The 144179-nt window shown below is 42.7% G+C and overlaps 10 protein-coding genes across 16 annotated transcripts in view; 7 read left to right on the forward strand and 3 right to left on the reverse strand.

Moving 5' to 3' along the window:
- Positions 1-5608, forward strand: part of LOC308155336 (ran-binding protein 3-like) — a 15667-nt gene extending 10059 nt beyond the window's left edge. The window contains exons 6-14 of one of the 4 annotated variants that reach the window (XM_080528642.1): positions 205-270; positions 472-572; positions 1367-1437; positions 2234-2306; positions 2414-2495; positions 2891-3036; positions 3132-3252; positions 3412-3762; positions 4604-5608. In XM_080528642.1, coding sequence (XP_080384768.1) covers positions 205-270; positions 472-572; positions 1367-1437; positions 2234-2306; positions 2414-2495; positions 2891-3036; positions 3132-3252; positions 3412-3762; positions 4604-4650 — 1058 coding nt within the window. In that variant the 3' untranslated portion in view covers positions 4651-5608. The remainder of the gene's footprint in view (positions 1-204; positions 271-471; positions 573-1366; positions 1438-2233; positions 2307-2413; positions 2496-2890; positions 3037-3131; positions 3253-3411; positions 3763-4603) is intronic. The other 3 variants (XM_080528644.1, XM_080528643.1, XM_080528645.1) reach the window with 3 other exon arrangements.
- Positions 5609-7409: 1801 nt separating this feature from the next.
- On the forward strand, positions 7410-14401 carry nadk2 (NAD kinase 2, mitochondrial). Of its 3 annotated transcripts, none has more exons than XM_080528150.1 (12): positions 7410-8056; positions 8870-8958; positions 9297-9385; positions 9621-9702; positions 10722-10805; positions 11156-11295; positions 11528-11615; positions 11799-11945; positions 12640-12695; positions 12823-12876; positions 13079-13202; positions 13302-14401. In XM_080528150.1, exons 1-12 carry the CDS (start codon positions 7820-7822, stop codon positions 13438-13440), a joined length of 1329 nt encoding a protein of 442 aa, XP_080384276.1. In that variant the 5' UTR covers positions 7410-7819; the 3' UTR covers positions 13441-14401. The 3 variants fall into 3 exon arrangements, with proteins under 3 accessions (XP_080384276.1, XP_080384277.1, XP_080384278.1); XM_080528151.1 differs by having other exon boundaries at positions 11850-11945; XM_080528152.1 differs by lacking the exon at positions 10722-10805.
- Positions 14402-17243: 2842 nt separating this feature from the next.
- On the reverse strand, positions 17244-20851 carry skp2 (S-phase kinase-associated protein 2, E3 ubiquitin protein ligase; the record flags this gene model as incomplete). Its single annotated transcript, XM_080529499.1, has 9 exons — positions 17244-17445; positions 17632-17739; positions 17935-17986; positions 18546-18673; positions 18826-18924; positions 19018-19152; positions 19259-19402; positions 19651-19762; positions 20575-20851. 9 exons carry the CDS (start codon positions 20849-20851, stop codon positions 17244-17246), a joined length of 1257 nt encoding a protein of 418 aa, XP_080385625.1.
- A 1597-nt stretch (positions 20852-22448) lies between these two features.
- LOC308156863 (rapamycin-insensitive companion of mTOR-like) lies at positions 22449-41036 on the forward strand (the record flags this gene model as incomplete). The annotated part of the gene is made up of 38 exons (XM_080530310.1): positions 22449-22497; positions 22630-22677; positions 25488-25585; positions 25676-25740; positions 25924-26055; positions 26152-26215; positions 26405-26531; positions 26668-26837; positions 26966-27033; positions 27138-27205; positions 27419-27501; positions 27724-27811; positions 27959-28049; positions 28136-28202; positions 28372-28452; positions 28598-28698; positions 28805-28970; positions 29063-29164; positions 29317-29363; positions 29539-29674; positions 29861-30060; positions 30329-30455; positions 30630-30794; positions 30950-31026; positions 31127-31205; positions 31306-31415; positions 31880-31967; positions 34158-34250; positions 34448-34554; positions 34659-34897; positions 35301-36414; positions 38626-38803; positions 38904-38991; positions 39118-39312; positions 39553-39711; positions 39846-39969; positions 40394-40532; positions 40700-41036. 38 exons carry the CDS (start codon positions 22449-22451, stop codon positions 40772-40774), a joined length of 5208 nt encoding a protein of 1735 aa, XP_080386436.1. The 3' UTR covers positions 40775-41036.
- A 4320-nt stretch (positions 41037-45356) lies between these two features.
- Positions 45357-51462, forward strand: LOC308156144 (leukemia inhibitory factor receptor-like; the record flags this gene model as incomplete). Its single annotated transcript, XM_080529500.1, has 13 exons — positions 45357-45560; positions 45730-45883; positions 46226-46447; positions 46813-46939; positions 47166-47302; positions 47541-47686; positions 47829-47982; positions 48575-48636; positions 48753-49002; positions 49056-49232; positions 49426-49527; positions 49786-49959; positions 51401-51462. The coding sequence occupies 13 exons, from the start codon at positions 45357-45359 to the stop codon at positions 51460-51462; spliced, it is 1971 nt and encodes a 656-aa protein (XP_080385626.1).
- A 702-nt stretch (positions 51463-52164) lies between these two features.
- Positions 52165-55418, forward strand: cfap53 (cilia and flagella associated protein 53; the record flags this gene model as incomplete). Its single annotated transcript, XM_080529501.1, has 8 exons — positions 52165-52242; positions 52514-52743; positions 53195-53368; positions 53460-53763; positions 54029-54247; positions 54579-54795; positions 54928-55030; positions 55202-55418. The coding sequence occupies 8 exons, from the start codon at positions 52165-52167 to the stop codon at positions 55416-55418; spliced, it is 1542 nt and encodes a 513-aa protein (XP_080385627.1).
- A 2510-nt stretch (positions 55419-57928) lies between these two features.
- Positions 57929-115822, forward strand: myo5b (myosin VB; the record flags this gene model as incomplete). Its single annotated transcript, XM_080529502.1, has 40 exons — positions 57929-57955; positions 78427-78537; positions 79276-79447; positions 81670-81814; positions 82649-82805; positions 83603-83746; positions 83953-84038; positions 84433-84536; positions 84711-84820; positions 84939-85204; positions 85956-86037; positions 86278-86418; positions 86878-87000; positions 89292-89375; positions 92480-92629; positions 92825-92922; positions 94339-94425; positions 95667-95778; positions 97926-98137; positions 99117-99273; positions 99691-99930; positions 102125-102361; positions 103247-103344; positions 105849-105981; positions 106346-106465; positions 106559-106693; positions 107056-107121; positions 108177-108416; positions 109853-109947; positions 112051-112128; positions 112423-112621; positions 112725-112818; positions 112964-113092; positions 113210-113361; positions 113512-113601; positions 113943-114093; positions 114221-114515; positions 115144-115318; positions 115458-115538; positions 115670-115822. 40 exons carry the CDS (start codon positions 57929-57931, stop codon positions 115820-115822), a joined length of 5529 nt encoding a protein of 1842 aa, XP_080385628.1.
- An 11216-nt stretch (positions 115823-127038) lies between these two features.
- Positions 127039-128832, forward strand: il7r (interleukin 7 receptor; the record flags this gene model as incomplete). Its single annotated transcript, XM_080529503.1, has 6 exons — positions 127039-127051; positions 127312-127463; positions 127668-127821; positions 127987-128095; positions 128195-128267; positions 128440-128832. The coding sequence occupies 6 exons, from the start codon at positions 127039-127041 to the stop codon at positions 128830-128832; spliced, it is 894 nt and encodes a 297-aa protein (XP_080385629.1).
- A 1446-nt stretch (positions 128833-130278) lies between these two features.
- On the reverse strand, positions 130279-132840 carry capslb (calcyphosine-like b). 2 transcript variants are annotated; one of them, XM_080530282.1, is made up of 5 exons: positions 132741-132840; positions 132360-132500; positions 131978-132155; positions 131638-131847; positions 130279-130566 (listed from the first exon to the last, which is right to left on the reverse strand). In XM_080530282.1, the coding sequence occupies exons 2-5, from the start codon at positions 132494-132496 to the stop codon at positions 130465-130467; spliced, it is 627 nt and encodes a 208-aa protein (XP_080386408.1). In that variant the 5' UTR covers positions 132497-132500; positions 132741-132840; the 3' UTR covers positions 130279-130464. The 2 variants fall into 2 exon arrangements, with proteins under 2 accessions (XP_080386408.1, XP_080386409.1); XM_080530283.1 differs by lacking the exon at positions 130279-130566 and adding an exon at positions 130599-131341.
- A 364-nt stretch (positions 132841-133204) lies between these two features.
- On the reverse strand, positions 133205-142269 carry lmbrd2b (LMBR1 domain containing 2b). Its single transcript, XM_080528245.1, has 18 exons — positions 142147-142269; positions 140826-141041; positions 140546-140661; positions 139658-139756; positions 139240-139407; positions 138828-139038; positions 138647-138721; positions 138422-138535; positions 137976-138159; positions 137674-137855; positions 137353-137486; positions 137108-137213; positions 136684-136781; positions 136394-136497; positions 135814-135860; positions 135541-135667; positions 135250-135373; positions 133205-135139 (listed from the first exon to the last, which is right to left on the reverse strand). Exons 2-18 carry the CDS (start codon positions 140997-140999, stop codon positions 135076-135078), a joined length of 2127 nt encoding a protein of 708 aa, XP_080384371.1. The 5' UTR covers positions 141000-141041; positions 142147-142269; the 3' UTR covers positions 133205-135075.
- Positions 142270-144179: the final 1910 nt, after the last annotated feature.

The raw sequence follows: 144179 nt of genomic DNA on the forward strand, positions 1-144179 counted from the left end.
TGTTTTGACCATTCATATTGACTTGATCTTTTGAAAAATATAAGTGTGTGTGTTTCAGGTCAGGTGGTGGTGTGTAACCACCGTAATCATTTTCCCACACTGAGCCATAATAATATATTTATTTATAGTATATAATGAATTATACATATGTACAACCTATGTTTGTGTACTTTTCTAATGGATCTTCTCTCCTCTCTCACCTAGTCTCAAGATCAAATGTGTTCATGACCTCAAATATATGCAACCGGACCAACATTTCCGCAGAAACAGGTTTGTGTTCTTTCTCCAGTCTTGTCCATGTCCTACAGTTAGCTAGGTACAGTAAAACTACAGTAAAGCAAAAGTAACCTTGTTGAATATACTGTATATTATTTCAACCTCATCTGATTTTCAATTAGAGAAAACAAATTCTCTCTGTACCTTCTTCTGTCTTCCCCACTCCCTCTGACTTTCTGTGCTCCTCCTCTGTAGTGTCAGCGGTAGGCAGGGTGAGAAGGTCATTACTGAGGCCTGCTGTTCTCCTGGCCCCTCAGCCTGGCTGCAACATCTCTGGGCAGCCACACCTACCTGAGGTATTCCTCAGACCCCTCACACACCCTCATGTCCCTGCTCAACCCCCCTTCTACTCACCCTACACATTCTCTGTCCCAGGTGCAGCTCACACAATGATCTACAGATCAGTGGTCTCACATCTTGGTGTCAGGGCCATGGCGACGCCCTCCGCTGATACCCACGAACAGGCAGATATTGTCCTGTCAGCCGTGAGAGTGAAAAGTGACAAAGAGTCAAAACTCTCTCAGACACAAAGTCTAGTCTGTTGATGACAAAGGTTGTGCCACTGCCTGAGGGACCTGTATGCTTTTCTCAGAAAAATAAATTCTATGCACACAGCCTAAGGGGTGGGATGATCATTTATAAACCCCAAAACCGGTTTGACTCAGCTCTTACTGTGTATTGGCTTCATTCTACAGTTTTTTGTTTTTTTTTAACTCCACTCACAGAAAGCTTAGTTATAATACACTGTAAGAGTGAATATATTTCTTTCTACCCCAAACTCCTCACACACACTCAACAGAATGATTTATTTGTATGTATTTACATTCTTCTCTTTACATCCAGTAAATGTGCTTTGAAAGAACATGGTAACAGATTTTAGTATAGTAATTACCTAGTGATTACCCATTGTTCTCTCGAGGATTAACAAACAAGCACACATACTACTGTAGGCTACTGTAGTTACCAATAGTGTTCAATGTTTTGACAAGCAACAAAGAACCACTTGTTTAAATGTAATGTATGTAGCACCTGAGGATGTAGGATTGTAAAATAAAGTGTGACATACTTTTCATTGTATTTGGTTCCACAGGTAAGGGATGATCTCTGCAGCATCGCAACTAACTGCCTCTCTTCTGCAAGTGAATCACTTCAGGTCCACAGGTACGCAGTTCAAGATAACAGAGGCGATGCAGGGTTAGGTCTGTGCAGTATTGCTGTTTCCAGCATCACAGCCACTTTATGTTACATGTGTGAATGGCAGACATTCTTAATATGGTCATGGCAACAAGTCAATTACGTTTTCTTGCTCTCTTTCATTGGTTACAACAGCAATCTACAAGGGAGGGATTTAATAGGTTCATTTAGGGGGGATTTAGTTAAATCAGGGTGGTTAAATACTCGGATGAAGGAATACCCTCCAGCAGGACCTGGACAAGGCAGCTTTGCTTTAATGTAGAAACTTAGGGTTGCATTGTTGGGCTCCTCTGTTTTCGTTCTCAGCAATGGTACTGAACCTGTTGACCTGTTGAAAAACAAAACTTAAATCTTCATTTCTCTAGCATTATGACTGCCAATGGCCCCTGGCCTGAGCATAGATTACTTGTTGTTGCTGTTTGATTGATTGATTGAAAACTTTATTAGAAGATTTGCAGAAGTAGGTACATGAAAGTACATATTACATACAAGGTCAACTAACAGGATAAAAACCCAAGAAAGCCACTGGCTTATTTCAATTGGGGTCCTTGATTCTCAATTCATCGTTACATGTAAGACAGACAAAAAACTAGTACTATCTACAAGATAATACAGACAAATAACTAGTACTATCTACTGTGACTGATGGTTAGATGATTCACTTACTTAGACATGTATTTGTTGTAAGTCGCTTTGGATAAAGGCGTTTGCTAAATGCCAAAAATATTAATGTAAATGTAACTTATTGTTCACCCCTTTATAGATCAAAGACAAATGTTCCCATATCAGACAGGGTCCAGTTTGTATTTGGAGAAAACATGAGCGAGAGAGTTCTGGTGAGTTCTAAACATATACAAATGCACTGACAAACTTGTGAACCTGCATATATGACACAAACAATTTGTAATACCATGCCATGCCTACTAAGTCCTTGCTTTCACAGCGTCCACAGAAGACAACAAGAGACGAATATGATTCTGACTGCAGCTCCTCTGACTCTGAGTCCTCCAGCTCTGATCATAAAGGTAAATCCTGCACTTTGCCTTGTTTTAAAGGTCTTGTCTTTCTTTTTTCCGGGGGGGAGAGAGATTACATCTAGCAGCACTTTGTGCCCTGCTTAGAGGACTTGAGTTGTGTACCCCTATTCTAATAGTACCCTACTGCCTCTTAGTGGATGCATCTGAGAACTGCAGCCAAAGTGACTCAGACTCTGGCCTCCTCTTACATGATGTCAGACCGTGGCAATAATGATTGTTGTTGTTGAGCTGTGCCATATGCTCTCTGACCACACTCTGTGTCAATGTTTTTTATGCACAGTCCGCTTTCTGTAGTCTACCAGACTGTGTTTCTGCTGTAGCCTATGTACAGTGTGACAAGTGGGTTCGCATTTGTTTTCTCTGCCTGTCTGGGTCGTGTGTAGACGTCGCTGTGTGTCTTAACACAGAGGCTGTGTGGAGTACTCTGAGGGAGTCCGCTGCAGCGTACACAGCGTCATGTGGGAGGCACCGTCTGCTCAGATGTGTTCAGCTTGTCACTGGAGAGGAGATGGAGAGTAATGTGGTCCAGGTGAGGAAATGATGTTGAAATAAATAAGATTCAACTGATCCTTCCTCCACTTAGAAAGGGCCTGTTTAAAGATCGTCTTTGCTGCTGTCTTTTAGCTGACCTGCAGACTGTTTGTTCTGGAAAAAGGAACTCAGTCATGGAGTGAACGAGGAAGGGGAGTCCTACGACTCAATGATCTAACGTCAGGGACCAAAGGGGGTCTGCAGTCCAGGATAGGTGAGTTTATCATGAGGGAGGGGAAGCAGACTACACTTCCCATTGGTCCTCTGACCAACAGTTCTTGGCCTTCATCCTCAATCATTCTCTTGTCTCTCACACATGTGCCCTGTCTCTCTGATCTGACCCTTCCCCTCTCCCCCAACCCCCCACACACAGTGATGAGGCATCAAGGCAGTCTCAAGGTCATCCTCAACACTAAGCTCTGGCCACAAACACACCTGCGACGGCCTGGCCGCCGTAACATTCAGGTGACTGCTACGGACATGGAAAGTCAAAGCATGCGAGTGTTCCTCATCCAGGCCAGTGCAAGGGATGTGGCTCGGCTCTACGTGGCCATTTATCACCGGCTGGTAGCCCTGCGCTGCAGCCCTGCTGGGCTGGACACTGAGGCTGGAGGGGGCCGGGCCAGGGAGGGACACTGCAACAGTGAGAATGAAGAAGAGGAGGAAGATGAGGAGGAGAGACAAAGGCAGGAGAGAGAAGAGGGGCTGACACGACTGAGACCTGGTAAGAATGTATGGCCAACATGGGGATCTTGTATACTGTATCTTACAGTTATTTGAGTGATAGATTAGTATTTCAAAAATGTATGAATTGTTCTTTCATCTGCTTACTATGTCTATCTATACCACCTACTGCAATGCGTACCTAATTCTTTGATTCCAGTTTGAACAAATCCAGATCGGAAGATTTGGATGATCATTTATATTTTTTGAATAGTTTTATTTCAAACTTCTGTTCTCTGGAGGGTAGTCACTAATCCCCAGTCTACATAGATGAAGATAATGTTAAGTAAGCATAGTAAGTAGTAGTAGTATGTACTCTTGCTGTTTCAACAATAGTGCACTCCTTACCCTAACCTTCACCCGTTGAACTATAATTAGCCCCATATCAACTACCCCTGCATACTGTATATCACATTCTTGAGGCCATCTGAAGCCAGAACATATGTGCTTTCCATTACCCATAAAGCATGGGAGGACTCAGTAGGGACCTAAGAACATCAGAACATTATTCTCTCATAACATCACATTTCCTATTCTTTGTACATGCCTGGAAAGACACTGGGACAAACCATAGAACCAAGTTTAAAGCAGGGGTGAGCAGGGGTGTCGTTGTAGACTTACAACCCAGCAATAACATGTCCTATTCAATTGATTCTAGTATTAATTGAAGACCATTATTAGTTTATTTGTTGAATCAGTTATCTTTGCTGCTTGGTTGCAACGAAACTCTGCAACCACACCAGCCCTCTGCGAATTGGATCTACAGGTAATGAAATGCCTAATAATGAGCTGCCTCTTTCACTTCCATAAATGTCTCATAATCTCATCTCTCTCATTTGCAGTGGTTTGTGATTGGATGCACAGTAAACCCAGTTTGGGTTCTTGGTGACATGAGACCCCGGCCCCACAGTAGTCGCCCAAGATGCAGCAGCTTCTGATGACATCACACCTGTTTTGGCCATAATAGTAAAATGGGACAAACATGGAGAGAAAGCTTGAAAATCTCACCAGGATTTATTTTGCTACCATAACTGCCTTTGCCAAAAGATACCTTGGTTTGTCTTACTGACAGATCTTTCTTGTACTTACATTTTTACGTAAATAGTATGGAGAGAAATAATTGTAAATACAGATTTACAGAAAGTTTTTGTTTATTTCACCTATGTACCGGTACTTTTTTAAATGTTTATATTTTGTTTGTACTTACTCTTACTGTATATGAATCAAATGTATGTAAAGTGCTATCAAGGCATCCGTATTGGACAATTTATTTTTGAACCATTTGCAAATGGTTTTGTTCTTCTATATTAATTTTAGAGGAATTATTATGTTCTACTATATTGTTTTTAGGTCAGTCCCTACAAGTAGAATATCTATCTTTCTCTACTTATTTCAACTGTGAAAGAAAACGTTGTTTTTGTTTGCTGTTTTATCTTTATAGTTATTTACATCAGTCACAATGTTTTCTTCTATCATCATACATTTGATTCACTTTTTTTTCTGCACAATATTTTATTTCATTTTAAAAACAATGTTGTGCTAAAAGCATTTTTATGCCTACCTCTTTGCACCTTCTAGATCTACGCACACTTTTTAAGCATTGGCTGCTGGCAAAGGTGAGGAAGACATATTGAATTGTTTTTCTGTGGATTCAAGCTGTATTATCCTTGAATGCTTTATCACCTACAATTTCAGAAGGATAATACTGCATTAAAAGCAAAAATGACTAGCATCTAGTTCATATTTTGTTTTCCATAATGTTTAACCATGCTTATTCTGCTGATATTTACCATACTACCCGTTATGTTTTCATGATTGATAAAAAAAAAAAGATTTGCTGATACGTATTATGAGTTGCTTTTTTTTTGCTGACCCTTGATTCTGCTGCTATAAGAAACAACTTAAATGTTCTGGGACTCAACGGTGAAGCTGATAGGTAAGGAGATGATAGGTAAGGAGTGAGGAGAATAAATATGTCATTATATATTTGCAGATGCAAAATTGTACGAGTCACACAATGGCACAGAGTTTCAATGTACAAAATACAAGAACTTCAAAGAGTGAGAAAAACTGTAGGGTGTGAGAAGTTTCCAATGACAAAACATAAAGAAGAACTCTACCAAAGAAGAACAATATAGGCCTACTGTTTTGGTTATGATTAAGTAATGTAGGGTCATCTATAATAAATTCCTATTCTTCAAAATCATGGACATGATTACATCATTTGAAATCAATGGAAATATTCCACACTATGACTTTCATAATGATGAGCGTCTGTCATATTAATCTCTCACTGACACAGCACCAGAATATCAGCCCAAAAAAGCTCAGGTCTTCTGATGCTGGCTTTCTCTGTCTCTTCCCCACGTGTACAAAAGAAGAGATCTGGTAAGGCTGCATTCTCATTTTATGCACCCAAATTGTGGAATGCACTGCCAGTTTACATTAGCAAATATGTTCAAGTCAAGACTAAAAACCCATCTTTTTAGGTTAGGTTATGGCCTTAAAATGACTACATAATTAAATGATGATTATATAATGATTAAAGCACTTTGAGCTGCAACGTTTGCAGGAAAAGTGCTATAGCCTACAAATAAAAGTTATTATAAAGTAATTATTATTATTATTATTATTATTATTATTATTATGATCTGCTTTGCTTCATGAACAGCTGTGGATGATGATGGAAAGGAGCAGAGGAAACTATTTAGAACCAGGCTCCGCCCATATACGTTTAACCCCGCCCCTCCCATTTCTAACCTACGTGAGCTACGTGCTTCATGGTGACGTACTGCCGATGCTCTCTCTGGATTACACTCATATCACTCGTTTGCCTCTTTTAACTGATAAACGCAACACAATAAATACGCGTATGACTGTACGAATATAGTTCATAATGTGGCACGAGCACCAGTAAGCTACGCAGCAGTTGAGGCTCGCTACTTAGCAGGGCTAGCCAGCTTGAAGCTAGCTAGGCACCTAGCTTGACAGCTAGCCATGGAGATGTGTTTAGTATTGACACACGTGACGTTCTGCAGCTAAGCTAAGCTAGCTGTCTGTCTGTCTGGCCGGAGCTGGAACAGTATCCTGACCAGGGACGCATGGAGGCCACGGGTGCGCGTAACCTTCTATGCTCCCATTATTAGCTTTATTAGCTAGTTTACCACACTCTTAATTAATGAGTCAACTAACTCACCAAAAATACAAAGGTAGGCAACAGTGACACTTTTAATAACAACTATTGCAAATAGTGACGCAATTCTATGTACTTATTGCTGTTATGTTTCCACTCGGTCGAACTTTAGCCAGCTGTCAAGTCAGGCTAGCGGCAGAAGCAGCTAGTTGAGTGCGGCTCGCTGACCAGGTGACAGAGACTCGCTGACCAGGTGACAGAGACTCGCTGACCAGGTGACAGAGAGACTCGCTGACCAGGTGACAGAGAGACTCGCTGACCAGGTGAGAGAGACTCGCTGACCAGGTGACAGAGAGACTCGCTGACCAGGTGACAGAGAGACTCGCTGACCAGGTGACAGAGAGACTCGCTGACCAGGTGACAGAGAGACTCGCTGACCAGGTGACAGAGACTCGCTGACCAGGTGACAGAGAGACTCGCTGACCAGGTGACAGAGAGACTCGCTGACCAGGTGACAGAGAGACTCTCTGACCAGGTGACAGAGAGACTCGCTGACCAGGTGAGAGAGACTCGCTGACCAGGTGACAGAGAGACTCGCTGACCAGGTGACAGAGACTCGGTGACCAGGTGACAGAGACTCGCTGACCAGGTGACAGAGACTCGCTGACTCTCTGACCAGGTGACAGAGACTAGCTGACCAGGTGAGAGAGGCTCTCTGACCAGGTGACAGACAGAGAGAGGCGTCTCGCAGCATCTGGATTCAACGAGTTCAGTTCATGAATGGAACCAAGGAGAACAGCTGGATCGGGAGCCGAATGAAATCAACATTTACTAGATTCGGTCAACTGAGTTGGCCAACGACGAACAGTTCTATCAAAGGGACCAACAATAAATAACTTTCTATCGTCATTATTATTTTACAAGAATGACTTATCGGTCATTTATGAACTTTCTGTGCCTTGGTAATCGAGTTGCCACAGTTTTAAAGAGAGGCACTGGCGGTCGCCTCCCTCTCCGGACGGGCATACGGAATATCGCATCGCGTCCTGATGTTGGGTTCAAACCCGCAAAAGTTGCAGTGGTGACGAAGACAACGAGATATGAATTTGAGCAGCAAAGATATCGCTATTCGGGGCTCTCGGAGGAGGATCTAAAACAGCTGGTAAGTGGAAAAAGTTATATCCAAAAATTCAACTTTGTTTTGACAACAATCCTAATGAATGCCGACAGCTACTGTATGTGAACTAGAGAAAATGTAATTCTGATGTGCTTTAAGTAATCTAGACAATTTGATGGCAGCTACTAGATTGAAATCAAGTGTAATACTGAAACACAACTGTGAACATTTCAAACCTGCAAACTGCGACACTTTAAATGAATGTGCAATAACACTATGTGCAATATGACAACCCTCGGGTACATAAGGTTCAGAGATAGGAAATGTTAGAATAGGTATAGCATAGCATAGAGTACAGCACAGTGTTTTATTTGTATAGTATAGTATAGTGGATAGTGTACATAGCCTTTATTTATGTAAACCAGCTCCTTTCCCTTCTTGTTTTTAGTTTTTTTCCTAGCACCAGGGGAGCCCCCCCTCCCAAATTTCGTTGTTTGGTACCTGTACTATATCAATGACAATAAAGACCATTCATTCATTCATTCATTCATAATGGTTTAGACCCGCACATCATGTACAGTACAAATGGAGCTGGGGCTCTCATCTCCTGGCACCAGTAGAGAACCCAGTTGTGTCGTAGACTAGCCACAGACCTTTGAGAGAGTGTCTTTACTGTGGGAATTCTCTCTCCTTGGAATTCAACTATTAGAAATGCGTTTTGGCTATTCTTTCTTACTCTACAGTCCTCTCAATGTTTTGAATCCACAGCACCAGAGGTTTATATTTGCCTTGACAATCATGATAATCATAATTGTATTCTTCTGATATTTGACATAATGCTTTGTGCTCTCATGGCAGCTTGCGTTGAAGGGTTCCAGCTACAGTGGGCTTCTGGAGAGACACAACATCCACACACGCAACGTGGAACACATTGTGGACAGCCTGCTGTAAGATGTGGATGGGAGTGGGACTTTTGTACACAGATGTTTAAAAATGTACACACCACAACTAACAACTCTGTAATGAATTACTGTTTTGTGAGTTTGGTGTCATTTCTCATACGTGTGTGTCTTTAAAAATTGACACACCACAACTAACACTGAAAATAAAGACATACAAGTATGAGACATGACACCAAACTCACAAAAGAGTAATTCAATACAGAGGTGGATAGAAATGGCAGATCTTTTTTTTCTGTATTTCATAGAGAATATTATTATGTAATTGTTTTAAGTCTTCACTTGATACGCCTATCTGAATGAGTGTATCTGTCCATGTTCCTCAGGAGAGAGGGGGTTGAGGTGCGTGTGGTGAAGAGGGGGGAATATGATGAGGAAACAGTGAGATGGGCAGATGCCATTATTTCCGCAGGGGGTAAGTGTTCCCTTTCAAAATATATATATATATTAGGACTTTTGCAGAGGACACACTTTAAAACAAACAAAAAACAAAAACCCAGTTGACCTATAGACCCACTTTGTGTACTCCCAGCATACAGAGTTTGTATATCCATGTCAACAAAGGCATCAGACAACGCACCTGCACAATACTGTAGTTGTCATAATTAGCCCCAACCCTAAGCCCTATGTGTTTTGTTGATTTTGTTTAGGTGATGGGACTATGCTGCTTGTTGCCAGTAAGGTTTTGGATAAGGACAAACCGGTTGTTGGAGTTAACACAGACCCTGAGAGGTAATAAATAACTGAAGGGGTATGTGTAGTGAAGGGATAGAATTGTGGGGTGAGAGGGAAGTGGGAAGCCACATACTGTGCATATGTTCAGTTGTACCTGTCAAGTACTGACAGGTCCGGAAAATTCCTGTAGCCCTTTTTTTAAACTAACCATAACCTATGGTTGGACAGTTTTGAAAACCCTGAAAAACTGGAAAGTGTTTTGTAAAAATTCACCAGTGTGTTTCTATGGTGGGAATTGGGCAAGGGCCCTTTAAGGCTGAGTCATAGTTGTGACGTGTGGGGGTTTCACGCGGATGTATCGTATGGGTCCTTATACTATAAGTTATAGTATAGTATGGATATCTATGGTTTTGACTGTTAGGCCAGTTTGCCCAAAAACAAAACGTTGATTAAAACTCTGACACTGTGTTTTCACTGCAACTGAAGTCTCCGTATCCATTGTTGTCTCAGACACAGTTTTATTTGCAAATGCGAACGCATTCTCTGAATTTACCGGAGTACTGGGAGAAGCACTACGAGGATAACACTACAATTATTATGTGGTCTCTGCTCTCGGGAGCTCTACAGCCATAGATAATATATATGTGTATTACGATGTACGTGTATAATATTTATGTTTGCAGCAGCCAGGGTCATGAGTATTCTTGAAGATCCTCCTGAGCACAACAAATATGGTGCATTGGAAACTTAATTTACCTTCTAATTGATGCATAGGTGACTCCTCATTGGTTTAAATCTCATGCTACGAACACATACACACACACACACACACACACACACACACACACACACACACACACACACACACACACACACACACGTCACATATAGAAGCATCTGCACCACTTAAAATAGTAAAACAAAATAAGCCTTAATACTTAAAATAGCCCTACAAGCCCTACAACAATGTACATTTGAATCCCGCGGTTAACCGGAAAACCTTGGTTTCATTCAGGAACACTTTAACGGTATAAAAAATTGGAAACCGTAACCATTTTATTTCTCTGTGCATGAAGGTCAGAAGGACACCTGTGTCTTCCTGTGCGTTACACACATGCCTTCCCTGAGGCACTACGGAAACTCAGCCGCTGTGAGTTCAGGTGGGTGTCTCTTCTTTGACAGGTCAGGTGTGCTCTAAGGACCCTGGTCAGAATGCTGCTTTTGAGATGGCTCTGTTTGTGTAAAGAATACTTTTAGTGATTTTCAATGAGCCTGGGCTCTTACACTGCCCCCTAGTGTCCTTGTTGCTGAACTGTCTGAAGTGAATCCTTCAGTCCAGGAACGGTTATGTCTATTAATATCATCGCGTGTTTGCACCACCCCCACCCCTCTTCCTTCATATGGCTATGTCGCTCTCTACTGCTTAACTCCCATAATCCTTTTCACATTCATTCATTGCCTTTTAAATCCCCCTTTCCCTCTCCAATGCTGTCCCTTTTACGACCTGCAGGTGGCAGTGGCGGCAGAGGATCCGGCTACATCTGGAGGGCACAGGGATTAACCCCACCCCAGTGGACCTACACGAAGAGCAGTTGAGCTTGGAGCAGCACAACCAGGCCCATCGTCTCACCAACATGGTGGCCCAGCGCAGTACGGCCCTCCGCCTCCCAAGTGTACCTGTCTCACTCCCTTTGTCTGTCTGTGTTGGTCAAGTGCGCTGTTCCCTGTCGTTTTGAATGTTTTTTTCGCATTCCATGCATTCACTAAAGGCTTGTGTGTGTGTGCTTCTGTGTGGCTCTGTTGAGTCTTTTGTCTAAGAACACTTAAAAAGGTCTTGTTCTACCTGTCCCTCAGTTAATTCAGTTGCGTTTCTTTGGTACAGATGTGGTCCCCGACAGAATCTCCGGGCCTTACCTTCTCCCTGTCAGAAGTCTGAATGAAATCTTCATTGGAGAATCTCTGTCCTCCAGGTACCCTGTCATACCAGCAAGTCATATAATTGAGAACGCCCCTCCCCCCCAAAAAAACCAAAACATGAATGTCTTGTTTTGCAGTTGTTTATGCTTGAATGTCTCCCTCATTAACCCTCCCGCTGCACTACCAGCCCCCATCAATCTCTCAAGCACTCATTGGTGGATCTCTGTCTGTCACAGGGTGAAGTGTAAATCCTTCAAACCCCACCCTCTCACCCTCTCGCTCCATAGGGCTTCATACTATGAGATCTCTGTGGATGATGGACCGTGGGAGAAGCAGAAGAGTTCAGGACTTGGCATCTGCACTGGAACTGGATCTAAAGCCTGGTATATCAGACCCAAAACACAGATAGCTGCCATTCTTACCTATGGCAGAGTTTCCCAACTCTGGTCCTGGAGGACCACTGAATATGCTAGCTCGAACTCCAATTGTCAGCAAAGAGCATTCCCCACACACTCGTCCTCACACACACTACTAAGCTCAGTCAGAACAACAATGCATTACATATAATAATTTTTCACAATAAGTCTTCACAGTAGGGTTGGGCGGTATAATTCTTAAAATGATTTTAACATATTATCATTTTAATGTATAAACAACATTACGTGGGTCTGGTGGGAGCCGTCTTAGCGCCATACATTTAATCTACATTTAAAAACATAACATTTATGTGGTGACTGCTATACGTTATGACATTTAGCCTAAACAATCATTTTAACTTTACATCCCAATCACAGCTTGACCAACTAAACAGTTGGACAGCATAATATGACAGCTTGATAAGAAGCATCACACACTGCATCTGTAATAATATAACTTGTCTCATAGGCTATATGACACAGGACATCATTTGTCTATATTGATTTAGTTACTGTTATGAGATGATGCTCTGGGAGTCCGGGATAACGGTAATACGGTATACCAACCAGCCCTACTTCACAGTGGTGCTTCAGGATCAGGGGTGGTAAACACTTGATCATGCAGAGACTCATGATGGCCTTTTTTCTTTTATCTGTACAGGTCGTATAATATTAACAAACTGGTTGAACAGGCTGTGGAGGATGTCCTTAGAATAGGTTTGTTTACTTGTTCAGCAATCATGTCGATTTAATTATTATTGTTTTTGCTATCTTTCAAAGTGTAAAAAGCTACTCATGTGGCATATCATGCATCAATGATAATGAGTTGTCTGTTTCTCCCCAGGAAAGGTACAAACAGGTCTTGATATTCCGCTGAATCAGGAACTAATTCAGAACGGTGAGTTCCATAAACGACTGTAGTTTAAGTGAAGGAGTCACTATTTTGATGATAGTATTTTCTTTGCGCCTCGCTTGTCTCCATAATTACTAAAGACACCTTACATTAAGTCGCCATAAGGACTTACATTTAGGAACTTTGAAATGAATATAATTGTCTAATGTCTAATCTTCCGTCTGTCTGTCTGTCTGTCTGTGGTCAGTTACCAATGAATACAACGATTCTCTGGTGTTCAGTCCGGAGGACAGCCGGATGTTCTTCAGTGTCAGAGAGCCCATCGTGAACAGAGTGTTCTCCAGCAGCCGCCAAAGAGGCTTCGCCCAAAGGTCACTTTTATTCTCAACCTTGTATTTGCAGAGTCATAAGGCAGTGAAGGTTTACGCAATTTCTTTTTTTAAATTATCTTTTTCGCTTTTGCTCTTAAGGGTGTGTGTGCGTTCGCGGTGCTGGGACGCTTGTATGGTGGTTGACGGAGGGACTTCGTTTGAGTTTAACGACGGTGCCATAGCAACAATCTCCATGACTGAGGAGGACCAGCTCCGGACGGTCCTCCTTGAGAACTGACTGGCCATCCACCATCACAGTGTTGTATAAAGGGAGTAGGGAGAGGAGGCTAATCCCATTTGCACCTGTAACCGGGAAATTAACTTGAGTCATACAGTGTCTTCCCCCTGTACATATACATTGATTCTTTTATTTTAATTTTTGGGGGCTGTTGGCAATCACAATTAGATTATTTTGGTGGCCTTTTTCTTTTTCCCCTCATTGAACTATCCACATTTTGATAAGCTTGCTGTACCTTGCAAGTCTTTTGGGTTACAATTGACTTTGAGCAGCCTGATAATGGGTTAGAAAATATGAGCCCTTTGTATTGTAGTTGGTTGACAAAGGTGTATGTCTGTTCTGTCAGGGTGCTTTAAGTGAAGCGTTACTGACTTTGCCTTTTCCATTAACTGTTGCCATTCACTATACCCAAACCCTCCTCTCCAATTGGGATATAATATGGCCAACAGATGGACAGAACTGTGAGTGGACTTTGAAAGGGACTTTTATTTATTTTCTTGTATCAAAGAAAATCATATTTATACCATTGTAAATGTGTAGATATTGTGTGCCCTCCCCCTGAGACATGAGATGTTGCCAAGAGAATTTATTATTTTACTTTGATGAGGTTCTTTATGGAATGTCATGTTACAGAAACTGACTGACGGACATCTGAAGCATACATTTGCTTTGTTTGTTGCTGCCATCACTAGTTCAGTTTTGTTTAATGATGTTAAGGAGTTTTTCCAAACGTAGTGCCAGTTTGAATGAATGGGGGGGTGGACAGCTAATGGTCAGTTGAAGGCACTACGGTTGATATTTTTGGTATTTGTGAACAAAATGACAAAATATTTTTTGACTTTGGCTAATTATATATTTTTCTAGCAATTTTATTTTTGCTGTTTGGCTTTATCTAAAGATATGAACCCAAAACCAGATGCATTGCGTTATATTGTCCCACAAGGCCACAATCACCTCTTAACTCTTTGACTGCCAGCCATGTTCAGAGCGGAGAGCTCCACACTGCCAGACTTTTGGGGCATTTTCGCTGAACTTTGAAGACCCACCAAATATTGACTTTTCGGACTACATAAACATTGAACATATCTACCAAAACTTTAGACTCTCTTCTTTCATCAGAAAAAGAAAGTTTGTTTCTAGCCTCTTTGAGTGTTTAGAAATCGGCCGTAGAACATAGGGTGGTTTCAGCAAAAACACCTGATTTTGACCAATAAACAGAGAAAACGAGCTTTTTCTGCAGAACTTTTTTTTTTTTTTTCCTGCACTTTTTCTGTATCGTCCGACTCAACTGTTTGAAGAGTCGCGCGATGGCCGCGATGCTCCGCGCCGCGTTTGGCACATACCCTGATCCGTTTCGCCATTACTACAACCCACAGCAAGCCACTTCCTTCTCCAGGCTTTTATCGAACTACTGCCCCCATCTGGGACCGAAATACATTACACCCAAGTCTGAAATTCACTCGCTAGGTGTAGAACATGTCAATAACGCGATCCCCGCGGGAAAAAAAAAAAAATCCCAAAGAGGCAGTCAACGTTACTATTCTATTGGCAGTCAATGAGTTTTAAAAACAAGAAATCACTCAATCCTGTAAACATGTGCCTGGACCTCTGTGATACTTTACACATCAAGAGACACGTGGTAAAATATTTTTGAAAGTTCTTCTTGCTTTGATAACAGAAATGTTTTTTTGATTCACAACCACATTAAGTAAGAAGTGTTACAATGCAAAACTAGTATTCTGTAAATCCCCACCATGCTGTGTGTATTCTGCCATGTCAACTGTTTGGGCTGCTTTCTGAGGTGCTGGTTGCACAGTAATCATGACTCATGTCGTATGTTATGGTGTTAGGTCATTAAACTGTCTAATAAAGAGTGAAACTAAAGGTTGTCCTTGATATTCCAAGCTCACATTGTAGTCAATTTTTAAGAATGGTGGTTTCCATGTGAAGGTTTGGCAAGACATATGTTAATAGCAAAGTATATGTAATATTGGTCATTTGAATCCCAAGTAATGTAATTAACACTATGTGCAAATAAGTGTTCAGTTGTGATGATTTAGTGCAAGAATGGCCAAATAGAATGAATCAAGAGGCTTTAATAATACTGTATACTTTATACAAGGCAAACACTTAATAGAACAAAGTTACATTCTACTCTCAATGGCAAATGATAAAGAGAACAAAACAGACCACATGGTCTGTATTTTATTGTACTAAGCTCAGATGAGAACCTAAACAGCAGAACAAAGAAAAGAGAATGAATGTGTCCCTTTGGCCCTGTTATACACTTAGTATTTAAATTAGAAGCTGCTTGCAAGGAAACCAATCAGAATTCAGTTTGACACCTCAGAAATCTTCCTTGAGAGAAGGTAAACTGAAGATTTGAAGTTATTCCCCCTCAACATCATCTTTTCCAACATGACATAGGACTGTTTATATAAAACATTTATTAACATAGCAAATTTACATGTATGCATGGATATACATAATTTAATTGTCCACTGCATCAATAACACAATTAAACTTTCACAAACTTCTTATCCAAATATGATCATTAACAGGAATTACACCAACATTTGGCATATCACATTCAGACATTTCTAACAGTAAATCGCATTTATCAATGCATGTATAAAAACAAGTTTCAAGTTTCACAAGAAATGAACTAGACCAAACTGGCCTCAGATACATAGCGCCCTCTTGTGGCAGACACTATGCCGTTTTCGACATCACATAATGCACTAATTGTATCACATTTAGGAACATGGTGACACTCTGATTCCCACAAATAAAGACTAGAGTACTTTGTATATCATCTAGACACCCAGTTATCAAATAGATTGACGATATTGACTAAAAATGACTTATTTAACATGAACAATGTCATTGATTGCTATAAGTAACTGTCACTCCATCTTACATGTAAAACCGTAACATCTAACAATCAGAATTGATCATGCCAGCAGCACCATTACTGAAATTGGTCCATAGTCATTTTGCTGTAATTTTATAAACATAATGAAGAGAATGAATTACAATCACCGTAACACAATGGATGGACTTCATTAGCTATAATAGAGTAGCAATACAAATTTAACAGGGACCAAAAACGACCATGTTTGCTGCTGACAGTCAACACTGGCACTGACGGCTTACACTTAATTAAATTGTCCACTGCTATTGCTAAAATTTCCCTTCACTAATTTCACATCAATATTCTGGGGATAATTACACTACTTCATCCAGCTGGTGACACCTGGTGAGTAAAGCTTCATCCAGTAAAAACCTTTTTCAAGTACTTTCTTTTCGGAAAAAAATTCTCAAACAAATCTGTCTTTGGAATGTTATGGAAAGTAAATACATAGACAGAGTAAACATAACTGTTCTTCATGGTTATGGTAAAACCAGGCTTTTTACTGATGACCAAGTTGTCTACACCATTCTTAAAAAGTTCAACAGGTTAAACATTAATTTCAAGATAAAAGCCTTTCTAAAAACAGTACCCTTCGTAAATTTAGTTGCATGGTATTCTATTAGCATTGCTGTGAAATGCAATTTACCTACGTTTTAAATTCTCATTCCAACTGTGCATCTGAACTGGCCCTCTAACACTGAACCAGGGTCTTCAATTATAAATTCAAGTTAATTCTGACACAAGCAACACAAACATTGTCATTCGAGACAAAACCATCAAGGCTCTGTGCGCACACACAACAAAATAAACAAAAGATCTATACCCCTCCCTATAGTGACGGCAGAAATAGCTTTGTCATGCCAATGACAACCTGACAAAGGCTGTAGGACTAGGGCCTGTAGGCCAGCCGACAGGTCATGCCCCACATGGTTCGGACCTTTCTAGTGGTAGTGGTGGGACGGGCGATACCAGAGAAAGGCTGGGTGTTGATCTGGAGCCGTGGCAACCCTTTCCTCAGGGTGAGCAGGTAGCTGTCTTGTACAAGTCCATAGACCTCCAATGTCTGCAACTCCAGAAACTTCTCAAAGTCACTGAAAACAAACAGGTTTAGTTAGTAGGGCTAACAAGAAAAAGGAGGACAACTAGCAGAAAGTGTGCTTACACATATTTATCATTCAAGAGCCCATGTGTCATTTATACACATATTTTTGACATTTTGCCGACGCTTTTATCCTTACAACAAGTACTGTTTATGCATAAGTGCATGGATAACTTACGCCAGGGCAGCAGGGTGGATCTGGTAGCAACGACTCAATGCCAAGTGTTTTAGAGACTTCAGTTGTTTGAGGATGGGGAAACTATCAGTCGTCATAAGAACACTGTCACTGTAACACAGAAGCACAAAAAGGTTCACATATACATTATATTAGGAACTGAGTTTGTGTACTGTTTAGTAATACATCATTTACTTGACTAGAGGTGTAAATTAACTATGGAGTGATCATTGAATGTCCATAGAGTTTTATGCTAAGCATTTCAATCCTAAAATTAGCATGCTTTCCTTGCGAGTAGTTCCTCACCTTAAATCCAGATTTACAAGGTTAGGACAGCTCTCCACCAAGGCTTTCAAATCTGAAAAGAGGCAGGGTTACCTCATTGTCACTGGAAATATTCCAACAATCTTTTCAGTTATGGGATGAAACATGGCATTGTTCAACCAGGTTTAGAGGGATAGTATGTGCACATCCAAAAACCTAGGTGCTGGATAAAAGTGACAATAGTAGAGTAACGAGGGGTCCACACCACACTAGTTGCTGCTCCGAAAATGTGTAGTTTACTAGGAATGTTTGGACCCAAACTGGGTAAACTACACGCCCCAAACTGGGTAAACTACAAACGGGGCGGCTGTGGCGCAGGGGGTAGAGCCGGCATCTAATGATCGCACGGTCGGCAGATCGGTGGTTCGAACCCTGGCCGGCCACATGTCGAGGTGTCCTTGGGCAAGAAACTGAACTCGCGCCTGGCATAGCAGCTTGCTGCTATTGGTCTATGAATGGGTGAATGAGAGGCCATTGTAAAGCGCTTTGGAATAAGGCGCTATATAAGTCAGTCCATTTACCATTTATTTTACATTTCAAGAGCAGCAATGAGTGTGCGGATCTCTCTCATTGTTGGAGAAGGCCCTCCTTACCTTCCATGGTCAGGTTATGCCTGTAGCCGCTGAGGTTGAGATGAGTGGTACTGGAGGGAATGTTATTCACAACAGCCTTTATATGATCGCTGCTGAACTCACACCACGACATGTTCAACTCTTCAAGCCTGGATATAAAACATAAAAAGAAGAGCTCTGCATCAGTTGATGTCATATAAAGAAGAGGATTCGTCAGCCACTTCTCGCATTAAATCAATACTCCAAAAACTCTATAAACCATTCAAATTAAATAGAGTTGAAATCAGTTCTCTAAGCTTACCGTGTGCAGGATTTGAGCATCTCGCCAAGCGAGTTGGCAGACACACCAGAGCATCCACCCAAGTTGAGTCGTAACAGCTCAGAGTTCTGGCTTAGGGACCTGTAGGACAGGTAGGGTAAGACTGTTACAGGCATATCAGTCATACAGAAGGTGTCTGAAATCACTGTGTACAGAGCATTTGGCTTTACTCACTGAATTATGCTATCAGACAGCTCCAGACCCTCCAAGCTTAGATTCTCTAGCCTTCTGCAATGGGAGATGATGTCATCTAGAACAGGGGTAGTGACAGTGCAGCTGGAGAGATCCATGTGTCGTACACGGACAGGCCTGAGATAGCGGCAGGGAGAGATGTTAATAGTACAATAAAGCACCAGAATTTAAGATGGGTTAACTTTCAACATTAAATGGAGGAGGGAGGTGGGGGGGAACTCACCGGGTATTAGTGAAACGTGGTTCTCCAATGCAGGTACGGGGGCAGCGCAGTCCCAGTACCCCAGCTGAAAGGACCTGCTCAAGAGCTTGATCAAGTTGGGCTTTCCCTACCAGGTCCACACTATGCCACAGCGATTCGTCAAACCTACCATGTCAAAATAGACAAGCAGAGAATTAATATCAATTCACATCATACATGATTCAATGACACATCAACAGTGTTGAATGATTCTGGCATGATCATCACAATCAGAGGTATTTGGCTGTCAGAAAGCAATACCGTAGATTGCTGACACTTCTTAATATTGTACTGCAACAATGCATTAATGAAATGGCACACATTCACATAGCAAACATCACTGGCAGACAGGTACATTGTGACTCTAAACGTACACTAAGCGATTCCAGCGCTTGCAGACCCTGGTCATCCTGAGGAGGTCTTGTAGCGGCAGACAGGCAAGGATCTCCAGGAGCAGCTCATCCGGGAGGTTGTCCCAGGACAAACCTGTTATGTAAAAGAAACAATACATCAACCAAATAATATGGCTAAATTAACTTTACATGTAGTTACACATCCGACTTTCAATAAGAATTAGTGTTGTTCCGATACCGATACTAGTATCGGCATGGCCACCGATATGCACCAAAATGCTGGTATCGGTATCGGCGAGTACTTTACAAAAACGTTACGAGTTTTACAAAGGTTTTGAGCAGTGCCAGACTAAGTGTTAGCAATAATTTTACATCGAGGTTAGTATGCGGCTCAAAAAACATGTTTTTTTGTTTTGTTTTTTCAAACGCTGTGGTATCGGATCGGTACTCGGTATCGGCAAGTACTGCACGGTCAGGTATCGGGATCAAAAAATGGTATCGGAACAACACTAATAAGAATGGCATAGAAATGTGAGTCAATTATCAAAAGTAGTGCTGCTTCGTTATAGCTGAATCCAAATCTGTGCAATACTGAAACACAACTGTGTACATTTCAAACCTGCAAACTGCGACACTTTAAATGAATGTGCAATAACACTATGTGCAATATGACAACCCTAGGGTACATAAGGTTCAGAGAATAGGAAATGTTAGAATAGGTATAGCATAGCATAGAGTACAGCACAGTGTTTTATTTGTATAGTATAGTATAGTGGATAGTGTACATAGCCTTTATTTATGTAAACCAGCTCTTTTCCCTTCTTGTTTTTAGTTTTTTTTTCTCCTAGCACCAGGGGAGCCCCCCCTCCCAAATTTCGTTGTTTGGTACCTGTACTATATCAATGACAATAAAGACCATTCATTCATTCAAATCGATACACACACCTGATGACTCCCTCTTTCTTCTGGGTCGCCTGGCGATCACAAACTGGTTCTCCTCGTTCTCCTTCTCTTTCGAGACCACCCACTCCAGTGAGTGCTTGTGCGGCGGTGACCATTGATAGATCAGGTCTTGGGGGGTGTTCTCTGTGTCCAGGCCATCTCCGAACATCTGCCTCTTCTTCCGCTTGTTCCTCTGAGAGGAGTGGGACAGCAGCATGGAGCCCTCCACATTCTCACCCAGACAGGGCAACTCCCGCAGTGTCCTGGTGGAGAAGGGCATTCGGGAAGTCACATTATTAAAAATGAGACACACAGACAGACACCCTCTGTATACACATATACATTATTACCCGGGAAATCAATGATCATATGAGATAAGCAGGCTGCAAATACTCCTGTTATCTTCCTAGCGGTGCCCGCCATTATTAGTGTTGGTTGGATGACGCTAGCTAGCTGGCAGGCAACCTCAAAAGTCGCGCCCGATCACAGTCTAGAATCATTCTTTAAACTATTTAAATGCACTAAAATAATCTTATGCAAGTATATTCTTAACTAACTATATTCAAGCACTCTCGTCATTTCAGGTGTTAACTGTTGCACGGACAAAGTCAAGACCCTGGAAATAGGCAATTTTTTAGGCGGTTTCGATTGTTATCTAGTAATAATACCTAGTAATATGATACTTATACAGCCAGCTACCATTTGGTACAGTTCGTATTACAGTAGTTTAGTACATAAAGCAAATAGTTTCTTGTGCACTAGAATTGTGCAACAACAAAAAAAGAATATACATTATGTGCATTCATTCATTGCAAGCAACAGTAGCACATGTCCTCCTATCCAACAAAAGATACACCAAGCAATCAATTTCACCACCAACATCCTAACAATTACATCTTGTTAACCTCAAAGTTAGTCTACCTTTCGCGTGACATTTCCCCCCTGATGCAGATCGACTGTAGTCCGTTGAATGTATTGATGATAAAAGCAGCGAAAAAAAGTTCAGTGTATGAAAGCGGGACTATTTAAACCTCCCGCTTTATCACCCGCCTTCAGAGGTGGAGGGGTGGTCGTAAGTAATCGTCGTCAGCGAATCATAGCGCTACCTATGGCCGGAAAGGGCAGGACCTATGACCGGAACCGAAAAAGTGGGAAACTCTTGTAGGGTGGGAAAATCCTGTACCTATCGTGGCACTGGTCTTCTGCTGATTGGCTGGGGGGGGAAATAAAGGAAGTGACAGGAAAGACCACCTCGTCTTCTTCTTGACTTTGGTTTGTCCAAAAGAACCCAGAAAAGTGAGAGTGAGAAAGCTCCTTGGCACGGCGCCATCCAGTGTAGAAGCAGTGGAAAACATTTCCACGGAAAACATAATAGACAAGACTTGTCAGGCAAAGGCAACGGGACACGATGAGGACCACACGATTGTCATTTCACGTGATTAAAATAGTTATTTTCATTTATTTTTAAGAAAGATATTCATGGACTGTTATTCTTTTGCGACTTACCCGTGACACCTTTATGTAACATCAATATGTTGTGACATATTGTTTGACTGCACTTGATAAAAGAAAATGAGAATAACAATTTAAAGTAAAAATAATAATATATATAGTTATTTTCGAGACGAATGTTAGTTCTGATGAATAATAATAATAATATTCCACCTCACCAATCAATTATCATCCAGACATAACGGTCTTGATAGTCAACTGTTAAATACGTCTGTTATGTTATTGCCTTCTATGCAAACATTCATGCATTTGATAGAAGTGGGCTGAATCAGAGATTCTTTGAATGAGAGAAGTGGACGAGACGGTATGTCTCGCGATAGTCCCTGTTGATCCTGGTCCAGACGGTGTTGAATGATTGTGGAAACATGGCGGTCAGCATCCGAGGCCGTCCGAGCCGGAGCGTTCGGATGCGAGGTGAGGCTGATCATGTTTTCACCTGAACCAGAGAGGCTAGCACAGCCCTCCGAAACACGGAGCTGAACTTTGATTGTGCACGACAAGTCGCTGTCTCCACGCTAACATTGTTGATGCTGCCTATTTTGACAGGTCGGAATGACAGCGGGGAGGAAAACGTGCCACTCGATCTCTCCAGAGGTGGGTTGTGAATCAGATCGGACGTCAGCAGCATTACATCCCATCATCTGATTCTTGCTACTGTAGGATGCTGCGATGTTATTGTTGGGATCACTGTATTCATACATGCACAATGTCTGTGGTGGCCTAGTATTGCGGCCTATTGCCAAAACATTTCAGGCGAACATGGTTTCCCATGGTATTATATTAGATAAGCCAGTAGTACTAGCCCAAACTGTAGCGAGCGTGTTGCGTTGCTGTGTTGCCTGGGTGGGTTGACTGTCATTAAGCTAATTGATGATGCCTCTTAAAATTGTATTGAATAACAGTGGTTGTGAGATACTAGATGTGAGCTAGGGGTATCAAGTAAGTTAGATGTTTTGATTCGTCTTCGTTTTTTTAGCTTACGTTACACTACTACGAACCTTATGGTTTGTTGTTGTTGTTGTTGTTGTTGTTGTTATTGTTGTTGTTGTTGTGCATGTAAACAAGCTGGTTCGATCTATAGAAATCATTAATGTATACTGCCTGACCCTCTACTACTGTTGTGTTAGCTGTTAGTAGCCTACTAGTGGGTAACTCACTGCTTGTTGCAGTAATGTAAACAGTCCTATAGGCTATATAGAATATATTGCTAGGTCAGTTGTTTGATGAGCTCCCCTGTTGATGAATGAATGAAAGCAAAGAGTGATTTTTAGGCTGGATCACACAAAATATTACACAAAATATTATTTACAACCTTGAAATCAGAGAAACCTAACCAAGGGAAGGAGGGTGTAATTGGGATAATCTTTTAATAATAATAATAATAATAACCTTTATTTGTATAGCACTTTTCCTGCAAATGTTGCAGCTCAAAGTGCTTTAACATATCCATACAGCATAACAATTAAAATAGAACAATAGTAATCAATAAAATAACAATAGCACAGAATAGCAGTAACATAAACTACATAATAAAACAAGAATAAACCAACTTAAGCATTGTTAGCGCCATGCTCTACCAACTGAGGACCACATAGCACCACAAAGTCCTCCTCAGCGTGAGAGAGGCATCTTCTATTGAGCTCTAAAGTATGTGGCTGGACGGTTTAGTGGGTTGATGTGTGACAGTCAGTCCAGGTAGATTGTAGAAGGTGTGGTCACCGGTTTGAGACGTCTGTGCAGGTTGAACTCCCACCAGTACAGGTGGTAGGTGTAGGTGTAGAAGGAGAAGTCGTCGTCCTCGCCACAGTCGCTGGTGTAGGACAGCACATAGCGACCACACTTTTGATAAATTAAACCCCAATTACTGGTTTGATGCCTCTTAAAACTGTGCTGTATAACAGTGGTTGTGAGATACTAGATGTTAGCTAGAGATAACAAGCAAGATAGATGTTTCGATGTCATTGACTGGTTTGTTTGACAGCAGATCAGCATCTTCCCAAAGACACACGCAGTAGGATAGGATGCTATGCAACATCACTGGGTTTAGGGACCAATATCTGGGTGAAGCTCATGTGCTAGTTTGCTTTTCACATCTCCCTGCCTTTCCCTGAAACGTCTTCCTCAGTGATCGGCTTTGATGTTGATTTGAGTGGTTTGGTCATTTTTGTAGCCAGAGAAATCAAGTATCAAGTTTATTATGAGATGCCAAAAGGGTGCAAGCAATCAAATCAGCCGCAGTAGGAAGATTGTCCTTTCAGTCCTATTACAATCTATTCCTCCATCGACAAGAACAATGAAATGCCCACGTACAGTGGCAGGCCTTGTGATCAACAAACAGATGATCTATCAGCAGACAGTGGGCATTCATGATGAAATTGTAGACAGTATTTGCATAGCCTAAACTGCCTTTCTGTTTGACAAAGACCGCAAAGTACTATACATAACTCAAAGCTATAGCTGAATTAGAAGGTATTTTAAGTGTCCCCATTACCGAGACATTCGGTCCCTGTGATATGCCATAGTTATCCCAGAGCTGCGGTAGCATGCCTAATTTGTCTGATGCCCAGAATAGCTTCAGCTTACTTAATGCAGATATAGGCCTATTCAGGATTTTGAGAATGAGGATTAGATATATAGCAGGTTGGTCAAATGTGATGAGGCTGTATTCAGACTGCATTAAGTTCATTTTGTTTCAGTTTGTTTGAAAACATTTGATTGTGCAGACCCAAAAGATTTGTTTCGGATCAAGTGTGACGTTACTCTGAAGTCTGAACATTGAATTTTACAAAACAAAAACAAACTAAACGGTGACTTAAGAATATAATGGATAATGTAGAATGGTGTGCCGTGGTTCTTGCTTCTGAGTATTTGAGTTGAGTGAATTTGAGTGAGCTGTCTGCTTCCGAGCCAATCCCAAGCAGTTTTGTTGCACTAACATTGTACAGTACAATTTGTTGGGTTGTCACTGGAGCCCTACTGGGACAGTGATCTTAACATATGCTTTAAGATCATTGTCCCACAGTGGATCCGTAGCCTGTGGCACTTTTGTTGCACACCTGACTGTGTGCAGTAGCAAACAGTTCTTCCGGTGGGGCTACCTTTATTTAGGCCTGCCCTTATCCCAAATGTTTCTGTTTCCAGTTTAGGTCAGTTTAGTATGCTGGTCAAACTAATGAGACTTTCTCACGCTCATGCTGGTCTAACCTTAACACAGCCACAAACACGTGTTTTCTAACAGAATGAATCCAGCTGATGCCCCTGAATAAGTTGAAAGGCTAGTCTTTTACAACACAAACTTCCAGTTCAGTTGAAACCGTTATGACCAGTGTGTGTGTGGAGAGTGAATACACCATGTAAAAGCTGAGACGTCTTATGTATCGACTGTTCATCATGTATGATTTCAGAGCCCGTAGACAACCTACGTGAAATCCTTCAGAATGTGGCCAAGCAACAAGGAGTCTCCAACATGCGCAAATTAGGCCACCTGAACAACTTTATAAAGGTTTGTGGGAACCATCCCAGCAGACACCAAGTATCTACACCTGTGTTTATTATTTGCTTGTGTTCATCTGGGCATGCTTGTCTTTTCCAGCTTCTCTGCAATGTAGGCCACTCAGAAGAGAAGCTTGGATTTACATATGAAGAGATCATCATATGGTGGGTCTTGATACAACTGAGCATCTCTGTTATAGTACTGTATGAGCAGTTCTACTCTCTGTATTGATTCTTTTATGTTTTGTGCTCAATTCAAGTGCAGTCTGCAGTGATTGATTATCTCCCTATCTCAACCTGTATTTTTCTCTCTCTACTACTCCAACCCCCTCTTCGTCATTGTCTCAGCCTCCGCTTAGCGCTGCTGAATGAGGCTAAGGAGGTGCGAGCGGCAGGCCTGCGGGCTTTACGCTACCTGATCAGAGATAGCAGTATTCTCCAGAAGGTTTTACGGCTTCAGGTGGACTACCTGATCTCCAGGTGAGTGCTAGTATGAGTTTTGGCAGGATTATTTCTCAGAGAGAGAGAGATACACTTACTTGACTCCTCTAAACTTTCAACTCTGTCCTTTTGCAGGTGCATAGACATCCAGCAAAGTAACGAGGTGGAGCGGACACAGGCCCTCAGGTTGGTGCGAAAGGTAAGACATAACTAACTAACTAACTAACTAATTAGGAATTCATTTTCCCAGCAACCCAACACCCTGAGGTGTGAGCTTCACAACGCATATGTGTGCATTACTTGGTAAACATCTCACTGCTCTGTGTGTGTGCGGGTGCGTGCGTGCATGACTCTCACTGAGCGGACTGCTCTTTGCTGCCCCCTACAGATGATCACTGTGAATGCACTGCTCTTCCCCTCGTCTGTCACCAACTCCCTCATCGCCGTGGGAAACGATGGGCTGCAGGAGCGGGACCGCATGGTGCGTGCCTGTATCGCCATCGTCTGTGAACTAGGTGAGTGACAGAGCAGAGCACACACATCCATGTGTCCACCTGTGACGTTCTCTGTAGTCATGGATGCTGTGAAGAAATGCTGGGTAAAAATCATGCTGTCAAGGTAAAAAACCTGTGCGCTCCTCCTCACCTGCAGCCCTGAAGAATCCCGTGGTGGTGGCCCAGAGGGGCGGTCTCAGCACCATACTGAAGAACGTGCTGGACTGTCAGCTGAGCCGTATCAACGAAGCCCTCATCACTACCATCCTACACCTCCTCAACCACCCCCACACACGGCAGTATGTGCGCTGCGACGTGGAGCTGGAGGTATTAGCAACACAAACACCACACAAGAGTAGGCTATGCACACTCGGGTCACATAGGAATGGGCGATTATTTTCTTCCTATACATTGTATAGTCTATCTGATACGAAATACATCTCTCTTTCTCCCAGCAAATCTTGGCCCCTTACACTGACTTCCACTACAGACACAACGCAGACACAGCGGAGGGGCAGCTCAAGTGAGTTTTGTGTGTGTGTCTGAAGCATGCCGTTTCAATCTGATATAGCATTTATAGTCTTTTTTGTTTTCTTCTCAATCTTGCATTTTTCATATTGACTTTAGGGAGGACAGGGAGTCTCGATTCCTAGCCAGTAAGATGTCCATAGTGGCTTCCTTTCGCTCCTGGTCAGGTAAACCATTCTTGAGAATCTCTACTATCTCTTTATACTGCAGCCTAGAGTACACAATAAGTGGTGAACATTTTAATGGCAAACATGTAGAGTTTGTAATGTTTCAAAGGACTCTGTGTGTATGCAGTATACCCGCGTACCACTGTGGTGTGTAATGACTGTAGCATGAGCGGTATGAACATATGTCTGTCTCTCCCTGCCTTTTGACACCAGGCATCATTAACCTGTGCAAGACAGGCAACTCTGGAATCCAGTCCCTCATTGGCCTGCTCTGTATACCAAATATGGAAGTAAGGGTAGGTACACAGTATATGAAGCCAGTATGTGATAATAGAGTCGAGGACGTACTGTGTCCTCTTCTTAGGGTTCAAGATTGCTTTACATTTGTGCTATTGAACATCGACAACAGCCTCACCCAATGGAACATGTTCTGCCTTCTGTGATGGCGTAGCCAAGTGTCCATATCAGTTGTGGTGTCTGTAGTCAGTGTTGATGGACCTTGTATGTCTCTCCCACAGAAAGGCTTGTTAGAGGTCATGTATGATATCTTCCGGCTCCCTGTGCCTGTTCCGACGACAGACTTCATTGAAGCACTTATCAGTGTAGGTGGGTAAAGGAAAGGCAGTTTTTGTTTTTGTTTGTTTCTTTCATTTGAGATTTGCTTTTCTCTTACTGTGTTTTTTTTCTTCTACTATTCCGTATATCTCACTGACTTTTTTTTACTTAGTAAAGTGTTCTCTGTTCCCCATGTAGACCCCAGTAGGTTCCAGGACAGTTGGCGATTATCAGATGGCTTTGTGGCTTCTGAAGCTAAAGTTATTCTTCCACATCGAGCTCGGTCCAGGTAAGAACCATCACTGGATCTACTTCACTCAGTGAACGATGAGGATTTTTGGTTTAAATTACGATGTGTTTAATCTGTCTCTTCAGGCCTGATCTAATGGACAACTACCTTGCTTTGGTACTGTCTGCCTTCATCAAGAGTGGGCTACTAGAGGTACAGTCATCCAGTACCATATGTTTCATGTTCAGCCCAAACAGTGCTGCTAGATATAAGTAAATGTCAGTTCTATTAGGTGAATGATACACACATAAACACATGGCCTTTTAAAGTCACAAGTTTTAGTCTTGACCCCCCCCCCTTTCGCTACTGTCGCTCTGCACAGGGTCTGGTTGAGGTGATCACCAGCAGTGACGACAACCTCTCTGTACGAGCCACCATTCTACTGGGAGAACTCCTCCACATGGTAACCCCGTGTTCTATTTACGTTATGAGTCATCTGTGGTCAATGACCTGGACCAGAGGAGGATGTGCTCTAAATACTCATACTCTGAAATGATTGTTTATGCCAGGCAATGGTTAGTTGACTGTTTATTTGTGTTTTCCTCCAGGCCAACACCATCCTCCCTCATAGCCACAGCCACCACCTACACTGTCTGCCCACACTCATCAACATGGCTGCCTCCTTCGACATCGCCCAGGAGAAAAGATTGTGCGTGGCAGCTACTTGGCGACCATAGAGCACAGTAGTCCTATGAACAAAGTCATGTAATACTGTATGTCGATAACGGTTATATAACTGTCATCCTTTTTTTTAGACGGGCGAGTGCGGCGGTCAACTACCTGAAGCGGTTTCACGAGAAGAAGAAGAGAGGACCCAAACCCTACAGCCTCTATCTGGACCACATCGTCCGCAAAGCCGCGGCTTCACACTACTGTAGAGACCAGCACTTTAGACCACAGAGAGATATCTATGTCATTAAGGTACGTCATTATATACCGTGATGCCCAAGTGTTAGTAGAGCTACTCCCTGTTGCTGCTGATGGTAACACAGGCCTGTTTACACTGACCACAGGACACGGAGGACACTCTCATGATGAACCTGAGAGACAGCCACATCCTAAACCATAAGGAGAATCTAGACTGGAACTGGATCCTCATCGCAACCATACTGAAGGTGATTGGTCCTGGTATTCTCAGTGGGAGGTGTTGTTCATGTGTTCATTCCATTCAGTGTCAGTTGTTCTATATACCTTAGCGTTCGTTATATCGGCTTCATAACATCATCCGTTCTTTTTAATTTTTCTTTTTTTTCTTCTCCTTCTGTAGTGGCCCAATGTAAACCTACGTAGCAGTAAAGATGAGCAGATGCATAAGTAAGTGCAACTTTAATTTCTTCCTTCTCCACCTGTGGGATTCTTAGCTCATCGACTAGAATTGGAACACAATGGTTTCGAAAGGTTCATTAGGGTGAAATAATATGCTCTTTGGTGGTTGGTCCCAGTCTTCCGCCTGTGTGACTGTTGCTGCGGTCTGTGTGTGGTTCCCCAGGTTCGTGCGGCGGCTACTGTTCTTCTACAAGCCCAGCAGTAAGCTGTACGCCAGCCTGGAGCTGGACCACAGCAAGGCCAGGCAGCTCACATCGGTGGGCTGCTCCTTCATCGAGTTCCTCCTGGAGTCTGAGGAGGTGAGGAGGGGTTTCACATGCAGACAAACACTTGTGCACTACAGACATTGACGTACATAAGCAGAAATGTATGAATACGTGAAATCGAAATGAGCTCTCTTGAATGACAAGTGATAAAAACCCTTTTCTACAATTTCAGTCTGAGCTGTCTCGACTCACACAATGTCCCTCCCCCCTCCCTGTCAGGACGGGCAGACGTACCTGGAGGACCTGGTGAAGGACATAGTTCAGTGGCTCTCCTCCTCCTCTGGGCTCAAACCTGACCGCAGTCTCCAGAGCAACGGCCTGCTCACCACTCTAAGTCAGCACTACTTCCTGTTCCTAGGCACGCTCTCCGCCCATCCGCACGGGGTAAAGATGCTGGAGAAGTGCAGTGTCTTCCAATGGTCAGTCTCTACCCCTAACCCCTTTTCAAACCGCTTCTCTTACATGTGAGATCCCCCAAGGCCTTGGAGGCTGTTCCATCTAGAAAAATGTCTGCAATGGCTATAGGGGGTTAAGACCAATAAGACAGACACCCATTTCACTTTTCCTCTTTTTTGTCTTTTTTTCTTCCATAATCCACTTTCATCCTCACTTTTAATGATTGTATTTGAGGTCCATTTGGTACTTAAGCAGTGCGTTCTCCCTCTGTCCTCTCGTGTGCTCTCGTAGCCTGTTGAACGTGTGTACTCTGAAGAATCAGGACCACCTGCTGAAGCTCACTGTGTCCACACTGGATTACAGCCGAGACGGGCTGGCCCGGGTCATCCTGTCCAAGATCCTCACTGCTGCCACCGATGTAAGGAAACCAACAGCTAACACTGATGGAAAAAAAACAGATAGGACAGGTTTTTTTTTTTAGATGGCGGATTTGGTTCACTGAGCATTCATTTGAGCCATGCTATGTTTTGACTGAGGTGGAGCAGGTAGTGGCAGGTTTGTTCTCATACGCCCCTTGGTCCGCTCCATACAGAACTGCAGGCTGTACGCCACTAAACACATGCGGGTGCTTCTGCGTGCCAACGTGGAGTTCTTCAGTAACTGGGGCATCGAGCTCCTCGTCACCCAGCTCCACGACCGCAACAAGACCATCTCTATGGAGGCGCTGGACATCCTGGACGAGGCCTGCGAGGACAAGGTGAGGGACGAGGAGGAGTGCGGTCGTGTGTGTGTGTCACGTCGTTCTGTTGTCCCCGGAGCTCTGCTGAGCCTCGCCTTCCCGTCCGTGTCGTGTCGTCCTATCAGCTGTGTGTTTGCTGACGTGGCTATCTGTGTGGTGGTCTTGTCCTCCAGGCAAACCTCCATGCGCTCATCCAGATGAAGCCGGCTCTCACACACCTGGGAGACAAGGGGGTCCTGCTGCTGCTACGGTAAGAACACCAGGGACGTTTCCAGTTATGTTCAGGCAGGGGGTCTTCGAGGTGTCTGTATTCGCCACATGTCCCTGACCCCTGGTGTTCTTGTCTCCAGGTTCCTGTCCATTCCAAAGGGCTTCTCCTACCTCAACGAGAGAGGTTACGTCACCAAGCAGCTAGAGAAATGGCAGAAGGTACCTTGAACTAGGACACAATCAGGCCATGCTGTCGCCCAACACACCCAGACTTTGACATCAGTCTGTGATCAGTCTGTTATACCATATCTCCCTACAGGAGTACAACCTTAAGTATGTGGACATGATTGAGGAGCAGCTGAATGAGGCCCTCACCACATACCGCAAGCCTGTAGATGGAGACAACTATGTACGCCGCAGCAACCAAAGGTCAGAGCCCTGCCCAGTGCCTAGAAACCTGGCTCTCCTCATTAGCTTATGCTTATGGGGTTTAGACCTTACATTTACATTACATTTTTGACATTTAGCAGTCGCTTTTATCCAAAGCGAATTACAACAAGTACAGTTTGTCTAAAATAAGTGAATCATCTATACAACAGTCACCATCATAAAAAAATAAAAAATAAAATAATCTATGCTAGGACTAGGGGCCATAGACAGTCACAATACTAGAAAAAGGAAGGAGTTTTTATTTTATTTTAATTAATTAATGCTTTTTTAATTAAAAGTACAGGAACTGTACAGTAGTCGGGGTGAATAGGTCTTTAGGAGGGACAGTCAAGATGTAGCCACGGTGTTGGATACATTTATTTTGTAAACAAGAACTAAAATAACATTCAGTAACTGAATTAAAATGTATGTTTCCTCTCCCCCACTATTTGTTCATGTGGCAGGTTACAGAGGCCAAATGTTTATCTTCCTGTGCACCTCTATGGCCAACTTGTCCATGATAAGACAGGCTGCCACCTACTGGAAGTCCAGGTACGTGCAGATGCTGTAGCTACAGTGGCTATAGTAATGTATAGAAAGTCATCACACCCCTTCAGCTTTTCCACATTTTGTTGTGTTATAGACTCAATTTAAAATTGATTAACCTTCCTCTTCTGTTGACGTTCAAATCTGACCGAATGACTTTGTTTGTAATCATAAATATTGTGTTTTTCATCCCATTGCCTCAAGACCTTATGTTATCCTCCACCCTAGGCCCCTGAGCATATACACTTGATTGCATTGAACTGCATTGCATTTTGGGGGATTTATTGAACCGTGTCACACCTATGATGTTTCCGGTCAGAATTGACCGTCATAGGAAATGAATGGGTAATAAAAATAAAATAAAAAAAATACATCCCATACAACAATGGAACGGGAAGAATCTCAGCTACAACACTAAATACATAATTTCCATCTCCAGTACACACAGCCTACATGGCAGGCAATTTTATAATATACAGTAATGTACAGTAAACACTATCTTTGAACTTGCTGCAAAATTATAATATGAAATTAACCCCTGGTGTCATTCTGTCTGCCACCCCTTGATTCTACTTGCTTTGACTGTTCAAATGAGATGTCAACCATCACAATTGGATAAGGGGTTCCAGAGATATCACTGTGCAAAACACACCGGTCAATTTTGACCGAAAGTAGCAAAGTTGGAAAATGAAACAAACAGAAGAGGAAGGTTAAATAAATAACATTTGGCATCAATCCACACACATTACCCCATAATGACAAAGTTCAGGAAATGTATTGCAATTTAAATACAAATACCTCATGTGCATAAGTCTTCATACCCTTTGCTAAGAGTTCATCTTAATGAAAGGATAAAAGTTTATGTAATTTTGGAATCAATATATTCGTTTTTATAGGGTCTCTGATTTAGGAATCAATTATACACTGTGTAGATTAGGATGTCACTACCAACTCAGCAAATTGTATAATTGTCTTGTTCCTGACAAACTCCTCAGTCCCGGCCAATGACAAATATACCCATAACCTGATGCAGCTACCACTATTCTTCACACGAGAGATGGTGCAGAAACTGCACTGCATTTGCACTTAACTTAATGCTTTGTAGTAAAACCAAATAAACACATTTCCAGCCACTTTCTTTGCTGTATCACTTGAATTCATTATTGCAAACACAATTATGGAGATGAGAGATTATTTTTCCATTAACAGATTATTTTTGGCCACTTGGTTATAGACCAATTTTGGAGAGTGACTGAGATGATGTTGTCCCATCGACTGTGCTTTTTCCTTTCCACCATTCAACTTTGTAGATTTTTGTTAAATGAGAGACTTTTTGAAGTCTCCCCAGGCCTCAGGGTCACATTCCTGATCAGTTTTGTTCCTCTCCATTTGCTCAATTTATAATGACAACCTGATCCACACAGTGTGTAATTGATTCCTATGCAGAAACCCTATAAAAATAAAGATATTGATTCCAATACATACATTGATTACAATAACTATTATCCTTGCATAAGATTAACTTATTGAGTGATTTGTTGATGACATTTTAGCATTTAGCTAATTTTAGGACTGTCATAGCAAAGGGTATGAAGACGTATGCACATTAGTTATTTCTGTGTTTCAATTTTAATACATTTGCATGCCAATTTTTTTATTATTTAATCAATTTTAAATTGAGTCTATAACAAAATAGACTATAACAAAATGTGGAAAAAGTGAAGGGGTGTGATGACTTTCTAATAGCCACTATCCAACAGCCATGTAATAATAATACTACTACTACTACTACTACTACTACTACTACTACTACTACTACTACTACTGCTACTGCTACTGCTACTACTACTACTACTACTACTACTACTAATAATAATAATAGATTTCATATAAAAAGCGCCTTTCTCAGACTCGAGGACACTGTATAAAAAAAAAAAAAAAAAAGATAAAGATAAAATCGTAGTCAAGATAAAAAATGGTGGAAGAGCTCAGGCAACTATAGGGAATAGTGACTCAGGACCCGTGCCATGCTGTAGGAAGGCGAGTCTGAACAGATGGGTCTTGAGTCTGGTCTTGAAATTACTAACACGTTTAAACATAATATGCCTTTATGTCTCTGTCTCCCTTATTCTCTCGCTCTCTCTCTCTCTCTGACCCTCTTCCTCTCCCTCTCCCTCTCTACTCTACCACTCTCAGAATGTGGTTCCTGACCTGAGCTACACTGTTCGCTCTCCAATGCTGGACAAATGGGAGGGCATCAAACACCTGAAGGCAGCACTTTGGGCATTGGTCAGTACCAAGGGGACGTGTGTGTGTTACCTCCACCTCTGATGTGGTAGAACTAGTCAAGCCAACACTGTGTCCCTATAAGGCTCTGTTCTGAATATGACTCTCAATAGGCATTCCATAATGTTGTCATTGATCTCAATAGTTTTCAATACAGTATAAAGTGAACATTTGTGGTTGTCATCTGTGTATGTTTCCAGGGTAATATCGGGTCGTCAAATTGGGGGCTGAACCTGCTCCAGGAGGAGGGGGTGATCCCTGACATTGTGGCTCTGGCCCAGCACTGTGAGGTCCTGTCCATCAGAGGGTAAGAGTCTGAACCTGATCTCTCTCACCTGAGCTCTCTCTCCACTCTGATACGTGTTTCCATGAATCTTTCTCTGATATCTCTGTGCTGCTATGTGTGTGTAGGACGTGTCTGTACGTGCTGGGGCTGATCTCCAAGACCAGGCAGGGCTGTGATACGCTGAAGCAGCACGGCTGGGACGCAGTGAGGCACAGCCGCCGCACCCTGTGGCCCGTGGTGCCCGACGACGTGGAGCCGCAGCCCCACCCCCCCACCCTGCTCTCCTCGGTCCCCAGCACACTCAGCCTCACCTCCGAGTCCACCAGCTCTAGGCACAACAGTGAGAGTGACTCAACGCAGCCCAGTAAGACTCCTGTCCCCGTTCCCATGACTACTACTACTACTAATACTACTAATAATAATAATAATAATAATAATAGATTTAATTTAAAAGCTCAGACTCAAGATAAAAAGATAACATCTTAGTCAAGATAAAAAAATTGTGGAAGAACTCAGGCAACTATAGGGAATAGTGTTACTCAGGACCCATGCTGTAGGAAGGGGAGTCTGAATAGATGGGTCTTGAGTCTGGTCTTGAATGTATTGAAAGTATCAGAGCGTCGGATGGCTGGTGGAAGGGTGTTCCACGGCTTGGGTGCTGTGGAAGTTACAAATGTACAATTAGCAGTCAACCTGTTCTGTACCCACAGTCACACCGGTGCTGCTCATAAGTGTATACTAAGTCCACTGTATCGGGGCTTTTCCAGGTCTGTACATCCTGGATGATGAGAGGCTGGAAGGCTGTGACCTGTCCGAGGAGCCTCCTCTGTACATGAGGCCCAAGCTCCTGAAGGACCGCAGCCCCTTCACCCTCCTGGCCTCCAGCCGCTTCCGCAACCGCCTCCTCCACTCCCTCTCGCTCTCCGGGAAGAAGCTCCGCAGCTCCAACGACCTCAAGGGTGGCACCAGGGCCCACGGAGGCGGGGTGGAGGGGAAACCGGGACGGAAACGCACCGTCACCGAACCCTCCACGTACACCTTCGGCCCGGCGGACGTCTTCCCCGTTTACAACGACGGGCAGCACCTGCCTAAGAGCCCCTCGGTCAGCCTGGAGACTTCGTTCGTGGGCAGCAAAGCCTCCGAGAACCGAGGGAGTGCCCCCAGCGTGGGAGAGGGGGATGGAGACGGAGAGGGTAAGCCGCCCAGACCCACGGTAGGGGGAGGAGGAGAGTCTGGCGCGGGGGGGGAGAGCCAACGAGAGCAGAGTAGTCGCGAGCGATTGGCGGGAGACGGGCCGGCAGGAGGAGGGGGAGGGGCCCCGTTTAAGAGCCGCAGTCAGAGCTTCAACACGGACACCACCACCAGCGGCATCAGCTCCATGAGCTCCAGCCCCTCCAGGGAGACCCTGCCCTCCACCATAGACACGGACTGTGTCAGCCTCAACACTGTGATCAGCGCCCAGACCATCCAGGCCCTGCACTCCCTCACCCCGCAGGCCCACACCGCCCACCTCTCCGTCTCCAAGTCCAGCTCGGCCTCTCTGGTCCCCCCCGGGTCCTCCCACACCCTACCTCGCCGCGCCCAGTCCCTCAAGTCGCCCTCGGCGACCACCCTGAGCAGCCTGACCGACTACGGCCTCATGTACTCCAACTCCCGGGACGCGCTGGGCTACGCCACGCTGAAGTACGCCAGCTCCCGCGAGTCGTACGGAAGTCAGCGCGACGCCCTGGGGTACGCCACTCTCAAGCGGCTGCAGCAGCAGCGCATCCACCCCTCCTTGTCCCACAGCGAGGCCCTGGCCTCCCCAGCCAAAGACGTGCTCTTCGCAGACGCCATCACCATGAAGACAGGCAGCCTGGACTCCAGACTCACTCCACGGAGGTAACTCACTCACTCACACCAGAATGCACCAACAACAACAAACACTTTTCCACTCACAGAAACCACTGGGCCCTTCCCTGGCCATAAAATCTCACTCACGCGTGCATGCACGCACTCACACACACACACACACACACACACACACACACACACTCACACTCATACACACACACACAGACACTCACACTCATACACACCCCTCCACTCCCTCCTCATCCACATGCACTCAAGTACACCCTTTGAGTCTCCACTACTTTTACAGTAAAACCCATGGTGACTACCACCAACAGTTCTAGGAATCATTTGACTTGTCTCTGTTGCTCCACTGACTTCCTCTCTTGTATGCGGTCAAGTTTCTTCACCCATTGGGTCTCTTTTTGGGCTTTGGATATCATGCAATGGGTCTCTATTTCTGAAACTTTTCTGAAACAGATGTTGACATACCCGGTTTTAAAAGGAATTTACCACAAGTGTGAGTCATAGGAGTAGGACTAGACTTAGACATGAGGTCAACTTCCAAATATGATCCTCCCCTCCTCACTAGTAGGATAATGAAGATCCACTCTCGTTATGCATCAGACTGCTGCTCTTCTTAACTCCTTTCTTTAAATTCTTGACTCACTAGGCCTATAGTATACAGTATGTATGTTTTATTGTGAAAAGTTGTAATGTGTTATTTCTGTGTGCTGTGCACTATGCATTTTTACCAGTGTGTTCTTCATGCATTTGTTTTGGGTTTGTGTACCCTTTGGGATAAGATGTGCTCTCCCTGGATCATGAAATGAAGTGGGAGGTACTATAACTTACTCTGTATTCATGGTAGAGAGAGTGACCCCCCCCAACCACCACCACCACCCCGACCCATACCCCGATACATCGCTTCTTTCCCCAGTTTCAAAATAGACAAGCAGCCCCACTGAGCAGACCATATCCCTGTAGACCCCAGCACCCCCACCTCTTCCCTAGGGGCAGTAATGCTGTTTCTGACGGTCTTCCTCCTCAGGTGTTCAGTAAAGAGGTTTGGCTGTTTGGGCAGGCCCCGCGGCACGCCAGTGATAGGGCTTTCACACCGGCAGTTCCGAACGCCGGTTCGCGTTCGCGTTCGGAAACCTCCGAACGTTGGCGCTGTCTGGCGAACGAGCCCGCGTTCATACCAGTGTATCGTTCGCCAGACAGCGCCAACGTTCGGAGGTTTCCGAACGCGAACGCGAACCGGCGTTCGGAACTGCCGGTGTGAAAGCCCTATGAGAGCCCTGCTCCCACGGTGCGTGGACATCTTAATAGGCTCCCCTGCCCCTCTCCCTCTCCCTCTCCGTCATTAGGAAAGCCCTGGTTTTGTATTGTAGAGGTGCTTGCAACCTCCCTTTCCTCTCCTTCGGCATCATCTCCACTGTGCCCCCGTCTGACACCTGGTCTGACCCCTGCTGTCATCATTGATTAGAAGTGGCGTGAACCCACCAGGTTCTCAGCGACAGTAGGAGATGACTAGTTCCTCCTCTTCTGTTTGTACTTTCTGTACACCAAAGGAACATAGCCGATAGTCCGCCCTGTGGCTCTCCTCTCCCGACCTGCAATGGTGTTAGTGGTGGCCTAGTGGATAGTGAATTGGAGTAGTGATCAGAAGGTCATTAGTTCAAATCCCACCTAGGGAACACCTCCCACTAGTGTGAGGTTGAGTATGGCACTTAGCCCTAAATTACTCCAGGGAGACTGTCCCTGTAATCTCTAATTGTAAATCGCTTTGGAATAAAAAAAAGTGTCTGCTAAACGGTTAAAATGTAAATGTAAAAATGTGTTATCTTGCCTGTCTTTTGGTTTGTCAGGTTTAAGTGAGGTGTGACGGACACATCCCCTCTTCCTCCCGACTGCATTCAAACCGGCTTGGACATTCACTGTGTAGATGACGGGTGTTGCATTGGCCTGTAGTGTAGAGGTATTTACATTGGCCTGTAGTGTAGAGGTATTTGGCCTGTAGTGTAGAGGTCTTTACTTGCAATGCTGCCAAGACTGCTTAGGGACTGACTCAAGTGGCTGACTGATGACTAGGTTTATAAAATCAAAACTCACCACTCTTTCTCTCTCTCTCTCTCTCTCTCTCTCTCTCTCTCTCTCTCTCTCTCTCTCTCTCTCTCTCTCTCTCTCTCTCTCTCTCTCTCTCTCTCTCTCTCTCTCCTCCCTCCCTCCATGTCTACTACATGTCCTGTCCGCCAGGTTCCTGAAGGCTCTGAGTTTTGCCTCCCTGGATAAGGAGGACCTCCTGAGCCCCATCAGCCAGACCTCTCTGCAGCGCTCCTCGTCCGTGCGTTCGATGGTGTCCAGCGCCACCTACGGCAGTTCGGACGACTACATCGGCCTCTCGCTGCCGGTCGACATCAACAACATGTTCCAGGTGCACTTGTTGTGTTACGACGGTCTCCATCTCCTTGTTTTCATAGCACTCTGAGGGCCATGTCTCCTGACCACTGTGATGTTGGGGGTTTTGTTCTTAGATAAAAGAAACGCCATATTTCCAGAAGAGGACCAGCCCGCCCTCTGAGGACAAATCTGCCAAATTCTTCTCTGGAGACTCGGTGGATGGTAGGGAAACAGCAGTAGATATATGTAGATAGATGTATACAGTACAGAACTGAACTCTTGGCTCTGCCTTCTGGCTTCTTCATGTGTATGTGTGTTCCCTCTCTCTTCTACCTCTCTCGTTCTCAGGCCCCAGTGACGGCTCTAGGCACGGTGTCCTGCGCTCCCAGCTCAGCATCACCGAGCTGATGGGGGTGAGCCGGGCCGAGCAGCAGAAGCTCCTGGGCTCAGAGGAGACCGGCCTACAGGAACACAGTGATGACAACTGTCTCTACTGCACTGGCCTCTCCGTGCTGGGCATCCACTCTCACAACAGTAGCCCAGGTCAGCAGGAGCCTCACAAACACAGCAGAGCTAGATGCACTATGTTCAGTGTGATGCTTTTTCCTCTTATTTTTTTATTTCAGTCAAGTATCAGTAGGCAGGGCAAGCACAGTAACCACATTTTTGGTCAAAGCTACATTTATCAAGAAAGCAATTGGTAATGGTAATTGGTAATGAAAATCATATACAAATAGGTATCCTTGTCTGGTTTCAACCAACCCTCTCACCTTTCTCCCTCAGACTTGACTGAGGACTCTCCTTTCACAGAGTGGTGCAGTCCACCTGTACAGAACCATATAGAGACCATGGCCCAAACCACACTGTCAGGGGTGTCAGGATGCAGCGATGCTGTGTCCCAGGGCTCCGTAGGAAGCACACGCAGCACTGAACTGGTTTTGGGTAAAGTTTTTAATTTAACCCTAACCCTATTTTTTTTTTCACATGTGGGAAGCAGTATCAAGCACATAGTTTGGTTTTGCAAAGTAGTTGTGGGGTTAACACCTTGCTCAGGAGTGTTCTCTCTGCCCTCTCAGGGGTGAAGTCCATCCCAGAGGATGCTCCAGCCGGCAGGGTTCTCCTGAGGAAGGAGGTCCTCCGTCTGGTAGTCAACCTCAGCTCCTCTGTGGGGACCAAGGGCCACGAGACCAGTTTGCTAACGTAAGAGACACACACAGACACACACACACACACAGACACACACTCACACACACACACACACACACACACACACACACACACACACACACACACATACACACACACACTCACACACTCACACACACATACACACACACACACACACACTCACACACACATACACACACACACACACACACACACACACACACACACACACACCACACACTTTCACACAAAGATCTTTAGACCATTAACTGCATTAGCAAAAGCAGTTACAACGGGTGTGTCTGAGTTGTTTTCGTGGTTTGCCATGTCTTGGCACAAAGCTGCTGCACTCACTCAAATCTGCTCCTCCCAAGTACATATCAGACCACTTGTTTGCGTGTTGTGTATCCGTCATTCTCTCAGGAGGTTATTTTGCGTGTGTGTGTTGTCTTGGCAGGATAAAGGAGAAGTTCCCCTATGCATTTGATGACATCTGTCTTTACTCTGAGGTGTCCTATCTGCTGGCTCACTGCATGTTCCGCCTTCCCTCACGTCGCTTCATCCAGGAGCTCTTCCAAGACGTGCCATTCATACCGGTAAACGCACCACACACACATTCCTGGCAACACAGGAAAGCATATCATTCTTATTGAGCGTTCATTTAACTTCTCTCTCTGAAAGTAATGACTTTCTCTGAAAGTTGAACACTCTGTTACGCAACCATTTACTCAACCATTTATTTACTTTCTCTTTCCTACTGTAGATGTACGAGGAAGCAGAAAGCATCCTAGCCATATCACCAAAGAACGCCTCACCCGACCATCCCTCTAACCCATGAGTCACCCCCCCTCTCCCTTTTCCCAGCCTGACAGTCCCTGTGTCATCCTGTGTCACCCCCATGCAATCTTGAGTCAACCCCCTATCCTGACTCTTAATTCAACTCTCTCCCTGCATCCTGCAAGTCATATCCAGACTGAGTCACCTCCAACTGCCCCCCACACCCTCCCCAGTTTCTCCAGCCTGACTGAACTGTATATGTCCTCCAATGACAGCGACTGGTCGCAAACATGGGATTTTGACAAGAAGAAAAAGATGGCGGAGGAGGGGAAGAAAGAGGTTCTTCCTAATGACTTGATGAGTTTTAGATACGAGAGAGATGGTGGAAACGGGATGAACAAATATTTTTATTTTATTTGATCAAACAAGAAGAGCCAGTTGTAACCTTTATATAACAGAGCCTGTTGGGGGGGGAATTATCATCTGAATTTGGACTTCAAATGCCCAATGCGGTTCGTTCCCGTTTTTACTTCACTACGTCAATTCTTGAGGGCTTCCTCAGTTTTTCTTAGTATGTAACTGCATCCTACAGCACCACTCATATGAAGTAACAAAGCATGTATTTTTAGCTCAGCTTTTCCCCAAGTGAATCCATTGACTTTGACTCAACACTAACAAGGAGCGTTCCTCTGCTCTTCCTAGCGATTTCTCAACACTACAGTAAACCTCTCTGCATCTGGAGAGGACCATGCCATTGTGAATATCCACCTGGTTATCCTTGCACCTGAACAAAGAATAGTAAAGGAGAGGAATGCATATAGGCGTTTTGGTATTTCTCTGTTTTATGACCACAGATACAGGTAAGCCAGACAATCGTCATTCATTGATGCCGTTTGGTCTCCGATGTTGACCTGTGCGATGTTCCTTCTTTCCCCTTGCTGGATGTTTTTTTTTTTTTTTTTTTTTTTTTTTTGTGTCTGTTATTAATCATTTATGTCAAGAACTGAACAATTACTAGGTATGAAAACTACCAAAATGTTTTGCCATCTGTCTATGTGGGGTTTCAGCACAGGGGTTATTAACTTTCAGTTACTGAACCATTTTTTAAGGCTTCATTTGTCATTTTTGTTGTTGTTTATATTACTTTGCCATTTGAATCCTTGAGAGAAAGAAATGGGTTTGTTCAAGAGAAATGTGGCGCCTGTGATAGGTCAAAGAATACTGTGTGTAATGTCAGGTACGTTTGTTGTGTTCATGTTAGCACATATTTGACTGCTTTGTACATTTATCCTCTTCTGCCATGGACAATGGTCACTATTTGACAGCCAAGGAGGGTGCTGCTTCAGTAATGGGCACAAGTCAGTTGCCATTCCTCATACATGGATCCACAACTGTCCTCTGGTACTTATTACTGCCTTTACTATACACTCAGACAGTCAGAAACGGGAGACATGAGAACACATTTTTAGGCGGTGGTACTTTTGGACATTTTCTGAACCAATAAGAATGTTTTTTGTTTGTTTGTTTGTTTCCTGCTTGAATAGCTTATCTACCTTTTGTCCCTAATGAACTGACACATGGTGAGCCCTGAGAGAAACATAGAGTACACAAAGTCACGCAAAGAAGAAATGCAAAGCTTGGAAGTGTAATACTGAACTGTTCTTCTGATTATGAAGTACAGCACTCAGACATCTATAGTTAAATTAATCTTGTATTTACAGAGGGATTGTTTGTCATGAAGAAGAATCAGTTAATCAGATAGCCACATGGCATTAAAATTACAGGCCAACTGTCTTAAAACATAGGGTTTTTTACTGCTGTTTTTTGCTATGCAATATGCCTGATAATTGTGAACCTCCATTTACATGTATATGTTAATTATTGATTTGAAGAATGATAGGGTTTCATTTGTACTTTCTCCACTTTTGTTAATTGTGTTTAGGCAGCTGGAATTACTTTGCCTTATTTTGTTTTAATTTTCTGACATACTATAAGAAATTATGAAATTGTCCTGAACTTTATCTGATCTGAGTATAGACAATATTCCTTTGTATAAATGGGTAATGTGGAAAATGTCACATTTTCTGATGTCACTTTAAAAAGAAAAAGCTGTCTGCAAGCACAGAATTGTAAAGATACAGTCTATACATGTGCATGTTGTGTCACAATAATGATGAAATCTAATGAGGTGGACCGATTAGTAGGCCCTTTGCAGAATGCCCCTGTCTTTCTGTTGCTTAAGCATTCTAAGGGCTGAGCCTCTGTTCGTTTTCTCAATTAACAGCATAAATAACAAAAATCTATGTTAACATGACTGCCCTTTTAAGTAGATATTGAATAAGATTATGATGATGATGATTTGGGAACATCATTGGACTTCCTGTTGGGGACCAAAAAGCCAAACTGACATTTGTAAGGGTAAATGTTCTCTAACAATTAGAGAAGTAATAACTTAAATATTTAACGTTTGTGTACATTTTGAGTGATTTGAAAAAATGAGCACCTTTATTCATGAAGTGTTGTAAAGTGGACTTATGATGCTCTGCTTCTCTAAAGCACTGTATAGGATGGTAAGACCGAATCTTTATTATGTATCTGTGCCATGAAAGACTTGGAACAGAGACAAAGATAAGAGAAGTGTTATTTATATTTTTCCTCAAGAGAACATTTTCAAGAAGCTGTATATAAGTCTGTGTTGTTGTTTTTGCCCAATTTGTGGTTTCCCTTGTACAATATCCTGTATGTTGTGGCATTATGGGCCATAAGAAGCAATCTTATTAAAGGGATGCATTGATAATAAAACCTACATCAACTACTCACCTGTTGCCTTGTGTCTCTCTCTGTGTCATTGTTTTCATATATGGATGTATGGATGTTTGTTTTCAATACTACAGCAGGTGATGGTGTTCCACAATCAGACTCCAGAGCCATAGAGAACACGCATATAGAATACACTGTTCTATCTGTTGACAGCAACAACAAGAATGTAAAAACATTGTAAAATCTGTGAGGAATCAAACCAAGGATGCAATCTGGCTCCTACTGTATGAATCAGGATTTCCATTTCCTGTAGGGCCTGGGCTGTTTTCCATGGAAAAACTAGTCAGTAAATTACTAGATGCCTGCTGTTTTTAGCCTGTGAGAATGGTAACACTACACTGAGGTAGGACAATTTAATTATATTAAATAGAAAGATCCAAAGTAGTTGATACTTTCATCTGAAGTGATGAAAATGTAGTTTTGTGTCCGCCAGACCAATATATTTACTAATTTGTTTGTTGTTTGTTGTTGTTACGGTAAAGACCTCCTCTTGAAACGTAAAACTCACGCCCCCCGCCGATCAGTATTCCTTGGAACATGACAGGCAAATCGTATTGAGACTGCTGGACTGCGATTTCAAGCCGTAGCGTAATGTAAGTGCTTTTCTGTGCGTCTCTGACAGTGGTTCTTATTTTGCAGATTGATGTGAACTTTTTAAACGTCTCATCTATAGCGCGCCCATGAAATGTGTTTGTGTCTTGTGTCTTATGTTTTGTGTTTTGTGTCTCAGATCGACTTATTTTATTTTTTTACTTATAAATATAACTTATAGGTATAATCAATGTTGGGGAAGCTACTCTGAAAATGTATTTAACTAAACGACCAATTACTTGGAAGAAGTTGAACTTCACTAAAGCGAAAGTGAAATATAATTTCTTGAGAGAAATATAGTTTGTCTAACTGAAGCTTCTATGAAAAAGTGGTTTACATCCAAAGGTGAAAGATAATCAGTATGTGACTGAAAGCGTGCGACTGAAAAACCGAGAGCGACAAGTGGCGCGTCTGATCGCATGGTCGGCAGATCAGTGGTTCGTAGGCTACCAGCTGGCCACATGAGGTGTCCTTGGGCAAGACACTGAACCCCAAATTGCTCCCAATGAGCGGGCCGGCGCCTTGCATGGTAGCTTGCCGCCGTTGGTGTGTGAATGTGTATGTGAATGGGTGAATGAAAGACCATTGTAAAGCGCTTTGATATACATAGTCAGTCCCTTTACCATTTAAGTGGGAGACCAAAAGGAAGAAAATACTAGGAGGCTTAATTAAATTGTACTGACTTTTTTAGAGTGGCTTCCACATGATTGTTTGATTGATTGACTTCTAAAGTAGGTAGGCTGTGTCAAAATATGACTCAGCTCTGCTGCTAGCTATGTATATACTGTATATTTCTCCTCAGATTTTTTATTGTATTTGAATTTTGTAACTTTTTTATTTTTTATTTGTTGTACGGCGACCTTGAGTGCCTTGAAAGGCGCCTTATAAAATAAATGTATTATTATTATTATTATTATTAAAATATTAAATCAGATATATAACATATATAGATTGAGAAATGTGATATGCACTATATTCACAGTCCAAACTGGAAAAGACCAAAGATGCTGTTCTTGATCAGTCACAGGAGACATTTATGTCATGAACAATTTTTCCCATAAACAGCCATCTTATCCTATGCAAGTGACATCATGTTCAGTTGGCTGTTGAGTGCTTCACTGTTCCTCATAAGCATCCAAGAAAAGAACTGCATAGATGGTGAGTCTATAAATTATCATTCATCAAGGGTTTATCCTAATTCAAAAAATCAGTGGGTTGATAATGGAGCAGTCATGCATACTGTAAAACAACATGTTCATGTAGCCCCAGGAGTGCTGCTGTCTGGACCACAGAATGTGATGGTGGAGAAGGACCCTTTGGCTTTTGACCAGATATCCATCACCTGGGAGGATGACCCATCGTCCTACAGACTACAGGACAAACTGATCTATTATGTGGAGGTTCTCTTAACAGACAACATGAAGGAAGTACATCATGTAAGTGTTAGAGGTAACAACACTTACCACAAATAGCCTTTTATCACAATTGAACACTATTGCATTGCAAGGTTGGCTAGTAAACAAATATAAAGTGCCTGGTTATGTTTGCACATTGCAAGGTTGTCTATTAAGCAAAATTAAAATGCCTGCTTCTGGGTGCACACAGGATGCTGTGGATGTGAGACCAGAGCAGACTGGAACTAAACATCATTGGCATTGGACCTCCCCTTTACCCTTAGAGTGCACCTCCCACTCAGTCAGGCTCCGCTCACAATACCGAAACCATACCAGTGAATGGAGCCATCTACAGACCATCACAGGCTAGTGTTTTTACATGTGTATATTACATGCTTTCACACAAAATAAACAGATATTGTGTATCTAGTAGGTTAACCATAGTCCCAAGAATTAATGTCACACAATAATCAAGGCATTGTTACAGAAACACCCAAACACACACAGTGACACACAGCAATGAACATACAGATACACCCTAGTCATACAGACAAACCCTAATCCATCGTCTAATTAAGCAACAATTACTACATATCTTCTTCATAAGTCCGTTGAGAAATCTTGAACACATTCAAACTCCATAAAGGAAATGGCTTTCATAGACAGATGTTTGACCCTCCCCTCTGTAACCCTCTCCTTCTTTGCAGGCTTTGTGCCACCAGAGTATCCATATGTTGTCCCAAGGGACAGAGTGGTCAAAGTCGGCAGCAACTTCACCTTCTGCTGCATTCTGGGGCCAAAGCACAGCCTTGGATACATGCAATATGACAAAACCAGATTTAACAAAACGGATCACATCAGTAACCAGACCTATGCCTTGAATGTGCACCTGAAGTCCCCTTCTCCTCCTACTTGCACTAATATCATCTGTAACTCAGTTTTCTATGGAGCCTGTGTTTTTGCTGGCTGTGAGTACAATGCCTTGTGATCCTCTTCCTTGCCAACCTTTGCCTGACAACTAAATGTCTTGGGTTTTATTTCAGTAATGAATATATACGGTCTTATAGATATAATATCACAAGTATGCTGTGATGTACAATATGATGTACATATGTACATATATATATACTGTATATGTACATATATGTACATATGATGTACACTGAAAATGTACTGGTAGCTTGTGATTTTCATGTAATCATCAAGAGAATCAATCAAGAGAATGTCATAGTCCATTGATGTGTATTTTTGTGATTACTGATTTGGGTGGTGTTCTAACTGTGCCCCCTCCCAGACCCCCCTGATGACAGGAAGCTTGAGTGTGAGACCCGGGACCTGGAGTCAGTGCAGTGTCACTGGGACATAGGGCGGGCCACACACCTGACAGCAGAGAGACGGACTATATATCACCTCAATGGAAGGTATACTGTAGTGTGGAACCATCTGCACACTAGACACACTAGACACAGATCCTTTTTGTCACCCAAAGCATCCAGGACGCATGTGAGGTCCAACCGGTTTACTTATCAGAACTGCTCAGTAGCATAGTCAGACAATAAGGGTTTTCAACAGGGACGAGACCTTTAACCAGGTCAGTTTCCTAATCCCTGGAGGTGACATTCTCTATCCGCATCCTTCACTTTTCAGAGCGTGTCCAAAAGAAACAACTCGACATTGCTCCCAACCAGTACAGGTGGATCAGGGGGAAAGGATTTGGACGTTGGTTGCTAAAAATCCACTGGGCAGACTGGAGCTCCGACACACAGCAAACCTGAATAAAAAAGGTACAGTGCTGTGACAGTAATTCCCCATACAGTGAAACATCTACTCCTCATATCTGCTGTACCACTCCTCTAACTCAGCCTGTTGTTTTGTAGGCCCCCAGAGGTTTCTTGCTTTGCTTTACTGCCTCTATTATCAGATGACACATACTGTAGATGCTATGATGAAATTATCTTGGTGAGCCTTGATTGTCTCGAATTCTGTAAGACATGGTTGAATGCTGTGTTATCCTTGTTCCAGTGCATATGGTGGCTCCCATGGAGGTCATGACATCAGGTGTGAATGCCAGAAATGCCCGTGTGCAGTGGCGCTGGGATAAGCCACAGTACAGTGCACTACCAATGGTATGCCAAGTAAAGCTGAACAGCAATGGGTACATTGACATGGTGAGTTAGAACACCTGCAATAGTTCACCCATTCACAGACTCGAGATTTTGGACAACCAAATTCCTCACTGGGAGATTGTAATGTCTAACACTAAGGTCTTGCACTCTGTCTAATGTCAAATGTCTTACACTCTGTTTATAGAGGAACTATTCTGGAATAGGTCTTCGGTCTGTAGTTGTACATGACCTGGCACCTGCTAAGACATACACAGCACAGGTGCAGTGTGGATCAGCACTGCACTTCTGGAAATGGGGTGACTGGAGCAAAAGGAGCACCTTCCAAACCCAAGAGGACAGTGAGTATCCATCCCAAACACACCTATAAATGATGAGCCTATAACACATTCCATCCCTGTACCAGATGGACCCAGAGACTCCAATTCAATTTAATTCAATTCAACATTTTCGCCATGTGCAGTGCACTAGGAACATGACTTGGTATTCTCCATGCTGAACAAGCTACAGTACATGCAACAACAAGATGACAACACATCTCAAAACAATACTCAAGACAATATATACAGTACCAATATGAGTGAATAGATATGCTGTACAACTTAGTGCAAGAACATGTAAAGTGCAAGGTGCAATGATCAGTAGTTATTGAGGAGGGCTATGGCTTTGGGGAAGAAACTGTTCAAGTGGCGTGATGTTTTTGGCCTGATGGCCCTGTAGCGCTGTCCAGAAGGGAGTAATTCAAACAAGCTGCGAGCTGGATGTGAGGGGTCAGCCCCGCCCAATCTTGTGTACTCTCTTCAATGATCTGAAGCAATGGAGGTCTATGACTGTCACAGACAGAGTGGCAGTCCTTCAAGTCCATGTCACCACAAGATGACAGCTTCTGCTACCGTCCCCTTTTTATGATGTCATGTGTTTATTTCCCCCCAGTTCCTGAAGCATTAGATGTGTGGAGGCAGATCAAGGGTGACCAAACCATTGTAGTATGGAAAGTACGTTTTTTTTAAGATGATATTGCTTTTATATTGATTATATTGCTCATATCAATCAAGACAGCAATAAGGTCAAATGTATTATATAATGTTATATACTTATTGTTCCTCTTCAGCCTCTCTCAGTGAGCCAGAGTCATGGGCAGATCAAGGACTATGTTGTGACCTGGGGAAGGTCCTCGGATAAGAAAGGGGAAAAGATCATCCATCCACCCCACCATAGCGTTCTGCTTAGTCTTGGAAATACCAGTGAAGAGCATGTTGTCACGGTTACAGCCCGGAACTCTAACTACAGCTCCCCCCCCTCGGTCATCACTGGTCCCAGGTTCCTCCCAGGTGAGAAGAGGAGAGGGACTTCTCCATTAAGTATTAATTAACAATTGGCAACAATGACATGTTTCAACTAACTTACACTTCAGACAGAGTGATAAGCTCCATTAACGTGACTGGCAGCAATGGTGGGTTTGACCTGTCCTGGTCCGCTAGCCCCAACGCTACCAGTGGCTATGTGGTGGACTGGTGTCCTACATACAGTGAATGCAGTGTGGGTTGGATGAAGCAACCAGCTGGTGTAACACAGGCCAGAATCCAATCAGGTGAGGGAAGGTCCAACGGTATGATCAGTATGATCACCGTAACTCACTTAACTGTCACTTAACAATAACTAAAGATAGTTTTAGGAGAACCGAAACATTTTCAAAAATGCTTGCGTGTTTAGAGTTTGGTCCATGAAGAATATGTATCTTTAACCCACATGTCCTTGTCTTTGTCTCTATTTCTCACTCACAGCTAGCTTTAAAGAGGGGGTGAAGTACACGCTATCCATCTATGCATGCACTCAAGGGACCTCTCAGATACTAGAGAGGAGGGAGGGCTACGTGAAAGAGTGCTGTAAGAATCCACTCCTCTGACTTGGTGTTAGCCAGAATTCTTCATTAACAGTTTGGAGAGAAGTTTACATTAGAGTTCACATCCATTTACACATTAGAAGTATACATTCAAAGCAGTCTTTGTACACAGTATACGGGTAGAGTAATAGGTTGTCAATAGTGTTGTCTAACCTGGAAAGTATTGTATCTGTCCCCCTGCATCTCACTCTCCTCCCTAATGTGTTTGACCCATCCTTCTCTACCTTTTCCCTGCCCTTAGTACCAAATGGAAAGATTCCCAAGGTGATAGCAACACAAGTTAGTTCATCAGATGTTCAGATTTCCTGGACTGGTATTCCCCCGAAGAATCAGAGGGCGTTCATTCGTGGTTACATCATCTACTATATTGATGACTCCCATCCTTCCAACACAAGTCTTTTCAACGTTAGTACAGGTATGACATCACACTTGAGAAGGTGAAGTGCAAAAAGGACTTCCGACCAGTTTGATAATGAATTGATTATCTAAAATCGTCCTCACCACTCTCCCTCTCATCACTTTCTTTCAAAACTATTTTTGTAATGATGCTAGACCCTGAGGCCAGGACCTTGACAGTGAGAAACCTGAATATCAGCTCCTACACATTCACGGTGAAAGCACTCACATCAGTAGGGGAGGGTGGCGAGAACTCCATCACCTGCCAGATGAACCTGCTGAGTATGTCCTATTCACTCGAAGTACATTTGTATTGCTCTTCTAGTCATAATGAAACCGAGAATAATTATTAAAAGATTATGAAAACTAACCTTCTGACTCCCTTCAACAGTTGATCAGCTGATCATGGTGGTCCTCGTTTCCCTGGGTGTCGCTGCCTGTTTCCTCTCTACGGCCACCGTGTTATGCTACACGAACAGGAAATTGTAGGGGAAATGTTTGATTATTATTGAAATTATTCTTATTTATTTTGGAGATTCCATGTGAAATTATGTCTAACTACCGTAAGTCCCATTTTCTAATGTTAGCCGTTTGAGGAGTAATACTTAATCCATCAACCCATTGCTCACTGGTATGACATGTAATAGATAAGGTATTCAACACTCTGGATAGACAGCACCACTGTACAATTGGCACATACAAGTTTAATTTTCTTCTATTCTTCCTTCCTATAGTGTGAAAGAGAAGTGCTATCCTGATATCCCAGAGCCAAAATGGAGGGATGATTGGTTAACACCAGTGGTGGGTCCACACTTAACACTCTCTTCTGCTGTGTTATAAAGCTACTGGATACAGGACTCTCAATGTTTTTACTCTTCTCCTACCAATGCTCCTCAAAGTTGTTGCCAGCTTTATAGCAATACTATTACGGTATTCATTCTTTCTTTGTATTTTTTTCGGATCGCTAATAGCTGCTAGAGTTGCTATACATAATCCATAAAGAGAGCAATAGTGTTAATGTATCCATATTATGGTTTTATGGATACTGATTTCACTGGATTTCTCTTCACCTGTTTTCTAGGGAGAAAATGCCCGTCAAATCCTCCATGAGGATATCTGTCCTCACAGTAAAATGTATATTGTTGGGGGTGACTCCGAGCAGTCTGATGAAGATGTAGAGAATGATGATGGAGGCCAGGAGGAAGGCATCCTCCTCAACACAGACTCAGAGATTCTACCTCACAGATACATCAACCAGCCCCTGAACATGAGCCCTCCAGCACCCTATACCTCCCTCCCTCCCCACACAACCTCCCTCCCCACTCCATTCAATGCAATCACAGAAATCATTAACCCCTCATACAACTCGGAGGGACAGTCTGAGGGATACCAGCCCCATGTAAGGTTTTTCTCTCACCTTTATCCTGAACCTAATAATGCCACCTCGTATATGCCCTCAGGCTTGGAGAAAGACTTCAGGGGTTACAAGCCCCAGTGTAAAAAGGAAAGCATCTCTCCATGAGCAGAGTCTTTCAGTCCGATTAGCTCCATACACTTCTTGCTGTCAGATTCATGAACTTTATCTACTCAGAGCACACAATGTATTTTGCATGTCAGTCACCCTCTGAGCTGTAGGGACTTCCAGTGAATGATTGGTTTGATTTACCTTGAATTATTTTGTGGGACAACGGTTTATTCAATCTGCTTAGCTAACTAGATTCACACAACCCTCACGAGTTGGAAATCTACTGCACTGTGCTTTATTATCACCAAAATACCTGTCTGAGTCAATAATAATAATAATAATAACTTTTTATTTGTATGGTGCTTTTCCCGCAAACGTGGCAGCTCAAAAGTGCAATGATCTTACTGGCAAATTATTAAACACTATATTTCGTGATTATGCAGGGTTAAATAACACCTACATAAATAGCACTGTTGTCTGGACTGGGTCACTTTTGTATATGTTTTGATACTGGTGACTTGAAATGTGAACATCCTCCAGAAGGGGTCGCTACATTCGTGTCTGTTGTGGCCCTTTGCGTCAGCGTGTTTGCGGTTGTTATGGTAATATTTAAATAGTTCAATCAACAAACATAGGTTAGGTCTAGACGAGTCAGGAAAGTCCGTGTGAAACAACTCTGAAAGCTAAAGTAATGCAAAGTCATTAGAAGAAAGGGGACAGTTAATATTAATTAATATTTAATATAGTTAATATTCCAAAATGTTAGCCGGTGTCGGTGAGAGAACCAAGACACGGTGTCGCGAGGTCACGGGACCAACGCCGCATTCAGTTGCTGTGGTAAGTAATCTGTCAGCTATGAAACACACCAAGCGAATAATGGTCTTTTTGCTCTACAAAAAAACAGCCTAAACTTACCGGTACCCTTACTGTTGTTTAATCAGGCAGGCAGGCTAAACATATTTATTTATGGATGCGTTTTTTCCTTGTAAATAGCAGGAATAACTAAACAAAACGAAACAGAGGCCTATTGAAATGTACCTATTCCCTGAAAACATATCCCATCCCTACCCTAAGCCATGATTGCTAAACATTCACAAACATATCCCAGAGGGCGCGGTTCCCATCATCCAGACCTCCAGACTACCTTATTCTGGAGAGAAGGAAACACGATGCAGCCCGGGATAAGGTGTTGGAGTTCACCAAGTATCAGGACACCTGCGACCTGAAGACGCGCTGGGAAAAGAGCTCTGACCGCCGCATTGTGTTAGGGACCATCCAGAGGCGGGTCCATGATGCCATGGAGCAGTATCAGATGAGCATTGATGAGAGGAGGGAAAGGTCTGTGACTTGAATCTATTTTAGTCAGAGATATTGGTGACTTGATTATTTTATTGTATGCATCATGCCTGTGGACATACAGCCCAAATTTGGTGCAGTTATGATCATTATTCCCAGAGATAGGCTACATGTGATAAAGCAGATGGTGCCCCTTTTGTAGAATCCAACATTTTCAATATTTTGGGGGTTTTGGGGGAGGATCCAAATATCATCCAAATAAACTACTGTTGCAGTAAAATATTTGTCTACAACCATCCATTTAATAAAATAGACATATCAAAGATATGAAAAAACATGGTTGTGCTTTGTTATACCTCGGGGGCAGGTATCTAAAAAACGAAGGCCCTTTGAAGGCTTTAGTTCCTCTACTATTTGTTGACGGTCATGGTAATCCAATCAAATTTGGTATTGCAACTTGCCTCTGCCCTGTCTATCATCCTATCCCTCTCAGGCTGCGTGATTTGCTGGAAGTAGAGGAGAAGGAACTCCTGAGGGAGCTGGAGACCAAGAAGGAGACAGTGCTGGAGAGACAAGCCAAGATGCGAGAGAGAGCTCGGTCACTACGGGAGAGAAGGGAGAGTGACAGGCAGCAAGTTGTTGCAGACAAGCTAGACCAGCTGTTCAGGTAGAACAACACACTTCACAACCACACAGAGGGGTATTTTAGTTAGAAGCTCTATACAAGTTGGTGATCTATAACAATGGCATTGTTTCAGAGAGCAGAGTGAGGAGCTGCGTTCTGCACAGACGAGGCACAGACAGGACGAGGTTTGTGCAGAGCGGGCTGCACAGCTACGCACGCGGCAGGAGGTGCGGCGGCAGGAGCAGGAGGAGGAGCAGCTCTATGCTTACCTGTGGGAGAGCGACAGGCAAGCTAAGGAGGAGCGGGAGGGCCAGGCAGCGCAGAGGCAGCGCCAGAATAACCTCCAGCAGCTGGCCTACCTGCGTGTTCAGATGGAGAGCTCAGAGCAGCAGAGACAGCAAGCCAAGCAGCTCAAAGAAGAGGAGGCCCAGCTACTGGTGATCAGCATTTTTTGCACCACATTAATCCTAACCCTAACCCTTCTGTATGTGTAATGTGTACATTATGGAGTGTATGGATTACCATTATCTATTTGTTTCTGGCTCATGATCTCTAACTGATCCCTCTCTCTCTGTGTGTGTGTGTGTGTGTGTGTGTGTGTGTGTGTGTGTGTGTCTGTGTGTGTCTGTGTGTGTGCGTGTGTGTGTGTGTGTGTGTGTGTGTGTGTGTGTGTGTGTGTGTGTGCACGTGTGCGTGTGTCAGCGGGAGCAGAGAGAGATGCAGCGTCTGGAGGAGCAGCGAATGTGTCGACAGAAGCTCCAGGGCCAGGAGAGCCGGCGTAGGCAGTTGGACCACTCTCTGCAGCTGAAGATGAAGCGTCTGGCCAGGGAGCAGCAGGATGAGCTGGCCCTGGACATGAGCATCCTGGAACAGCTGTTGACAGGGGAGAAGGATGAGAAACAGGGAGCCATTCTGAGGAAGGTGGGATTGTGAAAGCGTACTATTGTAGCATTTCCTCTTATTTAGCTATCGTCACAACTTGTTGAGAAAATCTGTACCTGGAACTCCATCCACAAATACGGAATAACATTTTGCCTATCAAGCATAATTGTGCAAGTAGTTTGTCATACTTACCACCTCCACGTGCACCTCAAACCTCTCTCACAGAGCAGCACCAGTCAGAGAGAAAATCTTGAGAAATTGATTGAGACCAAAGAGGACAACTGTGTGTGTGTGTGTGTGTGTGTGTGTGTGTGTGTGTGTGTGTGTGTGTGTGTGTGTGGTTGTGTGTGTGTGTGTGTTTGTTTCACAGCTTGAGCTGCGAGAGGAGCAGAGTAGGTACCGACAGTACCTGGCCAATGAGCTTGTGGAACAGAAGAGACAGGAGGCAGAGACAGAACTGTTGATCGAGGCAGAGCTTAAGCAGACCTGGGCTCGCAGGGTGGAGCAATGTCGTCTGGAGCGGGAGGCTAGGGATAGGCTGATGAAGAACGTGATGGACACACGCCGTTTGCAGATCCAGGAGAAATGTAAGCGGGAAAAGGGAGCTGTCTGCAGATCTGTCACTTATGTTTCCTGTATACAATGAAATGTTTATATAACCAATCTGTGTGTGTGTGTGTGTGTGTGTGTGTGTGTGTGTGTGTTTATTGAATCTTTAGTGGATGTCAACATGCAGAAACAAGCCCAGCTGGCCAAGGAAAGAGATGAGCTGAATAAAACCATACAGGAGAACAAACTGCTGGATGAGGAGGAGAAAAATCGGTACGCAAAGTACACTCATGTATTATGACATGCATCATGCACACGCGCACACACATACACACACACACACACACACACACACACACACACACACACACACACACACACACACACACACACAGAAAAAGTGTAATCTTCAAAATCATAGATATCTCTGCTTTCTCCTTGTAGTCTAAGACAGGCCTGTCTGGAGTACCAGGGGGACCTGCTGGCCCAGATGATGCACCAACAGCAGCTTTGTGATGAGGAGAGGGTTCAGACAGAGCAGGAGCACCAGCAGGGTCTGGTTTACAAGGAGCAGTATAACAGGAAGATGCAGGAAATCCTCTCTCGACCTACCTCACACACCAGAGCTGTCCACCCCTTCAGAAGAAAAGAGGCCTTCTGATGGGCTGGCTCTGTGGAGGACACACACGCGCGCACACACACACACACACACACACACACACACACACACACACACACGCACACGCACACACACACTTCACAAACACATATCTCTGGCACTACTCTAATCTCTTACACCTATTGTATGGAAGATTTGCTATCTCTGATAATGACATTAAATGCAAATAAAATATCTTTACACATGATTTACAGGAAGTTACAGGAAGTTATTTTCTTAATTAACTTTTCCCAAGTAGAACAGAAAGTTGCAATAATTTGTTTTGTATTCACTTATTTTAGGATCATCTTAATAGTAACATAAGAGTACATAAGAGTCTTAGGAAAGGAGTGTCAAATTTCCGGATTTAATTGCACCGTAATCTTACACCGTACACAAACATTGTTGGGTAATTTAGGGATAATATGCATGAAGTATTTCATTGTGCTCTTGTGTGTGTTTACAGACAATTACAAAAATCTGGTTTGTCAAGCAAAATTGCAATTAGAATTGGATTGAAAACATTTTGTATCACCCAACTTGAATGACTGGATTTTTGTGGTGGTGTTGTGCTCAAATAGACACTTGAACCGACTTGACTGGTCAGTCTGACTAACTGAACAATAGTGTTAGTGGCATAATCAGAAAACACCCAGTCAAAGTGTTGAGTCATGTTAAATACCTCAATCCTGTCTCCAAAGTCGACCCACTGTCTTAGCTCCAACATTGGGATCGTCTGTTGAGTAATTGAGTAACTACTGTACCTATGCTGTTTCTGCGAAATGAGGCATGTATTCACAGCTCTCCAAATGGATTGCACAGGAAATATTTCAACAGCACTGGCAAAATGTTTGTCTGTCATAGCAACCAGTATGTTATTTATTTCATAATAACAGTGACCGTTTTCCTGTTCATGTGTATGGTTGTAGCCTACCTTATCAGTACATATTAAAAATACATATTCTTATGGTGACATGGAAACCACAGATTAATTCCTCTGTCTTTTGAATCGTTATAGTAGGTCTATATATAGGAGGCCTTTTGTTTGTGCCAATTGTTTGTCCAATTCTCTGGTAGCTTGGCAGGTAGAGTCAGTCAACACCCCATACCTGCAGAAGGAGTGGTTAGGGAGTGGAACCAGAGCCTGCCTGATGAACTAATTGTTGAAGAAAAAGAAATATTTTCTGTCTACTGCTCAGGCAGGTTTGAAATATTGCTCAAGCCAAGCTTTGACTCCCAGACATTGACAAGAATGTCTTTGGAACAGTCTGATCATGGAATAATCGCTGCTGCCTCTGAATAGTGTAACATAAAGCTCAACTGCATATATCTAAGGAATTACCATTCAAGCGCTTAAGAAGATGCTGATCGATTATGAACTGTACTGCAAGGTATGATACAGTACTTCCACATTATAGCCTATTTATTATAGCTTCCTGGCTTGATTTTGTGATTGTGTTGATTAACCCTTACTGCTTTGGGTGTAATGCAGAGGGGACTTAAACATAGTTAAATAAAACAACCATTATGAACTATAATGGTTTGCTAACATAGCCTATAGATAGAGCTTTCTAAGAATCATAAAAGGTAATCAAATAGGTAAGGTATTTAATTAAACACTTAAGTAGGAATTGCTTTGTAATTGCATGGAGTTGAGACGTTTGTGTTATGTTATGTTATGTTATGTTATTTGTGTTGTGTTGCATGGAGTTGAGACGTTTGTGTTTACTCCTACTGACGAAGGAGTAAAGTAATGTATTGGGCTACATACGTTAACATGTTAATACAATGTTGTATACACACGTACAGGACAATTTAATGCAAACATTTTTTAAAGTGTTTTTTCCCCATATAGTCTGGACTTCAGACAACCTATTGTTACGGAAATTACACAGGGTTAATGGTCCAATTGTAGGCTATATGGAAAGTGATCGCTAAACCTGTCTCAAATGACAAGTTCTTTTTGAGCGTGTAGTGCACCGCTGAACCAGACGGTGTCTTGTGCTGCAAAGTCAGCGAGTGCAATCCTCCATGCGGTAAATCCACCGTCAGTCAACAGACACTGGGGTCCATGGAGACAACAGCGAGGAAGTACAGGACAGCTGTGGTTTTTCCAACAATTGTACAGTCTTTTGCCTAATTAATTGTGCACTTTAATTGCAATTTGCACTTAAATGGTAGGCTTCTAACTCAGCCTTTTGGGGACGTGGGATATTTGTGGATTTTAAGCGGGATGGAGCAAAACTGAGTTGTTCGACAACTCAATTATCTACGGGAAGACACCTGCCGTGACCGGGAGAAGCTCGGAAGTGGCCAACGAACACATTTACTCAACTATGGACAACACTATTCTGGAATATCTTGACCAAGAAAACTGGTTAAACTTGTAATTTGATGAAAAAAGTATTTTTGAATTATCGACAATTATGATATAGTACAGTGTGGTTATTAGGGTAATCATTCATGTTCCCGTGGTTTCGGTGATACGCGGAGTGCTCGTGTTGTGTTGGACCATGTCCGTAAACGAATTATTCACAAAGGTAAGTGTCAGACCAAAGCCAGTTGAGTTGTTGGTAAATGTCCCGTTCGTTCATTATTCTCTCCGTGATCAAAGTCAGTAATGTGTTTATGTGCGTAGTTTTACTAAAATAGTTGACTTACTTACTTGAATACTGTTACAGTATTATTCCAAAACAGGTGTATGTATGTACATAATGACCAGCCCGAGCGCCATCGCAGTGCTGCTCAGGATGTGTTATTGCAGCCTGACAGGTGCACGAGAAAGTTAGTTTCGGCCAGGTATCGTTGTTCTGTTTCTGCATTGCCTTCGGTTTGATGATATCGTTATGATGGCTTGAAAAATGAAAAATAATAGGCCTACTATATAGGATTGTTTCCTCAAAGTCTGTAATAACATTCATTTTTGGTAAAGTGAGGAGTGAGCTAAAATCTTTCATACATTTTTACTGTAACACATGTTCAGAAGTTGCTTTCTGAAGACAGAGAAAATGAGGCGTGGTAATGCATAATTGTGTGAATAATCTATTTCTGGAGGTAGCTTTATGCAGTAACACACATTATGCAACACTGGTTTGCCAAACACGAAGGCCCCACACTTGGATGAACATCAAACAATAACTTGAGCTGACATCAATACACAAATGTGGTCCTTTCAGAATTTCTGCACTTAACTTAAGAAGCCTTTCATTTTCTGCACTTCAACCATTGTATGTGTCTCTGACTACCCTTGATTTTCTTTGAGATTGAATGAAGCATCTCCTATTATTCAAAATCAGAGACTGAGTCTAGGTTATACGCCATGGTATATTCCGTAGATTGTGTGAATATGTTTTCAATGTCTCTAATGTAATTAGAGAAAATGGTTCATATGATTAGCCTACATTTAGTTCCATATATTTGTTATTATAAGTATTTGTCCCTTTGTATGCATCGATTCAGTGTGGCTCTAGTTTAAAATGCCATATCATTGCCATATCGTCTGTCATGTTTACATAACTTGACTGAAATATAGGATTGAAAACAGAATCCGGTTAAACACATTATTGCCTTTTATCCCCCACCCCAGTCCACATGACCCCAGTCCCAGTCTAGATTCACATGGGCAAATGCTAAGTGGGATGCTTGAGATGACCCAACTCTGACGTCACCCTATTGAAGTTGAGATATAAAACATTTTCGGTAAGGGTTCAGGATCCCACTTAGCATCTACCTTGTCACATTCTGCTGTTCAAAACATAGATAGCTAGATGGTGTAATGTTGTTGTTGTTCTGTACGAATCTTGATTCAAGAGTGTTTAGACTCAGCTTTTTTAGGGGAATTTGCAACTTTTTTCTAGATGGCCTAGATGTTTAGGTCATGGATGCATTAAGCCTACTTTTTTACATTGTTACATAGGTGTGTGAGTATCACTTGACAGTTCCAATTTACATTGTTGTTCTACTAGGCTATTCTCGTCTGCATACGGTACTTCCCTATTTCTTTCATTTGGTAATGCAGCCATGTCAGTATTGGGGTGGGGGGTGGTAGTGTATGGGTGTATCGTGATACCTATCGTATCGTGAGGTCCTTGCCAATATCCAGCCCTACTTATCAGTCCTAATCTTTTTGTGTTCTGGTTCATAGTTTAAACACCTTTTCATATTCTTCCCATCTGGTCCACCCCTCACACCCTCTCCTGCTCCCAACATGAATTACATCCTAGTAATGAATTACCGGTACATCCTAATAATCCAGAATTAAGGCAGCGAGACAAATCCTACAAGTCCATATGTTATTGTGTTGGAAGTCGAAAACCAGCTGTCACATGAATTCTTCTTTATCCCACTGGTGTTACGCCTGAGACAAAGCCAGTGTATTATGCACACACATCATTTTCTGATTGTCCATGCATAGTCTGAATACACTTCCAAACATTTGTCCTCCTCACACTGCCATCCATGTACAGTATGAACTCATCTACACAGTCACGTTCTCAGCAAGTCTCAAATTCGAGTTACCCACATTGCCTAATGTGTAGTTGATGTAGTAGATTTTGTTATAGCATTAAAGTCCTAATTATCCCCTGACTGTGTTTGGTCTGCTGCTGGAATGTTGTTTCTTTGTGTTTAGTCAGGCTGTGGTCCTTGTAGAGCAGGATTATCTTGAGTCTCTATTAACCCCTTAGCCCCCACATTTGGGTTGGGGGGGGAGGGGGGGGGGAGGGGTGACTAGGCCTATCACTTAAACCTGCCCTCCCTCTATTCAGAGGCTCGAGTGGATTCTCAGATCAATGACTTAAAGCTCCAAGTGTTTGTGGTCCTCAGTGGAATATTATTGGGTCTAGACCTTTCTTTAACTTGAAGGAATGATAACAACATGATAGTTCACTTATCCCCTTATATTAGGCCTAATACTCTTTAGATCCTATATAAAGGAAATACAGTAAGTTAGCCTATTGGTGTATTTTGTGTCATTGTGTGATTCAACTCTTGCTCGCCCATATCTCATACTTTGTGTACAAGTATTGACAAATGCTTCTTGGCACTTGGTGTGCTTGCTACTAAATGGAAGCAGTCATCTATTGTTAACATTTCATTTTCAAAATGTCGAAAGATATGACAGATAATGCTGGAATGCTATACCATGCATTGTTGATTAGACCAATACCTTGCTTTAGTAATTGGGTGCTGACGTGCCTGTTGCCACTGACTTCAGAGACTCTTGTAGATTGAGAGTTTTCATACCACACAAGACATTTCCCCACTCTAGACATCAGAAGTGTCCCAACTCCAATGTTGAGTTGTAGAGTGATGAGGGTCAGTGCTTGAGTCCCACTGACTGAATAGTGGCGCCGGGGTGGAAAAGACGGTAAAAATGTAGGCTAAAACGACAAATTAAAAGCAGAGGAGAAATGGGCCATAGAGCAAACACTTGTGGTGATCCTCTGGAGTATAGATTCATAGACGCTGGTAAACAATCGTCTGGTCTCTTTAGGGATGTGCTTACAGCCATGGGTGTGTGTCTGTATGCGTGTGTCTACTCGACAGTACAGTGTGTTTGGTGTGTGCTCTCATACGTTCCCCTGGCTTCCTTTGTCCCTCCTGGGGCTTGTAATATTACACCAGAGTTGGAATATGCTGATTTATGGCTAATGCTGAGCAGGGAGAGTGGATTCCCCATGGCTATTCTAAAATGATTTGCATGTTGTTTTTGTGGCTAATGAATGAGTGTCTTCTTTCTCTCCCCTACATTCAAGCCTACAGATCTTTTAAGTTTCTCCTCTTCTCCCCTACTATAGGCTATTCAAAGCACTCCCAAGACAAACTGGCATTTCACGCCTCTGACAGTAAAAGTTTCTTCTTGCTTCCTTGATTTCAGCTCTGGAACAATCAGTTCTCCGTTTCTCTGATAAACACACAGGTCAAAGTTCCTAGAGGGAAAGAAATAACTTCCTATTGGCCACACCCAGTCTTCACCTGGGGATGAAGTCACTGTGCTGACACATGACGGGGCGGGGCATAATGAGCACTGGAGCGGAAGGCTAGAACACCTGTCCTCCATTGTCAGGGTTTTGATCTTACCTGTGTGCATTTCTAGCTGCTAGACATGTGCAGTGTTTTTACTGAAACCTGAGTGTCATCTCCACCTGTCTCCCTCTCCCCCTGCACTTCTCTGTGCTTTTCACTACCAGCTTTCTGACTGCTCTATGCCAAATAACCTAAAATGGAAAGCCTACTCTTTGAAACCCCATCAGTTATTCACAGAAAGGAATCACAGAATGAGTGATTACATTTCCACATCGTTTAGAATAATACAACTGTTCATTACCATGTTGTAATTAAGTATTGACATTATGTCTCTGGTCATGATTCTGCAAAGAATCATGATGAAATTCTGGACACAGTCTGAATGTGAATCTATGGGTCTAATTTGATTTAATTTTTACCAATCAATATGGTTGTTCTAGTGATGTTGGCCTTCAAACTAGCCTAAGTGGTAGTCCATATACTCTCATGAACATAATCAGTGGTTGTGTCGTTAGGCCACGGCTATGCAGGGTGAAGTGGACAGTATCAGTAAGGCAAGGTGAGGGATTTTCAAACACCCTTTGTCATGCATTATGCAACAACATCACTTCATGTTGAGTCAAAGGAAAACCGGTAGTGCAACTTCTTCCTCTGCCGTTATTCTTTGGCTTAAGCCATAACTCGCTTTACCCATCCCTCTCTTCATTCCTACTTCCACACACTCATCATCATCAACATACCTGTCTGGCTGCATATTTGTTCACGTATTATTTTGTTATTATTTTTGTTGCCTCGTTGCTTTGTATACATCTGTGATATCATGGAATGTTTTATCACATTTTGTAAATGTTTTGTGGTGGATAATTGTTGTATTATTAGTGATGAAGAAATCATCATGTCAGTCCATGTGAGGACACTATAGGACACTATGTGAGGACATTATAGTGATGAGGAGGATATCTTTTGTTCATCCATATTTTTCTTGATATCATAAATATCTCAGTGTAACTCTCTCTCATCTGCTGGATCCCTGTCAAGACAACCAGGCAGGACAAACTCTTACCTGATTGTATCGACGTAGAGCAGAAGCCCAGGGTAATTAAAAAAGCCATTTCATTAAGTCTGCTCGATGTGCGATGGAGTGATCAGAAGGAAAGGGGCTGAAGAAGATGGGAGGAAGAAGAAGGCAGAGATTGAGAGAAAGAGGGCCTAGGCTGTGTGTAGGGCCTAGGGCCTAGGCTGTGTCCTAGATGTGGTGCTGTCCCAGGAGAAAAGGGGTTTGGCCTTGTAACATTGATGTCTCCCATCATTTACGCGTGAACCTGTTTGATAAAATCTCATGTACTGTACCTGTCACTATCATCAGACTGTGCCCCATGGTGCAGAAAATACTGCTGCTATTCCTATCAGTTATATTACCTGAGCCATATGTCCCCATTTAATCAAAGCTGCCAGATCTTTGGGTTAAAGGTAGACTCTAAAGGTCAAGATATAATTTTCAAAACCAACGATGCAACAGACACTGTGTTACGACAGAGCAAAAATCCAAAGTAAAAAATCCAAATCCAAACATTTCAGAGAAGGGAGGGGGGTGTGGGGATTATCAATAGCACTAAATCATATGGACCTACAGTAGATGCAGAGCGAACCACAAAGATAGCGTCGCTCACCTGTAAAAATCGCGTCACTCGTGTGTAAAAATATTTTCGGTTCATTATGAGGCGGGCCGCCGCAGGTAATTAAGGGGAAACACTGGTAGAGTTGATAGGATGTCGGAGGGCAATGAAACGAGTGGATGCTCTTCACTACAATATCTTTGATGAAAGTTGCTCTGTTTTCACAGGCCTGATGACATATACCAGAGTCTACCTTTAAACAGAAAATAACTATTGCCCAGTGTGTGAAATTAAAGCGGGACTCTGCACTGGTTTATGTCTGTCAGGAGAGGTGTTAACAACTTGCTGCAAATTGCTGTATGTTCTCAGATTGACTCGAACATGAAAATACTGGGTTCATGCCTAAAGTTCTGTTTTAGCCAATTGTTGGTCTGGAATTGATATCCCCACTACTGATGTTAAATAGACGTTTTCAACAGGAAAAGTTGTTTTTTCGCCTCAGTTCCTCTTTAAAACATGTCTTTTTGACTTTTACGTACGGAAATGCAGCTTGTGAAGGGCTGTAGAATGAAAAGTGAGGGCTTGAAGAGGTTGAGCAGAGAGGAACAGACAATCAGCTGAGTTTAATTTAAGTTGACATTTAGAGACAGGCTGACGGGGCTTATTATATTACAATTAGAGAGTCTTGATAATTATTGGAACAGTCAACGTTTAAAAGACAAACTCATTCTATTCCAGTGTTACTCCCCTGCCTGTCCCTTTATGCTTGGTCATTTTTGATTGCAGACATTCAATTCACAGTTGATGAATGTGTCTTACTGAACCCCTGAAGTTCTGACTCCAATTCTGGTATCTGGGTGAATGACAGTGAGCCACCTCCCACAGTAGAGCGGATTAAGTGGCTCTATTTCAGAGGTTGATGTATATGCTGAGATGGAGGAAAGGATTGGTGTAATTGATCTTGGCGAGGACATTTCAGGGTAAATGATGCCTGTGCATATGCTGTGGGGATTGATGCCCCACTGAGGTGACAAATGGGTCTTGGACATGTGTGGGTGTATTGTGTGTGTGTGTGTGTGTGCTAATGTGTTTCAGGAGATTGGCGGGGCAGGGCGTGGCATCCAAAAGCATCAGATCAAATGCCAGAAGTCACATCTGTCACCTGACCACTGCGGTTCTCAAACCATCTAATTTCCGCGTTCATTTAGCACTGCCTCGTGCCCTTCAAACTTCCTGAAGGGCTGATGTGATATGGCACTTGAATTACTATAAAACTTTTCAATTTGTATTTCTTTATTTTGTAGCACACGGCACTCACTGTTGAAGTGTTTGAAATCTGGAAAGTGATTAATCAAGCCCAAGTAGTGGGCAGATGCTAATTAATCCTGTTTTAATCATTTTGGAAATGGATCTGGTGGAAGCTGTCCTCTATTCAGTTTATCTGAGGAGCTTGGCCGTCCCGACTGTGTTTGGCCTATCAGTGTTGGTCTGTAATTGAAGATGATTTGATCAAGACCTGAACAGTGACCTCCACTTACCATGTGCGAGAGACACGTGAAAGATTAGGAGAGAAAATCAAATGCAGAAAAATATTCACCTGGCAAACAGTGCCTTTGCATCATGTATTCATGTTTCTCTAAGTGATCTCCCCTGGCCTAGCTCTGTAAATGCCTCTGTTTAGGAAACAGCTCAGAAATCAATTACTTCTGAGGAACTCTCCAACAGGCTGCCGAAAAGCAGAAGAACTACTTTGGTTTTGTAGTTAATTTCCTCCCTAAATGGGACGCTCCATGGACCGTGGGACATGTATGGTGATGGTAATTGAACAAGACAGGGAGATAGTCAGGGGGACAGCCCCCCTTCCAACCCAACTCTTGTGTAGGAGTATCAGCCCCCAGGAAAGTTCATCTAAAGTGGAGGTTGTTTATTGTGGTTGCCTTAATTGCTCATGCTGATGAATTTTCTCATTACATTAACTATGTTGAGTGTAGGAACGAGAGGGGTGTCATGTACCTTCACTGTGTCATGTGAAAAAAAAGACAACTCTGAATCTGAAAGAAACTCTTCAAAGTACTTTGTGTAAGTTTATGCGTTATGATGATGATGGGGGGGGGGGAGTTCAATGCTCTCTCTGTGTCCTAATTATACTTTGATTGCGTCCCACGCTGAGACATTCTGCATGCAGGGGATGGCCAGCTCTGTTCTTTCATCTTGGAGAACTTCAGTGCCCCAGATAAACACACAGAATAGGGAGGATGGGAGGATTCACTAAGATGATGTATATCAATATTATATTTGAAAAGAGAAGGCTACTTATTAAAATCAAATGGCTTGAAAAGTGAGTAAGCAACAATGAGACATTTTTAGCGACAGCATGCATGTGCGCCTATGGGAGGACACAGACCTTTGTGCAAATGATATTACAAGATTAGGGCCTTGTATACATGACAATTGACAAAGGTGATACTCCAAAGGAAAGCCACTCCTGCGGAAAGGATTATTACGTGATCATTCTGTCCATATCTATTATGGTTGATCTGATTTATAATGTTAGGGTTAGGGTTACCTGATTGAAAGTGTTATTTGATAGACAGTTTAATGCATGCTATTAGCCTACCACTAGAGTGGAGCACATGCTTTGAGCTACATTACTGTTCTTTTGTTCTTTTTAAAATATATCCTTTAAATGCTTTGGATTAGTGGGAAATCGTATACAAAAGGAAAGGGAGGGAGGATTGGAGAAAGGGACAATGCCAGCCAGAAAGAGAATGAGGGAGAGAGAAAAAGGAGGGAAGAGGGAGTTGAACAGAACAAAATCAAGTCAGTCTCAATCAATGCAGCTGATTTATTTAACTGCAGACCCATTTACAGGTAACTTCTGCTATCAGTGGACATATCTCAGCACATTTAGACCACGTTGCTCCAGGGGAGGCTAGAGGAGGCAGGAACAAAAACTGGAGGATGGGCTCATAGTAATTACAGCATGAAACAGAATGGTATCAAACACATACCATTCTTCATTCCATTCCATGCATTACAATGAACCTATCCTCCGGCAATAAGGAAGTGCATACTGTAAAGTCATTGGTACACCCTCATTATCCCTTCCGAGCAACCTGCAGTCTGAAATGCATTGTTCTTCCTGCTGTAGGTCTCCCAGAATGGGAGGTCCTTGCTGTTTTCTGGTGTCATCGTAATAGTAACGGCTTTTGCCTCTGCAACTTTTTAGCTCATGAAGAGGGGAGAGGATGATGCTATGTTTTACAAATCAAATGAACTTCTGTATTCACAGAAAAATATTTGCATTGGGGCAACTGCACACAGGAGCAGCATTCTCTGCTGCACTGTTGCCTGGCCTGGCCTGGCCCCTTACACCCTGATAATTGAATTGGTTATGCCTTTGATCTTTATGACCACTATAATATCTTCATGACTCAGGCCGTTTATAGAAGAATGTAATTTCAATCACATTTTTCTGTGGATAAAGAACCAACATTTCTGCTTTTCCTCTTTTTAACAGTTTCAATTCCACCACAATTAATTTCCCTTTTCTGTTGGCTTCCTCTACTTCACTTTCACATGGATACATTAGTACCATCAGTGGTCGTATCACACTTCCCTATTTCATATGGTTTCACAATGCCAGTGTACTGTACCATGCTGCATGGCCTATGAGTAATCATTAGTAATTGGTTTCTCTGTTTACTTACTGCATGGGTGACTCGTTATTTAATTGGATTTAAATCAAATACATTTGTGGTTTTCTATGTCTTTTTCTTCATTATACCAAAAGAAAATAGACTACCCTTTTGGCACCAAAAACAGATGTAGAAAAAATTAAATACAAGTAGGCCAAGGTCAGGTACAAACACACACAGAGACCTGCTCCAGATGGCCTCTGCAAAAGGAAAACGTTATATTGACCACAACTCAGAATGGAAAGAATCCGTCTTAGGAACGCCACACCATATGTGTCGGCGCACTTTTTAATGATGAAGACAAATCCCTTGCTGTCCTTTTTGTAGAAGTGTGCAATATTAATCATTCACAATGCCAGTCACTTGCGCTACACATTTGTGTGATTTGCTGGCATGGCTTTCCCCACTGTATTCAACAATTAAGTCTTCATTTTTTTGGAGATGAGATAACGATGTTAATGCGGTGCTTGAAGAGGATGTGGACGCAGTGGTTTTAGTAACTATGACTGTATGATTTCCAGCTTGGAAGTTCCATGTCCTTTTCACAGAGGGTTCTGCATGGAACCTAAAAGGGTTCTTCCACAGGAACAGCCAAAGAACCCTTTTAGGTTCTGTACAATAAACTGTACAATAAGTGAATGTAGCAGTTCAATTTCAGTCATTCCGTTACACATTTTTATTTGGTTATTCTGTTAGTGTTAGTTTCAATGATTTATTGACTTATTAAACTAAATCGATATCAATAAAAACACTAGGGTCCGGTTTCACAGACAAGGTTTTAGCCTAATCCTAGACTAAAAAGCATCCTTCGACTCTCTGTCCACTGACTTCAAAGCCAGCACGATCCTCTCTACGTGCTCCTTGGCTCTCTGAAACCCTACAAGCTTGTAGAATAGAGTTCCGGGCAGGAAATGGAGAAAAACCGTCCTCACTAAAGACGTAAACCCTTATCTCTTTCTCCTCCTCAACTACACCTCCTCTGCATCAGCTGCTAAAGCGCCCTACTACCATTCCAAAATACAATCTTCTGCCTCTAACCCTCTAACTAAGAAATTGTTCTCCACATTTTCCACACTCCTCAAGTCACCTCCTCCCTGTCTGCAGATTACTTTGTCACCTACTTTGAAAAAAAATGACATTAGCAGCTCCTTCTCTCCACCTCACGCCAACACTGCTACCACCCCTCCCAGGCCCTCTGCACTACACTCACTCTCTGGCTTATCATCTCTTTCCCCCCCTCTCCCCTGATGATATTCTAAAACTGATCACGCTGACAACCACCTGCCCTCACGATCTCATCCCCTCCCCTTACTTTCTTTACCACCGTAATCAACTCCTCCCAAACCACAGGATCTGTCCCAGCTGCCTTTAAGAGTCAAGCCTCTTTTTCCAAGGCTGTGTTCTTAGCCCTCTCCTCTCCTCCCTGTGCACCCACGACTGTGTGGCCACCCACAGCTCCAACACGGTAATCAAGTTTGCAGACGACACAACAGTGATTGGCCTGATTACTGACGGCGACGAGACGGCCTACAAAAGTGAGGTTGACCGTCTGGCTCAGTACAACCAGACCAATAACCTTGCTCTCAATGCCGACAAGACAAAATAGCTGGTGGTGGACTTCAGGAAAAAGAGGCAGGCACAAGACCCCATCACAATCAACGGGTCTGCTGTAGAGAGGATAAACAGCATCAAGTTCCTGGGGGTTCCCATCACCAACAACCAAGTGCTTAAAAAGGCATAACGCCGCCTCTTCCATCTCAGGTGGCTGAAAATATTCGGCTTAAGGTCCAAGATTCTGGAGTCCTTCTCCAGAGGAACAAATGAGAGCATCCTGACAGGCTGTATCACTGCCTGGTACGGGAACTACACTGCCGTAGACCGCAAAGCACTGCAAAGGGACAGCTGAGAAGATCAGCGGTTGTGTGCTACCCTCCATCCAGGACATTTACAACGACCGGTGTGTCAGTAAGGCCCTCAGTATTATCAAGGACCCCAGCCATCCAAATCGGAAATTGATCGAACTACTGCCGTTGGGGAAACGGAACCGTAGCCTCGGGGCTAAAACCCAAAGGGTGTCGAACAGCTATTTCCCACAAGAAATCAGGCTCCTATGGAAATGCACCAGCATAAGGCAAAAGACTGTCCCCCTCATACCACCCCCACTGCACCAGGTGACGTGGAGAGGATCGCTGCCCGTCTAGTGTTCAACCTCCCCAAATTCCCTCATGTTACCCCCTCCGTCGCACCCTTCACTAGCTCCCGATAGCAGCTTGCATTGGATTCAAGACCCTGGTGCTCACCTACCGGCCAAGCAATGGGCACCCCCCAAACACCAGCCCGTTCACTCCACTCCACCTCTGCTGGCCGACTGGCTCGACCGCCTCTACGCAGATGTGGCAGTCGTGCTATCCGGTCAAGTCTCTTCACTATACTGGCACCCCCGCTGGTGAAACGAGCTTCCACCGTAGACTGAAGATCCATCTCTTCTGTCTATACCTTAACTGTCCCTCCTGAGACATCTACTTACCCTCTACCCCCTTTTTTACTACTAGTAGTAGGGATGCACCGAATTAAAAATTCTTGTCCGAAGCCGGAATTTAAGGAAACATTTGGCCGAATACAGAATTTTCTAAATTAAATAAATGTTCCTTTTTTGTGAATTTGTGAAAGCGTTTATTGAACATTCCAGCAGATATTAGGCTATACCAACAAAGCACAATAACTGAAAATAAATAAATAAGAACAGCATTGCACTGTTTGATCATGTCAAAAAACGTCTACTCAGGGTTTTTCCTGGCACAAATGAGGTGTTATGACAGAGAAAGTTCGTTAGTCCTTGTTAATTACAGTAGTAACATGTCAGTCCAAAACCTACTGTTGACTGTCTGATCAATAGAACTTTTCAGCGATTGAAAACCCTGATAGACTTCAAAAATGATCATTTTGCAAATAATACATTAAAAGTAGTACTGACTAACGCTAGTATAGGCTCAACTTGTCATTCTGGATAATGAAACAACAAGCGCTGGTTCCCTGTTTTGTCTTTATGTGCACAGCTATTTCGCTTGCAAACACAAAAGCTAAGCTTATTTGCAGTACAGCGAATGTGCTTTTTTTGCTATTATTCGTCTGAATACATTCGGTGGCCGAACCTTCGGTGCATCCCTAGTGGATGGATGAATCACTTGCGTCTCATGTATTTGTTGTAAGTCACTTTGGATAAAGGCGTCTGCTAAAGGCCAAAATGTAAGTGTAAATGTATCTTCAATAGAGATTTTAGTTAAAAGTGTGATCTCGTCCAGGACTAGGCTTAAGCCTTGTCTGTGAAACCGGCCCTACAAGTATTTGGTAGTCTACCTATGCTTCTTATGTTTGTTATCCTCGCTCCTCATGAGGCAGAGACATTTGAAAATGTCTTACACATATTATGTACTGTAGGTATTTGGTAACAAAATTACCCGGAGACTGGGCAACGATTCTTAAACTTATAGAAGACAAACTGTAGGATATTTACGTTAGCACTTGGTTGAAATAGATCACTAGCAAAGCTTCTGAGTTAATTTAAGCAAAGTTACATACAGCTTACAGCATTCCTACTCTGTGACGTTATAGAGAAGGGGTCAGCTCAGGTCGATGGTCAGTAGAAAAAGAAAGAGAGAGCTGTCTCTAGCTCACACATTTTATACCTCCGATGATATGATAATACAAGGCTTATGACAAAACACATTTGTAGCCCTATCACCTTACTCAGGACAGGTTAGGGTGTGAAAAGAGGGACAGTATTACTCAGGTCAAAGGGCAGGGGGCAGGTCACAAGAAGGGAGGCCATCTTGGCCATGTGTCCTCGGACAATGAAGTGGGCCATCTTTGACCATGTGCTCTCTAGGCCAAAGGAATGCTAATTCATAAACCCCCCCCCTTGTTAGGAATCTTGGAGACAATGACAAAGGCAGAACAGGTCTATGAATGTGTGTGCAATAAGACAGATATCTACAGGTTCTATACACAGGTCTGTGTGTGTGTGTAAAAATATACCACAAAACAATTTTCTAAAAATGAAATCTAAGTGTTGTTATTAGTTGACCGGGGTCTATACATGAACATGAATGATGTTCGATGTTTTTCTAAACACCTTCAAATACTTTTTCTGGTGGATGTTTTCTACGTGCTTTCCAATTGTTCAGATATGTGCCCACTCTGAACTATGTGCTTCCCAAGTGACCACAGATTTGGACTGCTGCCAGCAATGTCCATCTGGCTGCAAGACTGCTGCCTGTGTAACAGTAGCCATATGACGCATATTTACAGCACTGAGATGAACTCTGTGACACTGCTGCGCTGGGTCTGATTGCCGTCGGACCAGATTATGTCACAGCCATATGAATGAATGGCCCTAATCATTGCAAAGGGAGGTGAACAGGGGCGGCGCTAGGGGGTGGCTACTGGGGCTCAAGCCCCGGATGTTTTCTGAAAAGCCCCGAATGTTTTACTTAAAAAAAAACTAAAAAAAAAACTCTCGTGAGTAACATGCAGTACCGGAGTCCAACAGAGAGGCAGCAGCTGCGCGACATTAGCCTGCATACTGCGTAGCCTACCCTGCCCTGAAGAAGAAGTGATCTCAATCAGTGCCTGACTTGCAAAAGTGTAAGGATGGATATCCGAAAGTTGTTTTCAACAAAACAAGCGCCAAGAACTGTTGCAGCAGCCGTATCAGCAGCTGACAACAATGACATCACCAGCAGTGATGACATAGATGATGTTTCAGGTTTGTGAATCTTATTAGAAAGGTGACTGACTCACTGACACTACTTTTCCGGTTTGCTAATGCTAGCTGGCTATCATAACATAACGTTATGTTATAATGAAAATGAAACATAGCAAGGTACTGTTACGGTACATGGTAAGAAATCAAACAAAGGATAATACTTATGGAATGGAATGGAATGGAATGGACTTTATTTGAAAAACAGATGGAATGAAGTGGTTATTCACTTTATACAAATAAAGTGAATAACAGGCTGATAGTCTTTGATATCTGCACTCTGGTTGACTGAGTAACAAGTGAAAAAGAATGATGTAACGTTAATGTTACAGCTAGTAAACATGGAGTAACCACATTAAGTATGCCCTTATGGTAGGTAGTATGTATGTATACAGAACATGACTCAAATCTATCCTAAGATGTAACGCTAACTAACTAAGTTTGTTTAATGTCCCAGGGGGGATTTGATTTCACAGTACTATACACAGGCCAACAATACATGTAATATATCGTCATATAACACAGGACAAGACTCTAAATACAATATAAGTGGTGAGCACAGGGTCTGCCCTGATATACATACTGTAACATAACTAGCCTCAGCCCATCAATTATGTAATTCTATACAAATATAAATGATGGTGACTGGCAGGGGGAGCTACGTGTGCTGACCTCCCTCTGTGCCCAGAACCACCACAATTAGTTTGCTTCATTAAAGGGTGTGAATGTATATGTGTTCTCCAGTGCCTTTTGTCCGCTTTAAGGTGGTGGTAAGTTGAAGGTTGAAGGCAAAATTTTCCAGCGCGCTCTGCGCGCACATTATATTCTCCCTCTGGGCTAAGCCCCGGATCTCCTACGATCCTAAATCCGCCCCTGGAGGTGAAGTTGACTTCCTGCAAGGTTGATGTCTTTATGATTTTCATATGCGTTGCCTGATGACAGATTACTGTAGGCCAAGGGGCTGGTAGTGGTGCATGAAGTCATACAAGCAGAGCAGAAGTTTTTTTGGTGATAAATCAATCATCAATTTAGCCTAACTTTGTGCCCAAGACTCTATGGGCCCTATTATGCACTTCATCAATAAGACGAGGCGGTAGATCTAAACTTAAGACGTGGAGGCGTGGTCAAGGCCACTTTGCTATTATGCATGCGGTAGTGGGCGCCTAAAACCCGGCACTAAGCAAAGAAATTAGCCTTAGTCATGGGTGTGTTTTGGGCGTCTTCTCAATCAACCCAATCAGCGTGCCAGGTGCCATTCCCTTTAAGAACCGGCTGCGTTGAGTCATTAGCGCTATGCTATTATGGAAGTCCTAAGAAGGAGGTCAGCGCGCTTCTCTGCCTCTCCCTTCTGAAATAAAGCATTTATACTGTGACCGTAATTGACGTCTTGCCGTGGAGCCACGTGCGTGTTCATGTGTGCCCACATGCATGCGCAAACCGCGGAGGCGCGCTCGTGTTTCAAAACGTGCATGAAGTCTAAACTTAAGAACTTTTCAAACCACTTCTTATCGCTAGGAGCAAAGTCAGATCGCATAATAGCAGGGGCGCCTAGTGCACTTCATTAACATATGAACACTCCCACAATGAGCAATATATGCACGGGAGTTTTACGTCTTATGTGTGGGCGCCTATCGACACCTGCATAATAGCAGTAGCGCGTATGAAGCGCATAATAAGGGTGGCGGTAGGTCTTAACCTGGCGGTGCGTCTTAATTAAGACTTAAGACGGCAAGTTAAGAAGTGCATAATAGGGCCCTAGATGTGGCAAAGACGAAATGGAGTGATTCTGCTGGGAAAGCTTTTTCTTTTTCTTTTCTCTTTTGGACTTATTGGACATTTCAGCCGTGGGGCATCAGCAGTGCCCTGTCTTGGCAATTTCCTTCTCTTAGCAGAAGACAATTTACTGTGCTCTGTAGTGTGGCTCCAAACCTTCTATTGTGATCTTGGTATGATGTAACTATTAGCCATTTAACGCACCACTTAGGCTACTTTGAGCACTTTTCTCTTTGAACACAGTTCTCTTTGCCCATATTTCTCCTTCCACTCTAGTTTAACTATTGATCAAATAGTATGTCAGTTTGTACCTGCATCAAGAAATCAGTTATGATTTAGAAAGAAATCTACTGAAATGAAATGAAATATGTTTCGCAGTGTATGCCAGTGTTGAAAGCATATTTTTTGATTAAAGAGGAATTTACTCAGGTGTGTCCCTGAAATACTTTGTTGTCCCCTCGCTTGGGACTGTTACCTGGAGCTCAGAGCAGATTTGTCCTCTACCCCATCATCCAGCAATGGGCTGAGAGTAGAGAGGCTCTGAATCATCAGTCGGACTCAGACTGACTCATTTTGTCAGTCTGGATCTGACACATCATCCCATTGATGGGCTGAGCTGAGCACTCAACCCAAACCCAGAAAGGCAAAGCAAGGAATAACAGCTGATGTCTTAACGTCTATAATCTCTGGGTCCAAAAGTTCTATATTAGTTCCACCATTCAGTCTACAGAGAGGGAAGAACAGTTAGATGGTTACAATGGTCACCATCTCTTCTCTATTAGACCTAGTTCTTACTATTCCCTGGAGATGTTTAGCAACGTAGGCCTTATTTATTCAAGACGCTTTGCTCACAAATGAACACGATAAGTAGATTTTGGTCTATGCAGTTTTTTACTGTACCTTATAGGGGTGTAACAGTACACAAACATTTCAGTCCGGTACGTACTGCGGTTTTTAAGTCACGTTCGGTACGTTTTCGGTACAGCAGGGTAAAAATTCACAAAACATATACATTTGTGATGTAGTGTGCCTTGGATAAGTCGTGGACAACTGTAGTTTGTGCTTGTTTATAAAGGGCAAATATGATTTGCTGGCTGAAATGTGGACGAGAGAGAACTACGTAACGAGGCTCAATTACAACGTGTTTAAAACTTGTGTTCTCAACAACAGAGTATGGTCCGCTGCTATACAAACACCTATGGCGTTTGTTATTGCTTTGGCCCGGTCTGAATTGCTAGGGAGAGGCTGCTTAAATGGCTTGGGGAGCTGGGTTTGCATTTCACCGTTTTTTTCTTGTACCTGATGTTCACATTGGGGTGATGCCGTCTCAAATGAGTGAGCAAGTTCGACAGCCAGCCAGCCACATACCCGATCGCAGTTGAACAATGGTCCGATCCACCTGTCTTTGTCCATTGTCATTGTGGCATACCGTCATTGTAGTGAACCATAATATTCCCAAACAGGAGACTTAAGGGATGCTGATGGAACTTCAAGCTCTAGTTTAAATTAAACTAAACTAAACTACTGACAATCTCTCTGTGGTGTGTGTGTGCATGCGTACTGGCTGAGATTACTTCAACACACAAAAAAGTTCTGCACATGCAGTGGGTAAAAGGACATTTTCGCTATGAATGTGTTATACCGTTACACCCCTATTCCCTTACTGTGCGGCCAATGGCCAGTCAGGCTGTTGTGAGACCAGGATCTAAAGAAAACAGTTCATTCTCTGATACAGTGGGGGAACACATCAACATTTTGTCCAGTAAATGTATTTCCAATGCGCCTATTGCACCAGACTTTGGTATTACCCATGGTATTATCCATTTTTGTTACCTTGGTAACAAAAAAAACTTTTTATAGCCCATCAATATATTCTAACCCAGCTGACATTAATTAGCACAGATTGTAGGTAGAGTTGCCTCCTAATTAGTTATAGTTTTCAGCTGGTTCCTTGCCTTTCCTTTCTGTGGTGTACTGCTTTTTCTTATTGTGTTCAACACTTTTTTCCTGTTTCATTCCACTTTATTACACATAACTTTATTTACATATGGACTTTAATGTTTCGATTTTTTGTCTGGATTGTTCGAGTTAATACCAAAGTCTGGTGCAAATTTCACTTGAATTTCACTTGAATAGGCTCATTGGGGCCTATTCTAAATTTCGTTGTTTGGTACCTGTACTGTAGCAATGACAATAAAGTCCATTCATTCATTGGAAATACATTTACTGGACAAAATGTTGACGTGTTCAATACTTATTTCCCCCACTGTATGTGTCCTGGTGCTGGTGGCTGGCACTGCATATGACAGTATGAATCACGCCTTGCTGTGATGTCGTCCAAGTGTCTGATTTAGAGGGGCAGTGACTCATTGCTATTTTATTTCTGCTATTTTGGTGAACCGATGGACGTTACACACTTATTGTGAAATAAATAGCTGAGGCTGTAGTGAAATGTATTAAAATATAAAAAATGGCAGTAGCAGCAACAACTACACAAAAAAAATAATTTGGAGTGGGGGAGGAGATCTATTGTGACAAACAAGCAGGCTTGCAATCATGCCGAAATTACCTTTGTGATGTCAAAGATCTCTCAAGTGCGTAAATGGAAATTTTCGCTCAACACGGGTAGTGTCAACACTAGTTTATATGAATGGCCAGAGGGTTGACGTAGACAGCCCACCATAGCCTAGTTTCAAAACAGAATTGAAGTTGCTCAAAGTAGTACAGAGGTCTCTGAGAGGAACTCAAGTTAGCACGTGTGCACAGAGCACGTGACGCTGACACGCAGGCAATATTAGTGATAGCACAGTTGATTGCAGCACTATGCAAGGTTATTTTATATCTCTACAGTACATCTCCTCCCCGTATCTGCCGTCTCCTTATTAAACCGGATTAAAAAGCGCTGCTGTCAGCTCGCTTGCCGTGGAAGGCGCAGTGACTCTCTGTTGCCTGGGGGGAAAACAGAGCTCAAAGTTCAGTCCCCTAGTCATAGCATGGCTAACAGGATTGAGTCACTAGGTTGTCTCATCTAATGCATTCATACAGGGGAATGCATTAGGCCCTGGTCTTAGTTTAAAGGTATGATGCTTCTGCTTACTCCTATTCAAATATGAATGGCCCCTCTCTCTGATGATGCCTCAGTCTTGTGGGGACTATGATTAGGGCTTCTCACTGCACTGATACAGTGTTTGAGGCTGAGCTATCCCAGTGTGGAAAGTACAGATGCAAGATGACACCAATCTGAGGTAACTGTGCTCTCTATTAACACAGAGAGCACAGTTGACAAGTTGTTTGGAAGTTATCTTTTCAATTGTAAAGGTCATACTAATAGCCTGCTGTGTGTGGTTCACATGTCAACACACTAATAATAGGCCTGAATGTAGATTTGTCAGGAGGAAAACCTGGCATTCAGTTTAGTTTTTTCCCCCTTGAGCCACGGAGATGTCAGCCCCGGAAAATCCACTTGACTTCTGAGCCCGACTTTATATACACGTCCTGAAGGACTGATAACACTGTATGCACAGTTTTTCCTCCCGACAAACTGCATTTATTTGAGTCTGTTGAAATGTGAACCACACACAGCACGCTGTTTAGTCTCACCTTTAACATGAAAGCCTGGCGTAATGGAGGCAAGATGGTGAGTCAGAACAATTAGCATTTATTCATATTTTAGATTTAGTTAAGCCATCAGTTAGGCTATATTCCACACTTCTCTTCACTCCTCCTATCCTTCTCTTTCCTTGATGTAAACTGGGGACTAGAGGGATATTTTAGCTGATTAACCCAAATCTGCTGCTTCGGGATTTACACTCTTTCCTTAGCTCAGGCTTTGTATTTGCTCTCTTGCTCGAAAATATTGACATGCATCACCTTACTCTCTGGTATATTTGTATATACTGTACATATTTTCTTCTGGTCACCTACCGTGAAACCTCATAGCATACAGCTACCTGAGGATAGCCTATATGAATGTGTTTCTATGCTCCGTAGTTCTATGCTCTGTAACTCTCATTAGAGGGAAATATAGTGGTCATGTTTTTTGATCAACTGATGCTTCTTAACAATGAGTGCATCGTTTTGTTTAGCCATCTGCTTTCTTTACCACCCTCTGTCCTGTTTCAGTGCATAGTTATGCACCAGCCTCATCTGTGGAGGAATGAGGGGTCAAGACTGCATGTATCATTTGTCAGACAGACCTTCACTTTTCTGTTGGCCCCAAGGCACATTTTGTTTGGATCTGACACTGGCTTAACTGTTACTGAATGCCACTAGGCTATGGGAGTGGAGAGTGACACTGAAGGGAGAGTACAAATCCCCAAATCAGCAAATAAAACACCAGCTTTTCTAAACGTCCAATATTTTTGAAAACTGTGATTCATTTTCTCGACCTTAGATGTCTTCACAAAAACATGCATATTGAATGAAAATGATAGGCCCATAATGCTGCATTTCATGTGATTTTCTCATTTCTGATACTAATAGTGGTAACCTCAGAATGCAATTAGCAGCTGGGGGGTAATGGTGCATGTGATTAATCAGGGGAGCTACTGATCAGGGATCAGTCCTACTCTTGTGATGGTGGGGGGGGGGGGGGGGGGAAACGTCTATCTACTAAAGCAGACAGCTTCTCTGATGAGAACATATCTAATCATTCCACGGAGTTACTCACTTTTAATTTTCACTTTTCATCAAAAGCATCATCATCTTTTTAGGAGATTGAATAAGTTTGCTGTCTGTTTGGAATTTCGTGTCCCGTTAGCCTATTTTTGATCTACCTGTCAGCATGTTGTGCCTCAATGTAGTAGGCCTGTCTAGGATATTTCAAGGAAGAATGTGTCATGGACATAATTACTGCAACACTGCCACATCAACCTATTATTGCCACTGCATTTCTTATATCCAGCTTTTGTTGAAACATTAATGTGAGTTTGCACTGCGACATCTTTGTGCTGGCACAGCATTTGAATCTCCTGAGCATTAAGCAGTTCACTCATTCTTTTTTTTTGCTCCACATTTTAATCTACAGAAGTGTGCAAGCAAACAAACAATTAAATACCCACTCTCGTAATGGATGAGTTATTTAATGAATAAAAATGTGTTGACCAGGGCCTAATGTTTTGTGTTGTTGGTTCCAGTACACTCGGGTGTGGATCCCAGACCCTGAGGATGTGTGGAAGGCTGCGGAGATCATCAAGGACTACAAGGAGGGAGAGCCCATCCTGCACCTTAAACTGGAGGATGAATCGGTAATCATCTACTATCCTCTGGCTCAGGATATCCTTCTGGAAATGTCTTGCTTTCAGGATCTTAATTTGCTCTTTATCCTCCAACCCTTACCTTTCATCTACTCACATACAGTGCATACTCTTGTCCTGTACGATATTGTGTTATTGCTCAGATCCTCATGCTGTGTTTAGGCAGCTACCTAATTGTCCTACCCAGGATAAACCTTTGATTCATGAATGATTAAACATGTTTGGTGGGGAGAGAGCTGCAAAATACAGTTGTTAAATAAACATTGCATTGTGCCAACTGCCAAGTCGTATGCATAACTCAGCAGATTAGATTAACATTTCACCTCATAGGACAAAATAATCCCTTACCTGCTTTTCACAACTTGTTTAATGCAGCCCACAGGGTGGTCTTGTCAACAATGATATATACCCTCCTAAAAGCATCCTTGACACCCTCTGATCCACATTTCCACGACAGATCCACAACAGATGTGACATAAAATGGGATGATTTCACAGTAGCCTTCTTTCCTCAATAATTCAAGAGCTGTGTGGATTGCATCGTTGGGCTTTTATGTACTTACTGTGATATCATGACTGTGACAAAGAGAGTAAGACCTTCAGGAGAAATTAAAATAATGTTTCATCTTGGATTTTCACTGTTTTTAGATAACAGGCTCATAGTAAGCTTTGCATAGGTGCACACTTTATCTAATGTTTATTTCTCCCTTTTGTCTAACTTATCCACTAGACATTGGAATACCACATTGGACCCAAACACAACCCTCTTCCCTTCCTACGGAACCCTGATATTCTGGTGGGAGAGAATGACCTCACTGCCCTCAGCTACCTGCATGAGCCGGCAGTCCTTCACAATCTCAAAGTGCGCTTCCTGGAACCCAACCACATCTACACATACTGTGGTGAGTCTCTCCACGCTGTGATAGAAATATTATTCCTTGGGTTCTTAGGTCTCTTGAAAGGCGCTATTTATCAGCTATTATTATTATTATTATTATTATTATTATTATTATTATTATTATTATTATTATTATTGTTATTGTTATTATTGATAGACATTTTTTAGACAGAAAACTACTGTATTGCCAATGTAATAGGTCTGCCGTTATGGAAATAATTATTAGGAAAGTATTATTGCTGTATTGCTACTGGGAAAGATGGGATTTGAAGGTTGTGGACATTTAGTGTGTGTTGTAAACTGGGAAACAGCACTTATGGCACCTGTTGTTGAGACGTGTTCTAACTGACAACATCCCTATTTTGTTCTTGATTGTGTTCTTAAGGAAGGAGCTGAGCTGCGTCCTCAGACATTTCACTGAGCACTGTTTTGGTGTGTGTCTCCGTTTGCAAGTGTAATACACTTATATTGTGATTCAAGACCTTTGACTCTTAGGGCCCTATTATGCACTTCATAAGTCTTAAGCAATAAGACGAGGCGGTAGATCTAAACTTAAGACGTGGAGGCGTGGTCAAGGCCACTTTGCTATTATGCGTGCGGTAGTGGGCGCCTAAGACCCGGCGCTAAGCCCAGAAATTAGTCATGGGTGTGTTTTGGGCGTCTTCTCAATCAACCCAATCAGCGTGCCAGGTGCCATTCCCTTTAAGAACCGGCTGCGTTAAGTCATAAGCGCTATGCTATTATGCAGTTCATAGACTTCTTAAGAAGTCAGTCGGCGCGCATGCGCAAACCGCGGAGGCGCGCTCGTGTTTCAAAACGTGCATGAAGTCTAGCGCCTAAGAACTTTTCAAACCACTTCTTAGCGCTAGGCGCAAAGTCAGATCGCATAATAGCAGGGGTGCCTAGCGCACTTCATTAACATATGAACACTCCCACAATGAGTAATATATGCACGGGAGTCTTACGTCTGATGTGTGGGCGCCTAGCGACACCTGCATAATAGCGGTAGCGCGTATGAAGCGCATAATAAGGGTGGCGGTAGGTCTTAACCTGGCGGTGCGTCTTAATTAAGACTTAAGACGGCAAGTTAAGAAGTGCATAATAGGGCCCTATGTCTCACCTTTACCAGGAGTAAACAGGTGGATTTCAACAATATCACTGTGGTGAAAATAAACAACTCTGTCACTCTTAATCTCCACTTGTCATCTCAAGCTCACAGTGCATAGAGTGCCACCCAAACAGCTCAGATTGGTCTCTATCTAGCTTATTTCAAATGCTCTTGACCTGACCTTCAAATGCAAATCCAAGAATAACAGTGTCAGTAAAAACAGAGACACTGAAGGAGGGCCACCCTCAACCCTACACTCAAACAAGAGTTGAAAGCCAGTGAAATGCACTGCAAATTCCTGCATGCAAATAGGCCCATAAATACACCTTTTGTGGAGTTAACGATTTGTACTTCTTGTTCCAACTCAAAACGTGTCCTCCCAATTCCCGTATCAGCAAAGATTTCATTGACTTAAGCACCGATGAGTAAACTGTTGCCATGCCAGGAATGCACTCTAAACAAAGCAGATAAGTGGTGAGCTAAGACAATCTAGGTCTGTGTAGTCTACACTGCCCCTTGATATCACCATGTTTTTATGAGGGAGATCTGTCCCCATGGTAACCTGCCAATGCATGCTTGGGTAAACCTCTCACATTCCTCAGCTCATCTGGCTCCTGTGTGATCGAGAATGATCGTGTTTGCTTCAATACTAGGAGCTGGAAGCAACAGTATACCTACAGTATAATTAGTGTTGTAAATGATAGGATTAACTATGGTTGTCTATTTACAGTTGGTATCTATTTAGTAGGTATATTTGACAGCAGCTGGTGAAACCGGGAAAAAGTCGCCAACCGACCAAGTGTTTGGACTTTTATTCTGAACAATTTAAAGAAATGTCAGCGTTGCTTCCAGCTCTTAGTATTGAAGCAAACACATTCGTTAGTTAAGCCAAAATATTGCAATGCAATGAATTCCGAACATTTTCATTGGTTGGCGACTTGTTCCCAGTTTCACAAGCTACTGTCACATATTCAGGGTGATTTTCAGAGGAACCCAAAAACATGCACAAGCATGACACCCACGAGATGGATACAAAGAGGTGTTTCAGAAAGTCAAGTGATTTTTAGTCACTGAATTGTTAGGTGATAGCTGACTAACCAACTGTCCTCTCTCCTCAGGGATTGTGTTGGTGGCCATCAACCCTTACGAGCAGCTTCAAATCTATGGAGAAGAGGTCATCAATGCCTACAGTGGTCAGAACATGGGGGACATGGACCCACACATATTTGCTGTGGCTGAAGAGGCATATAAACAAATGGCCAGGTATGATACTCTGGTGACAGCTAGATGAGATGAACATATGTATGTGAATACCGTAAATGCAACTGACCTAATGGCTTATTGTTTATACAGAGAGGCATGGCAACCACTTAATAGACTCCACATTCAGCTTGATCTGACGTCATTTGTTGGTATGGAACTGAGGACCTAAAATAGTTAGTTCAGCAATGGAAGGTGTGGGTGGATAATTGTAGGACTTTGGTCTGCGCTGCTGACGATCTCCTCTTTAATGCTGCTTTCCACTGATGGACAACACCATTTTGTCTACATGAAGCTGTAATTACAACCCACGTAATACAGTACCTTTGTCTTCAAGTTTAGTTTTTTATAGTTCAATGATATATGAAATTATAATATTTAATACTTCACCGGGCGAAGTTCATCCTAATGATGTACATTAGTCATGTTAAGCATTAGTGTGATACATTGTATGAATATAGCCTAGATCTATTGCCTTATAGAGTCATTTATACTCGGAGGTACAGAACTGCAAAAAAGACCAACTCCTCTAACTCGTCTGTCAAACAGGATCCCTGCTGTCACACAGTCCCTCTCCTCTAGTCGTGGGTGTGGATGTGGGTGGGTGTGGATGTGGATGTGGATGTGGGTGTAGGTGGGTGTGGATGTGAGTATGGTGGGTACATTAGAGAGTCGTGGGAGAGTGCCTCAGAGCAGTGACAGGGCAAGACAGTCTTTGGAGGGAAATGAAGAACAGTAGTATACCTAAAACGGCCTGTGGTTGTAACTGCAAATAGCCGGAAATGTTAACATGGTCACTCTCTCTTTTTTCTTCTTTTCTCTTCACTCTTTCTGTAGAGATGAGAGGAACCAGTCCATCATAGTGAGCGGGGAGTCAGGGGCAGGGAAGACGGTCTCTGCTAAATACGCCATGCGCTTCTTCGCCACCGTGGGAGGGTCAGCCAACAACACAAACGTGGAGGAGAAAGTGCTGGCCTCCAGCCCCATCATGGAGGTGAGGGGAGGTGGGGCGGCTGTGGCTCAGGAGGTGGTAGTCTAATGATTACAAGGTCGATGGTTCGATCCCCGGCTGTCCACGTGTCGAGGTGTCCTTAGGCAAGACACTGAACCCAAATTGCTCCTAATGAGCGGGCCGGCGCCTTACATGGTAGCTTCCCGCCATTAGTGTGTGAATGGGTGAATGAGAGGCCATTGTAAAACACTTTGGAATGAGGTGCTATATACGTGCAGTCCAGGGGGACACTGAGGGTGTGTGGGTGATGTTCATTATAAAGCAAAACCTTTGCGGTCGCCTTTTGGTAAAGCACAGTCACCACTGGTAAATTGGCGTTGGTCAAATGAACTCCCCCACTCTCTCACATGACAGTACCATAGATACACCTCTAAATCAGCAGAAAGCAGCGATGTCCCATTTCCTGTCTCTACTGATAAGATCAGGAGAGCTGCAAGCTTGAAAGTTCTACTCTCCTTCAGGATTTTAATGTGTACCGAGGACAGTAGAACATCTCTCCAAGTCAGTTAACAGCTTGGTCTCAGTGTTGAGGGAATTAACAGGGCCGATCTGTACGCCTCAGGAATAACCAGACTGAGGAGGTAGGTCTACATTGGGATCAATTCAATTAATCCAATGACGTTTTGTGGCACATTAATTACCGGCATGGTAGACAATCAGCCATGATGAAAGTAGAAACATTACACCCTGTGTGTTGCTATGATCAAGTTGCTTGCTTTTCTAGAAAAAGTTATTAAACTCGCACGCTTTTCTGCTTCTCTCCCTGCTTTCCTGACCAGGCTATTGGAAATGCAAAGACCACACGCAATGACAATAGCAGCCGTTTTGGGAAGTACATCTCGATTGGTTTTGACAGGCGTTATCATATCATAGGTGCCAACATGCGCACATATCTGCTGGAGAAGTCAAGGGTTGTCTTTCAGGTAAGGTTCATTCTGGTGTTGTTGTTCTTACTTTTAATCAGCGTCTTACCTGGGAAACCAGATTAGTTTATTATTTATTTTTGTAACCGTTATATTGAATTGCAGCCCAGGAGAATTCCTGGTCCAAACATTAGTGAAGCCTTTCAATTCATCAGAATATCTTATTGATAAAGTGTTGATTCCTGTAGTGCATTTTTGCTTTTTAGGCTGAGGATGAGAGGAATTACCACATCTTCTACCAGCTCTGTGCCTCCGCTAGCTTACCGGAGTTCAAAGACCTAGCCTTGAGTAAGTGTTTTTAACAAATAAGACTCTTTTCTGAAGAAGACCTTTCTGCCAAGTAGTAGAATAATAATCATTCAAAATTCATCCTTCAGTAAATTGAGTGTAATTCTTTATCTTCATCCTTCCCCTAATCCTTCCTCCCAAATATGTTTTATTAATATAGAGAATACTGTATACTTTCATGCTTGCTGAGAGTTTTTCACGATAACCATTCCTGTGTGACCTTTTTATGCCAACAATTTATCAGTTCTCTCATAACTCATTTTCGTTCCCCTAGCTATGAAAATTTTATTTTTTTATATATGCACAATAGAATGAAAGATAATGTACAGTGTTAGAATGTGGAATTACCAATCAAGCCCTAATGTGCTTTTATCTCTACCCTCTCACTATGAAGCCAGTGCAGAGGACTTCACCTTCACCTCTTTAGGAGAGAACATCTTCATTGAGGGGGTGAATGATGCTGAGGACTTTGAGAAGACGAGAGAGGCCTTCACGCTACTAGGTAATGATCTGAATCCCTTGACGATGCTAGTAGATTTTATGTAACCTGGACATACAGTAAGGAGTGTCAATAGAAGGAGTTCTGTTGTTGAAAAAGAATCAGAAACTTGATGCTTTTGTACATTTTCTGCATAGTAAACGAGAGACTTTTCATCGAACATATTGTGGTTTGCAGGCATTAAGGAAAGCAATCAGACCAGCATCTACAGAATCATTGCTTCCATCCTTCATCTTGGAAATGTGGAGATCTGCTCAGAGAGAGACGGCGACTCCTGCCGTATCTCAGTACGTCACTTACTGTAGTAACCAGTCCTGATTCAGATTTATCCTGAATGAGATTCCACATCACAGCCCTAAACTCTCCACCTTGATTTGTTTGCTAAATGTCCATTTGTGTTTGTAGAGGGATGATCCTCACCTGAAGCATTTCTGCCGGTTGCTGGGGGTGGAGCTGGAGCAGATGGGACACTGGCTGTGTCACAGGAAGCTGGTCACCACGTCTGAGACGTACGTGAAGAACATGTCCCGCAAACAGGCGGCTAACGCCCGCGACGCGCTCGCCAAACACATCTACGCCCACATGTTTGACTGGATCGTGGAGCACGTCAACAAGGTCCTGCAAACCTCCACCAAACAACACTCCTTCATTGGAGTTCTGGACATCTATGGGTAAGACCGCACACCTGTGCTCCAGACACTAAAAGAATACTACGGTTTGGTTTGTAGAAGCAGGAATACACGTAGCAATAACCTTCTAGGGAAAGTTTCATCTTGTCAGTGAGTAAGTGCAGTAGTAAGTGCTTGCAGTGTCAAACTGTGACTGGCACACAGCAGAACATCTAAGCCCTTCAATATCATTTATCATTTTATCTCTCTGTTCTGTCACAGGCTTGGTATGGAATGTGTGCGTGCATGTGCGTGTACAGTATGTGTGTCCCTTGGGATTTACAGTAGGCGCCTCTTCTCATTACAGTAGAGGATGAGACCATATTGATTCAGGGGGCTGCGTTTTTCCTCCGTTTGACCAAGAGCCTAATTGGCTCCCTGTTGTGGGTAAAATGTATTGATAAGCACTGGAGCTGTGAGAGAATAGATGCTGAGCTAGAAATCTCTTCCCCAGTAGGTCCTGCAGAGAAGGCAGCCTGTTCACTATTTGACATGCTTAGCATGTAAAGTTCAATAGCACTTGTCAGTGATGCCTGTATTCAGCATTGTATTTTCAGCCATCAGCTAATGTGGTGGCGTGGCAACGTCAGTGGGTCAGTCAACGTCTCTCTTACTCTTAGCTACAGTCCTTAGTTTGAATTACAACCATAGTCACGCAGCAGATGAGTGATGATTGTATTGCAGTTTTCCCATATAACCCTTGTTTAACCACTGCTGTACATCTGAATGTCTTTTTTCTTTTTTTTCCAAACAGATTTGAGACCTTTGTCTGGAACAGCTTTGAACAGTTCTGCATTAACTATGCCAATGAGAAACTTCAGCAGCAGTTCAACCAGGTGAGTTTGAGATCAAATATTGTTAGTATGCAGACCTCCAGGGATCTCCCAAGTTTCAGCTGTAGCTGATTAAAGAGAGAGAGAGAGAGAGAGAGAGAGAGAGAGAGAGAGAGAGAGAGAGAGAGAGAGAGAGAGAGAGAGAGAGAGAGAGAGAGAGAGAGAGACCATGCTACAACTGCTAACCGTAGGCAGTAGGTCACCCTGTATCTCACCCTGCGTCTCTCTTCCCTGATTCCTCAGCATGTGTTCAAGCTGGAGCAGGAGGAGTACATGAAGGAGCAGATCCCATGGACGCTTATCGACTTCTATGACAACCAGCCCTGTATCGACCTCATCGAGGCCAAGCTGGGCATCTTGGACCTACTGGATGAGGAATGCAAGGTGGGTGCCTGACCCGGAAATAGGCTTTAGCCTCCTAGTGCTATAGCCCACTAGCATCTCAATTCCCTAGTTATCTTTTTCTTCCACCATAGCCCCTTGCAAGTTTTAGCTCCTGGGGCTGGCAAGTTTACCACATTGCTGAGCCCAGCGTTTTTAACCTCTCCTCACAGATAATGGGTTTCATCCTGGATTCACACACTGGAGTGTTGGCCCGCTTCTATTTCCCCACTGTCTCTAGATTTTGATCTGAGTTAAGGCCTTTGAAACAAAACAGATTACTTATTTATTTCACTCAACCTGTCTCATCCCAGAGTCCTTTGAAATTATTGACAATCATTTGGAACAACCTCAAAAGAATAAACGTGCTATTCTGAGTGCAGGTAACCTGAATAAAAGTTTAATTTCCTCCAAGGTGTTATCTAACCTGTCTCTCGTCTTCCCCTCCACCTGTGCCCACAGGTGCCTAAAGGAACAGACCAGAACTGGAACCTGAAGTTGTGCGATCGCCTCTCCAGCAGCCCTCATTTCCAGAAACCACGCATGTCCAACACGTCCTTCATTATAATTCACTTTGCTGATAAGGTGGGTAGATCCCAGATCCCAGACCAAAAACATGATCTAAATAACTGTTTTTCTGGGGAAATATTTGAAGAGTTAACTCATCAGCGAGGTTTTGTGTGTTCAGTGTGCTCGGCAGCCCTGCAGTATCTCCCATCCTGATTATGGCCCATTGAAAGCTCTAATTAAAGCTGCGTACACACTACCCGATATTCAACCCAAATTCCTTGGTCAGAACACCATATGAACTTCCTGTTCGAGACACCTCTGGGACCAAATTTATGTGAAAGGTTCTCCGAACACTTTTGGCAGGCTTTTTGATGATCGACGACCTCCAGAACAATACCCAAACATGTTAAATATTTGATTGTGCCCAATGCACATTCCATTCATGCCTGATGTTCTATGCTGATGTACGCTTATGTACCATACATTACATAGATTTTCTTTCTCTTTTTCTTTCTTTTTCTTTACTTTCTTTTTTTGTGTGTATTAAATCAATGTGACTCTGACTCGACTTGTCGTAAGTCTATCAGCAAAATGGCAAAATATAGAGCTGTCAAAATAAAAGTAGTAATACCCCATGAATAAATACAGCATTACATTTGCCACTTACAGTGATCGTGTATCCTTCTGCGGAGAAGCGGTCATGTGACACGTGATTATGATTGCTTCTACCGGTAAATGGTATTTCTTTTTACAAAAAGGTCTGTCATGCCTTTCAATAGCATCTTCAACCACCGACAGTGGGGCTGGACAAACACTCTTAAGGTGTTTATCATATATAGCAATTTATGACGGTATTGACAAAAAACATTGCTATTTTAAACAGTGGAAAGTGGCCGGCTCGGCTCCATTTGATTTCCACCAGAGAAGGGGATCCATCAATTACAGGCTTGTGACAATAGACAGTCATCTCTGATTCTTCTCACTCCTCTTTCACCTTCTTCATACAAATCTTACACACAGCCTCGTCAAGATTTGCTAGCTCTCCCTTGTCATTCGGTCGGAACACAGAATGCTTCCAAATTGCAGCAGTTGCTTTTTTTCAAGGACCAAGATTGCGCTCGCCATATCTTTTTCTTATTCTCCGTTCTGAGGAGAAGCTGTCATGTGACACACGATTAAGATTGCTTCTAAATAGTCTTTTTTGACAGGTTATTTACTTGACAAATTACATTGTTTACAAAAAGTTCTGTCATCACTTTTATAACGTCTTCAACCACACAGACACACGGTTTAACCGTAAAACCGCCCAACCCTATTGTGTGTTGTATAAGGCTATCCGACCGTAGGAATTCCTACAGTGTATCTGGTTGTGTGTAAGCAGCTTTAACCCACAGAGCGCTCTTGGAGAAGTTACAGTAGCACTTTAAATGACAGAGTTACCCACAGAGAGTACTGCGAGTGGGTTGAGTAAACAGATAAAGGGTAGCAGCAGCATTGTCTTACTTCTGGCATTAGTAATCATTTACACGATAAAGAAAAGAATGTGACATGACATGACCTATTAATGGAGAGGAAACCCCAGCTCGACCCTGCTGTGACCACCGTTGTGACGAGGTGGTATTATCCAGACTCCCTCTGGGGGTTACCCTCACTCTGCCTCCCTCTGTTCACTAAAGGCAGTGCCATGTATTCATTCCCTCTCCCGTCCTGGTAACATTAGGACAGCCTGGATCCCTCTCTGTGAAAGAGGGTGAAGTGTTACACCAGACTAGCCCAGGGGCTGGCAGCCAAAGATAACAAGGCTAGACTACAACTGAAGGGGATTTCCATTCAAACAATACCTGCTCTGCTTTTCCCATGCTACTTAACATTTGTCTGTTTACATTTTCATAAAGTCACAAAAAGGAAGGTAACTCGTTTTGTGCCCAGTGATTTTTTTTTTTTTAGCAACATGTATTTTTTCTTCAAATTATTCAGTATGCAGCTGGATGTTTGCAACAGCAGGAGTGCACCTCCCACTTGGGATGAACCAACAAGCATCCAAGTCCCTATTGTACTGTACATGCTTACCATAAAATTAATAAAATGTTAGCTAATCTAATTGTCAGCAGTGTTTCCCACAGGATTTTGTGAGACTGTGGTGGGTGAATCTTGGGAATGGGGGGGATTATCAATAGATAACATGCAGTGCAAATCCCAAAGATCACGTCGCTCACATGTAGAAATCGGTACGTTATGAGACTATGGTGGGACAAATTAGACTATGCCAGGCCACCACAGTCTAGGTAATAATGGGAAACACTGTGTCAGTGTATTTAAACATGGAGTTGTGTAGGTGCAGTCTATTGATCTGTGTTCCTCTGCAGGTGGAGTACCAGTGTGATGGCTTCCTGGAGAAGAACAGAGACACTGTCTACGAGGAACAGATCAACATTCTGAAGGCCAGCCAGGTGAGAGAGACTGGGAGGATTAAACCACTAACACAGTGGTGGAAGCATAGTACTGCTGCCACCCTTCTCTTTTAACATAGAGGACGCCTCCACTAACTGAACACATACAGCTCACTGAAGAGAGTAGGTTAGAAACAAGAGGAATCATCTCTAAGCTCTAAAACACTTACCTTGTAAACTTGTTGGGTCTTTTCTCAGTGTATATAGATCATTATCGGAAAAGCAACAAAAACGTGTTACCAAATGAGTGTGCTGCTGAACGAGGCTTCAGTTGTACGCACAAACATAATACAATTTAGAAAGTGGTAAGTGGGGATGCACTATTATTCAAGCTAATTCGTGTTCAGCCGAATGTGTGAAAAGTCTGAATCTTTACCGAATACGAGATGGTTATTTTGACTTCTGTTCTCTGAACGACAACGAGAGGCAGAGTCCGGCATTAAGACTTACCTACTGATGCTGTCAAGTAGTAATTAGAAAATTATTGTACTGTGTTTTATTATTGTAGACACATTGAAGTAATCACAATCTCACACACGCACGCACACGCACACACACACACACACTCACACTCGCACTCACACAGATCCCCTATCCACTGCCTCTCCAAGCTGAACCCAAACTGAATGATTAGAAGCTCACTTAAGATCATGTTCTCTTAGCATGACCTTTTTAACCCAATAATTGGTTTAGGACAATTGGTTTAAAACAGAGGTGTGATTGGGTTAGACTCTGTAAGCCTAACCCTAACCCTAACCCTCCGTAAGACCAAAAACACCAGTCTGACTCATTGAGCTTTAGTGGAAGTAATTAAAAGGATTTCCTCTCTCTGTGTCGATATCTCCCCTTATCGCTCATGTGCTGAATTCTTCATTTGCCATGCTCCACACTAACACGATCTGATATCTGACTCTGAAATAGCTTCAGCTGTAGGCTACTGTACAGTTGAATTCAATGAATACATGAGAAATGACTGAGTTTGTACTGACTCGGTCTTTACACATGTCGGATGAATGCACCACATCAGAAAATAGATGCTCCGTACTAAAGCATGTGAATGAGATGATGTTCTTGGTCTCTCCTAATGGTGATACAGTAATATGCATGGATGAAGACTTTTTGTGCCTGAGTCATTTCAGTTAATAGTGAAGAATGCCTCGTAGGCATGAGGGGAAGGCATCCACACTTGTACTGCCACTCTCTCCAAATTGTAACTTGACTAATGTGCACTTTGCATTAGGGTTCTGCCTTTTCTCTTTCCACTTATTCCCCCTCTCTCTCAGTATCACTAATGTAACAGCCATTAAGATAGCGTAAATGGTGGAGAATATCGAGGGGTGAGGAGGGATTTCATGATTTCTGTCTAAGACGCCTGTTATCAGAGTGTAAATAAGCAAAATGTCAATCGGCCAGCACAAAGACATCCTAGAGGAGTCAACAGATGCCTTCATGGGTTGAAAGACGAAGATAACTACAAAGACTTGAACGGTCCACCGCGGGTGCCGGTTTCGCATCCTGTATCTGCACTTCTTTATTTATCTACCTGTACATTTACTATATGTTCATTTCTAATATTGTTCTATGTTGTAGTTGTCTCAGAGAACTTGGCAAGAGGGCCCTTATTTAAACCCACTTGTCTCAAGGTTATGGTGACAGTGAGTAAGAAACCTGTCTGCAGTGAGCTCTCTAAGACACTTATGAAGCTCCCTCAAACTGATAAGACTTTGCTCAATGGACCGTTACTGTAATCTCTCCCATCCCGACAGCCCTGCTAATCCAAGAGGTACCCATTTACTGAGCCAGCCGGAGGAGAAGAGGATGCACCCTCCCACATGAATAGGGCTCCTTTCAATGTGTTTTCATAGGACACATTTCATAGGGCACACAGGGCAATCCTGCATACATAGTCAGAGTTTGTGTTACGACTCCCAGATCTTACTCGTCTACGTCTAGGGGGTGTAGGGGAGCTGAAACAAAAAAGTGTATACACCAAGCTTAACGTAGGGAACTAATAACAAGTCACAAACCAATAGAACTAAAGTGCAATAATTTATTTACAAGTGATGGTGAGTTTACAATACACACGCCAAAGGACAACAGGTAGTCTATGAGTGGTGTCAACGGGAGGGAAATCGAAAATAAAGTGCAATACTATCTAGTGCATATATATATACAACCTATTCTAATAACTAGGGACATCTGCTACTTGCCTAATGAAAATAACAGGTAGATCCTACGTGATGCAAATGTACACCCAGGGGTATCTCACCTACTCACCTGTTTCCTATGGCGTATGTGTGTCATAAAACAAATAAAGTCAAAAGACACAATGCTCAATATAAGGCAAATGAACGAGGCAGGACAAGTTAACAATAACAAAAAGCTCTACTGTAAGTGTTCATAAGTACCTGACCTAGCAAGAGTCGACACAAAACAAGTCGACTGACAATGAGAAATCTGGTGGTTGCATTTAAACAGACGGACAGCCTTCTAATTGGCAGATGGGCAGCCCTCTGATTGGACAGGACCGGGGAATGAATGATGAATGACGGGAATGAATGGCCAATTGCAGACGGACACCTGAATTTAGAAGGATAGTGAGAGGGGACACACAGCAGAAAACACAAGAGTCAACAAGGATGCACATGTATACTGACGTGGACGTTACATTATGGTTAGCAGTCACTACATGTGTCACTGCTGTGCCACCACACCAGGCTTATCTGAGACAGGAATATTACTGTGCCATCAGTATGGCTTCAGCACGCGCCCCAAAAACATGGTTCTCTCACCGGCTTCTGTGTTATCAGATGTGTGATGCTGTTCAGCCGTTCTGTAAGGAGATGTGAATACAGAATGCACCTTATAGCTCCGATTGATGTTGAATTCAAACTTTCAGACTCACCCACTGCTTTATGCAGTTGATATCATGAATTTCCTGGGATGCCCTTCATTACCGTTCATATTCTTTGTTATGATGTAGTGACACAACATTTGTGCCTTGTGAAAAGGAACTCGCACATCACTGCAAACCAGCTAGGTTTAACCATCTGGTTTAAATTTGAGTCATTAATTTAGTACTTTTTTCCCCCACTCTATTACAGTTCCAGCTCGTGGCAGATCTTTTTCAGGATAATAAAGAAAGCAGTGCTTCGTCATCTTCCTCAAGCAAGTCTTCCAGGATTAACGTGCGATCAGCCAAGCCCCTCCCTAAACTCCCCAACAAAGAGCACAGGAAGACCGTGGGACACCAGGTTAGCCCCTTCAACTCCACATGTGCCGTCTGACAAGAGTGCAGCATGCCATTGTCACAGTCCCGTTTCTAAAGAGTCATCTTACACATGGCTCTCATGAAACATGAGGAAAATGAAAATATACCCTAGTTGTGTTTACATTTGTCTTTGCAATGGTCTTGGTGTACTCCTCATCTCCCCTCCCTGTTTGTGTAGTTCTCTAGCTCCCTGCATCTCCTCATGGAGACCCTGAATGCCACGACCCCCCACTATGTGCGCTGTATCAAGCCTAATGATGAGAAGGAAGCATTTTCGTGAGTAAATATTGGGTTATTTTTGTGGGTCATTTATGTGTAGTTGGGAAACTTGATTTTTCCAACGTATTTATTTCCTCTGCTTCCCATCTCAACACTTTGCTCCACCTCACCTGTTTCTTTCTTTCTCTGGGATTTCAGAGCATTTCAGTGTCTGTCATACAGACTGGTCATCTTCCAGTAACTGACTGTTGTATTTTGGACAGATAGCTTTGATGTAGTGAACTACTTTTTCAAAGTAGCTTGATCAACTATATTTCTCTTACGGGTAGCTTTACCTTAATTTCTTTATATATATACCGTAATATATAATATATAATAATAATGATATATAACGCTGTGTATGGGTAAACAAATAAGTGTCTTAATATCAGTGTTTATGTCTGTGTGTAGGAGCCAGATTCGTAATGTGACTGACTTCACTAATAAGATATATAAGGTCATAAGATATATCATAATACAGGTAGAGTTTTCTTACAGCAAGTTACAATACATGTGCTTATTAAAAACATTGGCTATATTGAGGTAGCTTTTGCTTATTTAACAGACCACAATCAGATTATTATCACACAATCAGATGGTGATCAAATATGTTTCAGGTGATGGTCAATCATATGAAAGAGAACTGTGTTACAGACAGAGATCACCTGGGTGTGCGTGTTCTCTTTGAAGTCGTCTCTCACTCAATAACAAGATTCCTTTTGCTCGCATTGGCATGATCCTGTTGGCAGTTCCCGGAAACTCGCATCCAAATGAAAAAGAAAAAAAAAACTCTGTTTCGATGAACTAAATGTTGTCTTGGTAGTCAGAGTAGCATAGGACATTTAAACTGGCACACTGAATATCAATAAACAAATATAATGAACTGTTCACATTTTCTGTCTTACAGTATAAGGCTACCCTACTGTTGAAGAAAGGTAGAATGTTTTCTTCAGAAAACAAGACAGATGTGCCAAAAGAGAGAAGTCCTGTTCTGTTTTCATCTCCTTGGTGCATTTTTTAGCACAATGGCCTCTTCAGGTTTCTAAATTGAATGTTGTTGGTCAGTCACATGCTGCGTTGGGCTGGATTGGTAGCTAACACAAGGTCGGTATATACTGTAGCTAGAGGGGGACAGTCAGAGTCAGCCCCGCCAGCAGCTGACTACATCCTCCTACAATATCTCTATTGACGATCTCTGGAACTGTGTAGGATGTATAAAATGGTGAAGAGGAGGATCAGGTAGGGAGTAGAGACGGATATCTGGGCACTGGGATGGAGCTGTAGACTACACTATGTTGGCTGTGTTTTACTTTTAGTTTGGAGTTTGATGGTTCAATCATAGAGTAACTGTTGAAGAGCAAATCTGTCTGTGTATCTGTCTGTAACGACACACAGAGGGTCATATTGAAGTGTTTGTACCTCTATCTGCTGTAGATTTGACTCTCGAAGAGCTGTGCAGCAGTTGAGAGCATGTGGTGTTCTGGAGACAATCCGCATCAGTGCTGCTGGATACCCATCAAGGTGAGTCTTCACAGTATATGTACACAGAATTGGAGGTTGTGTTCTATTCTATTGACTATATTGGCCTATTCTACTGACTGCATACAGTACACAATGTCAGCCTACAGTACCTATTCAAAGTCTATGTTTGGATTGTTATTTTTTTGTTTTCAGGCCACTTTCATGATGCCCGTTTTCACAGCAGTCTACAACTCAGATTTAAGTTAAAACAGTATTGGTTAACTTAAAAGTGTATTGGTTATATAACTGCCCAATGTCCGGGTCCAGACAGTACAAAACTCTCTCTGCGTTTTCTTGCTTTACCTACTGCATGATTGATATATGACACTAGTGACGTCCGAGGCATGGCACTTCCGTAATTTGTTCCACTGGCCCAAACCTGAAGTGAAATGCTTCCTCTTTATCTGTTTTTATTGCTTTCATTCACCCTCAGGGCTGCCTAAACAGAGGGAAATTGAATTCCATCTCTCTCTCCTTCTCTCATGAGATGTGTGCTTCCCTGGGGCAGCACACTAGGAGAGCAAGGCACCACTGAGAATGAGAAATCTCTTTAACAACAATTGGATTCATTTCTCAGGACAAAACTAGAATACTGCGTGAGAACTCTTATAAACTGTTGCTCGGGAGGTAGAGCTGGCATCTAATGATCGCAAGGTCGGTAGCTCGGTGGTTCGAACCTTGACTGGCCACGTGTCGAGGTGCCTTTGAGGAAGGCACTGAACCCCTAATTGCTCCAGGGTCGCTGTCTATGGTGGACCCCTTGACTAGAGCAGGGTAGTGGTGGTCTAGTGGATAGTGAGTTGGACTTGTGATCGGAAGGTTGTGAGTTCAAATCCCGCCTGAAACCACACCACTACTAGTGTGCCCTTGAGTAAGGCACTTAGCCCTCAGTTACTCCAGGGGAATGTCCCTGTAATTCGTAATTGTAAGTCGCTTTGGATAAAGGCGTCTGCTAAATGGCAAAATTCAAATTCAAATTCAAATTAGAGCATAAAATACCAAATTCCAACAATTGACTGTTCAAAAAACAGTTATTATGAATTCACTTACTAGCCCTGACCTTTTACTGTCATTGTTACAACAAACACAAAAACCTTGGATGTATTAAAAAATAATGACCCTTTTAGCGTAGTGAAGAAATGTTGAATTGTTTAGAATAGCAAGATAGTTACCTTTTGCTTTAATGGGTAAACATGTCTCTTTGTTTAACTTAAAACGTTCCCAATACTATGTGATTCCAGATGGACATATCCAGACTTCTTCAACAGATACAGGGTCCTCATGAAGAAGTCTGACATGACCATAGGGGACAAGAAGCTGGTGTGTAAGAACCTGCTGGAGACCTTTGTCAAGGTAAGACATGTCCTCATCAGATCAAAATGTAAAAAGTCCCCCCCAAGCAGGATGGGAAAGGAAATGAAAGCAGAGAGAGGAACTTTTTTTCTTTCTTATAAAACTGGGGTTTTCAACAGTTCTCCAACTCTCTCAGAACTCATGCATCTTTAAACATTATTGAATCTTTGTCGGCTCTGATACTGGCTGTTAACTCGCCCCAGGTAAGGGGGTGATTGTCTTGAATGTGTATGAACCTGCATATTTATTAAGGTAGACCAGCGGCCTCATTTTTAAAGCTTTGCGTAGAACTGGCGTAAACAGCGTACGTAGGCAAGCAAGAACGTTTACGCACACCAACATCTTGTCCCACCCTTTTAACCCCCGTAGTTGCCTATAAATGGTCAATGAAACGCCCCGACAGAATGACGAAAAAAATAAACAGCTCTGTGCGAACACGTCATAACAATATCAAACTCTTCACTCGTATCTGCCAGACCATAGATAATATATATATACAGTATATATACGTATATATATATTTTAGTACTTATAGGGAACGGTTGTGTAAATAGTACCTTCCTAAATGTCGTTGTTTGGTACCTGTACTGTAGCAATGACAAATAAAGTCCATTCCATTCATTCCATATATATATATATACGTATATAATATCTATGTGCCAGACTGCATCAACAACAGAATCAGTTTAAATTTAATTTGCCCTACTGTTTGCCTTATTATTTATGATAATACATTTCATAACATCCCAGTATTGTTTAATAATTACAGATCCAATTAAATATGATTTAAATATGATTCAACTGTACAACATATTTGAGTGGTTGTTTTGCAAAAACAGATATCTACTTTATATTTATTATCCTAAATCATGTTTTTTCTTTTAGATTAGATTAGATGCAACCTTCTTGTCATTGACAAAGTACAAGTACGAAACAAAACACAGTTCTTCATCTAACCAGATGCATTGTGCAAAAGCCATGAATGTTTCAACTTTATTGTTACGTCACATTACACAAGTGTAAGAGAGTAAAATTATATTAGGCTTTGGTTCCTGACATTGCAGCACAAGACATAAGGCAATAGGCATAATACAAGATAAAGGTGACAATATTACAGGTAAGACAGGATACACTAGTGGTGCAACTAGTAATAATAGATCAGTTCAGTGGATGTGAGGTTTTTGTAGTCCGTATACATGGGGTGTGCATCTTCAATGTATGGACTTTGCAGGGTGTATCATTGGACTTATCGTGAACGTTACCCTTATGAAGACGTTCATTACTGTGAAGTCAATGCAGACGGTGCTCAACTAGTTCATGTCCAGCCTCGCGCTACGTGCAATGAATATGAATGTAAAAAGTCAATATATTTGCATGAATATCAATATGATATGTACAGTTACAGTAAAGATATATGTACAGTGTGATGCATACAGGACAATGGCGAATATATGTACAGTTAAAATATGTGCAGTGTGCATATTCTGTGTGTATATTTTTTGTGTGCTCTCCTTCATATAATATGTGAGAGGTAATATTTCGATTTATGTTACACAATGGCAGCAATTTCAAAGCGTTTTACCAGTTTCATCCTTCTGCCAGAGTCGCGGTTGCCTATTTCTCCAGTTTCTGTGCGTACGCATGGGTCCGAGTGTGCGTGGAGGACCGCACATTTTCACGTCAAGTTTTTTTTTATTATAAATCCCCACACAAGCTTTATGAATGAGGCCCCAGCTTTTTTTCTGTCCAAGGCTGTGTTCATTGGGAATAGTTGAACATTCTACATGCACTGTCTCTGTCTGTATCCTAACCTGTTTCTGTATTGAACATGAGTCGGAGAGGTGGTCCAGTAGAGTTTATGTAATCTGCTGTTACAGTGGGTGATAATTGAGATTTTGTGACACTCTTGACTGGAGGGGGAGTAATATATGGATATGAAAGTGTATTTCTTTTATTATTGCCTAAAGGGGATTTTAACATTTATTTTTGTATAAGTTTCACACAATATGTAATGGATCCCTTGAATATAGAATATGCTGGAACATAATCAACCTCATGTGGTTTATCATTTCAATTGAATGAATTGCATTGACACTAATTGAATGGATTATGACCCTGGGAACTCTCACTCCCTCTCTACAATACAGGACCCAGACAAGTTCCAGTTTGGTAAGACCAAGATCTTCTTCCGAGCGGGCCAGGTGGCCTACCTGGAGAAGCTCAGGGCAGACAAGTTCCGCTCGGCCTGCATTAAGATCCAGAAGACTGTGCGAGGCTGGTTACAGAGGGTCCGGTACCGTAAGATCCGCAAGTCTGCCATCACCCTGCAGAGATTTGGCCGTGGTTACATGGCCCGCAGGTACAAAAAGAAACACTTAACTTAATGCAATGAAAACACCTGGTTATACACTGCTCAAAAATATTAAGGCAACACTTAACATTACAGTATAACACCAAGTCAATTCAACTTCTGGGATATCAATCTGTCCAGTTAGGAAGCATAAACGATTGTTAATCAATTTCACCTACTTTGTTGAATGCAACAACAGATAAGACAGACAGGAGAGGCAACAGCAAGACAACCCCCAAAAAGTAAATGGTTTTGTAGGTGGTGGCCACAGACCATTTCTCTCTCTTTATCCTTCCTGACTGGTTTCTCTCTAGTTTAGCATTTTGCTAGTGCCCTTGTCACTGCTGATAGCATGAGGTGGTACCTGCAGCCCATGTAGGTTGCACAGGTAGTCTCGCTCCTCCAGGATGGCACATCCATACGTGCTGTCCCAAGAAGGTTTGCTGTGTCTCCCAGCACAGTCTCAAGAGCATGGAGGAGATACCGGGGGACGGGCCATTACACAAGGGGAGAGTTGGACAAGTCTTTTAGAAGGGCAACAACCCAGCAGCAGGACTGGTATCTGCTCCTTTGTGCAAGGAGGAACAGGAGCAGCACTGCCAGAGCCCTACAAAATGACCTCCAGCGGGCTACTTGTGTGCATGTTCCTGACCAAACTGTCAGAAACAGACTCCATGAGGGTGGCATGAGGGCCCGACATCCTCTAGTGGGACTTGCAGCCCAGCACCGAGCAGATCGGAATTGGCAGGTGCCATTGGTTCCCCGTTCTCTTCACAGATGAGAGCAGGTTTACACTGAGCACATATGACAGACGTGAAAGAGGCTGGAGATCATCCAGCATCATCCAGCATGACCGGTTTGGCGTGTCACTGATGGTCTGGGGAGGCATATCCTTGAAGTGTTCCCTTCATTTCTTTGAGCAGTGTATATGACCCTGCAGGTGACAGTCAGGAATGGTTTTAATGCTCTCTCTCTCTCTCTCTCTCAGGTATGCGGAGCACCTGCGTCTAACCCGCGCTACTCTGATCTGTCAGAAGCAGTATCGTATGGTCAGAGAGCGCCGAGCGTATCTGAGGGTCAGACAGGCAGTTGTCACCATCCAAGCCTTCACCAGGGGCATGTTCACACGCAAGATATACCAAGAGGTACTGGATCACCCCTCCCCCCTCTTCTCCTCATTCAGTAATTTCCCCACACTTTGTCTCTCTTTTAGATGTATTATCATCTTTTAGATGTATTATTAAATTAGATGTATTTCAAATTGATTAGATCTTTCTAGTATGAGTTGACAATGGGACGCCTGAGTCTTGAACATCTTGTCCTATTCATGTTGTTTTGCGTGACTGGGAAATTGGAGGAGATGTGCCTCTGATTTGAAACGGAATGTGATCAGGTGGGTGTTATGTAAAGGCCTGCCATGACTCCGCCTCAGACTTTGGATTGGAATCCTAAATCCCAGTTGGACTCCAAGAGTTCCTAGATACAGTATATACAGTACCATCACATTGTTTCATGATTGGGACCTTGTCTCTGCCCTCTACCTCACCTCTCCACCTCCTCAGTTCCTTCTGCACCACAAAGCCATGATCATCCAGAAGACTGTCCGCGGCTGGCTCGAGAGGAAGAAGTTCAGACGGAGGCGTGACGCTGCTATCACTATCCAGTGTGCCTACCGGCGCATGCATGCCAAGCGCCGGTTCAAACAGCTCAAGATTGAGGCACGATCAGCTGAACATCTGAAGAAGCTCAACACGGGCATGGAGAACAAGATCGTCCAGCTACAGAGGAAGATGGATGACCAGGTATGTTACACCTCTTACCTCTGTGTAGCCAGTACACAGTGACTGACACACTGCTCTCATGTTTCCGCAGGGCTTCACCTTTGCTTAAGTTGAATTATAGTCAGTGTTTCCCCTACCATTGCCTTGGGGGGGCGGGCCGCCCTCCCAACAGAACCCCCCGCCCCCCCAAGAAAGAGGAATTATTACGGACGTAGACACCAAACATCTGACAAGCAGGCTAAAATATCCGCATTTTTTAAACGCACCCAACCCGAATCTGGCGAGTGGCAAGCCCATAGGCTCGTTGGTAACGTAAGTCCGCCGTAGTCTCGCATAGCCAGACCTATCTCCACACTTCGCGCTGTGCCAGCGCAGGAGAATAATACAAGATTTTGCGCAAGTGTGCGCGCGAGACTCAAGAGTTTTTGCCGGCTGTGTCTGCAGATTGTCTGCAGATTGACTGCAGATTGAAAGTAAGCAAGTTGAAACGTTAGCAAATATAATTGCTGAGTGTTCTGACAGAGAAAGTTGGTTAAAATTGGTCGTTATTATCGTGACTAGAAAGTGTCTGACTATAGTTCCATAGTGTAAATAGTGTCAAAGAACTAGCAAGCTAGCTAGCTCAGAGGTGATGAGATGAGCTAGTCTCCTTGCACACTTGCCAGCTAAAGAGCTAACTGGAGGCACTTTATTATTTTACTTAAAGTAGATATACTATCTTTCTTATTCTGCTAGAGTTGGGCTTCATGGTAATACCATAATGGCATATTTACTAGGGATGCACGATATGCATTTTTTCCCAACCGATACCGATGTTTACCCGCTTCTCGTGGCCGATAACCGATATGAGAACCGATATGAGAACAGATATAATTTCACAGTTGATAACCTGTAGTTCATGCACACCTGAAGGTAAGAAAGGCTTTGTAGTGAGCAAAGATTGATGATTTAATATTCCATAGTGATCTCACCAAATCTAAGTTACATCACTATTGTTAACACAACAAAGAGAACACTTCTGACTCTTCAAATGTTCATTTATTATTTCCTCTAACAAACAGAATCTGTTATAGACAGTGCACAATGCTTTTTTTAGCCAAGATCTGGCCTCCTTTTATGAAAACAAAAAAGGCTCATCTAAGAGTAATTAGATCAAAAATAAAGTGCATCTTGTCTATCCCTGTAAATTGAAAATGCATAAATAAAATATCAAAAAATAAATAAATAAAGTGCATCAGTCAATACAAAAATCCATACAGCGTGCTTGCAATGGTGAATCTTAAGGTGACTTATGAGATTCGTTGTGTTGTAACTCGTAGACCTTTGCCCTCCTCTCCGAACTTTTGTCGAACATGTATTGCAAATTGCAAACGCACTATCTGCCTCAGAAACTCTGCAGAATGTCAGACACACCGGGGAAGACATGTTTCGCTCTCGTCTATACACTGCGTGGCTGTACGCAGGCGCAGCAGCATGAACGCGACAACCGGAACCAGAAATATTTCCGGCTTCATATTATCGGCTCTATATCGGCTAAAATTTAATAAAACCGATAAATATTTAATAACATTAATTTCCCATTATCGGGCCGATAAATATCGGTGCCGATAATATCGTGCATCCCTAATATTTACAGTACATGGACAGTTGATTGAAGCATTGGAAATGTCTGTTTTTTATAGTTGAGAGAGTAGGTGAGAGAGTAAAGTCAAAATGACATTATCTGACTGCATTGCCCACAGCAATCCAATATTCAATTATAATTATGTTATAAATTGATATGGATCAATGTATGCCTCTTATTAGATTATAAATACTCTGGCTGTTTTTTTTACCTTTTGGTTGACAGCAAAAGGGAGAGAAGGAGAGAGAGCAGGAAGAGAGAGAGAGCGAGCAAGAACCAGGTGAGAAAGTGGACAGGTAGTCAAGACCACATAAGTAAGTAGCCTTGAGAACCGATGGTTCTGGAGCCTAATGGCCCATAGGGCAGGAGCCTATCTCCTGTTTCCGTAGCGTGAGGCGGCTTAATGTACAAGTTAGTACACCCCTGGACATGACGCTGGTATGAGGCAGGGTCTTACCCCCTGGGGGGGGGGGGGGGGTCCATGCCACGCCCCATGCCACCCCCCCAAGGCAGCAAACCTAGGGGAAACACTGATAGTGATCATGTCATTTCATAGTAATCACCAGAGCTCTCTCCTCACTCACTCTGTAGTCGAAAGACTATAAAATCCAGAATGAACAGCTGGCGGTCGTCAACACTGGCTTGGGCACTGAGATGAACAAACTGCAGAAGGAGCTGGAGCAGATGCGCAGTCGCCAGGGCGATGGCAGTCAGCTGATCTCTCTGCAAGAAGAGTTGGAGAAGCTGAGGGCAGAGCTCCAGGAAGCACACACCCACAGGAAGAGGATGGTGGAGGAGCACAGCAGTGAAAAGCTGGGACTGGAAAAGGTGATCTGTCAAAATTAAAAAAGTTTCTTGTTTGGGATGGTCATTGTAAATGGCTGTACTCTGTGTCAGCCACTCCAAAATAATGTTTTAGGGTATGATGGAGATTTAGAATGAGTGGAGGCTACACAGTGCCATCTAGGACAGTATTTTTTATAATTGTGAGACCGGTTGCATAATATCTCCATCTTGATGGTTAATAGCAAATGCTAAGAACTGAACTGAACTATGTTAGTTATCAATGCCTTTCTTCTGTTAGAGTGAATAAAACATTCTCTCAGGAGTAAGAACTGCTGCAAGATGCCACAGGAACGTCGGGAGATGTTGATGCTGAATGTCAGGAGATGCTTTTTTACTGAATGTAAAACACCTGATTATCAAGGGATTTCCCCAATCTCACTAAGGATTTACTGTACTGTATTAATGTTTTCCTACTGACCTGAAAGTCATTTGTGTATTACAAACTGGCATTTAGGAGTGAGGAAAGGTAATGTTATGTAGATTGTGCTTGGGCGTTATCTGTGCCTCTGTGGTATTTGACACCTCTATTTGGCCCTTTGACTCCCTCCCAAACTGGTCTTGTGTAACAATGCTAGGGGGCTGTTCCAGATTCTTTAGCTCAGTCTGACATCACCAGGAGGACCATCCCACAGACGATCCACAGATTTGTGGTCTCTTTATGAAGAAACAAAAATAACTTTTAACTTTTAATGTGGCGTAAATGTAGCATCATTTATCAGCTTCCAAGGTTCCTCAAAGATTGAATTAGCAAATTCAATGGACACAGAAAAATGTCTGTCCCCTAAACTCTTAACCCCTGCTTCCTTTGTTATTTTTTCATGTCCATTATTAATGTTGTTGTTGTTGTTGTTGTTTTATGTTCCCTAGAGAGTGGAGGATCTGGAGAAGGAGAACTCCCTACTCAAGAGTGAAAAGGAAGAGATGAACCAAAAGATCCTGCACCACTCCAAGAGCACAGAAGGTGAGTGCCTTAGGGAGGTGTATGATTCATTTACATTTACATTTTTGGCATTTAGCAGATGCCTTATTCCTTTTTTTTTGTTTTTTTTAAACAGTACAAGGGGGGGAAGGAGACATTTTTGTAGACACATTTTCGGGGGAAGCAGGTGTCTCAGGAGACGCAGTGCTGGGGGGTAGTAGATGTCTCAGGGGGAACAGTTAAGATGTAACCTGAAGAGATGAGTCTTCAGTCTACGACGGAAGATTGAGAGTGACTCTGCAGTTCTGACAGCCGTGGGAAGCTCATTCCACCAGCGGGGAGCGAGTGTAGTGAAGAGATGTGACCGGGCAGGTCATATAGAGGTGGTGGGGCCAGTCGGCCAGCAGAGGTGGAGGAGCGGAGTGAATGGGCTGAAGTTCGGCGGGTGACCATTGCCTGCAGGTAGGCAGGGGCTGTCCCTTTTACTGCCTGGTAGATACAACCGCTTTACAATTCATGGATTCATTCAATTCATACAAGTTAAGGGTATTTTCCACATGTATTCACTTCTGCTTATATGCACAATAAATCCAATAATGGAGTTCTTATTTCTCATTCTTAAACATTTAAATCACTGCAACCTAAATGATGGAGCTACAAAGACATATCAGCTCATGTACTTCAGTGGCTGAAGAAAAAACTAGTGGAGTCACAAAGAGCCCTACGGAGAGTCTTAGCTCCACCGCCCTGGGGGGAGGGACGGCTGGTCTCCCCACACAAGAGGGGTTTATGTGTGGAAGTAGGACGAGGGAGGGAGAAACTGCATCAGGTTTCAGAGCAGCAACGTGAGACAGGGGTTTTTTACCTGGGACTGTGAAGCCAGCCATTGTTTAGCCCTGGTTTCATGTGGGAAAAGCAGTATGTGAAACCTATTACCGGTAGGTTTGGCACTTCATGGACTATGTACCCGTATGCTTGGATCCTAGGATTAGGATGATTGGGGGTTCTATGATAGTGTCATCTGAGGTGATTCTTTGTTATGTTTGTCTCATGTATTCCATTGTAATAATAATACTAATAATTATTATTATTATTATAAGCTTCATTTATATAAAACCTTTCATACATAAGACTGCAGCTCAAAGTGCTGTACAATACAGCGTAAAAGAACAGATTAAAAACTACAGTAAATGATTATGAGCATAATAAAAAAACATACTTTATTTATGTAATGCTCTGGTATACAGGACAAGGACTCTGTGTTTGAAGCAATTTAAAGACCAGCCATTGAATTTAAAGTAGTTGCAAAATGTCGAAATGAATGTATTTCTCAACAGCCTCAGACTTTTCAAGTCTCCAGCATTTATTTGTCTGTTTAGCTGTTTGTTTACCCCATTGGACTTGTCGGTTAGTAGCTACGTATGGTAGAGATGGAGTGCAGGTCTCCTGATGATCTGTGTGTACATCCTAATCTCTGAACATTATCTCTGCCCTCTCTTATCAAGAGGTCATGACTCGTGTGATAGTCATAACAAGATGTTTCATCACAGAGCTGTTCAAAGATGATTTTACGTAAACATCTCAGCCATGACCCACGTCTGTTCGACTAACACTAATATCCGCTCCTCTATAGTGCAGTTTGAAGGCCAACTGTAAAGAGGAGTTATGGCCCTAATATTATTTTTTTTAGCTTTTGCTCTTCATCAGACTCTCAAGGGTCCCCTTAGGAGGAGCGATGGTAGTGTGAGCTGTATCATTACCGTGCTTGTTCTCCTCCTCTGCAGAAGCAGCATGTTGTCCTGGCTTGGGAGGGGCTGTAAAGTCATGATGTTACTCTTGAGAATCCATGTTATTTATATTACATAATTACAGTTGCAGCATAGCTAGTATGATTCCACTCCTCTGCCTTTTATATTCTATTCTCCATGAAAACAGTTTAACACAGGCGTTCTTATGAGCCAAGGAGATGAAGAGAACTCGTAAAACCGTTTTCACACTGCCCACTGCAGCATATAAAAACGATGTAGAAATGCATATAACACATTTAGAGGTTAGTTTCAGATCATAAATCTGACAGACTGTTAAATGTGTGTTTATTAAGCCCCCATGGTGTTTTATCACAGCCCTATCTCAGCGCTGGCTCAGCTCCAGGGACGGCAGCACCAGAGCCGCAGAGTGATATGGAGCTGGGCAGGGCAGGGGAGATGGACAAATACAGAGGAGATAAACATAGTAATGACTGCACTCGTAGTAGCTCTTGTGAATGTCAACATTTACCAAGCCAAATAAAATTAACACTGAATGACAGCTGATTTGTTTTAGATTTGTTTTTAGATCTTAAGGAAATTGGTGATGCCTACTTGTTTACATCAGGACCTTTAATTGATACTTGGTACTTGTTACTTGAGATGGAGATGTCTTTTTCTCTGGTCATTTTCTTCATTGAGGACTCTTCTGCTACAGTCATTGATCAAACTTCTGTGCTGAGTGAGCTGAATGTGATTGATGTGTATTGTGTGTGTGTGTGTGTGTTGCAGACCAAGAGAGCAGTGTGTCCCAGAGAGAGGTCCGGATGCAGGCAGAGCTGGATGAGGAGAGGCAGCGCTACCAGAACATGCTGAAGGAGTTCTCCAGACTGGAACAGAGATATGACAACCTACAGGAGGAGGTCTCCATCGCCAAGGTACAGTCACTGTGTGACTTTGTGTCTGTGTCTGTCTCTGTGTGTCCGTGTACATAATGCATGCATGTGTGTGTAGGTCTCCCTTTCCCCAGATGAGGCAGAGGTATGCACGGTGACGATTTTAATTCGTAAATGGAAAGTAGGACTGGCTGGCCATGTACAGGGTGTACATACCCTGGGTGGTGTAGCTCACTAAGAGGCGCATGCCACGTGATTGCAGGGTCCCTGGTTCTATTCCGGCCATTGATCTATCCTGCATGTCATCCCTCCTCTCTCTCACCCATCCTTCCTGTCAATCTCTACTGCCTCTATCCCAATAAAAAAAAAAAAAGATACATACCCAACGATTCCCTCTCTCCTTCAGTTCCAGCCTGGCCACAGGAGAAACCCGTCCAACGTGAGCAGCCTAGAGTCTGACTCCAACTATCCCTCCATCTCAACCTCTGAGGTGGGAGACACGGAGGACGCCATCCAGCTAGTGGAGGTAAGACCCAGAGCTTTGCCATGCGGAACATCTTGTGCTTTTTTTGGTGTGTTTGTTTGTGTGTGAGCTCACAGCGCCCCTCTACCCCTGCAGGAGATGGGAGTGGAGAAGGCAGCGATGGACATCAGTCTGTTCATGAAGCTGCAGAAGCGTGTCAGGGAGCTGGAACAGGAGAGGAAGAGACTGCAAGTCAACCTGGACAAAACGGAGGAGCTTGCCAAACGCAAGGTACATCCCTGTCTGGTTTACTGTAGTTCTGTGTGGAGTCCGTATATAGAGCAAGCTGTTAAAGATGTATACAACCTACACACAGAGCTCTCTAACCTCTCTAAGTTTAATACACATTGGGCCGGTTACACAGACAAGGCATAAGCCTAGTCCTGGACTAAATCACACTTTCGATGTAAAATCTCCATTGAAGATGGATAGTCTAAGATTAGGCTGAAGCCTTGTTTGTGAAACTGGCCCATTATCTGTCAGACCAAGATATTGATCCTCAGCTTGGTGCTTTGGGTAATAACATTGCACAATAGCCTTATTGTGCCAATAGTCTTATCAAGCTCAGATGTTTACTATTTACTATCTTGCAGGGTATTGAACCCAAGAACTCCACGTCAGAGCAAGAGAGCGCAGACCTGGCCTACAACAGTCTCAAGGTACATATCCCTTCACCCACCCACGCACAGTCACACACACACCCACTTACTCTCATACAAACACACCATGCACAGTCTGCACTGGGATGTCTGTTTTCGTGGTCTTTGATTTCTTCTTCACCCTGGTCGTTGTGCTGTTTTTGGCCATCTTTGCTTTTCAGCGCTCGGTGAGTGGAAGCTTTAGGATAGATAGACCTGTGTACTGTATGTGTGGGGGTGGTGGATGGTGGGAGGGATGTAGAAGAGAGGTGTTGATACAGAACAGGCAGGATTTGGGTGAGGGACAATAGTGTTGAATAGTGCAGGAGGAGTCGGGAACCCTGATGGGGAACACGCTCAGTAGATGAGAGCTGTCAATGTGCTGTCATAGAGGGCTCATTGATGGGAAGACAGGTTGCAGGTGTAGTTTTGGTTATGTTTGCTTTGAAGGGACACAGAGACGTACACAAATAATTATCGTTTTTTTTTTCTTTAAGTTATGTTCATCATGTGTTCAGTATTTATGGAAGAGACATGTGCAGTCAAAGCCTTTGTGAGACGAATTCTCTCTCTCTCTCTCTCTCTAACTCTCTCTCTCTCTTTCTAACTCTCTCTCTCTCTAACTCTCTCTCTCATTGTTTCCCTTGTCTTTGATGTCTTTGATTTCATTCACTTTAAATGCACAGTAGAGACCAGTGCATTACTTGACAGTGATGCACCACCAGATTAGTTGAAGAGTTGTCTAAAAGTGATCTTTGAGTTTAGCCTCAGATGAGAATACAAAGTAGAAAGGGTACGTCTTGAGAAGACAAGAATTTAGCTTTTTGAGACATTAATGTTTAATGCTGCAGATCCAACTTTTTCTATTAAATCAAGCTTTAATTTTTTTACCTTTCCAGCAGATTTCGTACAAGCAAAATTGTACAGTACTTTGCATGCCACCCCACAGAAAACCAGAGCATAGAATGTATTCCAATTTGGCTGTTTAATTATTCTGTATTCTATGCCAAACTGTCCTTTGCCCTAAGATTGAACCTGGATGAGCAATACATTTCATATTTTCGTATTTTCTACAGAGACAAGAGCTGGAGTCAGAGAATAAGAAGCTGAAGAATGACCTGAATGAGCTGAGGAAGGCCATCGCTAACCGAGCCTCCCAGAACAGCTCCTCCAATGAGCTGCAGGATGGCTACAACCTGCTGTTCAACCAGCTCAAGGCATCCAATGAGGAGCTGGAAGTGCGTAAGGAGGAGGTCCTTATCCTCAGGACCCAAATAGTTACTGCTTCCCAGCAGAAGGAGATCACTAATCACATTGTAAGTCAATAAAGTGGAATGGAGTTCAAAGTTTACATGGCTTTGATTGTGTTAAGGCAGTGCTACATCTAATCTATTAGATTAATCCATTAATCTAATATCAATAAATGGCCCTGTTTGCTAATCAAAAGGCAATTCAACTAGTCCGTCAAGGACAGCAGTTATGTGGTGCAATTTAATTGGGTCGTATGATAGTCGTGAACATTGTGATTTTAGATCTTTAGATAGATGGATGGATAGATAGATCTTAGATTCAACGTTATTGCCATTGCACAGTCCAAGTACCAGACAACAAAATGCAGATTACCATCTAATCAGAAGTGCAAAACATGATATTGTAGACAAAATAGGATCTGTACAGTTATTTCCCATACTAGATAGTTAAGTTAAAGCGAGTTGACCAAGTTGAAGTGGCAAACCTCAGTAGGAGAGTTCAGACAGAGGGGTGCAGGTACAGGCAGTCAGACACATTTAGAGCATTGCAACAGGATTCTGAAAGACTGAAAAAGAAATGTCTTTCCCGGTAATGCACTATCTTGCATTTCTGTCCTCGTGAAAGAGGGTGCTTATTGTAATCTGCCCTGCTATTAAGCGCTGTGGGCAGCCAGGAGTTGTGGAGCGCCTCAGACGGATGGACTGGAGCACAGGCAGGCAGAGGATATCGTGTGGGAACAGAGCCGACAGCTCAGGCCGCGTTCATAAATTAGCTCTGAGAGCGCCGGAGCGTCCACGTGACTGCCATGACTTGTCCAATTACTTGTCCATTACTTGGTCCCTTTATGACGTTGAACCCAGTGAATCTATGAACGCAGGCTCGAGCATCTTCTGTCCTCCTGCCCCCTCACACCTCCCAGAGGTAGAGATGTGCCTGGAGGAGGAGAAGATCAGTGTCGCATTCATGACTCTGGATGCGGCCAATTAATATTTCAGCTCTCATGTGCTGCTCTCCCCACCGCCTGCTCAGCAAGAGGACCTGCTTGTCATACGTCATACTCCCTAAGAGGAGGTTATGACTGACACGTCTTGCCCTCAGAGGTGATGGGTATACCTCTAGGGAATCAGTATGTGTCACTTTGGGCACTCTCTCTCTACGGGAATTGAGGCTAATCGATTCAGATGCTCATAGAGAGGAAGTCGGCTGTGGAAAGACGTACTGTATGTGTCGATGCCCGCCGGGTGTAACTCATGACCCAGGTCTATGAGTGAGCGTTAAACTCTGAGTCTGACCTAAAGGAAGGTATGAGTAGATGTATGCCAGCCTTACTACCTAATAAGGTATTTTCAGATGAGTGTGTGTCTGCCTACAGTACCTTCTCCCCATCTTCCCTCCCCAGTTGCATTGTAGAGCACAGGTCTTTGTATCACCTACTGTAACTAGTATATTTGAATCTCTAGCACCAGCCCAACTGATTTTCTATTTCTCCCCCAATCGACAGGAAACCAACAATGTGTCTGATTGGACCAACAGCACAAAGCCCAAGGACAAGGAGGAGGCACTAAAGGCCTATCATGGACTCTGTGAGTCTAAGAAGTAAGTGTGAAATTGAAGTTCCTAATTTTTTTCTCTGCTACCTACAGTTACATTATGGAAGTTATTTGTCCAGACTGAATATGCAGCTGTCACTACATACAATGAACTGTGGTGCCACTCTGCCCCCCCCCCTTACCCCATGGTTGTTCTTTAAGAGGGTTTACCATTGAGGCACATGTAACTGTACTTCCATGCCAACAGTAGCTCTTAGTTCTACTGCCAACAACATTCAGCTTTAGACCCAGGCCCGCTACCCGCTACGCTATTCTGAAGGTGACACTCACCAAAATGCCTCCTAGTGCAGATTTTGTGCAATGGAATACTCTCTGTACCGCAGACTCAGAGGCAAGTGACAATCTGAGGGTTCGATTGGGCATCTCTGGATATGACGAGTTACTATTGGGTCACATCTGGAAAAGGGAGAGAAACAGGGCTGATGATGACATATTTATGGCAAGAATCGTATGATTCCACTGCACTGTGGATGGCACAGGGGTATCGATCTAAATTCATTGCTCTCTCTGTCATCATTCTGGGTCATCATTAGTGGAACTGTCACAGTCAGTCGGTGAGTGACAGGAGACAGATGAGCCTGAGATTGCCTGGGAGGAAAGACATTTGTGTTGCTTTACGAGCCAGCCGAAGCACAAAGATGTATCTTGACTAAAGCAATCCTCCATTTGCAGTTCTATTTCCGTCTCTTTGATGCCTTTCCATTATCTGCACGCTGGAAGGAGACCTAGCTGCCATTTGTACATTTTTACATCACTGAGTGCAGAACCTTCGAATCTGGAGGGAAGTTTTACAGTATGCATCCTCATTTGAACAAAAAGCCTCAGTAGGAACCAATATTGAGAGGTAGAGACATATAATGGCACCCCCTCACCCTGCAGAGATGACTGAGTGAAAGGTTAAACATCCTCTTAGTACCTCAGTAACATTGCAGAAGCTTTTGCCTACAAAGGGGTCATTTACAGCTGTATCGAGGAGATGGTGTGTGTGTGTGTGTGTGTGTGTGTGTGTGTGTGTGTCTGAGATCAGGCAGCACTGGTGTGGACTCAGACTACAGGGAAAGCTAGCCTGTTTGCAGTTCGCTGACCACTCAGTCTCACACTCAGTGTATAAGAACGTCGCTGTTGGTGAGGATGTTCTGAAATTCACCATCAAAGCAAGACTGCAGGTATTACCGACCAAGTACAATCTGTCCACCTGGTATCCCCACACTCACAGTCCATTCTGTTTAAACCATCAGGATTCACAACACCTAGAGTCCATTGCACACATAACAAATGGATGTAATGCATACAAACACCTGTACATAGCTCGTCATGACCGTATTGTGGACATTGTGTCTGATACAGTACAAAACATCTTACCATCTAGCGCAGTTATGTACAAGCATGCCAGAGTGTTACCAGAGTGGTTTGGTTTTGCCAATGATGTTTTTTCCAACATCCCAAATACACCTGATGTTGTCTTTGTTGACACCAGCCACAAGGAGGTGCTGATTGTAGAAGTAGGCTGCCCCTTTGACCTGTACATGGACCAGACTTTCCAGGACAAGTATATCAAATACCAACCACTACTTGGTACGATAACCAGCTTTGGGTACAAGTGCAAATTCAGCATACTTGTATTTGGAAGTCTGGGCCATGTATATAAATGCACCATGAGGGGTCTGAAAATTGCTGCAATGACTAAAAGAAAGGCCAAACAGGTTGCCAAATTTTGCTCTGTCTCAGCTATTATTGGCAGCTTGGCCGTGTGGAGAAGGAGGTGTTATGTGTACCCTTAAGTGTTCAGTGCTGCTTAGCCCCGAAATATTTGATTCCCTGTTTGTATAATATAATTTGTGGAACCAAATAAAGTATTCAAATGTGTGTGTGTGTGTGTCTGTCTAAACTTCTTAAACCAGGTAAATCAATTCTTGGAGTTCCTGTTTTACCAGCCTCCTTTATGAGCCTCTTTTCCTTTCTCTCTTGTCAAGTTGTTCTTTACTTCCTGTCACTCCTTTCATCTCCGTGTTTCTGTTCCTTCTCTCCCTGGCTCTCTGTCTCTCTCCGTCTCTCTCTCTGCTGTACTCCCCTGCCTTGCGGATGCCAGCAAATCTCAGGACTGGGGCTATCTGAATGAAGACGGAGAACTGGGATTGGCATACCAGGGTCTAAAACAAGTGGCTAGGTTGTCTTTCTCTGCTTGCTTTTCTTCTACCTGCCTTTATGCTTTCTCTTGTTTCCTCCCTTCCTATCCCACCACGAATATATACCGGATAGAAAGAGGAAAAAGTTGTTTGAGATCAAATGAAAGGTATTGGTCAGTGCCACGCTTAAGTAGCCACAGCTAAGGATACTAAAAGATAGCAGTTTGAGGGTCGGCCGTAACCGTAGCCCTCCAGTGACTGCTGCCTCCCCTGTGACTATACCCCTAACCCTGTCCACATCCCCCTAACCCTAACCCTAACCCTGTGTCCTTCAGGCTGCTGGAGGCTCAGGTCCAGTCCCAGGCCAGGAAGCACGGTGATGAGCTGGAGGCTCTGCACACCCAGATTGAGCTCCTGAAGGACGACATCGAGAAGAAGCAGGAGATGCTGAACCACACAATGTCCCTGTCCCCCGAGGCCCAGGTGGAGTACAGCGTCCAGCAGGAGATCACCCGCCTCACCAACGACAACCTGGTGAGACCACTGCGCCAGCTGCACCAGTACTAGTAGTAGAGGAATGGAATTGAGCTCTGACCATAATAGTGTTGTTAACCATCTTGAATATTTGCTGCCATAGGACCTGAAAGAGCTGGTGGAGAAACTGGAGAAGAACGAGAGGAAGCTGAAGAAGCAGCTTAGGGTCTACATGAAGAAAGTACAGGAGCTGGAAGGTGCAGTAATAGACAGTATCTATAGCAGCAGTAGTACTAGTCGTTTTTTATTATTTAGTGTTTATTACTTGTGTGAGTGTATTTAGCCATATGAGTGACCAGTGTCCTGCCCTGTCCCGTCCAGTGTCCCAGACTGCTGCTGCAGCTCAGCCCACCAAGGCCAAGCCAGAGCTGAGCCGCCAGGTGACTGTCCAGCGTAAAGAGAAGGACTTTGAGGGCATGCTGGAATACTGCAAGGAGGAGGAGACCTTACTGGTCAAAACACTCATCACTGGTATTTATATGGCAAATGTTTTATCTAAATGATGGCAAGACTATTGAAATAGTGCTGAGTCCCGGCACATGACTGTCCCCCATGTTATTGTAACCTGCTGTGCTGTTTGCTTTTCAGATATGAAGCCTAATTCTGTATCAGCCACAGTGCCCTGCCTGCCGGCCTACATCCTCTTCATGTGCATCCGCCATGCAGACTACATCAACGATGACCAGAAAGTCCACTCTCTGCTCACCTCCACCATCAACGCCATCAAGAAGGTCCTCAAGGTACTGTAGGCAGACAGACACACAGAGCGCTGTTTACATCCTCAAATATCTGTTTGTAGTGCACATGTTATGGAAGTTGCAAGTCATGTGGAACTTATGTGGAAAGACTGGTCGGCAAACCGTTGAATTGTGTTTGTAATTCTTCGGCAGAAAAACAGCGATGACTTTGAGATGACGTCCTTCTGGCTGGCTAATACCAGTCGTCTGCTTCATTGTCTGAAGCAGTACAGCGGGGATGAGGTGAGACTTTTGTCATTCTACTTATTAGATAAACCTGTAAATATATATAATAAAACTATAAATAAAGGGCTTTCAGCACCTGCCTGAACCTGCCTCAGTATTATCAGATGACTTTGATCTCTCGAAGAGTACCGGTACAAAATGGACTGTAAAGATGTATAAGATTTAGCTCATTTACTATGTGTACAGCAGGGGGTGTCTAGTGGAGGTAAATCAAAGGAATTCCACTCATTACAATGAACCCGTCCTCCGATTTCTACCTCCACCAGCCTCCCTCTGGTGCACAGTAGCTCATGCGCAGTATAAAACACCCTCTCCCTCTTTTGCTGTGTTTTTCCCAGGCCTTTATGACTCAGAACACGGCCAAGCAGAACGAGCATTGTCTGAAGAACTTTGACCTGGCAGAGTACCGCCAGGTGCTGAGTGACCTCTCCATCCAGATCTACCAGCAGCTCGTCAAGGTGGCCGAGCACATCATGCAGCCCATGATCGGTAAGGAGACAGGCACAGTGCTTCAGTTAGGGAAATGGACCAGGAGCCAACTGGGTTTATATGAGTGGGACTGAAAAAGTAGATATGTATGTTACACTGACCTCTTCCTTTCTCACCTCCCGGGCAGTGTCGGCCATGTTGGAGAGTGAGAGCATCCCCAGCCTGGCTGGTGTGAAGCCCATGGGCTACAGGAACCGTTCATCCAGTATGGACCATGATGGGGACGGCCCGGGCAGCTACACCCTGGAGGCTCTGATCAGACAGCTGGGCCAGTTCTACAGTGTGATGGGGGAGCACGGGCTGGACCCAGAGATAGCAAGTCAGGTGGTCAAACAGCTCTTCTACTCCATCAACGCCGTCACCCTCAACAACCTGCTGCTACGTAAAGACGTCTGCTCCTGGAGCACCGGCATGCAGCTCAGGTAGGTCAAGATAGTCTTATACAGTAAGATAGTCTTATATAGTAAGATAGTCTTATACAGTAAGATAATCTTATACAGTAAGATAGTCTTATATAGTAAGATAGTCTTATACAGTAAGATACTCTTATACAGTAAGATAGTCTTATACAGTAAGATAGTCTTATACAGTAAGATACTCTTATACAGTAAGATACTCTTATACAGTAAGATACTCTTATACAGTAAGCTCTTATGGCCCGGGCACCTGAAATAGGCATAAGCAATCAATCAATCAATAATATATGACACAGAGCCCTGCTGGTGATCTTACTCATTATAACGAGTAGAGCTGAGGTTAGAGGAGAACTGCCGTTGGAGAGGAAGAGAAGTGTAGTTCTAGTCCAGTGGTTCTCAACCCTCTCCTCGGGGACCCCCAGCCGCTCCACATGTTTGATCTGTTCCACCACCAGCTCACCTGATTCAACTGATCAAGTACAAACCATAATTGCTTTATACTTGATCAGTTGAATCAGGTGTGCTGGTGGTGGAACAGATCAAATATGTGGAGCGGCTGGGGGTCCCAGAGGAGAGGGTTGAGAACCTCTGTTCTAGTCAGTGTGTTCATTTATTTATTTTTTTGATTGGCCAGGTACAACGTCAGTCAGATGGAGGAGTGGCTCCGGGGTAAGAACCTCCACCAGAGTGGGGCGGTGGTCACCATGGAGCCCGTCATCCAGGCCGCTCAGCTACTGCAGGTGAAGAAGAAGACATCTCAGGATGCCGAGGCCATCTGCTCCCTGTGCACTGCGCTCTCCACGCAACAGGTACCGTCATCACGCAATGTTACAATCGCCCAGCCATGAAGCTCTTAGAATGACATATTTTAGAATGTTTCGCCTCTCAATAAGTTATTTCTCCACACAACATGACAGTTTATACCCTGTGTACTGATTGCCACTACAGATTGTGAAAATCCTCAACCTCTATACCCCACTGAACGAGTTTGAGGAAAGAGTCACCGTGTCCTTCATCCGAAACATCCAGGTAAGATCACCTCATCCACTCTGAGTGATCCATTGTTAACTCTCACTAGTGCATTTTCCATTTTAATATTTTAACTTTTCACGTTTTTTCCGTGCTTCTCACTATGTTTATGTATTTCTTGCTGTCCTCAGAATCGACAGCAGGATAGGAAAGATGGTGGACAGCTCTTGGTAGACACCAAACACACCTTCCCTGTCCTGTTCCCCTACACACCCTCTGCCCTCAGCCTGGACAGCCTGCACATCCCTGCGTCCCTCAGCTTAGACTTTCTCACTCGAGTCTGAGGCTTCAGCAAGGCCTACCAGTGACCTGGTTCTTAACTAAGAGGACCCCAGCAGAGCCCCCACTAACATGGGTAACAACTAGCTGTTCATCTAACCAGAAGGGGGCACCAACACTACAGGACTCTGACAAGCAGAGAGTTTATCAGAGATGTCTCTTATTAAGTAATCATTCAATGCTGTCTGCAATTGCTGCCCCCCTCTTGTGACTTGCTCAGTGGACCGTTGAACACGGTCAAGATCAAGAGTGGTCTGTTCCATGACCCTGATAGGTAGAGCAACCTACTACTTGGATTTAACGAAGCACTGAGCTAAAGAGACACTGTGCCCTGCAGATTAACCATCAGCTCTGGGCAGTCCTACTCCAGGCATATAGTCACTTTTATTTTATTCATAATAAGTAAGGAGTCTCCATGGTAAACCTAACACATGAAGTCCTCTATAATTCATTGCTGTCACAGATTGATTTAATCGGTGCATTTACTGTAAGTGCTTTCTTGTTTTCATTGACAAGCTATTGATTACCAGTTTGCCACTTCACCAAACATTCCAAGGTGTCTTGTTTGTATTTGTATTGTAGACATTGGCTTACAATGTTAGTTCACCTTGCACCTTCACGTGTCAATCTTCTATGTGCCTCACTCCTCTCTAAACCCTGTCAATGGACAGCAGAGACAGGAGCAGCACTGCATTGCAGTGGCTCTGTTTGCCACATTTTATATACCGCATGGTTCTTCTCTGCTGCTCTCTATCTTATGCCTTGAGGAGTCCTCTGTGTTCAGATCGTTCCCTCGCGCAGCTCAAGTTCGGTCTTATATCTTACGTAAAAGCAGTGTCTCTTATGTGTTCAGAGCACACTCTGACTCTCTACAGTACACAGTCCAGGAAGTCAGGAGCCATAAATGTCAACAGAGAGATTATGTTCTACTCTGAAGTCAAGTGTAGTGCTCTGCCATTTTATTGGAACTCTCAGTAGGATGTCAGAATAAGGAGAGCAGAAACAAAGCAACGCTTTTTGTGAGTGAGGAGATAAGCGTGTGCTAGTGAAGAGTGAAGGAGAATGTGACAGAGAGAGAGAGAGAGAAGAGAGAAGAGAGAAGGAAAGAGAGAGAATGTATTTGGAAAAGGGAGAGGTTTGTGGTGTGAGATTGTAAATAAATGAGACAAGGGTAATAGCCTAGCCAGCAAGGCGTGTCCTGCAGGACAGGGGAAGTAAGTGAGAGACCGTTTATCAGTAAGTGAGATGAAAGACAATGAAAAGTGACCAGAGTCAGAGTGGAGAAGAGACCCCACAGTCATCAGCCTACTGATGAGAGACAAACTATGAATCTGGAATACAACAATGAACGTTTTGGGCCTAAGTCATTGAGATTGGCATTGTTCTCATTTCCCACAGAGGGTGTGGAGAAGGTCAAAGGACGCTACTGAGTACCGGTATCTTACTTTGACAGCTCTCAATAACTCAGCCTCAAGATTCTAAAAGATGATGTCTACAATACTGCTGTTTCCTCCCCATGTCCTCCCTGTTAAGACCATAGACCGGGTAGTGAGGGCCTTAATGTATTGTGTTCAAAGCAATCAGATCAGTTTTTCCATCACAGAACCTGTGTGTGTGTGTGTCTACTTACGATGCAGATGAAGTGTACAGAGCATTATTGATTCATCTTGTGCTTGTGTTTTTTTTGTTTTTCTTTTAATGGTGTCAATGTAATTTGTTTCATTCATTTTTTTATTACAGTTTAGATCTTTATGGTAAAGTGGACAGGGCTTTTTTTACTGTAACACTACTGGCTAATTTGTCATTCCTTTTCCTGTCTCTGTTTTGTACAGTCAGATAGTGGTTGGAATGCCCTCTCTACTGCTCTCTGCTGTCAGTTATACAGAACTTGCTATTGCTTATGTTAAGACTGGAAGTTCACTGTTCACTGCACTCCACTGCAGAATACTACTTTTTAAGTCATGATGTGCAGGTAAATGGGCACACTCACAATTATATATTGTATTCATATATCACATACACTGAATACCACAAGGGCAACACCCACAGAGAGACCTCCGGTCTAACCCATGGGTTCTGTGTGCCATAACAGTTTGGTACATGGTTGTGTTGTTTAAGTGTTTTTCATATCTCAAGTTTAATTTATGGAAATGGTGAAGGATTAAAGGCATGGTGTGGAACCGTGTTGTTTTTTAACACCTTGTGTTTATAGTATGGATGCCAGCGTTCCTACATATGTATGTATCTAAAATCTTCCTAAAGCAGTGAGTGGTCTTGTCCTAAAGTGTAGCCGTTATGAGGACATACAGTAATGGAAGTATGCTTGTTGTGTGCAGGTATGCAGAGTATAATTTGTGTTATGTAATATCAGTTTGGTTACACATTTGCTCTGCCAATATCTTATTGAGTGATTAATAAGAATATTGTGAATGATGTATTTATGAATATATGAATATATTTTAGGTGAAGTATTGAAAGCTCACAATATGATTCACTGTGGATGACGAAAGTAAATGCGTATGACATCTGTTTTGTAAGGTCAGGATGATGTGCTCTTGTATCTGTGATTAGGCCATTTCTTTGGTTATGGGATGAAATCGAAATACAGTGGATTTCATTTGAACAAAATGTAACCTCACAATCTTGTCATTGAAGATCTGTTATACAACAAGTTAAATGAAAAAATGAAAAATGTTGAATACATATTTTGTGCTTTTGGATTTTATATTTGAAATACTTTTTGGTTTATGATTGTTATACATACACAATCAAAAACATACCTCAAATGAGATGCATGCATGCATGAATGAACTGATCTGTGTGTTTTTTCTGTGAATGTTTAGATCACTCAGGAGGACAGACCATACTCAACCTAAACAGTACTAAATACAAATTCAATGGTCAATTAGAAGCTTTTTTTCAAATGGAAGCTTTGTCAATCACATGCAATAAGTCTCAACTGTGACACACACATACACACACACACACACACACACACACACACACACACAACATCGGTGTTTGGAGGCTTTGTGAACACGGCTCTGAGTTCTTTCCCATAGTTGCAGACTGTCGGTTTTGTCTTTATCTGAGCAGCTGCCACTGAATGTCTCTATCTCAGGGTGTCCGTGGTTACCGTGGTTACCCAGTCTCTCTCAGGTGGTAACTGTTCTAGGGGTGGGGGGGGGGGGGGGGGGGCGGGGGGATGTTAGATTCACTGAGAAAATGTTAGATTTTTGAAAGGCTAGTTTTTCGTTTCACTGTAAGGCTGATGCAGTCTGATTCTTAGGGATGTTTCTCCATTGCTATAACGAGTGTAGCAACCTCACACTTAACTAGCAATCTTATTGTAAGCTACAGTTCCACAACTTGAGGTTCAACCAAAGTTTTGTGTTTATGCAAGGGATGTAACAGGAACATCTCACAGGAACATGTGGTCAAATGGGCCTCTGCTTACCACAACCCTGACTGTCTGTCTCCTGGAACTCACATAATAACAACCTCAGAGTTGTCAACAGAATACAATTACGGTTATAACATTTGCTTTGATCAAGCCATCCACTCAACACTTGCTAATGGCTGAACACAATTACTTTGTGACTAAAGGAAGAGGATATGGTGGCAATCTAGGAATGTCAGAAGATATGTGTGCATTAGATGTGACCTGAAGAGTGGACCTATTTTGTAAAGGTGACACAAGGGGTATTTTTAGATCTATGTTTCATCAATTTCTGATTTCTGAAATCTGAAAACATGATTAAAGCATGAATTACGGTACATGAGTTCCTGCATTGTGAAATCAGCTTTAAACAGCCATTCACTTTGATCTTGAAGGCAAAACAACTATTAGGTGTTGGTCTACTTTGCAGCCATGTCTTACTGCTCACAAAAAATTGCAAAAGTATTTGAGTGCAACCTTGTTTAGAGGAAACAGGAAACCTACAGAAGTGCTGTGCAGTGGAGAGATTCATGTGGCTCCTCGAGTCCTAGGTTCAAAGAGGTGCTTATTTTGGTGTGGCTTGAATCGAAAATGAGCCCCACTATAGTATGAGCTCACAATGTGGCTTCTCGGTAGAGGTGGAGGGTATATCTGAAGGATGAGGTCAGATGTGACAAGCAGCACCCACCCATAAGATATTTATATGCCTGATTGAGACTTAACTTTGCTTGTTGTTATTGTTGCTATCTTTTTGTTGTCATGTGTTTTGTTGTCACCACTGTTGTTTCACTTTTAGCCACACCCAGCCTAGGTCAACATGCAACAGAAACAACATGCACACATGCAGCTTTCAATGCATTGTTCTCCCCATCCAAGCACTTTGCTAGAAGAGTGAACAGGCTCAAAGGAAGAGGATCCAAACCGCAACCAGAGAGAGCGAAACAGACGAGAGAACAGCTTCCCAAGCAGAGAAGTGGGAGGTAAAACCACAGCAGATGATGTTTTTGAGATGAATGCAGCGATAGGGACCTCCAGCATGTGGTTTCATCCTGAGGGGTGGGGGGTGTTGGGCGTACACCCACCAGGCTCTACAGAACACTACAGCAAATGGTATGCTAGGCAAGTGTTAACCTTTGACCCATACCCATCTTCCAGTCGCCTCACTAACATCATTCTAGCAAAGGCGTGAGCTGGATATACTGTGTCCTCTTGTTTCATTGTGTAACGCAGACATACAAGAGAGTAGAGAGATGAGTTGGATTTTCCTCCCTTCCCCCACTTGTTTATCTCACATCTAGACTTCTACTCTAAACCCAGCATCTCAACCACAGCTGCCACCCACAGACTCTGTCGAGTCTACATCAGCCCTCCTTCCCCTCCTTCCCCTCCTCCACCCACTGGTGCCCGCAGGTACCAGCACACTCTGTCAACATTATGAAAGGATTACGAAAGTGGTCATGTTGTTGAATTCTCCCCAATATTGTCAATATAAAACATGTTAGGCCAAATCATTGTTGTTATTCAATTAATCTCACTTACTTTTGCATGTGCAGAAATGTTAATTGATGATTTTTCAGTCGGATGAAACATGATGATTGTGATTTCAGCAGTAGGTTAGCTTTACTCTACAAGGGTGTATTGTTACACGAGATGCCAGCTGATTGTTGCTGGATTTTTTTTTATGAATGCAGAGAAATACACACCTACCGTGTCCTCTATCCTACTGTATATGTACTTTTGAGTTAAAAAACAGCTTCAGCGACCATAGGGTTGACCAGCTAATGTTGCATGGCTGACTGCTGTGGTGTGGAAGGTGTCATAATCTTCAAACAATAGTTGTACCAGCCTATAGAACCACAGTTACCCTTGAGGTTGGGAACTTGATATTGACTGGCAGAACCAGTGGAGGACAGCTAAATTGCCACTAGATTACTATGTTGATTTGAGCGGGACACGCCGAAAAAAACAATCATGATTAGTGAGACAGAGGCCCAATCCCAATTCACCCCTACGGCTCAATTTTCACCCCTACACCTCAGTTTTGCGCGTTCACGTGTAGGGTAGAGGTGTCCCAATTCTTGTTTTCATGTAGGGCTAGGGCCAAGGGGTAGGGCCTTACTCCCTTAAAACAAAGATATTTCACTACCACACTACGTTCGGAGCCATGGCCCGAAATCATCTACAGAAATCTAGCGCTCTAGGCAATGCGGAAGACAACCACAAATGTAATACATTTTTCTTTGTTAATAAAGATTTGAACAATTATGATAACCATCCTATTAACCTAACCCTAACAGTTCAATGTCATTTCAATGTATTAAACGCGCAGATTGTATAAGTGCTCCGGTGTCTTGCTTTGGATAGTCTATAATGCAGGGGTGTCCAAACTTTTTTCACAGAGGGCCACCCACATACAGAAAAATATACTCAAGGCTGGGCCACTCACTAGAGGTGAGGTATCGCCTCACCTCTAATGTATTAAAGTTAATCAAATGTAGGTAAATTATGCTTGATACCTGAATATGCTTAAAGAAAAACTGCCCATATCATAACTTTCCATTAAATGTTTTTTTTATTTTTTTTATAAAGACATTCTCAAAACAGCAGCCTCAGATTGCTTCTTAGTCAGAGTGATAGAGCTCGTCCCCATATTCAGCATCAACATCAGATAGGAACACTTGAAATATTCTCTGTGGTAGAGCCCTCGTGCTCTAATTATGTTGATAGTTTTCACAACTGTGTTCATCACATCATTAAGCTGGACTGCCTTGGCACAATTCTGGTGAATTGATATGCACCAATTTGTGCCCTTTCTGCATCAATTTATGGTGGAAATGTCATTATTTATGTAAAGGAAAACACAATATTCAGGCACCAGATGACCATTCAAAATGTAATGTAATATAATGCAATATAAGGCTCTCAGGCATTCTGTACTTTCAAATATGTATTGTCCTTGAGCAGTCAACATCAACTATCAGCTATTTCGCTAGCAAAAACGAAAGCTAACTTATTTGCGAAACAGTGCCCCCGCCACCACGTCGGCGCAATGCCGCAATTGCAGTTAGAAATGACAGAATAATAATATTTTTTGAATTTGTTTTGGGCCAATTAAAAACGGACCATGGGCCGCAGTTGGCCCGCGGGCCGTAGTTTGGACACCCCTGCTATAATGGGAGTGCCCAGGTAATAGTTTTCCCATAGAAATACACCTTGCCATCGGAGCGCAATTCACATTTCTGCTCCAGAACAAGATGTACAATCCTGTTTATTTAGAAACAAATTATTACCTGTGGCTTTTGACAGTGGATGATGGTAGACATATTTAATGTAACGTTATTTAAAGCTGATTTGTGCGTAATAGTCCCGCATTTTGACATATTTCCATGTCACATTTCTCCCCTTTGATGGCATATGACGCTAGCTGTGGCACTTATTAAACCAAAACAACCCGCAATCCAAGCAGTTGTTGTTATGTAATATTATTGATGGGTTTTATCATGTTGCTGACTAATGCCGTGGACAACGGCTGTTTCTCCAGTGTTTCTGTCACACCGGTTTTGGAACGGCATAAAAAAAACTGTGCTCATTATCTATCTAATGTTACATGTTTTAAGGCTGACTTGTGCATGATTGTCCCGCATTTTTACATATTTCCATGTCGCCCGAAATGTAACTAAAGTTCAGATGCTTAGTTGTTACCGCTCCTCTAATATCAGTGCAGACTGGCAGGGAAGGAGCACGGCTTGCTAGCCTACAGAGCACCGCTATTCTGTCATGAACTGGCCTGATAATGAATCATTGTTCTTTTTTATTTTAAGACTTGTTTGATCGATTGATAGGATGAAACTTAAGTTGTGAATGAATCGCGAGCATCGATGCTTTTCTATGAAAACTACCCCTTGTGGCTCTGTTTCGGAGGGCTTGGCTCCAAAGTGAGTGGCACAAGGGAAACGGGATTGGGCCTCAGACTTTTCCCTGTACCTGATAATGTTTTCTTGTCATTTCCATTTCAGCATTTTGTCTATCTTAATCTTCTACAGAACTAGAACTAGAATTACCCTAGTAATCAGATTGTACATTTCCACATACTGCAGTAGTTTGCATACCTTAATTTGAAAACACAGGAAGTCCTACTCTAATAAGAAAGTAAAAAAGACAACTATAGTTGACTTATTATGAAATTGAAATCACAAGGAAAAGTGAACAGAAACTATAAGGGACTTGCCATACAAAAATAAAACTGAACTGAAAGCAAGACAATTTAATAGAAATGAAAAGTGATAAACCCTTCTGAAAAGTTCCCTTGGTGATTGGTTAGGGTTAGGCTAACCAGACCAAGACTTGAAACAAGGAAATGTTCCATTACATGTAAGCTGACTTCATTTCCTAACAAGTTGCAGGACACAGCAGAATCAGATTCAGAATCAGAATCAGAAAGTTTATTGTTACATCCCATTATACAAGTATAAGAGAGTGAAATTCTTAGGCTTCGGTTCCTCAACATGCAGCAACAAGAGAAAATGGCAATAGTTGCATAACAAAAAGGGAAAAAAAGACAATAGAGTAGCATAATAATAGAAATAACAAATAATAGAAATAGCATGAGTATAGCCCTGAGGTAGCAGTAGATGGCATTAGGTAAGGCATCAGATACACAGTATCTGTAGGGATAAGATGAAGTTAGACAACGGTATTCACAGGTGGATTATGCATGTAAGAGTAGCGGGTAAATAGTCATCAGCATTAGTAGTCCTCGTTCATAAGTCAGAATCAGAATCAAGTTTATTGATACATCCCAATATACAAGTATAAGAAAGTAAACAACGAAAAGGACCGAGAGTAAGCAACAAATAGGGCCGCCGCAGGTACTTGTTTTTTAAAGCACTGAATGACAAACAAAGAGAAATCTTGTCTACTTTTTCACATTTGCTGTATAATCATACCTCTTCATTCTGAAGTAGTCTTCCTCACTACATCCTGTAAATACTATCGGTGCGGACATACAGTACTGTATGATAAATACAATAGACCTTTTTCTGTGGTAACTAGATATTTTTTATCTCTTTCTATAATGGTAAACAATGGATATGAGTTATTCAGTGAGTAGTTTAATCTCTTATGTTCAATGATAAGGTGAATGTTGTGTCTCTTTAGTACGTGCTGGTCTGATCTGCTCTGACAAAACAGAGTAGACAGGATGTGGTGTGTAGAGCTTACTGGTTTGTTTTTCTCTTCATGGTTGGTGCACACGTAGAGGAAGACTTGTTCAAATGCTCATCTCACCCAGATTGTTGCTCAATACGACTGAGGTGTAAAACAATGTTCAGATCATCTCTCCCCTAAGGTGTCATATTGGCATTAATTTGTCTCTAGTGGTTTGATGATTGTCAGGGTATTTTGATACTTGGTCCCTTTCACCTGATTTCTGTGAACTCAAAGGGTTTTCAGGGTATTTTAACATATAGCATTTTTAAAAGAACTGAACTCAAACCTCTTTAAGTGAACCAAGAGGTGAAAACAAAGTACAATAACTCAGTTCTTTATGTATTCCGTTTGTCTTTCTGTTTGAAAGCTCATTGAATTTTCTTGCTGCTCCATTTCAGTAACAAGGTCTCAGTCTTTCACAGCTCCGTCTTTCACTGTACCATCTTTCACAGCTCCGTCTTTCACTGTACCATCGTTCACAGCACCACCTTTCACTGTACCATCTTTCACAGCACCACCTTTCACTGTACCATCTTTCACAGCACCACCTTTCACTGTACCATCTTTCACAGTACCATCTTTCACTGTACCCACTTTCACAGCACCATCTTTCACAGCACCGTCTTTCACAGCACCGTCTTTCACTGCACCATCTTTCACTGCACCATCTTTCACAGCACCATCTTTCACTGGAACTCAGGCCATTGAACTGCTTTGCACCTTGCGAAACTGGACATTGAACAGCACTGCAGATCTTACGTGAACTCAGACTATCTTCTGAGATGGTCTCAGTTTGGTTCACTTTAGAGGGGTCTGAAGAATTAACTGAAATAGACCAGTAAGAGAACTGAGTCCTCATTCAAATCAAGGGCAGTGTGAATAAAAGAGAACTGAGTTTAATTACATTTTTACTTCTGTTTCCCACAGAAGTTCCACAGAATACGCTGTCAATCTCGACAAGCTGCTGAGGTGGACTGTAAAGTGTGTCAGTCAGCGGGATTTCAGTTCACACACGAACCACAGGTTCATCTCATAGAGATCAATGAGTTGACCTCAATAAAGTTGTGACTTTTGAGTACTTGGTTGAGAGCAATGATGCTCTCTCTCTCTCTCTCTCTCTCTCTCTCTCTCTCTCTCTCTCTCTCTCTCTCTCTCTCTCTCTCTCTCTCTCTCTCTACTCCTCCTTCTTCCTCTCTACTCTACTCTTTTACTCCGATACTAATACTGAGAGTTTAGTGCTGAGACACCACTTTGAGTGCCCATAGTGCCTTTCAGATTAGTGTATGTGTAGTGAGTGTTGCGAGGCATGGCAAACAGCCTGTGGTTAGTCATACTCTTATTCCCTTCTACAGTACAAACTCAAAGTGGAGATGGATCATCTGAGAAGGGTGAGAGGCCTTTTTGTTTTTTGTTTTTTTGTGTGTGTGTGTGTGTGTGTGTGTGTGTGTGTGTGTGTGTGTGTGTGTGTGTGTGTGTGTGTGTGTGTGTGTGTGACTAATTTCTTTATTTTTCCAGTTCGGGTTGTCATTTTCTGAATCTTCAAGCTTAATAGCCATATTAAGCATTGTTATTTTTGCTATTTGTTATAGTTAATTATTTATTACTTTTGATAATGATCTTATTTGCTATTATGTTTTTAATTGTATGTACTACGCATTTAGTAAATGCTATTATACTGAACAACTTACAGGTAGTTCAGTCAACCTCAAGTTACAGAGCGACTGTTGGTGTAATCAATGTATTAAATGAACTGAGGGTGAATGGTGCATCCAGACATTTTGGACGACAACTGCAAACAACAAACAACACTTTTTACCTCATCCCCTTACTCCTTCATTTGTTTGGTTTCTTCTCCCCTGTAGAGTCCAGAATGTTCTGCACCTCTCATCTAAGTGTTACAAGGAACGGCATTCTAACCTGCCACATTGATGCCAATACTGATGGTGATGGTGGTGATGATGATGATGATGATGATGATGATGATGATGTTGAAGCTGTAACTCTTTGGTAATGTAAATACAATGGTTAAAATTATGGGTAGAACTCCAGTATTAGTAAATACAATGGTTAAAATTATGGGTAGAACCCGACTCTACCCCCATAACGAATTACAGATGAGTACAAATTATTGAGAATGTGTGATTTAATGTTATGTTTATTATATCCACAGTGACACAAACGATCCAGAAAAAACCTGTATGAAAACGAAGGGCTATAATTTCACATTTAAGGACCTGGCGTGTCTGCCAATTTACAATCTCAACATTCAATTTAAAAGAAGTGGTACACTGAGCAAGACAATCCTCTTGAAGGAAATAAGCAAGTTTGTTAAACTGTGTAATATCATTATTAATCAACATACTGTACTGTGATATACTAATGGCTTCATAGGGACTTCCAGAAAAATCCACAACAAACCTCTCACCACCTAGTCTGAATTGATTGATGGTTAACACACACTGAAAAAAAACATGGCACCTTTCACACATCACTTTGATACCCCCGAGTCTTCTCTCTTTCACCAGTTACCAATCAGGCTTCTCCTTTCATTCTTGTTCTTCTGTGTGGCTTCTCATGGCACTCTTTGGTGAGCTTAGAATGATAAGGTTCTATCTCCGTTTAGGGCAGTTCAGAGATATTGAGCGTCAACGTTTTTACATTCCATTATGTTTTGTGAGGAGGAACCTTTGTATTTGATTAATTACTAACTCAAAAATGTCAACATTTTAAAAAATAACACCACACAGGCATTAATAAACACCCAATGGATCAGATTATGTAAAAAAACTCAATTTTGACAAAAATGGAAATAGAACCTTATAATTCTAACGTCACGCTTTGTTGCAGTTAAGCCCAAGAGTCCCTGGGTGAAGAAAGCAACATTTCTGGAAAAGTCAAACAGGGCTATAATAGACATTGGAAATCCATACCTGGATGATTATCTGAGACCAGACAATCAACTATTTGAACTGCACATCTGGAGTGACAAAGATTATCTGGTATAATAATTAATTATCTTATTTTATGTTCTCAAAGTATTTGTTCAGAATATGTAATGAAACAGGTTTGGTTTTGGAATAGGCCCATCATAATTTCCATAACACACATTATCAAGTCTTTTAACACTTTTGAACTCTAGCCTGTTCTATGGACACATAGACTTTGTAGTCCTGTTCTTCCTTTAACAGTGTTCTTGTTCATAGGTCCATAACACCACCGGCCTGACTTTACCAATCGAAGGGGACTATCTCCGACAGAACACCAAGTATCATGTCAAGATCAGAGCTAAGCCAGTGGGTTACTTTAAGGGCTTTTGGAGTGAATGGAGCTCCTCTGTCAGTTTCACTACTGACATAGGTAAAAACTAGTCACTTGCCTTAAAAGCATAATATATATTAGAACATGATAGGAACTGTGCAATGTACGGCACATGCAAATGATAAAGCAAAGTTGAAGAAATATTTAAGAGTCGCATATCCTTTTCTATGCCCTCCCCCCCCCAACCCCACTCCACAAAACCAGAGCAAAATGAACCAGAGCTGCAAAATGAAGCAGTGCTGTACGCTCTCATTGTGACCACTGTTGCTTCGATGCTGGTCATTTGGATGGTTCTCTTTCACTTCAGAAAAGAGTGAGTATATCAAATGGATCTACTAATTGTCTGCTGCATATAATTACTTACTTGTGTATACTTTGTATGTATCCTCTCAATGTCCTTCTGTCCTCACAGAATACACTCCATCATATGGCCAAGTGTTCCACATCCTAAACACACTCTTGTCCAGATGTACAAACCAAATAAGGTAGGTGATTTTCTAGCACACCTTGACATTTGAAGTTCCCATCAACTAATCATTTTCATCCATCTATTTGACTAAAACTATTTCAATAAATGTCATGAGAATAACAGCTTTGTTGAGAGTGAGACATAACTTTGGTTGTTGTTCAGTGACTGTTCTCTGACCGACCATGCAGGGGCCTCCAGTGAGCTTCAACCCTGAGCTGTTCAATGACCTCCACGTCCAGCTGGTGGAGCAGGTAGAGGACCAACGCCTCAATCCTGAATCCTCAGACATACATGCCATCATTGAGGTAAAAGGTGAATGGCACACCCAGGATTGCACATCGGAGAACAGCTCTAGTACTGGAGGGTCAGAACCCCTACTGTTGGGCAGCAGGACCCCAGGAGAGGACCTCCGGACTGGGAGCAGGGCCTCTTCCATGGATATTCTGGGACTGACCAGAGAGCCTGACAGCCAGCAGACAGAAGACTGTAATGGTAATGTTGGACCTGGGAGTCTGAGAGCCATCCAACCAGGCAAGGATGAGGCGTATGTCACCATGTCCAGTTTCTATCAGATCCAGTGAGGGAGAGAAAAATAGATAGGGAGGGGAGGGAGGGAGAGAGGGAGAGAGGGAGGGAGGGAGGGAGGGAGGGAGACAGAGACAGAGACAGAGACAGAGACAGAGACAGAGACAGACAGACAGACAGACAGACAGACAGACAAAGTTATGTAATATGCTGCTTATCTTCTTGTTCCTCTGAGGGGCTTTTTTAAATCACTCAGAACCAACATGACTTCAAATGTCTCCACTCCTACTGTAGGAAGGATCTATCGTAGAATCCTAATTAACACCCACATGTTTACCGCCATGCTAAAATGTTGAAAACACGTTCACCACCCCACCCTTATTTTTATTAAGTATGTAGCAAATTTTTTTTATTCTCATACATAGTTAATTTTAGAAGACAAGGATGATTCATAGATGAGATTATGATTTTTGGTTTTATTCATCTGTTGGTAGTTGCTAAGAACCAAGACCAGGGGAAACTTGAATACAAAGACAAAGGTGCCCTTCCCTTATTATCTTCTGTTAGTTTGCACTTGTTCCCATACAGTAAACCACCAGCAGTTTACTGTGGAGCCACTGACACCAAACACACTGCTGCTTCATTACAAACATCCTGCACAACACCACCACACCCTGCAACAACACCACACACACCATGACAACAGCTGTAATATAAAAATAGAATGTATTACTAAATTCTTCATACACATCTTTCTATAAATTTAACTATTTCATGTAATGTGTATGTGGTGGGTTTAACCCTAACCCTAATGATTTATTGAAATTAGCATTAGTTAGTTTCATTGTGCATACTGTTGTTAAGTGATTGTATCTATCTGCACTATTGTTTTGTCTGTTGGATTATGGTTTTCAATACAGAACACGATTCTTTAAGTCTTCAGCATTAGACATCCTCCCATGGTCCGAGCTTTCAATTAAAAGTTCATGCTCTGTCATTGTGGTTTGAATTGACCACAATGAAATTAATTGAAAGATATCTGCTTGCATGGTCAGTCATAACATTCCTCTCATTATACCACAAAACAATAATTAGCTCTGTATGTAGGTTACTATCAACTAACAGACAATACAGTTGACATTGTTACATTAACATTACTTTATGTAATATCATGGGAGGAAATGGCTTGTTTTGTGGGTTTTTTCACTCGCCAATACAAAATATGTTGCCATTGAAATTTAAGGATTGTAATAAAAATGTAATTCATTAATTGTTCTGTATCAAAGTTGTATCAGAGTTTTAACATGTTATTAAAAACAGATCTTTGAAATGACTGAACCTTATTGTGTCTGCTTAAGGAACCTGAATATTAAGAGATCTCTGTTTTCCCTGTGAATTGATGTTTTAAAACTCTGAGATGGTACATTATTTTAATGCTGAGAAGGACAATAAGGACATTGAGGAAAAACATTACATTACATGATTGACAGATACTGTAAATTCTGAGTTTATGAAGAGAATGACTTTAGAAATCCAACATCCAACAACGTATTACATGTCATTACAAAGTATTTACATATGATCATCATTTGCATATAATTTATAAAATGTATCATAAACATAATTAAAACATTAGTATAGAAGGCACCTTAACAACTGCATATTCAAAAATGTCAGCAACTTAAAACTTATAGTTTCCATGCACTTGTCATCATCAGAATGAAATAGACGTCACTGTCAATGGAGGCGCTGACTCCGCAGTAATAGTTCAGAAACTCCTCTTTCGTTACCTGCAGAGGGGGAGGAAGTGAACCAACCCACGTCATTACTGTCAGATAGAGATAATAAACCCATACAGACAAAGTCTAATAGAAGATAATAATAGACAAGGCTAAAGACTATAAGACCTACAGTATGAGGTGAAAATGACCAAAGGAAAAAGATACAGGCAGTACATGATTAGTTCAACTTTTACCATCAACAACCCCTGTGTTTGTCAGTGTAGATTCTGACAACATTCATTATAGACATCTGCTAGCTGACAAACACAGCTACATTAACTACAACCTATTGATCATTTTAGGAAAGTCCTACTATCCAATGGTGTCAAACATAGAGGGCAACATGCTGGTCAATGATGAAATAATAGTGCTTACATTTAATGTTTTACCCGTGTCAAGACATGGGTACGGTATGATTGATGCTATCTGGTATTTATAATTGGAAAAAAAGCAAACATGGTATCCAGTAACAGTTTGACAACCTTGGTTTAAAGGAGAACACCTTATATTTCTACCACTATGGCCAAATAGATTCAGCATCTTGGGAAAGTGACATGAAAGAATTCTGAAGGTAGAAAACACCCTCTACATCCCCTAGAGAGTGAAGTTAAAGGAGACACCATCTGCTGTCCATATCCCAGGATTGAGAGCTCTTTACCCTGATGACTCAAGAAGATGTTAGTTAAAGTTTCCAGGCACTTTTCATCATGACAATAAAGTAGACATCTGTGTCAATGGAGGCGCTCACACCTGCATAGTAATTCATAAATTCCTCTTGTGTGACCTATTGTGTTCAGAAAATAAGACATGGTCAACAGGAACATAGGTAGTAAAACATCACACAGTTTAAAAGATTTCACAAATAAAAATGTCCATAGCCTAAGAAGCATGTCATTATCTATATGGATAATCTCATGCACACCACAAGCATATCAAATGGAATAGTACACACAGTGCATAGAAAGTACTGTATAAAGTTAAACAATGGTTTGACCGCTAATATCTCCATCAATCTTTACAAATCTGAGTCACAGGCATAAGGGGGAGCAGGCCAGAGTGATGTCATGTCATCAGAATTACCTTTCCATCCTTGTCATAAGGAGAATCGAAGCTGTCCAGGAATTTGCGGAATATCTGGTCCTCTGTCCACTCCCCGTTTTGATATTTGGGGTGGTACTTGACATTGTAAACGCCCCTCAGATCATCAACCGTGATCACTCCATCACCAGTCTTATCCAGTTTTCTAAATGCCTGCATGATCACCTCCTTCCTGGCATTAGACATTGGAGGCTGCAATCATAACCACGAAGGAAGACAGGGCACTTAATAACCATGTTTTCATTCATTAAAGACGCATCTGAATACTCAAATGAGCCAAATCATGCTTTATAGAATGAATTGACCAACCACTCATAGTTACCCTAAGAGTGATAAGAAATTCATCAAAGTCGATCAGTCCACTGCCATCCCGGTCAAAGCGCTGAAAGAGTGCCATGGCCTCCTCTTTCTCGATGAGGACACCATAGTCATTCAAGCCCTTCAGGAACTCTTTAACATCCAATGTGCGACTGCTGTCATCGTCCATAATTTTGAATGTCCTGACACACAAACCATGATTGAAATGACAATAGCAGGCTCAACATTTGAAAGTTTCATTAGTTTCACTGAAAAGTCACCGAAACCTTATCCTAGTGCATGATATTTCTGACTTCAAAAGGAGAACTATCATCATCTGACAAATAAACACCTGCCTTTATTACAATACTGTACATATCAGTACAGCTCCACCCCTGACCTCTCACCTGCCCAAGCCCTTGATCCCAGCAGAGCCTCGCGCCAGACACTGGAGCCTCAGCCGCTCCACAGGGTCTGAGCACACAGACAGTTGTCGTTTGGCATTCGTCGCCATCTCCCGATCATGCCGCGACGTACCTGCCATGACCCTAAAAGCAGGCAATGCATAGTTTGCATACACAATTGCTCTCATTACATTATTAAATGTGAATGTTTGTTTAGTTTGTGGCAAGGGTTGTGTTGTATGTAGGCTTCGTTGACGCTCGCTAGCTGGCTTATGACTAAACGATCAATAAAGTCTGACTGGAGTCAGCTTAGATAACTTTCTCAATATGATTTACTCAGCTTCAGTGCTGTCAATGTGATATCAGTAGATGCAGGCCACTTACCTTATTTTAATGGCAACAAACAGGTTACTTCAAGGTAAGCTAGCTAGGAAACTAAACAACACAACTTCCGAACATCGACAGCGGCCAGCCCCTCCCCAAGCTTTCTACCGTCTCCATAGAGATGTGATGCTCTCTGCTCCGGTTGGCTTCATTTCTCTTCTCCTCTCACCTGACGCAATGACCTGACTCCTCCAGTGCAAATACAGCCCTGTTGCAAGCGAGCTTCTACCTGGCATGCACTTCTCCTATGCATTTCCATAGATCTTATAACCTCTAGTATCTTCTATGAGTGACTTGAATGTCTGAAGCAAGTGCAATAGTCATGGAAATCTTAGCTTTGCATAAAACTAACTGGACCGCCCACTTCTCAGTGACAGACGCAATCGATATGACACGTTATGTAATGTGAATACGCTTTATTTAGTTCCACAACACTGGGATAGGCTACTGTACATTCGTTTTAGCCTAAATACTACATCATTTATAAAAACACAGAGAACCAACACCAAGATTTAATAAATTATAACATTCCAGCATCAGAATACATGTGCAGAGAAGATGAAATACAGTTATTTCAACATACAAAGCATAACCTAAAAGACAATCACAAATTACCAGTGATAAATTGTAATCATACTACACACAATTTATTTAGAAGATAATTCTTTTCTTTTTTAACATAAAACACATTTTAGGAAGGTGAAGTTAAAATGGTATGTAACATCACAAGACCTTGCAATTTTGACTCGGTAACAAGATTATTAACAGTGGGCGTTGTTACCAATGTTAACAGATGGAGTGACATATCACAATAAATAGCATGTCATTCTTGTGCTGACCTTGTCTGTGTGCTATACCAATAAACTATAGAATACAAAATAAGAATAAAAATACAACATTACATTATGGACAAAAACACAGAGGGACATGGTGAGAGTGATGTCCAGTTAAGATTATTTACAGCAGATGACATTACCGTACATACATTTACAATTGAATTTAATATGGTTTCAGGATAATTGTTCAGATCCTTGATAGAACACCTTAACCTTAATCTGCATGCTATTCAGTGTGTAATATTCTTCAATAGGCCCCCAACCGAGTCTCACATCCATTCATCCTGTGCAATCCAAGTTTTGGGAAATACGCTGTGAAAGTATTTCAAAAGCTCAATGACCTGTTCTGTACCTGCCAGCAGGATCTCTCCATTAACGTAAATGGATATATCAAAAAGCTAAATACATTTAAAGGTCACTTTTCTTTTCTTTTTGATTCAGCCAAGTATTTAAAATCAACATCAAATCCTAATTGGGGAACACACACATTTGCCATTTTAGAATTTTAGTCAAAAACATCATGTGGCAGACAATGGAAATGGCACAAATGCTTCCTCAAGGAGACAGCATTCAGTAGATGATTTTCACACCTAATATATAAATATTTCATAACAAATAAGGCGTAACCAGTGTCAAGCAGTAAACAGTAAATTAGACAATATGGTGAATGATCATTTAAAAGTAGGCTTTTCAAGAACAAAATTCTCAAACATGAACATTAAGGATCATTCCAGTGTGGAAGGAACCAAACAAATTGCACATGAAATAAAGGGCTTTCTGTTCTTCATACTCCGTCAGTTTCTATGGTAGCAGCTTCATACATCCTTCCATGAAGCAGAATAACACACAACTGGCAACATAAGACTAACATTGAGAACATTGATAATTCATCCCACTATTTATATTTAGTTATATATACACATATGTATGTATGTATGTAGAGATATAACTGCTTCATAAAGAACTATAAATAAAACTTCTTTCCATTTTGAGATTCTTCATTACTAGTAGTAATAATCTCATCAACAGGATAAATGCTGTAACCAGCGCTTCATTTGGAGCCCATCAGCCAGGGCCTTGACGAAGTATACCCTACGTGTGTTGTGAAGATCACAGGGGGATCTTCCTTTTACATTTATGCATAAACAATAACTTAAATGCTGAAACTGATTAACTGACAAAAAAAAATAAGAACAGGGTGATAAATCCAATGAGCATAGAGCATTGTGAGACGCTGCACACTGGCTTGCACAAGAGAGTACATCGACCATCTGCAATATTGGGACACGATTCAGCCACTGGGATGTTCTGACATGCTTTTGGAGAAGAGGGGCAGATGGGCATCATGCCAGAGGTGTAGAGTGACAGAGGTCGCGTGCTACATTCACAGTTTGGGAGAGTATCTCTCCTTCCTGCGGTCTACCCTGCAAAGTGGATGAGTTGAGGATCAATTCAATGTGTTCCCCTTGACTCTCTCTCTCTCTCTCCCTCTAAACCTCTCACACGTCATCAAAGATTCTGCTCCGAGACGATGACATGGACAGGTACCTGCCCCCAGCATGCCTGCAAAATGGAGACCAAAAGAGGACACATTCAGCAACACACAGATCTCCTGATATCCTGCTTCTACAGTTGAATGTAACCTGCGTAGGCAGACGTGGAAGATCTCTTACCTGTTGGAATCAGACTCAGGGTCATCTGTAAGTGTCTCAGCGTTGAAGTCCAATGGCTCTGCATCCTGGAGAAGCTCTATGCAGTCTCTCTCTGACCGGCTACCAGTCCGAGAGTACTTTGCCTCTGTTACAAAACATATATATCGATAGCATATCACTGCTTTGCAGACAAATGTAATGAGGAAATCATTGAAGTTGATAGGCTTCATTGCAGTTGGACAAGTCAATAAGTTCATTAGAGCAAACTAGTGACTCATTGTTTAGAAGTAGTCTATCTGGCCATACACTCACGTCTGTTGGTGTTCGTGTTGGTGGTGGGGTTGACAGTGTCTGAGTAGTTGGTTTCCTTCATTTCTGAATGGCTGTTCCTGTTCCTGGCAACGTCTTCCCTCTGGTTACCATAACGCTCCTTCCACTCCTAGAACACAGGCATAAGTCTGACATCAACATCCTGATCCATTGCTTTCTAACATTCTGGTGGAAATAATGCTTCCTCATTAAGTCTTTCAGTTGTATATATATAGTATACTAAAGCGACATGGCAGATGAAACCCAGACACTCACTCTCCGCCGGTTCTCTCCATCCTCTGTCCTCTGTCGCTTTCTCTTCTCTGTCAAAAAACAAAGGGCAGATGTACAGATGTACTGTGAGTAGTGTTGCATATGGTGTTGCACATGTGATGATTTCACTGAACAACAAAAGAAAGGGAATATTGAATGATCCCCAATGATCCATCCTAACCCTAACTTAGCAGAAAGCCATATAGGCCTTGGCTCAGACAGCGTAGTAGTGTGGGCTCAATAGCATCTCATTAGTGTGCAAGATCTTGAGTCAGCTGCATATGTGATGGAAGAGTGCACTGTGCATGTTGCAACTGTTGCAATTCCATTGAATTGGGGATAGGTTAACCAAAATATGCAACAAGACCTAGAATTGCCTTATGTGTATCCCACAAAAAGGTTCACTGTTATAAGCTAACTTTTTAAATGAATTAAAGCACAATTCCCCAAATTCTGGAAATTTACCGGAAAGTTTCCAACCTGTTGCAAACCTAGCTGTGAGTACACAGCAACACCAGAAATAAAACAGAAAACTAAATATGTTTTCACCCTAGTGATAAACTCAAATCAAGTGGGGTCAAACCTCGTCGGATGAGCTCCTTGCCCTCGTCAATCAGATCAGAGGTCAGTTCATTGTCACCCATAAACTGCTGGAAGCCCAGCAGATTCAGACAGCGGGTGCCAAGGCTGAGGAAAGGGTTAATAAAGACATAATATGAGTACACATGGTAGCATTATAGCACCTCCAGCTGTATGTTCATCACAATGTTTCATAGTTGTTGTTTTCTAACAGAATCCATTGGTGTCCTGCCTGTTCACCCCCACAAGTGTTCAGTATTAACTGTCACTTCAGTGTTTGACAGCAGCACTCACCTAAAGTAGGTAGCGATGCAGAGGATCACAATCAGCATGGGATAGTAGATGTAAAAGCCATTGGCTATGAATGAGAGAACCCGCATAGAACCCATGATCTGCCAAGAAGATGTGAGGGAGAGGAGTAGAAAGCACACATAGGTCAATCAATGAATGCTACACAAACAGAGTGATTTGGATATGCAATACTACTTTATACATTGAGTGTCGATTACACAAACATCTTACCGCTGTAAATTAATTGTTTCTGTGGTTTCAAAGTTGATAATATATATATATAATTAAATACATTTTTTATTTTTAATTTCGAAATTGTGGTTTCAAAGCTTACAAGGTGTATGTTGTTCAACTACTCTACTACCCTAAGTGAACACTGCCAGAAGCATGGGCCTTTTCATTCTCTGCTTCACCCTGTCTGACTTACGGAGGTGTAGGCTGTCTGTTCCTTCTGCTGGTGGGAGATAGCAGAGTCCATGTGGATCAGACCCAGGAAGTTCAGACACAGTGGGGGGGTCAGACGACAGAATAGCCTGCAGATCAAATAAGTGTGACAAACAAATGTGACTTTTGCTAAATTGGCATTTTCTAAATGTTAATTTCCTCAAAGTCCCCCTTTCTCCATCCAATACTTTCCCCCACTGCTTATTACCGCCCGTACTGGTGACTTACATGCCACTGAACTGCAGGCTGTAGGCGTCGGTCTGGTGGTGTGATGCCAAGTAGTAGTAGTTAAATACTCGGATGCGGAACACCGTTGAATAAACACAGGTGCACAGGAAGAAGATTGTGATGAAGCACGCCATCTAGTGGACATAAGTATACCGTAGTGTGAGTACCATCCTCCCCTTTATATACACACACACACACATACATACACACAACATAAATAAGAACCATTACACAGACACAGCATGTTTTAAAGTCAATTAATACATGTGCTTGTTCTTTCTACAGGAATTCTCTTTCACTTCACATGTCCCACAGGCTCACCTCGATGTACAGGTAGTTGTAGTCTCTCTCTGCAAGCTGGATGAAGACAGCGAAGAGTGAGAGGACAGGCCGGGTGCTGAAGAAGGTGCACTCAGACCACACCACCGCCACAGAGAACAGAGACAGAACCACGGACAGCAGCCGGTAGAACCACTGCTTCAGCAGGCACTCCCAGTACCACTCTGGAGAATGAGGCAGAGACACATGGGTTTATACTGGATCGACACCAAAGAACCTCGGGGGGGGGTGTACAGTTATAAGCGGTACAGTTCTAAGGATGACTGTGAGAAGGTCAGACCCACCTATGGTAGGGGTGTAAAGGTATCTGCTGAGCCATCCAAGGGGTTCTGTCGAGGGGAAGCTGTGTACAAACTGGTGAGTTGAGCTGGTCTCGTTCTTGGCCACATCCTCCAGGTGGATAGCCTGCTGCAGGAGGATCTCCCACTGTACCCGAGTCCTGTTGTGCCTCTGCACCGCGTAGATCACCTGACAAATCACAAAGTATCATATATGTCAGGGAAAAACAATACACATTCGTTTTTTTTCTAATCTCTTCTTTGGACCCCAAAGAGCATTCCCAAAAAAAAATAAGTTATTTTTTCTGAGTGGGGCAGTCCCACTCATATATTTTTTTTAATGCCCCAGCCGGAATCGAACCGGGGACCCTGCGGTTACATGGTCAGCGCTTAACCCGCTACGCCACCTAAGCGCCCCAGAGCATTACAATTTGACAGGAGCCTTGACATACCTGTTTGTGAAGCTTCACCAGGCTTTTCTCACTGGGATAAGTGTTCTGTTTGTCATCAAAGTCCTCATAGTCATCCATGTTCCGGCCCATTTTCTCCTGGTAGTCCACAGGGCACTGAAGGACAAACAAATCTCATTTGGAGGGAGCTTCACGCTAAAATCTATACGTCAACAAATGCTTTGTTGTTTTATTTCTTCGTGCAGCTTGGCCATTATTCGTTGTTACCTTTCTAAGAATCGTATCGATGCACTTCCTCAGTGGGTGGTTATACTTGATGCATTCGCTGGCTTTCCTCACCTCCTACAACAGACACAGAAGAAACATGTCACGGCCATGATGGAAGATAACTGTTTTTCTAACCCACAGAACATGTACCATGTTTTCAATTTAGGAACGTGAGCCCCACCTCCATGACATCCTCCAGGTTCTCCTCTGCATCAGCCTTCTCTGTCATCAGCTTGGCTGCCTTGAAGTACGTCTTAATGAGCAGATGTCCATGACGCGAGGAGTTCCAATAGGACCGTGGGATCTCCACCAGACCGTAGCCTAGCAACAGCACTAGCAGGAACAGGCCCCAGGTGTTGGCGGCGGTTATGCCTATTGTCTGCAGCTCATACCTGAAAGGGGAAAAGAGGAGCCCAAACAGCCCAAACCACATTCCATTAAGAATTCCCTGAATTAACTCATACTCCTCACTATCTTGATCATATGGAATACGTACCATGTTATATCTGAAATTCTAGAGCCCACTGACTTTGTGGTCAATGGCACAGGCTTCACCCCTCAAAGCTAAGCCGTCCATGATGCTGGGCACTCACCAGGAGAGGTGCCACTGGGGGTGAATGGCGACGTAGATGAGCAACGAGCCAAAGATGAGCAGGTATGTTCCGTAATAGATGGCGTTCTCTATCAGGGCAGTCTTAATCTTCCCGGTTATGGAGAAGCCCCCAGAGCGTGCGTAGGACTGCATGAAGGGCAGCAGCAGCCTGCAAACACATCAACAACTGGAGTAAGGCAGGAGTACATTAAGTAGATACAGGACATGTTTCGTGAATTAACCAAAAATGTCTTGTGGAGACAGCTAGCTACGGGAATACTTGCTGTATGCTTAGAGACTACTACAATCTCTGATGAGGCCGATCTCATGCTATTACACCAGCCAACAGCTACTTTCTGAACAGTAGAATTCCCAGGACATACAACTACAAAAAGACTCTGAGTGAATTCAACACTCACCAGGTGAGGCACTGAGAAGTCCAGTACACCACCCTCCAGAACACAGGCATGATTCCATCTGGGATGTAGCTCCATGGTTTGTAACAGACCTTTGGAACGCTGTCATGGAAAAAACCCACACAGTGTGTACGGTAAGCAAGTCAACTGTGGGGAAGACAATTCTACAGAGGAATGAAATGACTAAGGGTTAGGGTTAGTACTGCTGTTAACCTACTTTAGGGCAATTACTGAAATTGGACCAGAAGTTTCAATAATTTACACCATTATTGAAACTGGACCACAAGTCGAACATCAGTGTTTGTTTTAGTTGTTTTTTTGTATTTGGAGACATAACACTGTGTAGAGGTACAGTCACGCACAACCAAAACAATTGCGCTTGGCATTTTATGACAGGAAGAGTACGTCTGATGATCTTAATAGAAACATTTAATAATGACGAATGAATGTGTATGATAGCAGATAAACAGGCCCTGCCTTGTGATCATAATAGATAAACCTCTGCTAAACGTCTCAGGGGTTTGTGAGGACAGGAGAAACTGTCTCGTGCTTTGCATTACAGTAGTGGTGGTGGTGGTGGTGGTTGCATTCCTTCAGGGTCCCTGTTCCCTGGAATAACTAAGTTGTCTGACACGTTTGTGAAACCAACCTGGCTTCAATATAGAAGACAGTTGTAAGCTACAGCTCAACAAAATTCCGATTTTTCAGAGAGACCATACAACTGTGAACCATTGTACGTGCTTTGTGATTTAGAACGTTATAAATAATGTGTCTTTTCAGTTGACCATATCATGGTATAGCCTATGAGGCATGTCATACATTTACCGTTGTGTGCTGATCCTGTCCCCTATGAACACATGTGGCTCAACAACATCAGTGTGGTATTCTAACCTTTTATTGGGTGTGACAGTAGATGAATTTCCTGTGGTTTGATTTGAGAGTGCTGGCGTCACAGAGGGCACAGAGGCATGATCTTCATGATCAATCTTGCACTGCTTGTAGATTGTCTGACAGGTCCAAGCACAAATAGATAGATATGAAGGCAAACATCAGAGACAGACATGCAAACACAGGCACACGAGTAGACACTGGTCACTGGTGTATAAATTGTACAACTGTGTCTTGGAGAAGGGATAAAATGGTTGTGGTCGTAAATGAGAGCTGAACTAACCGTACTGACGTCCAGAGGGAGGATGAAGACGATGAGGAAGCACAGGTACCAGGCCAGCAATGTGCCAAACAGCACCATACGCTGCTGCTTACGGAAGTCGCCATAGCGATGCAGCAGGAACAGTGCCAGGAAGAACACCACCACGATCTCGATGCCCAGCGCAGCCCCACTCATCTTGCTGGTCTTACTGTACCTCGCTAGCCAGCCAGACAATCACTGAAGAGAAAGAAAGAAACGAAAACCTCTGAATCGACACAGAGATCGCTAGAATTCATATGATCTGTGAAAGAGGTATTTCATATTCACATCCTAATGTTATGCTACAATGTCCCCACACATATGGGTTCACATCCTAATGTTATGCTACAATGTCCCCACAAATATGCATGTGTTGTCTAAAATCTCCTCCACTGAAAAGTTTCAAGAAATTATTCTTGACAACACCCAGCCCTCCGTCTCACTCAATTACTTATGATAATAATGAGTCCATTGTCATTGGGTCACTGAGCTTCCAAACATGTGGCCTTTCCTACAAAGGACCTGATGGTCTGTGCGATCATGAAAGAGTCTGTTGTCTTGTTCCTTTGGAGCATAACAATTCAATGGGAAAAGTATATAGAAACATAACCAATGAATGGCATGAATGAATGTCAGTGTGGTGGATCTCATTTAGCCACTGTAATTTTCAATAGACTAGCTAAGTATTTGAGTATGTGTAAGTGTGTGTGTGAGTGAGTGAGTGAGTGAGTGAGTGAGTGAGTGATGTTGGAATACTTGTATTTTTGGGGGAATTTTGGAATACAAATTGTTATGAATATGTTAAAGCAATGCAATGAAACGTTTGCATTGACCACACCATCAATGCCAGGTCAGTGATCACATCAAGGAAGGGCGGACGGATGCATTTCATTGCTCATCGTGAGGAGGAAATTCACAATGACGATGACATGTTGATCAGATCTGCAATTCACTAGAATCGTCTTGTTCAGGACTGGGCTACAGCCAGACTCACAGCGCCATCATCTGCCTGGCTAGCTAGCTATCTATACTGGCTTGGTCACAAGCAAGGAGGCGATAGCTAGCGAGGTCAACAATACACAAATAGTATATCATGATTACAGACTCCAATGCAATCCGTTAATGTGGTACCTGGCCAGGTCTTGTCATGTTTTACTTTAGGCCCTCCACGAAGCTAGCTCCCTTTTTCGCGAGGGGGCAACAACAACACAGACGACCTGTCAGCCAGCTGTCATTAGCCTCACATTAGCATTGCCATTTGAATAGCATCCATAACGTACACACGATACAAATTATCTCTTACCTTCGTTGTTGCAATACAACCGTTAGGATCAATCTTAAATCCCAATAACCCTTGACGATTTATGGTATTTCACTGCTATAATATAGCAACATACAGCGACTGTGTACCATCGAAGGATTACCGTCACAACCTTCCTGGTTTGGAATGGTCGCTGGGCATGATGGGAAGTAGATGCGGAGAACATGTATCTTGAAATATCCGGAAATATCTTTGGACTACATAATGCAGCAGCCAGTAATATTGTCAGAGAGAGCCAGCCACGTCTTTAAAATCACGACACACACACACACACACACACACACACACACACACACACACACACACACACACACACACACACGCACGCGCACACACACACGCACACACACACACACACACACACACACACACACACACACACACACACACACACACACACACAAATCTGTCATGCGCAAGAAATTATAAAAATCAAAAAATAATAATAATAAAGGAATCAGTACAATATTTAGAACAATGCAACAAAATCCGCCATCCAGGAATCAAAATTATACATTCATGTTTCAGATCAGTTGATATTGTAGCAACCCTGTAATAATCTGTTCATTGATGTTGCAATTAATGCTTGAGTTCTGAAATTCAATGTTAGCACTGTTACTGTGCGCTGTGTTGTGTGCCAATGCATTCCTGTGATTGGTGGAGGTCACGGAGGGGGCGGGTTTTGTGTTGTTGTTACCGCAGAGGAGAGGAGAGCTCCGGTGAACTGAGAGTTTTGTATGTGGAGGTTTGCAAATAAATGCACGGATTGTAAGACAACCTATTATTATTTCACCACTGTCCAAGTCGGGACATTACAATATTCTTAACCTGCACTGACTATGCCCTTCTGCCTCTTATTTCAATGACACTGACTTCATCTTTACTCTCTCTACCCTTGTTCTTGTACCGTGCCAGCACGGCTACCTATCGTACCGGGCATAAAGAGTAAGCGCCTCTCCCTCTCTCCGTTGTGAGGAGGAGGGAAAAAGGCACCCAATTCATAACTCTGAGCCCTAAACCAGAAGAAAAAAAAATCAGACCATTTTTTTTTTTTCTGAAACATTTTTTTGCCAGACTTTTATTCTGAAACTTTTTTTCCGGACTTTTATTCTGAAACTTTTTTCCCCTGACTTTTATTCTGAAATTTTTTTTTCCTGACTTTTATTCTGAAATGTTTGGGGGGGGACTTTTATTCTGAAACCTTTTTTTTTCGCACTTTTATTCTGAAACCTTTTTTTTCCGCACTTTTATTCTGAATTATGTTTTTTCTGATTTTTATTCGGAAACTTTTTGGGGGGGGACTTTTATTCCGAAACTTTTTGGGGGGGGGACTTTTATTCTGAAACTTTTTTTTCCTCACTTTTATTCAGAAACTTTTTTCGGACTTTTATTCTGAAACTTTTTTTTCCATTTGACCATATTTTCAGAAACGCTTCTACATTTTACATTTACATTTACATTTTTGGCATTTAGCAGACGCCTTATTCCAAAGCGACTTACAATCAATACATTTGAATACTGAACATGTGAATCAGCAGTCCACCATTCGTTGCAGGAAGAGTACTCTAGCTCGGGCCCGGGGCCACTGATAGAAGGAAAAACCTTCTCCCTATTATCGCCTTCTACTAAACCTTTATTTTTTTATTTTTTTATATTACTGGAGAAACTGAGAAACAGTACAAGGGGGGCAATAGAAGTTCTTAGGGACACAGTAGAGGGGAAAGCGGGTGTCTTTAGGAGACGTAGTGGTGAGGGTCAGAAGATGTCTCAGGAGGAGCAGTTAAGATGTAACCTGAAGAGATGGGTCTTCAGTCTACGACGGAAGATGGGTAGTGACTCTGCCGTTCTGACAGCCGTGGAGAGCTCATTCCACCAGCGGGGAGCCAGTGTTGTGAAGAGACGTGATCGGGCAGCCCGACTGCTGTGTAGAGGAGGTGGGGCCAGTCGGCCAGCCGAGGTGGAGGAGCGGAGTGAGCGGGCAGGGGTTTGGGGGGTTACCATTTCCTTCAGGTAGG

The sequence above is a fragment of the Nansenia antarctica genome (genome assembly GCF_963989245.1).
Source record: "Nansenia antarctica genome assembly, chromosome: 4".
Taxonomy (NCBI): Eukaryota; Metazoa; Chordata; class Actinopteri; order Argentiniformes; family Microstomatidae; genus Nansenia; species Nansenia antarctica.

Bases quoted from the DNA above. Each gene is read 5' to 3' on its own strand.
- nadk2 (XM_080528150.1), top strand. From the start codon at position 7,820: ATGACTTATCGGTCATTTATGAACTTTCTGTGCCTTGGTAATCGAGTT. The intron at 11,296-11,527 runs GTACGGCCCTCC...TCTTTGGTACAG, and splicing joins CAACATGGTGGCCCAGCGCA to ATGTGGTCCCCGACAGAATC. The intron at 12,696-12,822 runs GTTTGTTTACTT...GTTTCTCCCCAG, and splicing joins GGAGGATGTCCTTAGAATAG to GAAAGGTACAAACAGGTCTT.
- capslb (XM_080530282.1), bottom strand. From the start codon at position 132,496: ATGGCAGGTACGTCGCGGCATGATCGGGAGATGGCGACGAATGCCAAA. The intron at 132,156-132,359 runs GTGAGAGGTCAG...TTTGTGTGTCAG, and splicing joins GGGATCAAGGGCTTGGGCAG to GACATTCAAAATTATGGACG. The intron at 130,567-131,637 runs GTAATTCTGATG...CCCCCTCTGCAG, and splicing joins CTTATGACAAGGATGGAAAG to GTAACGAAAGAGGAGTTTCT.
- lmbrd2b (XM_080528245.1), bottom strand. From the start codon at position 140,999: ATGAGTGGGGCTGCGCTGGGCATCGAGATCGTGGTGGTGTTCTTCCTG. The intron at 139,039-139,239 runs GTGAGTGCCCAG...TTCCCCTTTCAG, and splicing joins CCCCAGTGGCACCTCTCCTG to GTATGAGCTGCAGACAATAG. The intron at 137,214-137,352 runs GTAAGTCACCAG...TTTGATCTGCAG, and splicing joins AGCCTGCAGTTCAGTGGCAT to GCTATTCTGTCGTCTGACCC.